This window comes from Hippopotamus amphibius, chromosome 17 (assembly GCF_030028045.1).
Source record: "Hippopotamus amphibius kiboko isolate mHipAmp2 chromosome 17, mHipAmp2.hap2, whole genome shotgun sequence".
Lineage (NCBI taxonomy): Eukaryota > Metazoa > Chordata > Mammalia > Artiodactyla > Hippopotamidae > Hippopotamus > Hippopotamus amphibius.
Window position 1 is genome coordinate 21,444,319 of NC_080202.1, and position 143,528 is coordinate 21,587,846.

The 143,528-nt window shown below is 42.9% G+C and overlaps 3 protein-coding genes and 2 long non-coding RNA genes across 9 annotated transcripts in view; all 5 read left to right on the plus strand.

Annotated features, from left to right (window-relative positions):
• Positions 1 to 5,887: 5,887 nt before the first annotated feature.
• LOC130840790 (uncharacterized) lies at positions 5,888 to 7,883 on the plus strand. The gene is made up of 3 exons (XR_009050059.1): positions 5,888 to 6,040; positions 6,667 to 6,815; positions 7,647 to 7,883. It is a non-coding gene; the product is annotated as an uncharacterized LOC130840790 (long non-coding RNA).
• A 20,898-nt stretch (positions 7,884 to 28,781) lies between these two features.
• Positions 28,782 to 31,168, plus strand: LOC130840792 (uncharacterized). The gene is made up of 3 exons (XR_009050061.1): positions 28,782 to 29,335; positions 29,903 to 30,017; positions 30,890 to 31,168. It is a non-coding gene; the product is annotated as an uncharacterized LOC130840792 (long non-coding RNA).
• Positions 31,169 to 39,797: 8,629 nt separating this feature from the next.
• Positions 39,798 to 79,740, plus strand: LOC130840786 (WAP four-disulfide core domain protein 2-like). Of its 3 annotated transcripts, XM_057716691.1 has the most exons (8): positions 39,816 to 40,041; positions 53,072 to 53,305; positions 58,237 to 58,338; positions 61,217 to 61,318; positions 67,722 to 67,823; positions 75,786 to 75,887; positions 79,180 to 79,328; positions 79,509 to 79,739. In XM_057716691.1, the coding sequence occupies exons 2-8, from the start codon at positions 53,218 to 53,220 to the stop codon at positions 79,542 to 79,544; spliced, it is 681 nt and encodes a 226-aa protein (XP_057572674.1). In that variant the 5' UTR covers positions 39,816 to 40,041; positions 53,072 to 53,217; the 3' UTR covers positions 79,545 to 79,739. The 3 variants fall into 3 exon arrangements, with proteins under 3 accessions (XP_057572676.1, XP_057572675.1, XP_057572674.1); XM_057716693.1 differs by lacking the exon at positions 67,722 to 67,823 and having other exon boundaries at positions 39,798 to 40,041; positions 79,509 to 79,740; XM_057716692.1 differs by lacking the exon at positions 61,217 to 61,318 and having other exon boundaries at positions 39,800 to 40,041.
• Positions 79,741 to 85,525: 5,785 nt separating this feature from the next.
• LOC130840788 (protein Wfdc21-like) lies at positions 85,526 to 87,969 on the plus strand. Its single transcript, XM_057716696.1, has 3 exons — positions 85,526 to 85,754; positions 87,411 to 87,559; positions 87,740 to 87,969. Exons 1-3 carry the CDS (start codon positions 85,658 to 85,660, stop codon positions 87,773 to 87,775), a joined length of 282 nt encoding a protein of 93 aa, XP_057572679.1. The 5' UTR covers positions 85,526 to 85,657; the 3' UTR covers positions 87,776 to 87,969.
• Positions 87,970 to 109,095: 21,126 nt separating this feature from the next.
• The window catches only part of HEATR6 (HEAT repeat containing 6), a 40,212-nt gene continuing 5,779 nt past the window's right edge, over positions 109,096 to 143,528 (plus strand). The window contains exons 1-15 of one of the 3 annotated variants that reach the window (XM_057714891.1): positions 109,096 to 109,315; positions 112,554 to 112,661; positions 114,823 to 114,963; positions 115,458 to 115,573; positions 116,422 to 116,536; positions 118,001 to 118,102; positions 119,053 to 119,190; positions 121,042 to 121,340; positions 122,121 to 122,298; positions 128,157 to 128,363; positions 128,777 to 128,876; positions 138,112 to 138,467; positions 139,350 to 139,472; positions 140,009 to 140,095; positions 142,655 to 142,789. In XM_057714891.1, coding sequence (XP_057570874.1) covers positions 109,097 to 109,315; positions 112,554 to 112,661; positions 114,823 to 114,963; positions 115,458 to 115,573; positions 116,422 to 116,536; positions 118,001 to 118,102; positions 119,053 to 119,190; positions 121,042 to 121,340; positions 122,121 to 122,298; positions 128,157 to 128,363; positions 128,777 to 128,876; positions 138,112 to 138,467; positions 139,350 to 139,472; positions 140,009 to 140,095; positions 142,655 to 142,789 — 2,424 coding nt within the window. In that variant the 5' untranslated portion in view covers position 109,096. Of the gene's footprint in view, positions 109,316 to 112,553; positions 112,662 to 114,544; positions 114,746 to 114,822; positions 114,964 to 115,457; positions 115,574 to 116,421; positions 116,537 to 118,000; positions 118,103 to 119,052; positions 119,191 to 121,041; positions 121,341 to 122,120; positions 122,299 to 128,156; positions 128,364 to 128,776; positions 128,877 to 138,111; positions 138,468 to 139,349; positions 139,473 to 140,008; positions 140,096 to 142,654; positions 142,790 to 143,528 lie in introns of those variants that run through there. The other 2 variants (XM_057714893.1, XM_057714892.1) reach the window with 2 other exon arrangements.

Below are 143,528 nucleotides of genomic sequence, written 5' to 3' on the forward strand. Positions count from 1 at the left end.
TGTCTATATTATCCATCAATTTCTAAAAGAAATATAAAATTTCCAACTAAAATAATTTATTCATATATTTTTGTACGTTTATCAGTTGTTTCTTTGTGTATATTTCAAGTAAAATTTTTAGGAATATATATGCCCATGATCACAATTAATATCTTAATTTATCATTCCTCTTAACAATAAATAATGTCCTTTTTCCTTTATGTATTTGATATTAAAATCTATTTGCTAAATATCAAAATTGATTATTCAGAATTGTTTTAGTTCATATTTGTCCAGGAAAATTTTCATCCCTTAAACATTTTTCACGTGTTTCTTAAAGCAATATATTGCTTGATTTAGTGTTCTCATTTTATTTAACCTGAGAGGTCTTTTAATCAGTAAGTTTAAGCCATTTATATTTATGACCCTAACTGTTAAATTAAGATTTATTTCTGTCACCCTATTTCGTGTTTCTTATTTACCATACTTTCCTATTGCTTTTTTTGTTTTCCTTTACTGTTTCCATTAGCTAAATTTTCATCGGATAATTTGAAATTCATACTTCTGTTTGTATTCTACTGGTATTTACCCCTGTGGATTTTTAAAGATTTATTAATGTTTTCTCCTTTTCCAGAACAAGGCAATGACCCTAGCACACCCTCATTTTCTCTTTGGATTTGTCTCCTCAGGCCTATCCTATTCAATAGCCTAGTAGGTGTCATACAGAATTTTACTTTTGGATTTTCTGCTTGCACTTTTAAAACAATTACTATTTATTAGTAGGTTGTATAGCCACCCCTATTCTCCATATATCTGTACCAAACTTCTGATTTTTTTCTGCTTTTCTTGCTGGAATATTTCCTCCAAGAGTGTTTTCAAAAAAGGTCTTTTTGGTTCTGAATGCCTGCGGATTTCTTAATTTTGTCTACACATAGAAATGATGGCACACCTGGATGTAGTATTCTATGTTTAAACATATTCTTTGACACTTTGAGAATATTTCTTTATTATCTTGATGGTTAGCATTGCTGCTGAGAATTCTGAACTTAATCTGATTTTTTCATAAGCAGTCTTGTTTTTCTCTCTGAAAACTTCTAGAACTTGAGGTTTATTTTTTTTCATCATTGTTGCATTTCTCGACATGTGTCCATGTATGGCTATTTATTTATTTATACTATTAACACTTTATGATCCTCAAACTATCTCCAGTTCCCTTTGGTGCTTGACCTTATCCCCAGCCCCTCACCTCCATCCAAAAGCTTTTCTCTGCAAAAGCCCAGATCGTGAAATGCAAAGCCTGTGCTTTCAGAACTACTATGTGAAGTAAAGTCTGAAGGAAAACCCACTGAAGAACGTCAGTTGACTTGCTTCTGTATGCTGTGTCCACCCTCTCCCAAGGGCAATGAGTGTAGATTATAATTACTTGCAAAACAGGGGAGTGGGAGTGAGTATAAGGACGTAGGGGAGGGAGGGAAGACACCTCGCAATTCTTCCAAATATTATCTGTTACACACTAAAAGTCATGCAGAGAGGAAGCAGGCCCACAGGTGTTAAGGAGAAGTCTTTGATCAAATCTGTGCAGCTGACATTTTAAATTTCATCATCTCTGACCTAAGAAGGTCTCATGCTCTTTGCATTCATCCTCAGCTCTTCATGAAGCAGGATAAGGATGACAAAGATGCGACATGAACAAGATCTGGGACTGAGAGGCTGAGTGTGCAGTTGGGTGTTTAAAGGATTTGGCAGGGTCAGGAAATGCCTCTCTCGAGTATGAAATTCCAGGAAAAATGGAATTCCAGCAAATTCAGGAGTCTGAACGTGGAAGCTGTGACAGCCTCAAGGTCTCATGTACCATCCTGGAAAAAAAAAGGAATAAAACTTTGATGGTTTGATGGCTGCAAGTACGACGGGTGGATTTTACACACTGAGTGTTACTGATCCAAAACTTGGGTTCGCTCCCTCACATGCAGTAAAGCAGGTCTACTGACCTGGATTGTGGTGAAGGAAAGGGCAATGTGTCCTGGAAGGTGCCATACAAGGGGTCCGGGACAGCCAGGGATCTGAAAGCCTGAACTCCCAGATGGGCCTCAGCAAAGCCTTTTTAAAGGCAAGGTGAGGAGGGAGTCCCAGGGAGTATGATCAGCTTCTGCAAAATTCTCTGATGGTTGGTGGTGAGGATGTCACAGGGGTTAACATCATCAGTCCTTAGGCTCCAGGAGGCCTGGGGACTATGTGCTCATGGTCACGAAGTAGATAATTTCTTCCATTTGGTGGTGATGTGAGCATCTGTAAAACAACTCAGGGAATGTGCCTCAGGTACTATTATGTGGGTACTTCTGAGAGGAGCTAAAGCAGAGGACATGGGAGAGGGGTCTCTGCCAGGAAGTCCCCAAAGGGTCCTGCTCAGCTCCAGGAGGACGTCTAGGAATTCCCCAGGTCTCCACTCCTTCTTCTGCCTTCATTATTCATTTGTGTCTCATGGCTGCTGCAGACACCTGGCCCTTTCAAATGAAAATATGTCATGAGAACCTAGCAAATCCCCAAATGTGTGACTGTCACTCAAGTACCAGAAATCTACTTTTTTAGGGACATCATTTTGTTTTGTTTTTCACAAAGAAATCAAGGTTGTAATCAGGTAGGTAAAGCGCTCCTCATGTCCAGGTGCATGAAAAACATCTGGCGAGCTTCTCTAGACCCCACCACGGAAATTCCACGTAAGTGGGTCTGTGGTGGATTTGAAGTGTGTGCAAGGCATGACTTTCCTTCAGTCTCACTTTCTTCATCTGGGAATGGGGATGCCAATGGAAGCAATCCTAGAGACTTGTAAGTTTTCAGTGAGGTGATGGCTGTAAAATATAAGCACAGGACCTGCCAGGCAATTGCATGGTTAATAAAGGTCAAGTATTGTCATTAGTATTGGAGAGACTCCCTCCTTCATAAGCTTGCAGCATCTGTTATTGCAAGGCTGACTTCAGCAAGACTAGTCCAGGCCATAATTACCCATTGCTTCATACTGGAAACTTGCAGTGTTAGAGTAACCAGCAGATTATACTGTGTATACAATTTCTGCTAATTAAGTTTCATTTACTGTGGTGAGACTTCTTTGCCTTATATTCCCAACTGGGATACATCCCAAAGGGAGGATGGGACTATGCAGCTTGAAATGTCTGTTAAAAACTTAAGAGGGGAGGGATACATTAGGAGCTGGGGATTAAAATTACACACCACTAGATAGAAAATAGAGAAACAGCAAGGACCTGCTCTACAGCACAGGGAACTATACTGCGTATCTTGTAATAACCTATAATGGAAAAGGTTGTAAACACGTATAATAACCAACATTGTCATTCGACTATACTTCAATAAAAACATAAATAAATAAAATTTAAAAAAATTTAACTTGGTGAAGCAAGGCTACAAATGTACTGGATCAGTGTGTGAACAATCCACATCTCCTTCACTGTGAGAGGAAGGGCAAACTGTAGAATCCATTTTTTCCCTTTCAGTTTTATTGAGACGTAGTTGACATACGGCCCTGTATGTGCTAAAGGTGTAAGACATAATGATTTGACCTACATACACTGTGAAATGAATACCACCATAAGTTGAGTGAACATCCATCATACTTAGATATATATTACAGTAAAGAAATAGAAAAAATGTTTTTCCTTGTGATGCAAACTCAAGATTTACTCGCTTAACAACTTTCATTTATAACAAGTAGCAGTGTAATCTTTACCATACTGTATATGATATTGGTAATACTTATCTTATAACTGGAAGTTTGTGCCTTTTGACTACCTTCCTCTAATACTCTCCCCACCCCCCACCTTTGCCTCTGGTAGCCACACATCGGATTTCTTTTTCTATGCATTTGTTTGTTTGTTTTTGGAGTATTCTTGTTCTACAACACTGCATTAGCTCCTGGTACATGAGATAGTGAATCAATATTTCTGTATACTTCAACAGGACACCCAGGGTAACTCTAGTTGTCATCTGTCACCATACAAAGATATTACATAATGATTGACTCTATTCCCCACACTGTCCTTTGCATATCTGCAGAGAAACCTAAGTGCCCATCAATAGAGGAATCGATAAAGAAAGTGTGATACACACACACACACACACACACACACGAGGAGCGCGGATAATTTTTGGCTCACCGTGTGTGTGCGTGTGTGAGTGTGTGAAAAGAAGCATTATGAAGTGTATGAAGCACAACCACAGGAAACTGTTTGATAACCAAAACTCCCCCAATCCTGCTAAATGTTCCACATTTGAAGTTTGGTTAAATAAATTATACACCATTCACATGATGGAATTTTAGATAGTTATATCTTTTTTTTTTACGTTGTGTTTTTAATGACATAATATTTTTATATTGAGATGTAATTTACATATTACAAAATTCACCCTTTTAAAGTATACAATAGGAAGTCGTGTTTTAGTATATTCAGGAAGTTGTGCATCCATCACCAGAAAGCAGTTATATCCTAGAAGAAAAAGAAGTTACTAACCTGGAATGCTCACCAAGATGTAATGTTTAGTGAATGAAGAAAATAATACATATAACTTCATTTCTGCAGAACAAAGAATATATCTGTATATACACATAAGTGTGTATGTAAAAGCATATGAAATGGCTTAGAAAAATACATAACAAACTGGTAATATAGATTCTTTCTGCCAGGTTGGATATATCTGCATTGTTTAAATTATTTAGCAGAGAATTCATTCATGTGTTTGTTGTGTGAAAATGGACTTTGACAGATTATCCTCGTCATGTCTTGGTCACTTTTCGGGAGGGTTCAGGAGTCCAGCTCCAAAGAATTCTGAAAGCTCTTTGGGGATGTCCAGCCCTGGCCCCATGATCAAGGTCACAATATGTACCAGCCAGATATCCAGTGACCTTGGGTTTGGATCGGGGCTTGCCCTTTGCTGTGCGCTGTGCTGCCTGGGGACACTGATCTCCACTCTGGACGGAGCTCCCTCTCTGGGTACCCTGGTCCCTCCTTCAGACCCAGGAGTCATTCCTGGGTGCTTGTAGTCTTTGCACCTGCAGAGATTGTGAGATGTTGGGTGTGAGCTAACTGCTTGGGATGGCCAGGCTGAGCCCTCCTCTCCTGGCTTGCTGAGTCTTTCTCTGCTCTTAGGGTGGCTTGTCCAGGTCTCCCCACAGGAGGTCCCAAGGCGCTTGTCTGAGCTCTGACCACCAAGGACAAAGTAGACTTTCTCTTCACTCCTAAAGTCCCTGGGGTTTTTCCTGCATATGCTTTTCTCTAAGATTCTGTAATTGGGACAGGGAAGAAGGTAGGCTCCTACACAGGCCCCTATCAAACCTTTAGTGTCCTTCTGCTGTGGTTCTGCTCACGTAGCTCATGCACTGAGCCTTCTCTCCAGGAACCTCTTGGCATGGAGCAGGGCAGGCTCAGAGACCACCAGTCACCAAGATGGACCGTGTCTCCCCGCCCCCATGGGCCCTGGCCGGCTTGTGATCTTTGAACATCACTAGCATTGTGGTTCCACCCTCAGCCCTGGGAGCGGCTCAACACTACATTCACCATCTTTGTGTGAAAGAGACCCGAGATGGGCCCTGTTAAATAGCACCTGGCCTCAACGTTCAAGCTCACACTCTAAAACTCTAATTTACCCTGAGGGAATTCTATTCTTTGACTATGATTCCTAAAGGCACCAGGGACACCAGGGCCAAGTTGTGAGGGAACAATGAAAGAAGTGCTTAAAAATATTCCAATATTCTCCAGTTTAGTATTTGCATCCCTAAGAACCACTCCCTAGTCTGAGAAACCAGTTGTGAAATAGAACAGGAAACTAGAACAACTGAGGGCACTCCCTTGAGAGTTTATATTTTGATCCTCTCCCTGCTCTGCTGCCTCCTACCCACCCTCCCCTCTGGTGACCCTGAGAGTATAAATTGGGGCTGGGCTCTGCCCCTGCATCACATCCAAGGCCAACATGAAGACCGGCACCATCTTTGTTCTGGTGGCTTTCATCGTCATGGGGCTGCAGGTGGCCTGTGCTAGGAGACCTCCTCCGAGAGGTGAGGGGACTGAGAGGATCCTCCCTGAGAGCAGAGAAGACTCAGAGGGCAGTGGTAGACCTGGGAATGGTTTGACATGGAAGCAGCCATGTCCCCACTGCAGAGTGGAGATTTGGCATTGATCAGACCCGTTTCTGCTGACCTAAACGAGCGATCATCCTGCATTTCCCATTCTCCTTATTAGATTGGGTTGGGTCTGATTAGAAGTTGTGGGTAGACTGTAGGGTTGTCTCCAGTTAGGATGTGTGTGTGGGATATGGGACTCCAAGGGGAGCTGCGGCCAAACACAGGGTGTGTGTGAGGTGGGGAGATGGAGATCTATGGAAGCAGAGACTCTTCTAATGCCTTCATATAAGTTGGGAAGAAGAGGGGTATGGCTGTGCAGGTTTCTTGTCTTTGGAGACTGTGCAGCCTTTGGAGCTGGGAGAACATTCTCCGGAGGCTCAGAGTGTGGGCTTAAGGGTGAGAATGGAGCAGTGGAGGCTGAGGGAGGAGTGCAGAGCACGAAGGAAGCCATGGAAGAGGCAGGAGTTCTGCCAGCAGTGAGGGCTTCAGATCTCCCGCATCAGTTCTCATGCTTGTCTTAGTACCTTTCCAGACTCAACAAATATCATCATATGTTTCAGGAGGACAGAGACCTGGCTTCTGCCCAAAGTTGCCCAAAGATACTGTGGGGGCTTGTGTTGAAATGTGCTCAGGAGATGCATCGTGTCCCAAGGGAATGAAATGCTGTAGCAATGCATGTGGTCATAGCTGCATGACTCCTGTCTTCAGAGTGAGTACAAATCCCCCATGAGCTGGCTAAGGGTGCAGACAACTCCCCGGTGGACTTTGCTGGGGCAGAGGGCTGCTCACGTGTCCACTGTACCTGGGAGTCTGGAGAACTCTAAGAGAAAGGGACTGGAAACATGGAGAAGGACAGCTGGCTGCGTTATCTAAGGCTTCTTGTAGAACAGTGGTCCTATCCCACGACAGCCCTCATGGATTCAGTTGAGACAAGTATCCATGACCCTAGTTACACAGGTCATTATTAACCAAGCGTTTCTCACTTTCCTTCTCCTCCCTCACCAAAGGGGCTTAACTCCTCCCAGAAAATGGGTCCTCCTTGGAGGAGGAAGGAAGGGCAGGGCACCCTAAGTGATTACCTCCTGTGTCAGGCAGTCATTGTGCTGAAATTGAAACAAAAAGAGAAACACAAACGGAAGAGGGAGACAGACCTAGATAAAGAATTAGAATTTACTGTGACGAGTGCTTTGTACACATTTCTCCTCAAATCTGGGGAGGCAAAGAGAGGAGTTACTGGCTTTGCCTGGGTGGAGAGGGAGTGGGAAAGTTATCAGAGAATAGAGAACATCACAGGAGAGCAGAAAGGAGGCGCAGAGTTTGCTGGAGGAGGGCAGCGCAGTTTAGAGGGCGGGAGGAGCGTGGGCTCCAGTGAAGATGGGGAAGTGATGGGGTAGGTCGAGGTTGCAGCCTCTCAGGGTGGGGGTGGAGGGTCCTCCCTGCCAGAGTCCGGTGAGGAATGTACTCCCTGATGAAGAGTTGGGTAAATTGCAGGAGGTTTCTAAGCAGAGGAAATGTCATGATGAAGTGTGTGTTTTACTAGGGTGGCCCTGGTGGCCGTGTGAAAGCTGGACCTGTTGTTGATTGAGCTTGCCTGGAGACCAACCTCGAATATTGCTCATGAACCCATGATTTCGAGGTTGGGCATAACAACAAGACCTGCACATCCACTCCTGCCTCCTTCCTGTCCCTGAAATTAGAGCCCTAGAAGATGAAGCTCTAAAACGGTGAATGACTGCTTTCTGGGACCTTGTGTCCAAAATAAACCCTATCTGTGGCATTCTTCGGGTTGTGTGGTTCTTTCCAATTGGGCATTCTGGTGGACCCTCTGTGGCTTAGCAGGACCACATGTGCACAGTGCAGGGAGCCCATGAATACAAGGCACTCAGGATACCAATCGATGAGAGGCCAGCTCCTCCCAGCCACTTCCTTTCCTGCTTCCATGTCTATGTCTCTAGACAGGGCGGAAGGCACGAGAAGATTTTCTCACCCATTCTGTGAAAAGGATTGTGGTCAAGCAAAAAACATTAATGACGACGTCGTACACAGCAGGCCTGTTGGAGCAGCGTTTGTTAGGGCAAGAGTCGGAAGGAGCAGGAGCAGAAGCAAGCGTAGGGAAACCCCACGTAAGGCAACACACTGACATCTAGCAGGACTGGATGCCTCGCTCTGGGAGAGAGACCCCGATCCTTGGGATGCGGGGCTTTGGGGGACATGATTGGGAAGGGGTAGCTCCTGTCCTGGGGTGATGAGGAGTCAGGATCCAGTCAGGAGATAGGCTCTGGGGATGGAGCCTTTGATTCCGACTTTACCTGAGGCAGAGGATACACCTTGGTCTCCCAAAGAAGCCCTGACAAACACGATGGTCTGGACGGACTGCTACAAGCTTTATCTCTCCCGGCTCTCTGTTCACTTCCTTTCACCGAGATGCCCTCACGTAGCCTGCTGAGTGTGGTCTTCCCTATCTGTGTGTCACCAACACTGCTCTTGCTGTTCACACAGCACATCTAAGAGCCTCAGTGTCCCGTGCCCTCACCCATCTGTGCAACGGAATGATGGCCTATTGGCACTGACATCTTCTTTCAGTGGCCGGTCATCCCCATCCCACATCCTTCTGTGCTCCTGTCTCCCATGGTCACTTATGGAGGTTCACGAGCATAGCCCTAAGATGTTCTCAGTCAGTTTCACCTATAGTCTACCACACTCAATGCCAATACCTGACCTTTCCCGGCAAAGATGCTGAGGATGGCATCCTACAACGTCCACTTTTGTTTCTGTGCTCCGAGGAGTCCAGATGTCTCTAGAAAGTGGCTTGTGCTTTTTAGTAAACCTCTCATTTTTCTCACATGCATTTAAACCTCCTTTATATTTAAGGGAAATCCCTATTTTTCCCTATTTCCATAAGGAGACAAGGCCCAGACACTCCCTACTTCCTCACAAGTGGATCTCTAGGGAAGGACGCTGTGACTCAGGGATACTCAGAACCAACTCACAGCAGAAGATTTGCCAGCTACAGCATCTAGTTACTAGACTGCTGCTGTCAGCTGGACTTGGCTGTGTCCTCTGCTACCTGCCTTATTTTGGCTCTTGATCCTCTCCTGAGCCTGTTGTTTCTGTGAGCTGTGTAATAACATCTTTCCAAATTTGCTGGTGTCTCAACTTGGTCAGAATTGGTTTCTTTTGTTTGCATCTAACACCCTTAATGTGTATGGAAGCTGGGGTGAGACTGAATACAGGGCACTTATGCTCAGCGCAATAGCATGAGCCTGGGTTTCATGAACTGATCTAGTTAGAAGCTCAAGGTTGACAAAATGTTGGTGTCCCAGCGTGGAAACCTGGCATGCGATGGTGAAACAGTTCATCACCTCCTTGGTTACATTTAGTCCTCAGAATTTTAACCTTCTGGTAGTTATTGTCAACAAAATTGTTTGCTTAATTTCTTTTATGAGTTTTTCATTGCTGGTGTAGTGTTTTGTGTGTTGTTCTGCAACTTTACTGTATTCAGGTATTACCTCATGTAGATGTTTTGTAGATTCTTTGTGGTTTTCTCTGTATAGGAGCACGTCATCTGCAATTAGAGAAAGTTCTCCTTCTTTCTTTCTAATTCCTGTGCCTTTTATTTCTTTTTCTTGCCTTTTGCTCTGGTTAGAAGCTCCAGTTGAACAGTAGCGGTGAAAGCAGGAACCCTTATCTTTTTCCTGGTCTCAGAGGGAAAGCTTTTATTCTTTTGCTATTGAGTATGATGTTTGCTTTGAATGTTTTGTAAATGGCCTGTATTGTGTTGAGAAAACTCTCTTCTATTCCAAGTTTTCTTAGTATTTTTATCATTAAAGTCAAATGTGCATTTGATTGAATGATTTTCATGCATTGATTTAAATGATCAATTTCCCCCTCCAATCTAGTAATGCGGTGCATTACATTTATTGATTTTCACCACCCATGCCTTTTTGGGATAAATCCTACTAGGTCATGATGTATAATCCTTTCAGTATGCCCTTGGAATGAATTTGCTGGTATTTTATTTTTGAGATATTGCTCTTTTTTTATACATCTTTATTGCAGTGTGATTGCTTTACATTGTGGTGTTTTTTTTAATTTTATTTTTATAAGGGATATTGGTCTACAGTTTACTTTTCCTGTGCGGTCTTTATGTGGCTTTGATATTAGGATGATGTTGGCCTCGAAATGAGTTAGCAAGTGTTCCCTCTTCTATTTTCTGGAAGAGTTTGAGAATTACTATGGAGTTTTATTTTCATTTTTGCATTATGGCTAGATGACATAATCTATATGATGGGAATAGGTTTTTAATTTCTTTGTGGCCTATTAGTGTGTGGTTTTTGTGAGTGTCCTATATACACTAAAAGGCAAATTCAGAAGCTGGTGCATTCTTAGGTTATCACACTTCAGGAATCAAGGAGGGAAAGTGACACTTGTTTATGCTGGTCACTTTCTTTCATTTACTTACTGCTCATGTCCCTGACAATAACGATGTGTAAACTGAGCCCAGAGAGGTTCTGGTACTTCCCCAAGGTCATACTGTGTTCTTTCTTCCCACCTCCCCGTCTCTGGGGAGATGTTCGGGGTGGGGAGGCAGAGCTCTCTGCAGCCTGTGCCAAAGGAGGCCATGTGCAGAGAGGGGTAGGTAGATGCTCTCCAAAGTTTCGCAAGGAAGCACCAGTGGGGGAGGGGTGTGAAGCCTCAGAGGGGGCCTCCTTCGGTTGAAAGAGATACAGGATTTGAAGAGAGAATATCGATAATTATGGAAGAATGAATGATCTGGGAGGTTTTGGTTGGACAGGGTTTAATCTCAGGGTCCTTCTAAAGTTTTCTGAGTCTCTTCCCTGTCCTGTCACGCTGAGTATTTATTTCCCTCCCTACTTTAAACCTCAGTTCAGATGCTTGTTCTCGTGCCTCTCCAAATCCAGGTGAGTTTGGGCTACGAAACGGGCAGGAGGACAGGACAGGAAAGAAGGGCTTCTGTCGTGGGGAAGGCTCAGCGCTGAGAGGGTGGACTGCTGTCTGGCCATCCTGGCCGCCAGGGGAGGCACAGCCTTGACATGCTGGGGATGTCTCCGCGAGGTGATGGGTGTAGCCATGTGGCCTGTCATTTCCATCACGGCAGCTGCCATCACAGAGCTATGTGTGCAAAGCTATCCTTTCCGTGGTCAGAACTGGGGCTCTGACTTGACAGGCCTTTCCCTGGTCACCAGCTCTTCTGTGCCTGAGCTGGAATACCTCCCAGGTCTGTGGCCTCGCTGGCCCCCTGGGCTTAAAGATGGGAAAGAGGGGAGCTGGAAACCCCCTGAGGAGAGGCTGGGAGCACATGGCAGCCCCCGCTCCAGCCCAGCATCTGGGGGAGATGCAAGAGATTGCCTCACCACTGGAGAGCCTTTTCCTCCGCTCCTGAGGAAGAAGCAAAAATAAATAAATCAGCAGTTTGGGCCCTGGCAGCTCCGTGGTGGGGAAGAAGGCTCCCTCTCTGTGCAAGGAGACAAATCCATGGTGGTTTTTTTCCTTTTTGTTAATTTTTAAAATAATTTCCATCCAGGGCAGCTTTTCTTTGGGTCTCCAGTTGCTTTTGAAAAGTCTTTGATATGGAGAATGGCAGAGACCAAGGCTCAGACTTGTCCTGGACTCTTAAAGCCCATTCATGGCTCTTGCGGACTATGCATGTGGACACCCTCAGTGTTTCCTGAGCACCTACTATGTACCAGGCATGGTGCTGAGGTTTTTCCAAACACTCTCTGCTTCCGTCCTCACAGCTGCCCTGGGAGGGAGGAATTCTCATGCCCATTTCACAGATGAGGAAGCTGCCTGTCCAGTGTGCTCCCGACAGGAGCTACTCTCTCCTGTACCAGGCAGATTTGCAGACACGATCTCACACAGCTGAGACCTCACAGTCCGTGTTCATAGAAGAGGGAACAGAAACTCAGAGAGGGAATCACCTATGCAAGGTCACAGAGCCCAGCTAACCCCTGACCCCGGCTCCCTGCCCACCCTGCACAGGCCCAGACTGGCCCAGGAAGTGGATCGGGTGTCTCCAGAATACCTAGCAGCCTGGGGAGGGTCTGCTCAGCACTTGCCCGCTGCCCCCTCCTCAGCACTGGCCCCATTCAGACAGATGGACAGACAGACAGATGGACAGGTCCAAGTCCTTACCTTGGAGCCAGTGGGGGAGGAGATCATTTCCTTTCACAAATCCCATTCTTTCTGGGGACTCTGGCCTGGCTGAGTCCAGGTTTAACGCATTTCACAAATGGATTTTCAGGTTCCATTTAACCTGAACCAAGTTTTCAAGTTCAGGCTTAATCCATTCCACAAATATGTCTGGGGGTGCATTTTGTTGCCTGTGCTGGGGATGTGACGGTAAAGGGGACTGGCGGGTGGCAGCCCTGAATGCTGATGCAGTCCTGCAGGGGAAGGGGCCAGCTGTGCAGAGGAGGGCCAGCTAGGGGGCCAAGGTGCGGTGAGCCTGCCATAACTGAGCACTGGCAAAGAGGCATGGTTGCAGGAGCAGGTGGAGGGAGAGGGTGTAGCAGAACCAAAGCATCCGGCTGCCACCTCTGTGCTGCAGTGGCTTCACAGCTGCAGGGCTCTCCATTGGCTGCCTGAGGCCCTTCCTCACTCCCACCCAACATCACGCAGATGGGTCTCTGAGTGCCTCGGCCAGGGCTTGGCTGCCCAGGTCTGCTCTCAGGGTAGGGCATGTTCCTCTTGGACCCCTGAGTTTTGGCCTTACCCCTCTGATCTCTTTCTTTCTGGCCCTGACCTAGGACTTTAGCCAAGAGGTCCCTGTCTAAATTCCCTGTCCCCCGTCCCCATGACTCCCCTTGTCAGAATCCCCAGGCCTGCCTCAGAGCCCCCTGACCTGTGCCAGGGCAGGGAGCAGTGTCTGTTTCCCCAGGGCAGCAAGTTTAAGCAGCTGGGCCAGCATGAGATCGATGCTTATATCAAGGGTGAATGAGGAAACAGATGTTTTCTGAACAGAAAATCCATAGATGCAGGAGGTGCGAGCGGATGGGAAGCAGAGACAAAGTGATTGTGCATTCTGGAGTCAGCCTGGGGCCTGATGGACTGAAGAGCTCAGCGGGGGCTGGGGGTGAGGAGGAGCCTGCAAGAAGGACCAGGTGGGCTCTGGTCCAGAGCTGCCCTTAGTGCCACAGGCTGCAGGCTGGAAGGAGGCAAGAAGGCTAAGGGCAGATTTTCTGTCTGACCCTCAGCGCACGGCCAGAGCTCCCTGATGGGGACTGCGGGCCAAACCTGCGCTGCTCAAAAACCCCAGACGTGAATTCTGCAGATTAACCTGAGCTCCCCTCCAAGAGACACTCCGCTACCAGAAACGTATGCACCATAGCGCCTTGTGTGTAAGTATTCATGTATTGATGGGCGTCTTTGAGGGACAACCAGCCCTGGAGTGAGATCATTAAATTATGGCTTTAGAGCCCAGATCCCGGGCGTGGAAAATACCCATGTTGCTTTTTATGACAGTTATGAAGAAATAAGTGCCTTCTTTATTACATGTGTTATTGATTTTTCTTTCCCCCAGACAGTGTTCCTGGCAGTTTTCTCATAGGCTCTGGTGGGGGTGCTTTATGGCTGGGGAGAAAGCAAATCCAAATCCTTCCAAGTCAGAGAGACTGAAGTTGAAATTCTAGTTTTGACAGCGCTTGTGCAATTTTACGGATCTTGACCTCTCTGAGCCTCAGTTTCCCCGCTTGTAACAATAGGGCTTGTGATATGCATGTGCTGTTATGAGGATGAAAGGCCCTGGCTTGCATAAAGGGAGCTGGGCTCACAGGCGCCCTGGGGGTGGTGTGTCTGACCTCTGGGTGATGGAGGAGTCAGTGCGTGTGTCTGAGAAGAGGGTCGGGGGGCAGCCAGACATGGGCGGGATTCGAGGCTGCCTGGGAAGTCGCTGGGCCCAGCAGTTCCCTATCTGGGCCAAATGCCACCAGAGAGACCCTTTTGGCTGCATTCTCTTTTTCGAGTGCCTTCTGTGTGTGCGTGGGGGGGTGGGGTGGGGGTGATTCTGAAGGCAGGAAATCCCCACGCGCTTCTCCACAAGTGGAGGAAGAAGGAAGGGTGGGCCAGGCTGGAATCCTGGGCACCTGTCAGGTGAAACTAAGAATGGCTTCCGGGACAAAGGCTTTGTGTGTGTGTGTGTGTGTGTGTGTGTGTGTGTGTTTTATTTTACTTTATTTATTTATTTTTTTTGGGGGGTACACCAGGTTCAATCAACTGTTTTTATACACATATCCCCGTATTCCCTCCCTTCCTTGACGCCCCCCCCCTCGAGTCCCCCCCACCCTCCCTGCCCCAGTCCTCTAAGGCATCTTCCATCCTCGAGTTGGACTCCCTTCGTTATACAACAACTTCCCACTGACTATTTTACAGTTGGTAGTATATATATGTCTGTGCTACTCTCTCGCTTCGTCTCAGTTTCCCCTTCACCCCCCGCCCCCTCCCATACCTCGAGTTCTCCAGTCCATTCTCTGTATCTGCTTCCTTGTTCTTGTCACTGAGTTCATCAGTACCATTTTTAGATTCCGTATATGTGAGTTAGCATACAATATTTGTCCTTCTCTTTCTGACTTACTTCACTATGTATGACAGATTGTAGTTCTATCCACCTCATGACATATAGCTCCATCTCATCCCTTTTTATAGCTGAGCAATATTCCATTGTATATATATGCCACATCTTCTGTATCCATTCATTTGTTGATGGGCATTTAGGTTGCTTCCATGTCCTGGCTATTGTAAAGAGTGCTGCAATAAACATTATGGTACAAGTTTCTTTGGGGATTATGGTTTTCTTTGGGTATATGCCCAGGAGTGGGATTACTGGATCATATGGTAGTTCTATTTGTAGTTTTTTAAGGAACCTCCACATTGTTTTCCATAGTGGCTGTACCAACTTACAGTCCCACCAACAGTGCAGGAGAGTTCCCTTTTCTCCACACCCTCTCCAACATTTGTGGTTTCCAGACTTTGTGATGATGGCCATTCTGATTGGTGTGAGGTGATACCTCATTGTGGCTTTGACTTGCATTTCTCTGATGATGAGTGATGTTGAGCATCTTTTCATGTGTGTGTTGGCCATCTGTATGTCTTCTTTGGAGAAATGTCTATTTAGGTCTTCCGCCCATTTGTGGATTGGGTTATTTGCTTTTTTGGTATTAAACTTCATGAGCTGCTTGTATATTTTGGAGGTTAATCCTTTGTCCGTTGTTTCATAGGCAATTATTTTTTCCCATTCTGAGGGTTGCCTTTTAGTCTTGTTCATGGTTTCTTTGGCTGTGCAAAAGCTTTTAAGTTTCATGAGGTCCCATTCGTTTATTCTTGATTTTATTTCCATGATTCTAGGAGGTGGGTCAAAAAGGATGTTGCTTTGATGTATGTCAAAGAGTGTTCTGCCTATGTTTTCCTCTAGGAGTTTGATAGTGTCTGGCCTTACATGTAGGTCTTTAATCCATTTGGAGTTTATTTTTGTGTATGGTGTTAGGAAGTGTTCGAATTTCATTCTTTTACATGTTGCTGTCCAATTTTCCCAGCACCACTTATTGAAGAGGCTGTCTTTTTTCCATTGTATACTCGTGCCTCCTTTGTCAAAGATAAGGTGCCCATGTAAGTTTGGGGTTACTTCTGAGTTCTCTATTCTATTCCATTGATCATCCTTTCTATTTTTGTGCCAGTACCATACTGTCTTGATCACTATGGCCTTGTAGTACAGTTTGAAGTCAGGAAGCCTGATTCCACCAACTCCATTTTTCCTTCTCAAGATTGCTTTGGCTATTCGGGGTCTTTTGCGTTTCCATACAAATCGTAAGATTTCTTGCTCTAGTTCTGTGAAAAATGCCATTGGTAATTTGATCGGGATTGCATTGAATCTGTCAATTGCTTTGGGTAGTACAGTCATTTTCACGATGTTGATTCTTCCAATCCAGGAACATGGTATGTCCCTCCATCTGTTTGTGTCATCTTTGATTTCTTTCATCAATGTCTTAAAGTTTTCTGCATACAGATCGTTTGCCTCCTTAGGCAGGTTTATTCCTAGGTATTTTATTCTTTTGGTTGCAATGGTGAATGGGAGAGTTTCCTTAATTTCTCTTTCTGCTCTTCCGTTGTTAGTGTATAGGAATGCAAGAGATTTCTGTGCATTAATTTTGTATCCTGCTACTTTACTAAACTCATCAATTAGTGCTAGCAGTTTTCTGGTAGAGTCTTTAGGGTTTTCTATATATAATATCATGTCATCTGCAAAGAGTGACAATTTTACTTCTTCTTTTCCAATTTGGATTCCTTTTATTTCTTTTTCTTCTCTGATTGCTGTGGCTAAAACTTCCAAAACTATGTTGAATAACAGTGGTGAGAGTGGACACCCTTGTCTTGTTCCTGTTCTTAGAGGGAATTCTTCCAGTTTTTCTCCATTGAGAACAACGTTGGCTTTTGGTTTGTCATATATGGCTTTTATTATGTTGAGGTAATTTCCTTCTATGCCCATTTTCTGGAGAGCTTTTATCATAAATGGATGTTGAACTTTGTCAAAAGCTTTTTCTGCATCTATTGAAATGATCATATGGTTTTTATCCTTCAAGTTGTTGATATGATGTATCACGTTGATTGATTTGCGTATATTGAAGAATCCTTGCATCCCAGGGATAAACCCCACTTGATCATGGTGTATAATTTTTTTAATGTGCTGTTGGAGTCTGTTAGCTAGTATTTTGTTGAGGATTTTTGCATCTATATTCATCAGTGATATTGGTCTGTAGTTTTCTTTTTTTGTGACATCTTTGCCTGGTTTTGGTATCAGGGTGATGGTAGCCTCGTAGAATGAGTTTGGGAGTGCTCCGCCTTCTGCAATATTTTGGAAGAGTTTGAGAAGGATAGGTGTTAACTCTTCTCGAAATGTTTGATAGAATTCGCCTGTGAATCCATCTGGTCCTGGGCTTTTGTGTGTTGGGAGATTTTTAATCACTGCCTCAATTTCTGTACTTGTGATTGGTCTGTTCATGGTTTCTATTTCTTCCTGGTTCAGTCTTGGAAGATTGTATTTTTCTAAGAATGTATCCATTTCTTCCAGGTTATCCAATTGATTGGCATATAGTTGCTTGTAGTAGTCTCTCATGATGTTTTGTATTTCTGAGGTGTCCGTTGTTACTTCTCCTTTTTCATTTCTAATTCTGTTGATTTGCATCTTCTACCTTTTATTCTTGATGAGTCTGGCTAATGGTTTATCAATTTTGTTAATCTTCTCAAAGAACCAGCTTTTAGTTTTATTTATTTTTCTTATGGTTTCTTTCCTTTCTTCTTCATTTATTTCTGCTCTGATCTTTATGATTTCTTTCCTTCTGCTCACTTTGGGGTTTCTTTGTTCTTCTTTCTCTAGTTGTTTGAGGTGTAAGGTTAGGTTGTTTATTCGATCATTTTCTTGTTTCTTAAGGTAGGACTGTATTGCTATAAACTTCCCTCTTAGAACTGCTTTTGCTGCGTCCCATAGGTTTTGGGTTGTTGTGTTTTCATTGTCATTTGTTTCTAGATATTTTTTGATTTCCTCTTTGATTTCTTTAGTGATTCCTTGGTTGTTTAAGAGTGAATTGTTTAGCCTCCATGTGTTTGTATTTTTTACAGTTTTTTTCCTGTAATTGATATCTAGTCTCATGGCATTGTGGTCTGAGAAGATGCTTGATATGATTTCAATTTTCTTGAATTTGCCGAGGTTTGATTTGTGACCCAAGATGTGATCTATCCTGGAAAATGTTCCGTGTGCACTTGAGAAGAAAGTGTAGTCTGTCATTTTGGGATGGAATGTCCTATAAATATCAATTAAGTCGAGATGGTCTAATGTGTCATTTAAAGCTTGTGTGTCTTTATTTATTTTCTGTTTGGATGATCTGTCCATTGATGTAAGTGGGGTGTTCAAGTCTCCCAGTATTATTGTGTTCCTGTCGATGTCCCCTTTTATAGCTGTTAGCATTTGCCTTATGTATTGAGGTGCTCCTATATTGGGGGCATAGATATTTACCATTGTGATATGTTCTTCTTGGATGGATCCCTTGATCATTATGTAGTGCCCTTCCTTGTCTCTTTTAATAGTCTTTACTTTCAAGTCTAATTTGTCTGATATGAGTATTGCTACTCCAGCTTTCTTTTGACTTCCATTTGCATGGAATATCTTTTTCCATCCCTTTACTTTCAGTCTATATGTATCCCTTGGTCTGAAGTGGGTTTCTTGTAGGCAGCATATAGAAGGGTCTTGTGTTTGTATCCATTCAGCCAGTCTGTGTCTTTTGGTTGGAGCATTTAATCCATTTATATTTAAAGTGATTATTGACATGTGTGTTCCAATGACCATTTTCTTAATTGTTTGGGGTTTGTATTTGTAGGTGTTTTCCTTTTCTTGTGTGTCCTACTTAGAGAAGTTCCTTTAGCACTTGTTGTAAGGCTGGTTTGGTGGTGCTGAATTCTCTTAACTTTTGCTTGTCTGGGAAGCTTTTGATTTCTCCCTCAAATCTGAATGAGATTCTTGCTGGGTAGAGTATTCTTGGCTGTAGGTTTCTCCCTTTCAGGACTTTCAGTATATCCTGCCATTCCCTTCTGGCCTGCAGAGTTTCTGTAGAAAGGTCAGCTGTTATCCTGATGGGTTTTCCCTTATATGTTGTTTGTTGCTTTTCTCTTGCTGCTTTTAATATTGTTTCTTTGTGTTGAATTGTCGTTAGTTTGATTAATATGTGTCTTGGTGTATTTCTCCTTGGGTTTATTCTGTATGGGACTCTCTGTGCTTCTTGGACTTGGTGAATTATTTCCTTTCCCATGTTGGGGAAGTTTTCCACTAGAACCTCTTCAAATATTTTCTCAGACCCTTTCTTGTTTTCTTCTTCTTCTGGGATGCCTATAATTCGAATGTTGGTACATTTAAGGTTATCACTGAGGTCTCTGAGGCTGTCTTCTAGTCTTTTTATTTTTTTTTCTTTTTCCTGCTCTGTGGCATTTATTTCTCCCATTCTATCTTCCAACTCACTTATTTGTTCTTCTGCCTCAGTCATTCTGCTGGTTATAGCATCTAGAGTATTTTTAATTTCAGTTATTTTGTTATCCATTGCTGTTTGTTTTTCTGAGTTCTTATGAACTGTTTCTTGTACTTTCTCTATTTTGTTATTGAGATTTTGTATCATTTTTACTATCATTACTCTAAATTCTTTTTCAGGCATTTTTCCTATTTCCTCCTCATTTATTTGGTCTTGTGGGGTTTTTACCTGCTTCTTTGTCTGCATGGGGTTTCTTTGTCTCCTCATGGTTGTCCAAGCTTTTAGGGTTGCTTGTCCTGGTGATAGAGGTGTTTATAGAAGACTGTCCAAGCCTCAGACTAATGTCCAAGTATTGGATTAAACAAATATTCAGTCTAGGAAACACATACATGTATAAGACACACAATTATTGAATCCGTTAGGACATAAGGCTCTAGAAAGACCTGACAGAACCCCAGTGTGCTATCAGATATTCAAAGAGAAACCCAGCAGAAATTGACAACTGAAACAGAACAAATCAGAGACAAAAGCAAAAGCAAACAAACAACAAATAACACCCTACACTTACAAACATCAATCCAGGGAGATTTTGTAAGCTAGGATCAAATATAGAAATGAGCTGGAGTACCACCAGAGAGAATGGAGATTCTCAGAATGTAATTAGACAACTGTACTAAGAACTAAGTTAAAGACAAAAGCCTAATATTAATACCAAGGCAGTGCATCATCTGGAGAATAGAGCAAGGAGTCTGAGCAGACCGATAGTGTTGCTTATAAGTATGTTAAGATAAAATAAACTTAAAATGGCTGGAAGAAAGGGGAACAGAAGAGCGTAATGTGGTTGGAAATATGCAAAGAAAAAGAAAGGAATAGAAGTGTATAAAAGATAGGGATGAAAGGAAAGTATGAGCGATATTTTGTCCGTACTACCAAAAACTTAGCTAGATATAGAAGTATATAAAAAGGCAAAAAAAAAAAAAGAATAAAAAATATCCTTAAAAAATTATGTTATAAAACTTGTAGATCCCTTAGGGCTAAGATCGTATTTAATAAATCAAAAAAAAAAAAATAGAGAGAAAGAAAAAAAAAAATCCAGAACTGATCCCCGAATGGACCAGTTCAATAGGTATTGATACTACTATTTCTGTTTCCTTAGCGTCTCAGCTGTAAGTGTCCTTCTCCTTGCCTTGGGTTTTTTTTTGCGTTATTCTGTGACCAGCAGAGGTTCCTTTATTGTTCGTCTGTAAGCCTCGGTGTGTGGGGAGGGAGAGGGTACAATAGTGGCTCCTTCTCCTGGGAGTGAGTGAGCAGTGGCGCACTGTTGTTTCAGTCAGGCTTGGAGGTGCCTGTTGCAGAGGGTGCTGGTGGCTCAGGTGTACACAGAAAGTCTTAGAGTTGGGCCTCTCTCGGGGTTTTTTCTTTTTGATGCTGGTTTTTTTTTTTCTCTCGGCAGCCTCCCTGCTGCTGGCGTTTCAAGGGGTTTTAATCTAGCCCCGCCCGAGCGCCTGAGGGTACTTGTTATCCCTGAGCACCTTAGGTGGCCCGCAGGGCGTCTCTCCACTGCCTGTTGGCAGAGGCACCGAAAGAGAGGGAGAGGCTATGCGCGGGGCTCCTGCCCCCCGCCCGGGAGCCTGCAGCCTCCAGCCGCCATCATGGCCGGGCAGCTCTCAGGGACGGGCACTCCTCTCCGCGGACCTCCTCCCTCCTGTCCTCTCGGTCCGTCACCCTACCGGCAACAATGTTTCTCCCCCTGAACCAGCTCTCCGGTTCCCACGCTCCCGCTCCTGGACCCTCCGCTCAGCCGCGGATCCATGTCTCGGTCCGGGAACGCTGAGCTGCGCTGCGGACCCTCCGCATGTTTCTCACTCCTTCCCGTCTGCCACAGCTCCGCCGCTTCACCCTCCCCGAGCCCTCGTAGATGCCTCCCTACCGGCCATGCTGGGCTCCCCGCAGCCCTTTCCGGTGTCCGAGGCCGTCTGCTGGTGTTCAGCTGGTTCTCTGTGGGAATTACTGCGTCCCTCCGTGCGTTCCCAATGCATCTGTGGAGAGGGATGCACTCCACGTCTCTCCACTTCGCCGCCATCTTTTCTCCTCCGGGACAAAGGCTTTTAATTAAAAGCTCTGACATTTACTGGAGAGAGAGGACACCTGACATCCTCATGCCACTGAGATGTGGCCTCGGGAGCCCCTGGGCTCTGGAATCAAGGGAAACTCCAAGCCTCTCTCTTCTCCAGCCTGTCCCTCAAAGCATGAACCTGTCCCCAGCAGAGGCCTCGGTGCTTGGGCGGGGCTGAGGGCAGGGTCATGTAGGGCTCCCGCTTCAGCCCTGACAAGTCTCAGCCTTTTTGTGCATCACTTGGGGAGAGTTAAACACCACAGGCTGTTCCAAACAGATCCTCTGAGCTCTGTGATCAAGTCAAATCAAAGTATTCCTGGCTTTGGTGGATGCCTGAGGGCCAGGAGCTGCCCCCAAGCTTGGGCACCTGGGCCCATGGGGTGAGCCAGGCCCTTGGGCAGTGGCAGGACGACCTGGAGTTCTGCGAGTTTTCTGGGACTTGCAGGGACCTCAGCCCCTTTCCAGCACCACCTGGCATCATAAGAGGCAAAAACTGAGTCCTTGGGGGTGGAGAGTGGCAGCCCAGGCTGGGATGGGTCAGGCCAGCCTGGTGCTGGCTCCAGTGGGGAGAGCAGGGGCTCGCTAAGGGGCAGAGGAAAGCTGCTTGAAGGCGCTCAGGAAACAGAGCCAGCTCACAGTTCAGGAGGCATGTGACCTGGAGGGGCTGCCCCCTGAGGGTCCTGTCCCAGGTGGTTTGTGGATGCAAGGACCAGCCTGTGGGGCTCAGACTGGGCCTCGGGCTGCTGAAGCAGAAAAAGAATTAATGACCGGCCCTGGGAAGCCAGAGAACCAGGTCTGGAGATATAGAGATTCTCTATTACATACCAGGGTGAGTCAAAAAGTATCCGCACTCCGGCTGTAGCCACCAGGTCACCTTCTCCCTGGAAGGTCACCTGTCTGTCTCTGGCTCCCCAGCCCACTGGGCTTAGAACAGACACTCACACCCTCGCTGAAAGGGAGGCTGGGAAAGTGAGGATCTGTTCTTCCGGGCTTCTCGAGAGGGAGGTGGACCCTGCCTCCCACCTAAACTCACTAGATGGGGGAGTTTCTCAAATCTAAGAGGCGTTTTTAAATGCTGATGTAACCATCCCAATCCCCCCACCCCCACAAAGTGAAACGTCACTATGTGCAACTTGTGGGACAGCCTCACTGCCATGTGCCCCCCACCCCCGCGTCTCAGGGTGCAGCCCTGAAAGGTCCAGCTTCTGACTCCTGCCTGGGCAGCGGGAGGGTGGGGGAGGGTGCCTTGGGGCCACAGAGACACAGACAGCGGCAGAGAACCCTTCCCACACCCGCCCATCCTCGAGTTCGTGTCCCTGCCCCGGTCCAGTGTGGTTAGCAGGACACGGAATTTCTAGTCGACTTGAAGCCATCACCCCAGACACCTCCCTCCCAACAGCACCTGTTGGTCGGTTGGTTTCCTGGTTTACTGGCAGGAGCGGTGACACCTGCTCAGGGTGGCATGAGAGGGGGCGGGGTGCCCTCTGCACCCCAATTAGAAAGCCAGCACACTCTGATTGGAAGCACGAAGAGCTGTGAGTCTAAGAGTCCTGGGCTTGAATTCTCCACGTCTAACAGCCGAGGAGCCTTGGACATGTAGCTGAGCCTCAGTTTCCCCATTTGCTGAATGCAAGTACTCAGACCTGGATGGCAGCGTTATTCTAAGAGTGAAAGGAAATAATGACTCAAACAAGTTAGCATAACGCCTGGCACACACACAATCCATTCCCCACAAGAGCTGAGAGTAGTCATACCCTCCTCTGCTTCAGACCTTCCGGCGACTTCCAAACTCCTCTCCTGCAAGGCCCGCAGGGCAGGGTCCAGCCCCCTCCCTAGCCCCATCCCACGCCACTCACCCCATCGCTCACTGCACTTCAGGCCTCTTGCTTTTTGTTACACCCAGTGACGTTGTTCCCACCCTGGGGTGTGCCCAAGCTCTTCCCCAGGTCTGCCACGCTTGCGCCCCTTTTGTGGCCCTGTGACTCCTCGGTGAGGCCTGCTCATTGGCTCCAATGAGCACTGCTGCCCAGTTCCCGTCCCGGTTATGCTGTAATGCATTATACTGTTTTCCTGCCTTTCAAATGCTTTGTGCCTTCGGTAATCATTGAAGCAGAAGGTGGATGAAGACATCCTGCTGCCCAGGATTTTGGCTAAAGCTTACAATCTGGGGACAATGGCTGGGAAGTAACCCTAGAGAAATAAATAGAACAAAAAGAGTTGTTGAATGCATGTTAGACTTGCTGAGAGAAAGTGAGATGGGTTTTGTGACGGCCACCCCAACCCAGTACACAAGAGAAGGACAGACATTCCCAAGGAGATGGGAAAGGGAATTTGCAGGAGTAAGAGCATTTTTTTAAGCTCTTTATTGGAGTATAATTGCTTTACACTGCTGTGCCAGTTTTTGAGGTACACCAAAGTGAATCAGCTGTATTTATACACATATCCCCATAATCCCTCCCTTCCGAGACTTCCCCTAACTCTCCCCGTCCCGGCCCTCTAAGGCAACACCCATCATGGAGTTGATCTCCCTTTGTTATACAGCAACTTCCCACTGGCTATCTATTTTACAGTTGGTAGTGTATATATGTCAATGCTACTCTCTCACTTCGTCCCAGCTTCCCCTTCACCCCCTGCCCCCAACCTATCACCCCGAACCCGTATCCTCAAGTCCGTTCTCAACATCTGCATCTTTATTCTTGCCCTGTCACTGGGTTCATAAGTACCACTTTTTTAGATTCCATACATATGAGTTAGCATACGGTATTTGTTTTTCTCCTTCTGGCTTACTTCTCTCTGTATGACAGACTCTAGGTCCATCCACCTCACTACAAATAACTCATTTTCATTCCTTTCTATGGCTGAGTAATATACCATTGTATATACGTGCCACATCTTCTTTATCCATTCATCTGTTGATGGGCATTTAGGTTGCTTCCATGTCCTGGCTATTGCAAATAGTGCTGCAATGAACATTGCAGTACATGTGTCTTTTTGAATTACGGGTTTCTCAGGATATATGCCCAGTAGTGGATTGTTGGGTCATATGGCAGTTCTATTTTTAGTTTTTTAAGGAACCTCCATACTGTTTTCCGTAGTGGCTGTACCAATTTACATTCCCACCAACAGTGCACGAGGGTTCCCTTTTGTCCACACCCTCTCCAGCATTTATTATTCTACATTTTTTGATGATGGCTATTCTGACTGGTGTGAGGTGATACCTCATTGTGGTTTTGATTTGCATTTCTCTAGGAATTAGAGATGTTGAGCCTGTTTTCTTGTGCCTCTTGGCCATCTATATATCTTCTTTGGAGAAATGTCTATTTAGGTTTTCTGCCCATTTTTGGATTTGGTTGTTTGTTTTTTTGATATTGAGCTGCATGCGCTGCTTGTATACTTTGGAGATTAATCCTTTGTCAGTTGCTTTGTTGGTGAATATTTTCTCCCATTCTGAGGGTTGTCTTCTTGTCTTGATAATGGTTTCTTTTGCTGTGCAAAAGATTTTGTTTCGTTAGGTCCCATTTGTTTATTTTTGGTTTTGTTTCCATTATTCTAGAAGGTGGGTCAAAAAGGATCTTGCTTTGATGTATGTCATAGAGTGTTCTACCTATGTTTTCCTCTAAGAGTTTCATAGTATCTGGCCTTTGATTTAGCTCTTTAATCCATTTTGAGTTTAGTTTTATGTATGGTGTTAGGAAGTGTTCTTATTTCATTCTTTTACATGTAGCTGTCCAATTTTCCCAGCACCACTTATTGGAGAGGCTTTGTTTTCTCTATTGTATATTCTTGCCTCCTTTATCAAAGATAAGTTGCCCATATGTGCATGGGTTTATCTCTGGGTTGGCTATTCTGTTCCATTGATCTATATTTGTGTTTTTGTGCCAGTACCATACTGTCTTGATCACTGTAGCCTTGCAGTATAGTCTGAAGTCAGGGAGTCTGATTCCTCCAGCTCCATCTTTCCTTCTCAAGATTGCTTTGGCTATTCAGGGTCTTTTGTGTTTCCATACAAATTGTAAAATTTCTTGTTCTAGTTCTGTGAAAAATGCCATTGGTAATTCGACACAGATTGCATTGAATCTGTAGATTGCTTTGGGTAGGATAGTCATTGGAGATAATATTCTATGTTTAAATGTTGTCTTTAACACGTTAAGAATAGTTCTTCATTATCTTGATGGTTAGAAATGCTGCTGAGACTTCTGAACATAATCTGATTCCTTCATAGGCAGTCTTTATATCTCTGTGAAAACTGTTAGAACTTTCTGTTTATTTTCTTATCATTGTAGCATTTCTCTATATGTGTACATGTGTGGCTATGAATTTACTTAGTCATATCATTGACACTTTATGGTCCTTCAAACTATCTCCTGTTTCCCATGGTCTTGGCCTTATCCCCATTCCCCCACCTCCCTTTAAATCTTTTCTCTGCAAAAGGCCAGATCTTGAAATGGGAAGCCTGTGCTTTCACGACTAGTATGAAGAGTCGAGTCTGAAGGAAAACCCACTGAGGAACTCAGCTAACTTACTTCTCTAGGCTCCGTCCACCCTTCCCAGGGGCAGTGAGTTTAGTTCATAATTGACTGCTTGTAAGACAGGAGAATGGGAGTGAGTATAAAGCAGTAGGGGAGGGAGGGAAGACACCTTGTAAATTCCTCCAAATATTTTCTGCTACACACTTAGAGTCGTGCAGAAAGGCAGCAGACCCACGCGTGTTAAGGACATGTCTTTGGTCAGATCTGTGCCATCTGACTTTTTAAATTTCATCACCTATGACCTAACAAGGTCTCATGCTCTGTAACGTGTCTTGGCGTTTCTCCTCGGCGCTTCATGAAACAGGACAAAGATGACAAAGATGCAACATGAGGAAGATCTGGGACTGGGGGACTGAGTGTGCACTTGGGTGTTTAAAAGATTTGGCAGGGTTGGGACATGCCTCTCTCGAATATGAAATTCCAGGAAAAATGGAATTCCTGTAAATTCCGGAGTCTGAACACGGAAGCTATGACAGCCTCACAGTCTCCTATTGTACGATTTTCACCGAAAGTTGAGTGAACTTCCATCATCTCATACAGATAGAACAGTAGAGAAGGTTTAAAAAAATGCTTTTCCTTGTGATTCGTACTCAAGAGTTACTCTCTTAACAACTTTCATTTCTAACATGTAGCAGTATTAATTATCTTTAGCATGTTGTATATCACATCCCTAATGCTTACTTATCTTCTAACTGGAAGTCTGTAGCTTTGGACTATTTTCCTCTAATTTCCCCTCTCCCCTCCTCTGTCTCTGATGGCCACAAATCTGATCTCTTTTTCTATGAATTTGTTTGTTTGTTTTTGAAGTATAATTGACCTACAACACTATGTTAGCTCCTGGTATGCAAGATAGTGATTCAATATTTCTATTCATTTCCAAATGTTCCCGAGGATAAGTGTAGTTGTAATCTGTCACCATAACAGGTATTACATAATTATTGACTCTGTTCCCCACACTGTATATTTCACATCTGCAAAGAAGCCTAGGTGCCCATCCATAGAGGAATAGATAAAGTGTGATATATAGAGATGAATATCATTGAGCCATATATTGTATAGCCTTTTTGGAGGATAATTTGGCAATATCTTCCAGCTTTATCATAGATATCTTCTTTGTATCAGTTGTATTTCCATGTTAGGGCATCTATTCTGCAGGAAATATATATATAACGCTTCTTTATATAAAGAAGCATTACAAACTGCTTCATGCATATTCACAGCAAACCGTTTGGTAATCAAAAACTCCCCAGTCCTGCTAAATGGCCCACAATTGATGTTTGGTTAAATAAATTATAAACCATTCATGTCATGGAATTTTAGATAGTAGTTATTTTTTCAAAGGAAAAGAAGATAGTAACCTGGGAAGCTCTCTAAGACATAATGTTAAGTGAATAAAGCAAATTAATACATATAACTTCAGTTCTGCAAACAAAGTGTATACTTGTATGTACACACATGTGTGTATGTAAAAGCATAGGAAAAGGGCTTAGAAAAATACATAGCATAAAAGGATATATTTGTCTTTTCTAAAAGTTAATTATAATAAATTCTATAGCCAGAGCACAGATAATTTTTGACTCACCTCCGTGTGTGTGTGTGTGTGTATGAATATTAATAAGCCTTAAATTGTACAGTCTTTTTAGGAACCATATGGCAGGATCTCAGTAACTTTACCTAAGAGGTTTCCTTTCTATCCTTTGTGTTTCCACATTAGGGCATCTATTCTGGGGGAAATGTGTATGTATATATATATATATATTTCAAAGTTTTACAAAGCGTATGATGCAAATCCACAGCAAACTGTTTGAAAACCAAAAAAAACCCCAAACCTGCTACATGTTGAACAATTGAAGTTTCGTGAAAAAATTACAAACCATTCCTATAATGGAATTTTAGATACTAATTATTTTTTGAAAGGTGAAGAAGATACTAAGCTGGAAAGCTCTTCAAGACATAATAATGGTAAGTGAATAAAGCAAATTAATACATATAATTTCATTTCTGCAAAAAAGTATATATTTGTATATAAACATACATGTGTCTGTGTAAAAAACATAGGAAAAGAGCTTAGAAAAACACATAGCAAACTGGTAATATTAATTCCTTTCTGAAAGGTTACTCTGGATATGTCTTGTACTGTTTGTATTATTCACTGCAAAAATTCATTCCTGTGTTTGTTGTGTGAAAACAAACTTTGCCAGATTATGTTAACTCACTGAGAGTCGTCATGTCTCGGTCACTTTTTGAGAGGGTTCAGGAGTCCTCCCCTTGCCAACAGTGCTGCTCCAAAGGATTCTCCTGCAAGCTCTTTGGGGCTGTCCTGCCCAGGTCCCAAGGTCAAGGTCACGATATGTACCAGCCTGGGATTCGGGGACCTTGGGTTGGGATCGGGGCTTGCCCTTTGCTGTGCTCTCTGCTGCCTGGGGTCTTGATCTCCACCCTGGATGGAGCTCCCTCTCCGGGTACCCTGGTCCCTCCTTCAGACCAAGGAGTCATTCCTGGGTGCTTGTACCCTTTGCACCTGCAGAGATTCTGAGATGCTGGGTGTGAGCTAACTGCCTGGGATGGCCAGGCTGAGCCCGTCTCTCTTGGGTTGCTGAGTCTTTCTCTGCTCTTAGGATAGCTTGTCCAGGCCTCCCCACAGGAGGTCCCTGGGTGCTTGTCTGAGCTCTGACCACCAAGGACAAAGCAGACTTTCTCTCCACTCCCACAGTCATTGGGTTTTCACCTGCATACGCCTTTCTCAAACATTTTGTAATTGGAATAGGAAACAAGGTGGGCTCCTACACAGGCCCCTGTGGAACACTTAGTGTCCTTCTGCTGTGGGTCTGCTCACATAGCTCACCCACACAGACTTCCCTCCAGGAACCTCTTGGTATGGAGCAGGGCAGGCTCAGAGACCACCAGTCACCAAGATGGACTATGTCTCTGAACCCCCATGGACCCTGGCCAGCTTGTGATCTTTGCACATCCATCCCCTTAGATGAGAGACTTCACTACCATTGTGGTTCCACCCTCAGCCCTGGGGGCGACTCCAAAGCGACATTCACCATCCTTGTGTAACTGGACCTGCAGGAGACCCCAGATGGGCCCTGACAAACAACACCTAGCTTCATAGTTTAAGCTTGCACTCTGAAATTCTAATTTACATGGAGAAAAATCTTTTCTTTGACCATGATTCCTAAAGGCACCAGGGAAACTAGAGCTGAGTTGTGGTGGAACAATGAATGAAGTGCTAAAAAATGTTCCCGAACTCTCCCGATTGGTATTTGCTACTCCAGAAACCACTCCCTAGTCTGAGAAACCAGTTGTGAAATAGAACAAGGAAACTAGAACATCTGAGGGCACTCCCTTGAGAGCTTATATTCTGATGCTCTTCCTGCTCTCCTGCCTCCTGCCCCACCCGCGTTGCTGGTGACCCTGAGAAGTTAGGGCTGGGTTCTGCCCATGAATCACACCAAAGGCCACCATGAAGACAGGCACCATCTTTGTTCTGGTGTGGCTTTCATCGTCACAGGGTTGGAGGTGGCCTGGGCTCAGAGACCACCTTTGAAAGGTGAGGGGTTCCTACCTGAGAGCAGAGAAGCCTCAGAGCACAGTGGTAAACCTGGGGATGGTTTGCAGTGGAAGCAGCCATGTACCCTCTGCCGAGTGGAGACTTGGCAGTGATCAGACACATTGCCTTTGATCTAAATGAGCGATCAAGGCGATCTCCCTGCATTTCCCCTTCTTTTTACCAGATTGTGTTGGGTCACGTTAGAAGTTGTGGGTAAAGTGTAGGGTTCTTTCTAATTAGGATGTCTGCCTGGGATGTGATCTATGTAAGCAGAGATGTTTCTAATATCTTCTTATAAGGTGGGAAGAAGATGGTTATGAGTGTGCAGGTGTCTCATCTTCTGAGACCGTGCAGCCTTTGGAGCAGGGAGAACATTCTCCGGAGGCCCAGAGTGTGGGCTTAAAAGTGAGAGTCGAGCAGTGGAGGCTGAGGGAGGAGTGCAGAGCACGAAGGAAGCCATGGGAGAGGCAGGAGTCCTGACAGCAGTGAGGGCTTCAGACCTCCTGCATCAATTCTCAGGCCTGTCTCAATGACGGTTCCATAATCCACAATTATCGTATGTTTCAGGATGACAGAGATCTGGCTTCTGCCCAAAATTGCCCAAAGGTACCATGAGGCCTTGTGTGAAAATGTGCACAGGACATGAATCATGTCCCAGTGGAATGAAATGTTGCAGCAATGGGTATGTTCATGTCTGCAAAATTTCCTTAAGAGTGAGTACAAATCAGCAAGGAGCTGTCGGAGGGTTCAGACAACTCCCCAGTAGACTTAGCTGGGGCAGAGGGCTGCTCACGTGTCCACTGCACCTGGGAGTCTGGATAAGTCAAGAGAAAGGGGCTGGAAACATGGCAGAAGGAGAGCTGGCTGCATTATCTAAGGCCTTCTCCTAGAAGAGAAGCCCTAGCCAGGAGAGCCCTCATGGGTTCAGCTGAGACAAGTATCCATGACCCTGGATTCACAGGTCATTCGTAAGCCGTGAATATTAAAGGTTTCTCCCCTTCCTTATCCTACCTCATCGAAAGGGCTTAACTCCTCCTGGAAAATGGGTCCTCCTGGGAGGAGGAAGGAAGGGCAGGGCACCCCAAGTGATTACCTCTTGTGTCAGGCAGGCATTGAGCTGGAATTGAAACAAAATGAGAAACACAAATGGAAGAGGGAGACAGACCTAGATGAACAACTACACCCTAGTGTGACAAGTGCTTTGTACAGATTTCTCCTAGGATCTAAGGGAGCAAAGAGAGGAGTTACTGGCTTGGCCTGGGTGGAGAGAGAGTGGGGCAGTTGTCAGGGAGTAGAGAACATCACGGGAGAGCAGAAAGAATGCATAAAGTTTACTGGAGGAGGGCAGGGCAGTTTAGAGGGTGGGAGGGGTGTGGCCTCCAGTGAAGATGGGGAAGTGATGGGGTAGATCGAGGTTGCAGCCTCTCAGTGGAGCGGTGGAGGGTCCTCCCTGCCAGAGTCCAATGAGGAATGTACTACCTGATGAAGAGTTTGGTAAGCTGCTGGAGGTTCCTAAGCAGAGGAAATGTCATGATCCAATGTGTATTTTACTAGGGTGGCCCTGGTGGCCGTGACAAAGCTGGACCTGATGTTGATTGAGCCTGCCTGGAGACCAGCCCCCAAAAGTTGCTCAGGAATCTATGAATTCGAAGCTGGGCATAACAACAAGACCTCCACATCCACTCCTGCCTACTTCCTGTCCCTGGAGTTGGAGCCCTAGAAGATGAAGCTGTAAAATGGTGGAACAATGGCTTTCTAAACAGCTTGTATCCTAAAGAAACTCTATCTGTGGCATTCTTTGGGTTGTGTGGTTCTTTCCACTTAGGCATTCTGGTGGACCCTCTGTGGCCTAGCTGGACCACATGTGCACAGTGCAGGGAGCCCATGAATACAAGGCACTCAGGATACCAATCGATGAGAGGCCAGGTCCTCCAAGCTAGTTCTTTTCCTGCTTCCATGTCTATATCTCTAGACAGGGTGCAAGGCACGAGAATATTTTCTCAAGCATTCTGTGACTATGACTGTGGTCAAGCAAAAAAATTGATGATCATATAGCACACAGCAGACATGTTGGAGCAGCCTTTATTAGGGCAAGACTTAGAAGGAAAAGGAGCAGGAGAAAGAGTGGGGACACCTGACTCTAAGGCAACACATCGACATCTAGCAAGACCAGATGTCTTACTCTGGGACAGTTCCCCTGATCCTTGGGATGTGGGACTTTGGGGGACATGATTGGGAAGTGCCAGCTCCTGTCCTGGGGTGATTAGGAGTCAGGATCCAGTTAGGAGATAGGCTCTAGGGATGGAGCCTTTGATTCCGACTTTACCTGAGGCAGCGGATATACCTTGGTGTCCCAAAGAAGCCCTGAGATAAATGATGGTCTGAACTGACTGCTACAGGCTTTACCTCTCTGAGCTTTCCATTCACTTTTTTCCACTGAGATCCTCCCACTTAGCCTGCCGAGTGTGGTCTTCCGTATCTGTGTGTCACCAACACTGCTCTTGTTTCTTATACAGCACATGGGCAAAAACAATTCACAACAGTAGAGGTGCCAGCCACAGCATCAGACTGTTGCTGTCAGCTGGACTTGGCTGTGACCTCTGCTTTGTGCTTCATTTTGGCTCTTGATCCTCTCCTGCACCTGATTCACCATCTTTCCTGTTGTTTCTGTGAACTGTGTAATAACGTCTTTCCAAATTTTCTGCTGTTTCAGCTTGGTCAGAATTGGTTTCTTTTGTTTGTATCTAAAACCCTTAATGTGTATAGAAACTAGTGTCTGGAGTGGATACGGGGCAAATATGCTCATATTTACAGGGCAATGGCAGGAGCTTGGGTTTCATGAACTGGTCTAGTTAGAAGCTCAGGGTACCAAAAATCTTATTAGTATCCCAGCATGGAAACCTGGCATGCAATGGTGAAACTGTTAATCACCTCCTTGGTTAAATTTATTCCTAGGTATTTTATTCTTTTGGAAGCTTCATTTCATTTTAAATGAAATTATTTGCTTAATTTCTTCTATGGATTTTTCATTGCTGGTGTAGCATTTTGTGTATGTTCTGCAGCTCTACTTAATTCATTTTTTACCTCTTGTAGATATTTTGTAGATTCTTTGGAATTTTCTCTATATAGGAGCATGTCATCTACAAATAGAGATAATTTTACTTCCTTCTTTCCAATTTGTATACCTTTTATTTCTTTTTCTTGCCTAATTGCTCTGGCTAGAAGCGCCAGTTGAATAACAATGGTGAAAACAGGAACCCTTGTGTTTTCCCTGGTCTTGGAGAGAAAGCTTTTAGTCTTTCACTATTATGATGTTAGCTGTGAATTTTTCATAAGTGCCCTTTATTGTGTTGAGAAAATTCTCTTCGATTTCTAGTTTTCTTAGTATTTTTATCATTAAAGGGTATTAGATTTTGTCAAATGCTTTTTGTGCATCAATTAGATGATCATGTGTTTATTTCTTCCTTTATTCCAGGAAGGTGAGTCAAAAATTATCCGTACTCCGATTATATTAAAACATAGACATAATTACACTACCAACTGTAAAATAGATAGCTAGTGGGAAGTTGCTGTATAACAAAAGGAGATCAACTTGATGATGGGAGATGCCTTAGAGGACCAGGACAGGGATCAGGGGAGGGAGTCGCAGGAGGGAGGGGATATGGGGATATATGTATAAACACAGCTGATTCACTTTGGTGCACCTCAAAAACTGGTATAAGAGTGTAAAGCAAATATATTCCACTAAAGAGCTTAAAAAAAAAAACTCCTATAAATTCTACAGCCAGAATGTGGATAATTTTTGACTCATTCTTGTATTAATATGGTATATTACATTTATTCATTTTCACCACCCATGACTTTCTAGGATAAATCTTACTAGGTCATGATGTTTAATCTTTTTAATATGCTTTTGGAATCAATTAGCTAGTATTTTTTTGAGGATTTTTGCATCAATTTTTATATGGGATATTGGTCTATAATTTTCTTTTCTTGTGATGTCTTTATCTGGCTTTGATATTAGGATAGTGTTGCCCTCAGAGAATGAGTTAGGAAGTGTTCCCTCTTCTATTTTCTGGAAGAGTTTGAGAATTGTTAACGATTTTTATCTTTTTTTTTTTTTTTTTTTTTTTTGCAATATGGCTAGATAACCTAATCTATATAATGTGAAGAGGTTTTGAATTTCTTTGTGGCCTAGTAGTTGTTTGGTTTTTGTGATTGTCCCATATATAGTAGAAAAAAAAGTGTCTTCTGTGCTGTTGAGTGTAAAGTTCTCTATTATCTTCTAGTTTGAACTTGTTAATCTTTATAATTTAAGTTGTCTTTATTTTTCATTATTATTATACCTATATTATCCATCAATTTCTGAGAGAAATATGATAAAATTTCCAACTAAAATGATTTATTCATGTATTTCTTATACTTTTATCAGTCTTTCTTTGTGTATATTTCAAGTAATATTTTTAGGAGTATATGTGCCTGTGATCACAATTATCTTCTTAATCCATCATTCTTTTTAATATTAAATAATATCCTTTTTTCTTTGTATATTTGACATTGAAATCTATTTGCTAAATATCAAAATTGATAATTCAGCATTTTTTTAGCTTATATTTGTCCAGTAAGATTTCCATCTCTTTAAGACATACCATTAAAACTTTTCTATGTGTTTTTTTTTTAATATTCATTTATTTATTTATTTGGCTGTACCGGGTCTTAGTTGCAGCATGAGGGATCTTTAGTTGTGGTACGCAAACTCTTAGTTGTGGCATGCAAACTCTTAGTTGTGGCACGCACGTAGGATCTAGTTCCCTGACCAGGGATTGAACTCGGGCCCCCTGCATTAGGGGTGTGGAATCTTAGCCACTGGACCACCAGGGAAGTCCCTCATGTGTTTCTTAAAGCAATATATTGGTTGATTTATTGATCTCATTTCATTCCATCTGAGAGGTCTTTTGAGCAGTAAGTTTAACCCATTTATATTTATGACCCTAGCTATTAAACTAAGATTTATTTCTGTCACTATATTTCATTTCATATTTATCATATTTTCTTATTGTCTTTTTTGTTTTTCTTTACTGTTTCCTTTAGCTAGATTAAATTTTCATCTGCTAATTTGAAATTTATATTTTTATTTTTATTCTACTGGAATTTACCCCTGTGGACTTTTTTTAAGCTTTATTAACATTTTTCATCTTTTCCAGAGCAAGCCAATTATCTTAGTGTGCCCTCATTTCTCTTTGTACTTGTATTCCCAACCCCATCTTACTCAATAGCCAAGTAGGTATCATATAGCATTTTAGTTCTGGGTTTTATGCTTGTTCTTTTCAAAAACTTTCCATTTATTTTGATAATAGCCAAAATTAGTAGATTGTATACTCACTCTTACTCCCTATATATCTGTATCATCCTTCTGATTTTTTAAAAACTCTCTCTCTCTCTTTTTTTGTTTGTTTGTTTGGCCATGTCATGCAGCTCGTGGCTTGCGGAATCTTAGTCCCCTGTGGGATCTTACTCCCCCAATTAGGGATTGAAACTGGACCCTCAGCAGTGAAAGCACAGAGTCCTCACCACTGGACTACCAGGGGTTTTTTCTCCTTTTTTGATCCAAAAGTTTTTTCATAAAAGGTCTTTTTGGCCTTGGATGCCTGAAAATATCTTAATTTTGTCCTCATATTTAAACGATAGCTTACCTGGGGGTAATATTCCATGTTTAAATATTTTAACACTTTGAGAATATTTCTTCATTATCTTGATGGTTGGAATCGCTGCTGAGAATTCTAAGCTTAATATGATTCCTTCACAGGCAGTCTTATTTTTTTTCTTTGAAAGCTTCTAGAGTTTGCAATTTTTATTTTTCATTATTGTTGTATTTCTCTGTATGTGCCCCTGTATGGCTATTATTTATTTATTTATTTATTTATTTATTTATTTATTTATTTATTATTCTCTTGACACTATGAACCTTCAGACTAAGATTCTTTTCTCTAATGCCAGGAAACTCTTAGACATTATACTTTCAAAACATTTCTTTCTCATTGGTTAGTTTTTCTCTCATTCAGAGCTCCTATTAGATGGATACTGAATGACTCTTCCCCTTCCATCTTCCATAATGCTTAACTTTTATTTTTTATTCTCCTTTCTCTATCCTTTCTCTGTGACTTTAGAGAGAGTTCCTTGCCCTGATTTTCAAGCTTACCAATTTTCTTTCATCTGTATCCATCGTGCTTTCCAACCCATTTATTAAATTTCTTTATTTCAATTATAATTTTAATTCCATCATTTCCAGTATCTATTCCCTACTCCGTGTTACTAATATCTTCACTTTGAGGATATCTAGCACATCATTCTAAATTTTTATTCTATCTGGTCCCTTAACTCTGGTCCTGTTAAGTTTGTGTTTTTCTTTTGTATTAGTTGTGATTCTCAGATGCCTTATTTTTCCCGGGGTGCTCATATTTCCGTGGAGATATCAGCTTCCGTGGCTATTCACGTGTGATGCAGAGGAAGGACCAAACTCAATCCCATAGTGAGAGGCAAAATCTCTCCAATTGTTCCCAGAACAAGTTTGACTCTAGTAGAGGGAGGATTGTGGGAACATAGCACCATTTTGGTACTCAGAGGTGTTCACAGCTCTGGGAGTTAACTAGGCAAGAATTTTTTTATGCAAAGAACTGAAACTGGCCCTATTTGTTGGAAGACTATGAGTAGCTCAGAAAACTGATAGGAAGACTTGAGGACCAGGTTTGGAATATAGGCAGGAACCAAAGGAGTCTGACAGTAGAGAGAACAGCTATGTTCATATCGCAAGAAGAACTGACATAAATAACTGATAGTGAAAAACTTACAACTGGGAATACTCTATCCAGCAAGGAAGGTTATCATTCAAAATTGAAGGAGAGACAAAGAGTCTCCCAGACAAGCAAAGCTAAAGGAGTTCATCACCAATAAACCAACCTTACAGGAAACATTAAAAGGACTTCTTTAGAAAATAAAAGACCATAATTGAAAATACAAAACTTATGAAAGAAAAAACTCACTAGTAAAGGCAGAAATATAGCAAAGTTGGTGGATCACCAAGGTAGCTAGAATTTTATTTTATTTATTTATTTGGCTGCGCTGCGTGGCTTGTGGGATCTTAGCTCCCTGGCCAGGGATTGAACCCCAGCCCTCAGTAGTGAAAGCACAGAGTCCTAACCACTGGACCTCCAGGGAATTCCCAAGATAGCTAGTATGAAGGTGAAAAGACAAAACCAGTAAAATCAGATATAGTTACAATAATTAAGGGATACACAAAATAAAAAGATGTAAAATATGATGTCAAAACATGAAATGTGGGGTGGGAGAGTAAGAATGTAGTGTTTTTAGAACATGCTCAAGCTTAAAACAGACTGCTATATACATAGGTTGTTGTATAAGAATGTCATGATAAACACAAATCAAAAACTGATAACAGATACATAAAAAAAATACAGAGAAAGAAACACAAACATAATAATAAAGGATTTTTAGGAGCCAAATTTTGTCAGTCTTCTATGCTTGGCTCCCATCCTAACCACTACCCCTTCCCCCTGGGAGAACATCTTTGCAGCCCCATGTCTTACAGCTTAAATGGAGCATGGCCACAGGAGAAAAAAAATGTTCAAATTATTATGCCTCTACAACTGCCTCATGGTAAGTATCTGTGTCATTCAAAACTTATTATCCCAATTTCAGGGATCTAACCTCCCCCATCATGGCAAGAGTGGATTGAGTCTGTGTCTGTAGAATAATTCCTCCCTGGTACATTGCTGCCTGAGTGATGTGTCTGCCTCCCAGGCTGCCTGCCCAGGAGAAGCTGGGTAAAGTTCTGTCCTTCATCCACGAGGGGCCACTATTCAATCTCACAGATTCTAAATAGAAGGAAGTCTGACTAACCTGCAGGAAAGATTCTCCATCCCCCTGGAATAAGTGCCAGGTGAATTCTGCATAATGGGGGTTGAGGTAGGTGGGATTAGGACATGGCCCAAAGGGTTGGGAAGTCACTTTCCTGTGACCTGACACAGGTCCTATGCTCTGTCCCATGGTTTGAGAGAGAGAATATAACTGTTAGTCCCCCTCAGCCCTGTGGCACTGTCATCAAGGGAGACTTCCCTCCACAATGTGACATCGGGCCACATCCTCCTCTTGCTGCCCTCCCTACCCTCAGCACTGAGAGCTGCAGGCGGCCGGGCTGCCCTCGCATCTCTCAAGATGACTGGCAGGTTCAGGCAGCCACTGCCTGTTCGCAGTAGAAAGAGGAACTGAAAAGAGGGAAGTCATGATCCCCGTGTATATCAGTATGTGTGGGTGGGAGATGGAGGGAGAAGGTGACAGGAGGAGAAAAAAAGAAAAACAAGTAAAGAATGGCCCATGGACATTGCAAATCTAGCATATTTATGCCCTAGCAGGAGCCTGACATGCAGAGATAAAAGGCCTCAAGAGGGCCTTTCCACTAGCGGGGCTTCCTCTGCACCCATGGGGGACGGGGGGGAACCCCAACCCTAAATTGTATGAGGTGATGGACGCATGACACCCAACACTGGACAGATGAGATTGACGGCCATTTATTAGTCCCATGCACTCAAGCCAGGGGGCGGAGGAGACTGATTGCCATGCAGTGACCCACTGGGATTGTACTCCGAAGCAGAGGGAACCAGGAGAAGCTGAGGGAGGCAGGCTTTGTAGTAACAAGAGGGTGAGGTGCCCATTAGTTCCCGTGAGAAGATGTAATCAACTTGTTTGAATACCTGTGAAGGCTGGCGGGGAAGTGTGACTCATCAGGTTAAGGCCTGGGTAGGGAGTGGCTGATCTGGCTGGTAGGGGAACTAGCCAGGTAAGGAGCCTTGCCCACTGGGTGGTGGGCATATCTGGAGAGTTGAATAGCTCATAGTGAGAACTTTGGGCCCTGGGAGGCTCAAAGATGTCAAGGCAACTCTTGACATTTTAGGCCTCACAATACAAATGGACCAAATGCCCTTTGCCTGTCTTCTTTCTCCTGGGGTCCATCTGTACTCTGTCACAGGGATCTCTTGGTTCACGAAAAAACTGGAGAAACCACAAATGTTCCTGCTAAGTAGCTGCCCACAGTGTGCACTGAGGCAGATTTGCTTCTAAACAATAAGCCATCCAGCCAGCACCCATGTGGAGGGACATTCATGAGTGCAGAGAGAATTCACAAGCAGAAGACCTAGTAGGTTAGGTAGGGAGGATAATGTCACCATAGATGAGACTTGAGCAGTATCCAATGTCATCCCTATAACAATCTTTGGAAATAGGTTCCTGCCCGGGACTGCCAAAACAAACCTATTTCTGTTAACACGTGCCCAGAAGATAAATCCTGTCCCAAGGGACAGCAATGCTATAGGAATGGCTGTGGCCATGGGTGCAAAGTTGTTCCCGAAGTGAGTAAAAGTTAGTCCCAGGGATATTCACAGGGGAAAATGGTGCTCTGGTCTTCCTTAGGATAACTGTGGGAAAAGCAGAATTGTCCCACTTCACCCAGGACTTCTGGTCACCTTGTCTGAACTTAGTGACCTAAGTTTCATCATCATATATTCCACAAAGTCAGCCTCACAAGATATAAATGAACATTCCCATCAACACCTGTGCCAAGGGCAACAAAAGTCCATAGCTAAGCGCTGGCTGAACAAAACTGGAAAGAGCATAAAGTAATTGTGAAATACGGATTTTAAACCTCATTTGATGTGTATTTTATAAAAGCTGGCATAAGGGAAGGAACACCATCCTATCTAGGGATAGTTCCTTCTCACCCCCATACAGTGTATAGCAAGAGACTGATTCATCAAACAGTACTGTTGACTGCTGGTCTGCTAGGTGGTGGGGCCAGTAAAGAACTTCAGACAAGTAAGCAGAGTTAAGGAACTGGGGAGGGAGTGATGGGGAGTGCCCGGCTGCTCCTTGCTATGCTCTCTGCAATGATATGCACACCTGAGCCCTGGTGGGGATGGGTAGTGGAGGAAAAGACAGGGCAAGTGGTGTGGAGGGAAGAGCATACACGGACGAGTCAGAAAGAATTAGTTTTGGGACTTCCCTGGCAGCCAAGCGGTTAAGACTCTGCGCTTCCACTGCAGGGGGCACGGGTTCAGTTCCTGGTCAGGGAACCAAGATCCTGCATGCCAAAAAGAAAAGAGAAAGAAAGAAAAGAATTAATTTCTCTCCCACCTGCCCCTACAAAAAGTTACTCAGTAAGCATGAACCCGTTAAGCTGCATCCTATCCCTCCTCTGTGAATTGGAGATGCTCAGTATGATGGCATCCTAGGGTCGGCACGGTGAGTTGATGCCCACAGTGGATGTGGATAAGGTCCTCACTTAATGCTAGTGCTGCTCTCCCCAACCCACTTTCTTTCATTTGCTCACGTGGCAGGCTTTACTCATTAGTGGTTTTGTCTGCTGGATGGGGAAGGCTGTTGCTGATGTACAAAGAGCTTGTTTGGGAAAGAGGCACCCAGAGGTGTGTGTTATCCTTGGCTCGCTGCCTGATGGTCTCAAGCTTCCAGAACACACTCTGGCTCAGCTTAATAGGTGGGAGAGAGGTCAGCCTCCCTCAGCCCTGCTTCAGCTTCACGGAACCAAGCCTTCAAGTGGCAACGTGGATGGGTGTCTCCTCACGGCCCTCTTCTCTACGCGTGGAACTGGAGACTCCCTGAGGCTGAAGCGATCACAGGTAACAGCTGTTCATTAATCTCAGGAGGATGGAAGTGAGAAAAGAGAAAGCAGAGGCTTCACATTTCATCGTGTTTTTTCCTTGCAGCCCTATGCCCCCCCCCCCCCCCAGCTCAGGCAGAATCCATAGGGACCGAGGACAAATCCAGTATACAGCCCCCAAGCCAGACGGATCCCCATCCACTCTGGCAACAACAACCTTGTTACTGGGCTGAATTCTCCTACTCCATCTCTTCTTCCCCACAGGGTGAGCCTGTCCCAGGCTGCTCCCCATTCTCTTAAGGCTAAATGACACCTGGCAGAGCCACCCAACTGCCTGTCCTGACCAGCCCCAGACATGCTCTCCTGTGAGTTAGTTTACACGAATCGGGTGGGGAGAAGTTTCCAGGAAGTCTGGGGCCGGGGGGCTCATGTCAGAGACAGAAGCGGGAGAGATGGAGGAACTGGCTTTCTACCTGTCTTCTCTAGCCTCTCCCAGGTCTTCCGAACCCTGTGAAGTGAGAGGCAGTCTCCCTTTGCTCTCTAGAACATCATGTGACCAGGGAAGGACTAATGGAAACGTGGCACTTTCCTGGCACTTGGATGGACCCTCAGCTTTGGGATCATCTGCACTGGGCAGCATATCCAGGAGGACACAGACCACAGGGGCAGTTTGGACCTGTAGGCTCAAGTGGCTTTGCAGAGAGCAGATCGCTCCCCAAGGCCATATGAGAAGGACATAAGTGGGTTTGTTTGTGAGCACATGTGGACACTTTGAGGACTTCCAGAAATATGTGGGCAAGACTAGGGATATGAGGTGGGGGTAGATGGGTGTGAGAATGGGAACAGCTAGGTAGCCAGTTGTGGGTATAAACAGAATATGACCTCTTTCCTCTTTCCAGCACAGCTAAGTCTTGGAACCCTGGGGTAAAGATATGTGACACATTAGGAGTAGGAGAGGGAAGGAGAGATCTTTTGGAAAAAGTATGGCTGGTCACAATGGAGATTGGAGGTAGTAATGGATGGAAACCAGATGGGTCCCTGGAATATGTTTTTAGATCACCATGAGTTGAGGTGGAAGTTAATAGAAGACCATTGCACCTCCCCACAGGCAGACTCCTTAGAACTGGAGCTTTGGTTCACCTCACCTGGCAAAAATTCTTCCCCACTGAGATGCTCGCTAAAGGCTAGGGAAACTTGGATTGGATGGTGAAGGCAGCCTCATAACAGTTTGCAAAATAAAGATGGCATCTTCCCCCTGTATTTTTCTTCATAGTACTAGACTGTTATATACATCACATTCTCTATTTTTATATAGAATCTTTATTTTCAATAATATTTTTCTCTTTCTTTAATTCTCTTTAATAGAAAGGCAGCACTTTCTGTTTTAATCCAGGATTATTTAATAGAACTCAGTTTGTACATGATTTGTGCATCACAGAGAATTTTTACCATCTTATTCTAAAGGTTGTAGATAGAATATCAAAGATGGGATCGGGATAGAGATAGAAGAGTGATGGGAAACTTCCAAAGATCGTGGACTCAGAGAAAAGGACAGCCCACTCAGTACAGCAACTGCATATGTCTTTGGGTCGCTCTACTAGGGAGACTCGACTGTGTTCGTGGTTTTACATCAGAAGTGGATCATACTAGGAGAGGATCTTGGGATACGCAGAGATCTGTATGTGTGTGTGCGTATGAGACCATGCTAGCAGCCAAGTATAGAGTATAGCAGCCAAGTATAGAGCTGGAGCTGGTTATAAGGCTCACAATAATGCTGCCTATTCTAGGAAGAGCCCCAGTGGCCATATTTTCACAAAGTGACACTGCCTGTTTGACAGTAGCTGGATGATCCAGATAGAGACCTTTGATTCCATCTGTTTTTCCCCCTCCTGGGAATTTGAAATATGGAATGGAGAGACACAGAGACTTAGAAGTCACTGAGGTTGAGTCACATTAGTGACAGCTCCCTCAAGAGGAGTCTTTTAAAGTAAAATACCTGTTACTCTAGACGATGTCTACACAGACTTACCCAGGCTCTGTCATCCCCCAGATGTGGGGAATCATATAAATTGGGAAAAGGTTACTCACTAACACTGTATACTGGCCCTTTCACATGCATAATCTTACTTTACACTCACTACAACTTTATAATATAAATCTTAGTATCATGGTTTTACAGATGAACACACTGAGGAGCCAAGAAGTTAGATGACTTGCCCAACATCACATTCTTTTTAAAAATTTTATTTATTTATTTATTTATTTATTTTTCCTTAATTTTTTTAGCTGCATTGGGTCTTTGTTGTGGCGCATGCGCTTCTCTCTAGTTGTAGTGCGTAGGTTTTCTCTAGTTGTGGGTGCAGGCTCCAGAGTGCACGAGCTCTGTAGTTTGCGGCATGCAGCCTCTCTAGTGGAGGTGCACCAGCTCAGTAGTTGTGGCATGTGCGCTTAGTTGCCCCATGGCATGTGGGATCTTAATTCCCTGACCAGGGATCGAACCTGTGTCCCCTGCATTGGAAGGGGGATCTTTACCAATGGACTACCAGGGAAGTCTCCCAATGTCACAGTCTTAACGAGTGGAGGGGCCACTCTTCTCATCCAGGTCTGCTTGTCTTTTACATAAACTGTTCATACCCTCTATCAGGCTGACCCTCTGTCCTGAAAAGGGAAGATCTTCATTTCACCTGCAGGGTTCTCCTGGTCAATTGTTAAACTCTCAGTAAAAAGGCATGTACGGATTATCTATGCTTCATATTTAATGCCAGCCACAAGGGAGGGCGGATCTTCCCTCTTTCTACACTGTCACTAGCACTGGGCTTTATAAATTTTAAAACAATGTTTACTCAGAGTACCTTAGGAAGTCCACCTTCTCACCCACATTTATCTTTAAAAAAAAAAAAAAAGGATTGTATTTTATTGGAATATAATTGCTTTTCACTCTTGTACCAGTTTTTGAGGTACACAAAAATCAGTCATCTGTATTTATACACATATCCCCATATTCCCTCCCTCCTTCAACGCCCCCCCTCCCTCCCTGTCCCGGCCCTCTAAGGCATCATCCACCATCGAGCGGATCTCCCTTTGTTATACAGCAACTTGTATTTTTTGGTAGGTACTTTTCCACTGGTCAAAGTTCTTCACCACCTTTGGGGTGGCTGCCTCTCCCAGACGTGGCCTAGACATGTGAACTCCTGACCCTCTCCCGCTGCCAGCCCTCCCCAGTTCTGTGCTATGAAGCGGAGTTGGCTCCACTTTTCTAACAGAGCAGAAATGTGTGTGTTACAGGTTCCCAGGATTATGGGACTTTTCCTCCAGCCTGGTCAGGTAGCTGTGAGCTCTCCCCTCAACTTCAGCCAATGCATCCTTTTGAAAAGAAAGTCATCTTAAAAAAACCGTGTTGGGAAATATTTTTTTCAATGCTCCTTGTTGTGTGATTATTTGATTGGCCTCATTTATTTGTTTATTTATTATTGAAGTATAGTTGATTTACAACGTTAAGCAAAGTGATTCAGTTATACATATATACATATATGTTCTTTTTCAGATTCTTTTCTGTTATAGGTTATTACAAGATATTGAATATGGTTCCCTGTGCTATACAGTAAATCCTTGTTATCTATTTTATATATAGTAGTGTATATCTGTTAATCCAAAATTCCTAATTTATCCCTCCCTGCCTTTCCACTTTAGTAAACATAAGTTTGTTCTCTATGTTTGGGAGTCTATTTCTGTTTTGTAAATAAGATCATTTGTATCAGTTTTTTAGATTCCACATGTAACTGATATCACTTATTTATCTTTCTCTGTCCGACTTACTTCATTTAATATGATAATCTCTAGGTTCATCCATGTTGCTCCAGATGGCATTATTTCATTCTTTTATGGCTGTGTAATATTCCATTGCATATATACCACATTTTTCTTATCCATTCATCTGTCAATGGATACTTAGATTACTTCCATGTCTTGGCTATTGTAACTAGTGCTGCTATGAACATTGGGGTACATATATCTTTTTAATTAGAGTTTTTGTCTTTTCCAGATATATGCCCAGAAGTGGGATTGCTGGATCATATGGCAACTCTATTTTCAGTTTTTTTGTTGTTGAATTGTATGAGCTGTTTATATATTTTGGATATTAACCCCTGATTAGTCACATCATTTGCCAATACTTTCTCCCATTCACTAGGTTGTCTTTTCATTTTGTCTGTGGCTTCCTTTGTTGTACAGAAGCTTTTAAGTTTAATTAGGTCCCATTTGTTTATTCTTGCTTTTGTTTCCACTACTTTCAGAGACAGATCCAAAAAAAAAAAAACATTGCTCCAATATATGTTGAAGAGTGTTCTTCCTATGTTTTCCTCTAGGAGTTTTATAGTATCTGGTCTTACATCTAGCTCTTTAATCCATTTTGAGTTTCTTTTTGTATGTGGTGTTAGAGAATGCTCCAATGTCATTCTTTCACATATAGCTGTCCAGTTTTCCCAGCACCACTTATTGAAGACACTGTCTTGTCTCCATTGTATATTCTTGCCTCCTTTGTCATAGATTAATTGACCATAAGTGTATGAGTTTATTTCTGGGCTTTCTACCCTGTTCCACTGATCTGTTTGTCTGTTTTTGTGCCAGTCCCATACTGTCTTTTTTTAAAAAAATAATTTTGTTTATTTATTTATTTATTTATTTATTTATTTATTTATATTGGCTGTGTTGGGTCTTCGTTGCTGGGTGCAGGCTTTCTGTAGTTGCAGAGATCAGGGGCTACTCTGTTTTGGAGAGTAGGGGCTACTCTTCATCGCAGTGCATGGGCTTCTTATCTCGGTGGCTTCTCTTGTTGGGGAGCATGGGTTCTAGGCATGCAGGCTTCAGTAGTTGTGGCATGTGGGCTCAGTGGTTGTAGCACACAGGTTTAGTTGCTCCACAGCACGTGGGATCTTCCCAGACCAGGGATCAAACACGTGTCCCCTGCATTGACAGGTGGATTCTCAACCACTGTGCTACCAGGAAAGCCCCCCATACTGTCTTGATGACTGTAGCTTTGAGAATAGTCTGAAGTCAGGGAGTGTGATTCCTCCATTCTTTCTCAAGGTTGTTTTAGCTATTGGGGTTCTTTTGTGTTTCCAAACAAATTTTAAAATTATTTGTTCTAGTTCTGTGAAAAATGCCACCGGTAATTTGATAGGGATTGCACTGATCTGTACATTACCCTGGGTGGTATAGTCATTTTAACAATATTGATTCTTCCTTAATTGGCCTCATTTCAATGCCAAACTCCCAAGCACACTGAAGGCAGGAATGATTCCTTTCCATATCACATGCATAAGGCTGGGGAAATCGTAGCTTTGGGCTTATTAGGGTCACTCCCCTTGCTCTGTTTTTCACTCTTCTGGAAGTCTGTGAATAGGTTGTTGTAGGAGGGTATCATCTGGGAAGTAGTTTCTCTCAAAGTTTGTGTCCTTAATCCCAAATGAGCCCTTGACTTCCAGGAAAAAAATCGCAGATCCCCAAAAGCCTTTCTCTTGATATAATGAAGCAAAAGCCTTATTTTCTTGGAAGCCATGATCACTCACTGCAAAATGACCAAGAAAACAAAAAACAATGCTCACAGAACTAATAAACCAATAAAAAAAAAGTTCACCATTATACTTAATAGCTCCCCACAGTTTACACAGAAGATTGGCTAATTTCAAGCTTCTTCCTGCCCCTCACCCCCTGAATTATCATTTATCCAAACCTCAGTGTATAAGGCTTACTCAGCATGAGCTGTTCGGGTAGGCAGATGGAAGTAATGAGTAGATCAGAATGGGAGCGTTGCATATGGAGTTGGGAAACATACACTATTTCATTTCAGGAGATATACACTCTGAAGCACAGATCCTACAGGACCTGGGAGAAAGTTGACATTTTCTGTCTTAATCTGGGATTATTTAATAGAGCTCAGTTTGTAAGGACAAATAGGATTTCTAATTAATTAGCCCTTCTACTCAAAAAGTGCCCTTCAAATCTGCAAAGGTAGGCTAAGAACAAGGCTATATCCTTAATTATGTAAGTATATTTCTTATGGAAAGATGGATAGTGAAAGAGCCATCCTAGGAACTTGAAATGGAAAATGCAAATGTATGTGTGTATATTATTTGTAAAATGCTGAAACAGGATCTTTGGGGGTCATGCATGGTACTGTAGAGCTGAGGCCTTCACTTCTGACACACATGAGAAATTCCTTGAACATAATTATCACAGGTACCAGGAAATTTTGTGTCAGAGACAGTAAACTGATGAGCAGATGAGCTGAGGACTTTTTCCAATTAAAAATCGACTTGCAACTCAGTGACAACAATAAGGACGCAGATGCAGAGAATGGACTGGAGAACTCGAGGTTTGGGAGGGGGCGGGGGGTGAAGGGGAAGCTGAGACGAAGCGAGAGAGTAGCACAGACATATATATACCACCAACTGTAAAACACGTAGCCAGTGGGAAGTTGTTGTGTATAACAAAGGGAGTTCAACTCGAGGATAGAAGATGCCTTAGAGGACTGGGAGGGGGAGGATGGGGGGGGACTCGAGGGAGGGTGGGGGGGGAGTCGAGGGAGGGAATATGGGGATATGTGTATGAAAACAGATGATTGAACTTGGTGTACCCCCCTCAAAAAAAAATAAATTAAAAAAATTAAAAAAAAATCGACTTGCATTTTAATTTCTCCAAAAACGGATCTGAACCAGACAAAATTCTCCCTCCATAGTGCGACAGGATAAAGGAACCACATTACCATGTGGATATCAGCAGTTATTCAGTGTCCTTCCTACCCCAGCCCAGCCCAGCTGCATTCCCTCATGATGGAAGTTTATCAAACAGGCTGGATTCTGGGTGTTCATCACTCTGCCTGCTGACATGAGGCTGGGTGCCTCCTTCATCCTGGAGGCTCTCCTGGTTTGGGGGATGGAGTTGCCTGGGCTTATAGACTTGGTACAGCTGAGGGCTTTCCAGCCACCAGACTTTGGGGGGATTGAAAAAGGGAACCCAGCCTTTGATCTAGGACTGGTCTATCCATGGGAATCCTGCAAAATTCGACACTATCTCTACAGCAGATGTGAAAGATTTTCAGTTTAGAGTTTCAGTTCCTTAGATCCATTTGGACATTTTTTTTTCCCAGCCTCTGCATGGCTGAGTGGGATTTTGTTGCAATTGGAGTAGCTGAGGACAGAATGGAGAAGAGTCTCCTCCAGTAAGGAAGTATGAGTTTCTTTTGAGCCTCAACTCTAGAACAACCGTAGTATAGTATATGGTCACCAAGATCGAGACCTGCCTGGAAGGGCCAAATAGAACCTACAGTGCTTGCTTCATAGTACACACTGAGGTTAGAAATGCTGCAGTGATGGTGAGTGTAAGGAAACCATGACCTGCCTGTGGGGGGAATACAGGCCCCTCTCATCTTCTCAGGCAGAACAAACACCCACCTGCCCTCTGGACAGAGAAATCTGTATAAGGTCTGGGAGAGAGCAGTTGATTGCAAAGGATGGGAGAACTGGAATTGTCTTACCTAACACAGGACGTGGGAAAAAATAAAGAATTCCCAGGGAAGGAGGTGGCTGTTTCTAGCTGCTAGGCTGAGACATATGACCAAGCTCCTGGATTCCCAGGATCAAGTTGTCCCAGGGCTGATCAAACACTGATCAAAAATCTTTGAGCTAGGTCCCTTCTGCCTGGTTGGGGTAGAGGATGGGAAGTGAAAAAATAAAGAGAGTAAGTAAACATTTCTTCACTGCTGGCTGACACCAAAGAACTGTGCTTGGTGATGCAAAAAGAACACAAATAAGGCAAGTTCAGCAAAACAGACTGTACAAGTAGCTGTAATATAACCCACCTGATGCGATGGCAAAGATTTGTGCAAAGTTCTGCAGGAGCATAAGGGAAATCATTGGTTCTTGCCCAGGAGGTGGGGAAAATTTTAGGTGCTATGAACTATGTGCACTGAAACCTGAGAGGTGAGACTACGATCACCAGGTGGGAGGGGAGGCAGGTGAGCCATCCAGGCAGCAGGACCAGCAGGCACACAGCCTTGGGAATGAGAGGGGTTGGGGTATGGAACATGGGGAGGCGGGATGCTGGGACAGTGGGATGGGAAGAGGCTGTAAATGTACCTCCAGGCCAATTCGAGAGGGACTTACACTCATGCCAAACAAGGTGAGTAGGAATTCATTGTGGATAGTCAAGCCAGGGAAGTGTGATGACCACATTTGTATTTTAGAACAGCATCCATGGTGGCAGTGAGTGGTGATAAGATCCCTCCTACCTTACCCAATGATTTGTCCCAGGAAAGTCCTCTGGAGTCCGCATATGCTCAGGATAAGGGGAAGTGTACCCACGGTCCCTTCCTGGCTGTTCTCTACTCCTGGAATCATAGCACTGGATGGAAATCCACAATGAATGTTTGATTTCTGAGGATTTCAGGTAGCATTTCAGGTGATCCATTTTATAGAAACTTTATTCTGAATAAACTCTTGCTTAACCCTATCTATTCTGGCTCATTTTATCTATTTGAGATGTGTTCAGGAATTCCGACAGTCAGCATCGTATTAACAAGGACAAACTGAGTACTACTTGGGCAGGGCTCTTACTCTAGATGATAGAGATGCCAAGAGAGTAAAGAAGATGTCCTGCCCTCCAATCCCTTCTTACCGTCATCCTCCAGGCCAGGCCACCTGTACACGCTCACGTGGGTCTAGTTCTGCTTCAAGGGCAATAAATCCTTCTCTCTGCACAGGCATTGGCAATACAGCTCCTTCCTAGACTGTGAGGCTGTAGGCTGTGTTTTTACCCTATGTAACTCATCTGGTCAGAGTAAATCCATAGATTTTGAGTAAAGCACATATAACAGTATGAAAGGGCCTCATTCAATCAGCCGAAAGCCATAAAAGACTGAGGTCCCCTGAGAAACAAGGAATTCTGCCTCCTGGCTGCCCTTGGACTTGAGCTGTAACATCAACTCTTCCTTATGCCAGAATCTTTCTTCATGAGCCCAAGAAGATGAAAACCTCTCGTATCCCAACTTGGATGACTTTAGGGTCTAATAACTTGGAGCTCTGTTGTTTACGGCTCTGGAGGAGAAGCAAGTCAACAGGCCATGACATAGTTGAGAAATACCTTAACTGAGAATCCAATTTCATTTAGAGTGAAAAGGAAATAATACTTACCTAGCCAGGCACTCATAACGTGTAACTTTGCATGGTCACCCAGCCAGTATGTACATTAACTAAGATTTGAAATCAGACCTCTCGGCTACTCTGCTCTGGCTCCAGAGTCCACTGCAGGACGTGGAACTGACCTGAGTCAGTACTAGGAAGGCAGCTCTGTTCACTACTCTTCTACCAAGGATGCCCCAAACGCCAGAGGCTTAGGGACTGACACCTAAGCTGTAGGTAATGATTCCTCCCTTGTTCTAGGGTTGCAGCTTTTACAAGGTCATGCCAACAAAGCAACAGAGGCCAGGGCGTGAGTGACCCTCATCAGCTCACTGTCTGTCAGTTATGTTTGTGTCTTTCTGGCAACTTGAGAGGAAGACAGGGAGTTTTGAGCAAATCCTGTAGGAATTTGGTTCTTGTGGCCTTTCAGATGCTGATTTCAATGGAGCCAGGATATCTCTAGAGCATAAACCACAGAGAACCCCCGGGTGGAGGCCATCTCCAGCGAGTGATTGGGACAAGCTAACTGGGGACTAATTGGTGCTTTGTTAAGCTGTGCCAGCTCAGGAATACTCCACCTCTCTTGTCCTCCCTGGGTTTGGCAATGTAAGCTGGGAACCTGATGCGCGGAGATCTTGGGTTAGTTCTCCTTCCCTTTCCCACAACAATGTAAGCATATGTGCACAATTTTACTGCCCCAGACCCCCCAGCCTGGGTGGGGGAATGAAGCCTCATGAACATTCATGCCCACGTTTTCAGGGCTGTTGCATTAATTCCAGGGGTGACTGGTCACATTGTCTAGTGAACGGAGGGCACAGCACCCCCTGGTGCTGGGCTGTGTGCGGGCTCTGCCGCGCTCTGCACAGCTCTGCACTTTGCCTGTGGTCCCTCAGCAGATTCCTCCACTCCTCTGCCTCCCCAGCTTCCCAGGCATTTCCAGCACGGTCCCTCCTTTGAACATGAATAAACCCCTTATTTTCTTCTATTCTGTCTTCCCTGTCCTGGTCTGACCTTTGCCACTTGAGTGTGGAAACTCCCCCAACATCCCTGGCCCCAGGGCCCTGTCTCCTGATTGCAGGGTTCTTCTCGGAAACCCATAATACCAGTCCGATCATGAGGAAAACATCGGACAAATACAGAGATGTTCTACAAAATATCAGATCAGAAAAGTCTCAGACGATGTCACATAGCAGAGAAGAGTAAGGGGAGGTAACAAATAAATGCAACGGTGGCATCCAGGATTGGATCCTGGAATAGAAAAAGACATTCGTGGGAAAGCTAGTGAAAGTAAAATAAATTCTGTGCTTTGGTTAATAGTAATATGCCAACATTGATTTTTTTGTTTTGACTAAAGTACCGTAGTTATGTACCGTGTTAACAACAGGAGACTGGTGAGAGGTATACACTCACTCTCTGTGTTATCTTTGCAATACATTTGACAACTTTAATGAAATAGCTAAATTCCTCAAAAGACACAAGCCATCTGTACCAGTTATTTATTTATTGCCTCTCAGCTCCAAAGTCACCCTATTAGACTGTCCTGGGAGAATAGATCTGGGCCCTTGAAATATTTTTCTCTTTGCCAGACGGCACTGGAAGTGGAGAGACACTTCTTGAGGAAGCGTTTTGCTTCCTGCAGCACGTGTAGCCTTTGCAGGGCTCAGCTGCTGCCATGCATGGCGGCCGGCAGCTTCCTGCATGGTTTGGTAGCTGAGTGCCTCCAGCCCCTGCAATGCACGTGGTTCCTTCAGTCCTCAGCAGCCAGGGTCTTCCCTTGACACCCTCCTTGGTCAGCTTTGTAGCAAAATGCCTCTGTTGAGACACCTCTGGGTGAACAGCTTTCCCTGCTACTCTAGAGGGTGGATTTCTGGCAAGTTTTGCTGACGCAGCACCAACGTGACCACGATCCCATGAACCTGACTTCGCGTTCTCCAACAAGATCTGGATCTCAACCTTGGGGGCAAGGAGTTGGATGGGGGACTCTTTCTGGGGCACTCTGCGTCCTAGGGTCAGTGGCTGTTCCTTATACCTGCCACTCTGATCCTCTAGAATTCTCTTTACCCCTTGCTAGTCAATCCCTCGTGACGCTAATCCCCTCTTGCAGTTAGTCGTTCTTTATATGAAACCTGTGTGGTCTCTTTCTCCTGGCTGGACCCATTCTGATACCCTATTAAAGCTAACTCAAGAAGAACTGGATAACCTGAAGAGCCTTAGATCTCATAAAGAAATTGAATTAGTAGTTTAAATGTTTTTCCTGTAAAGGAGGAGGCAAGGTGATCTGCTGAGTGTGAGGGGCTGAAAGAGACTGAGGTCTGAGCAGCATGGACAAGATTTGCAATAGTCCTTATGAAGAGGGGGAGCTTGTGTTGAAATTGTACTAAAATTGCAGGGCAATGTTGACGTCCTAAAGGAAGCTGTTGATCATGAATTTCTGGTGGAACCCATCCCTGTTGGGTGGTACTTTGGGGCAGGGAAGGATAAGGGTGATAGTTAGGTGCTCCCAACAGTGGGGTTTTGCTAGCAAGTGCTATTGAAAGAGATCAGAGTTAGGGTACTGCAGGGTATTGACAAGAGATTAGAAATAGAAAGCGAAAGGAGAGAGGAGTTTGCACTGATTTACAACCATGTGATTTACCGGAATCCAGGATTGAACATCTGGGTTTTAACTTATCTCCCTAGAGTCCCATCTCTCCAGATATAGTCAAAGTTGAGATGTTCTGACCTCAGTGGTACATTCCGTACAGGAGAGCTGGGGCAGGAGGGGAAAACCAAAGCTTGTTTACACGGCAGAGCTGGCTCAGCTATTTTTCCGACCGATTACACAGAAGGATTCCAATTTCATTTCCTCTGAATTTGTTAAGGAGGGAAGAAGGAGCAAATGCCTTTCAGTGGTACCCAGCCTGAAGATAGAGTGCTTGGCATCCAGGGTCAGCTTTGCTTATCTCTCTCTCAGCACCAAAAGCTGCACCAATTTGTGGATTCTTAAGTCCTGTAGGGTAAACAGAATATCAGAGAGTTTCGGGGAATTCAGGGGTATGGGAGGCAGGTTAGACAGATATGTTTCTCTATCCTGCAACATGATATGTTTAATAAGCCCTCCTAACTGCACTTCCTGACCCTGGTCGTCCACCTCTCCAATTTATTCTCCATATTTTCAGGGGGTTTCCTTTCTTCTTTCATTAATTTTTAATTGTACAAGTAATGTATCAATGCCTTCTCCTTACCTTAGTCTTATTTCAGTTGACACTAAAGACCTCTTGATTAGGTAGAGCTCCCAACTCACTCTGTTATTCCTAAGAGGTAGTGAGTGCTGGTATTACTTGAGAGGGCATTGTTCTAGAATTTTTCAGCACTTTCATGCATCTATCTATCCACATACACATATATCTACGTGCATATAAATGCACAAATATTTAGCACTGCCTTAGGGAAGAGGGAGAACAGATGTGTCCCTTAACAGTATCATACAATACAATACGATACAATATTTAGACCTAGGTCCTGATGCAGAAACAAAGTATTACAGAAAAGGAGTCATGAAATATGAAGCCAATAATATCTGAATTTGAATCCCATTTAGTAGTTCTGTAACCTCAAGCAAGCTATTTAACCTTGTCGTACCTCAGTTATGATGCTTAAAGAGGAAAGCACCTTGCACACAGATGTTGTTGAGTTACTCTCCAATATATGTATGTATGTTATGTATCTGTCTGTCTGTCTGTCTGTCTATCTATCTTATTGTCTTTCCCTTTCTCTCTCTCACCTGATAGATTTCTTTATTACACTAAGAAGATATATTCCCCTTGTCTCAAAGAAACTGTTTGGAAAACAAACATTGCCCAATAGCACACAGGATTTCTGTTTTTGTTTCAGTTTTTTTTCCTAGAAAAGTCAGCTATTTGGCAGAGTCCAAAATTCAACATTCCTACACGCTGTTGGTGGCCTTGAACTCTAGCCTGCCTCTCTATCCAGGAGGGTATAAAATCTCAGCTGCTTGGGCCTTGCTGTATCTTCAGCAAATGACGTCCTCAACTAGCAACATGAAGTTGGGTGGCCTCTTCCTCCTTGCTGTCCTCCTCACTCTCAACAGAGAGCTCCAGGCAGTTGGTAAGTACAGTCCCACCTCTCAGAACAAGAGAGTCAGAAAGTGGGAAGTCTAGGACAGGGCATGTGAAGTCGAAAGAGGGGATGGAGGGGAGGTGGGGGAGCACGGAGAACGGTCCACAGGAGGAGGCCCTGGGGCACGTTTTAGTTGTCACCACCTACCGCCACGCCAGCTCCCTCTGTGTCTGCCTACCTCCTCTCTCCCTTTTTGCAAAGGCCAGCCTCTCCACTTGCACTTTCCAGCCCTCCCCTCCTGCTCCGACCCTGCTCCATTACCCTCTGGGTCTCTCCCCAGCATCTCTAAGCATTTCCTCTCTGTTTGATTCCTCTCTTCAGCCACCAACCACCACCACCATTACAGTTCCCTCAAGACCCCCCAGCTCCTGCTCTCCAAAGGCACCAATAACTTCCTGGTTGATAATCTAATAATTTTCCTTTGTCAACCCCCTTGGTATCTTTGCAGAATCTGACCTCGTTCAGGATCTTTTTGGTCTGAAACTCTCTCCGATGCCTTCTCTCTTTGCTCTTCTTTTTCTGTGCCTTTTGCTTTCTTTTCTTTCTCCCTCTGCTCCCTCAAACTTATAGGCTCACAGCCAAACATGAATTCTCTGGTTGCCTTGCTCCGCCCATCCCCTCCATGTAATCAATTACTGGACTTTGTCAACTCTTCCTTCAAAATTTCTCTTACAGCCCCTCCAAACCCACTGCCACCACCCTAATTACATACCTGGACCATTGCAATACTCTTGGAACTCTCTCTCTTTCCTCTAAAAAATGTGTTGTGTATTGAATTCCAGCCAGTTCTACACATGAATGTGAGATTGTTCTTCCTGAAGTGCAGCTCTAATCAGGCTACTGATTTCCTCAAAATGCAAATGTGTTTGATCTCTTATCTGACAATCTCCCCAGCCCCCTGCCTATGGAAATCTCATTAATCCTTGAAAGCCCCATTTTACTGGCTGTATCCACCATAAACATAATTGATATAGTCATTCTAGACTAGACCAGTAGTTCTCAAACTTTAATATGTCAAGAATCACCCGAGGATCCTGTTGAAAATGCAGATTCTGGGGTGGGGCCCAAGATTCTGAATTCTTAACAAGCTTCTAGGTGATGCTGATATGGCTGGCCCACAGACCATATTTTGGGCAGGAAGAGGCAATGCCAGCATCAGGTCTTGGCATTGGTCTTTTTAAGAAGTTTCTCAGAGGACTTCCCTGGTGGCGCAGTGGTTAAGAATCCGCCTGCCAATGTAGGGAACATGGCTTTGATCCCTGATGTCCAGGAAGATCCCACATGTCGCGGAGAAACCAAGCCCCTGCACAACTACTGAGCCTGTGCTCTAGAGCCCATGCTCTGCAACAAGAGAAGCCACCGCACTGAGAAGAGTAGCAGGGGCAACTAGAGAAAGCTTGCGCTCAGCAGTGAAGACCCAACGCAGCCAAAAATAAATAAATAAATAAATTAATTAATTAATTTTAAAAAAGACCCTATGCTGGACCAATTAAATCAGGCTCTCTGGAGGTCTCTAGCTGTGTGCGTGTGTGTGTTTACTGAGAAAAAATTTACCATTTTAAGGTGTACAACTCAGTGGTTTTTAGTAGAGTCACAACGTCATGCAGCTATTACCACTATCTAACTGTAGACCATTTTCATCACCCCCAAAAGAAATCCCATAATCATTAGCAAACTCCTGTTCCCTCCTTCTCCCACCCCATCGCAACCTCTAATCTACTTTCCATCTCTAAGCATTTTGCTATTCTAGATACTTCATATAAAGGAAATCATACAATGATGTGGTCTTTTGTGTCTGGCTTCTTTCAATATTTTCAAGGCTCATCTAAGTTGCAGCATCTATCAGTACTCCATTCCTTTTTATGGCCGGATTGTATAGCTATATCAGGATTATTTATACATTTATCAGTTGATGGACATTTGGGTTGTTTCCACTTTGTGGCTATTATGAAATTAACACTGCTACAAGGATCCGTATGCAAATTGTTGTGTGAACATGTTTTCAATTGTCTTTGGGGTGGAATTGCTAGGAGTGGAATGGCTGAGTCAGGTGGCAACTCTGTGTTTAATTTTTTGGGGAAGTAACTGCCAAGCTGTTTTCCACAGAGCCTGTACCAACTTACCCATCAGCAACATATGAGAGTTTCAATTGCTTCATATCCTTGCCAGGACTTGTTCATACCTGGCTTTTGATTATAGCCATCACAGTGATTGTCAAGTGGTACCTCATTGTGGTTTCAACTTGCATTTCCCCAGTGACTAATGATGTTGAACATTTTTTCATATGCTTAATGATATTTGTATATGATCTATTCAAGAAATGTCTATTCAAGTCCTCCCTTTTCAAAATTGGAGCGTTTGTCCTTTTGTTGTTGAGTTGTAAGAATTCTTTATATATTCTGGATATTAGGCACTTGTCAGACATAATTTGCAAATATTTCCTCCCATTCTGTAGATGGTCTTTCCATTTTCTTTTATTTTTTGGCTGTGTTGGGTCTTTGTTGCTGTGCAGGCTTTCTCTAGTTGTGGTGAGCGGGGGCTACTCTTCCTTGTGGTGCACCGGGTTCTCTTTGTGGTGGCTTCTCTTGTTGTGGAGCATGGGCTCTAGGCACGCAAGCTCAGTAGTTGTGGCTTGCAGGCTCTAGAGCACAGGCTCAGTAGTTGTGGTGCACGGGCTTAGTTGTTCCACGGCATGAGGGATCTTCCCAGACCAGGGATCGAACCCATGTGCCCTGAGTTAGCAGGCAGATTCTCAACCACTGCACCACCAGGGAAGTCCCCTGTCTTTCCTTTTTCTTAGTATTGTTCTTTAATGCACAAAAGGCTTTAATTTTATGAAGCCCAATTTATCCACCTCTTTTGTTGCTTGTGTTTTGGGTGTCATATATAAGAAACCATAGCCCAATCCAAGATCACAAAGATTTACATGTATGTTTCCTTCTAAGAGTTTTGTAGTTTTAGCTCCTACATTTAGGTCTTTGATCCATTTTGAGTGAATTTTGGTATATGTATGTGTATACTATGTATGTATGTACAACTGTGTGCGTGTGTATGTATACGTATATACATTTGTGTGTGTGTGTGTGTGTATATATATATATATATATATATATAGTAGTGGTGGTAGTCCAAATTTATTCTTTTGTATGTGGAAGTCCATTTTCCCCAGCACCATTTGTTGAAAAGACCATTCTTTCCCCATGGAATGGTCTTGGTCAATGTGTGTGTATGTGTGTGTGTGTGTGTGTGTGTGTGTGTGTGTGTGAATCAGCTGATTCCCTAGCATAGCAATGGTTAAGCCACTCCTATCTACTCTTCGCAGTACCTCTTTCATGGCACTTACTATTATACATGCATAGTGCTGTGAATTGTAGTTATTTGAGAGCACACTTTGATTTCCAATCCTAGATTTTTTTTCAGACTTGCTGATATGAAAACCTGATTTACATGTCTATTTCCTAAAACATCTAGTCCTGTTCCTTACATAGAGTAGGCACTTTTTTAGAATAAGTTAATGAATTAGGAACAAGGGAATGAATGAATAAATGAACCATGAATGAATGAGTGAATGGTTGATATTGACAAACAGTTATGGTCCCCAACCTTCCTCCACAAATTGACAACAGCTTATGGAATCCTAAAATGTCAGCGCCACACTGGCTCTGGGAGATGTTCTAGTCAGCTCCGCGTTAGCATCATATGGGGCCCTCATTAAAATATACATTTATAGACTTGGACTTAACTGGTGGCCCCGTGGTTAAGAATCCAGCTGCCAGTGCAGGGGACATGGGTTCGACCCCTGGTCCAGAAAGATCCCACATGCCTCAGAGAAACTAAGCCAGTGCACCACAACTACTGAGCCTGTGCTCTAGAGCCTGGGAGCCACAACAAATGAGCCCACGTGCCACAGCTACTGAAGCCTGCGTGCCTAGGGCCCGTGCTCCACCACAAGAAAAGCCACCACAATGAGGAGCCTGGGCACTGCAACGAAGAGTAGCCCCCGCTCACCATGACTCGAGAAAGCCAACACAGCCAACAAATTAATTAATTAAAATAATAAAACAATGAAAATCTACATTTATAGGCTCAACCCTGGAGATCCTGAGTAATCAGGTCTGGACCAGGTCTACTCTCTGTAGCTCATTTTAAAGCTCTCAGGTGATTCTGATAATCAGCCTCATTTGGGAGTGACTCACCTAGTCCAGCCGCTCTTCACTCACCCAAACCACACACAACACCGGTTTACAGATGAGAACAGTGAGATTGAAAGACATTGATAGGGAACGTGGCAGAAGCCTAACAAAGAGGTGACAGCGCTCACAGTGAGACTCCCCTTGGTGGTGGTGATGTGACTGTTGGTGGAGGTGTTCCTTTGCCAAAGGCTTTGATGCAGCTTCCAGGGCCTGCTTCCATCTTTAAACTCTATTTCTATGAGGATCAAGAAACCACCTTCAGAACTTCTTTAGGTAATAAAATTGAGGGAATTTTCAACTTCTATCAGAAATAATTTCTTTACCTTTGAGGGTTCACCTCTATATTCAAGGTAAATTTCACTGGGTTGTAGAGCAAAAGGGACATGTGCGTTAAAGGCAAATAACCCTGACTTCAAATCCCAACTCTGCTATTGACCAGACAACCTCTCAATGGCCTCGTCTAAAAACTACAATAATGAAACCTACAGGTTAAAGCCTACAGGGGTTACCATTCACCTGCTTTCTCTGCCGCTTTCTTTCCTACAAAGACGTCAGTGCTAAGGAAGTACTGCAGATACCCCTGCAAATACTGCAGATCTTATTTGTTGGAAGCGTCTGATGAGATCATGTTTAACAGCGAAGTACTACATCAAAATGTATTCTGCTATTAATTTGTCACAGTCATTTAATTTACACGTCTCACCCAAGTCTTGTCTCCTAATGAAGGCATTTGTGTGGAGGAGTGCCGAGAACACCGGGACTGCGGAGCAGGAAACCAATGCATCAGCAATGGCTGCGGCCACGTCTGCGCACCTGCCCCACAAGCAGGTAAGGCTGAGAGCCCTGCCTGATTTCCTCGGCCCAAAAGGAAGATGTGCTTGGTCCTGCCCAGCCCTACAAAAAATGTTCAGCAGTATTAACTGTGCAGTATGGTTTGGAACATTTTCATCATGAAATGTAAAAACACAAACAAACAAAAAACCAACAAAAAGCCTTGAGGTTATTTGGACTCCTCTACCATAATCCCATTGCATTCAGTCATTCTCAACTGTTTTCAGTATGGGAACCTCTTTTTATAAGAATAATTCTTTGTTTCTAAGCCCCCAAAATATATATTTATGGCTGAAACCCAAGATCTACAGCCACAAATACGTAAACAAATAAACGATACCCACAATATCATCGCCCTGAGAGACATCCTTGTTGACCTTTCAGGGTATATCTTTCCACATGTACTGTGTCTGTGTGGATGGACATGTTTGTGACTGCACATTTTTTACTCAAGATATTTGGAACATCCCTCAGCATATTTTAGCTTTAATATTTGGAACATCCCTCAGCATATTTTAGCTTTAATATTTGGAACATCCCTCAGCATATTTTAGCTTTAACTTTTTATTATGGGAAATTCTGCAAACAAAGGAGACAGACTGGTACAATGATAAACCCTGTACCCAATCAGCCAGCCTCAACCATTATCAACATGTGGTCATCCGTCTTTCCTCTCTAATCCCACCCACTCCTGCTCATCCTCTGTTATTTAGACGCAAATCCCAGGCATTAGTGTACTACATACGAGTTCTGTATGTATCTCCAAGAGAGATGCATGAGGTTTATCTTACCTTTCTGGTGGTGATTTTGTTTACTATGGTAGATATCTTCATTAAACACACAGCCTTTTATTATACAATCTTCTTTATATGTGTAATCTCTCCTTCCCTCTCTCTTACTATGTGTTTGCATTTAGAAAAGTTTATGATTTTTATTCTAATACTTACCTCATACTACCACCTTTGAGTACTACCCTCAGTCCCCCCAGTTTTATTATTATCTATCGGTTTCCTACTAGGAGTGATAGTCATAATAAAATTAGCTAATTTCCTCCTTTCCTTCCTCCTCACTCCCCTACCCCAGCAGCTGATTTTAAGCGATATCCTTGCATTCCCACTTGGTCATGTTAAGGTACTTATCAAGCTTACTCTGCTTTTCATAGGTTCTTTCCTTCCACCTCCGCGATTTTTAATAGGTATATTGCCAAAGCGTGTAGCTATTTCATAGAGTCTCTCCACAGACCATTACTGAGTCTTAATTCTACTGTAAGTATCTATCTAATGGCCTTACGAGTTCTCATTTTGATATCTCTCCAGTATTTGGTTGGCTGACGATCAATCTCTAGTAGCTTCCTCAGGAAGTTCCCATGGCAACCACGTCCCATGTCCTCTCCATCAGTCACCTCATTGCTTCCTGCAGATTTCTGCACAGATGCAGATACCTCACTGGTCTGGTGCATGATAAGGTGTATCTCCTTTCATTCACTTATATTTTGGAGTTTGAGGGGTACCTTGTTCCACATTTTTCTTGTCTGTGTGTGTTTTGAATTTTGCTATTTTGATTGCTCTGTGTGGGTTCTGGGTTGGTTGGTTGGTGGGTTGGTTGTTTTGTTTCGTTTTCGGCTGCCTTGGGGCTTTGTTGCTTGAGCACAGGCTTTCTCTCGTTGTGGGGAGCAGGTGCTACTCTATATTGCAGTGCATGGGCTTCTTATTGGGGTGCTTTTCTTGTTGTGGAGCTCAGGCTCTAGGTGTGCATAATAAAATTGTTTATCTCAGCAGCTGCTGCATGCAGGCTCAGTAGTTGTGTCTCCTGGGCTCTGGAGCGCAGGGTCGGTGGTTGTGTTGCACAGACTTCCTTGCGCCACGGCATGTGGGGTCTTCCCAGACCAGGGATTGAACCCACATTCCCTACATTGGCAGGCAGATTCTTCCCTGCTCTATCAGGGAAGTCCACTCTATGTGTTTTTATATGGAAATTTTAAAATATTCAAAATTATGCCAAGCTACACAATTAAAACCACCTTCCTAGAATCTGCCATTATTTGTTTTAACAACTTCTATCTTTGTCCTTTTTGAAGTGTCTGTTCAATAATTTTGTCCATTTTTCTATTAGGTTATCATTTGTTACTAATGATTTGTAAGAGATTCTGGATACATGTTGTTTGTAGGATGTATATAGCATAAACATTTTCTCCCAGTGTAGCATTTCTTTTCACTCTCTTAATGGGGTCATTTAATGAAGAGAAGTTCCTAATTTTAATGAGATCCCATCTATCTATCTATTTTAATGGTCAGGAATATTTCTGTAATATTTAAGAAATATTGGCCTATCCCAAGATCATGAAGCTAGCTATTATAGTATCTTCTAGCAGCTTTATTGCTTTATCTTTCACTTCAGTCTATAACCTATTTGGAACAGCTTCTGTTGTGTGGTGTGAGGGAGGAGAGAAGGTTCCTTATTTCATATGGACAGTCCTGTTAATCCAACCACTCTGAAGTCCTGCCAATTTTTACAAAATCATCTTGATCATTGTTGATTTATGGGAACTTTCATATAAACTTTTAGAATCAGCTTCTCCATTTTTATGAAAAATGCTTCCACGATGTTGACTGGGATTGTATTAAATTACAATTTGGGGGGGAAATGGATATCTTTATAATACTGAATGTTTTCATCCATGACCATGGCATCTCTCTCCATTTATCAGACACTTAAATGTTTTTCTTAGTAATATCATGTCATTTTCTGCACATAATTGGTTAGATTTATTTCTAGGGAACCAATGGTTTTAAAATGATATGGTAAAGGTAGTTGAAGTATTTATTTTCTAATTGCGAGACTTCAAAGCTTTTAACCGCATCTTTCCTCCTATCAGGCATCTGTGTGAACGAGTGCACAGAGGACAGGGATTGTGGGAGAGGAAAACAATGTATCAGGAATGGCTGTGGGCGTACCTGCTCCCCTGTGGCTAAAGTAGGTGAGTCCTGACTTTGTCCACCCTGGCCTGTCCTGGGAGAATTAGGAACTTGGCATTATTTGAACTTGCCCAATTATGTGGTCACCCAGAGAAACACACCCAAATGCCTGAAGTGTCCCTCTCTTCTTGCCCTTTGAGGGAAAGGTTGGTCATGAGACACTTTATCCCAACATTTTCAAGTATGACAATCCTGAACAAAAGAACTCATTTAATTTTTCACAGGGAATATACCGTCAGTACAGAAAAGTCAGGAAGTATGGAACAAAGTGATGGCAAGATGTACCTGTAATCTTTTTACCAGGAGATAAACATAGTTACATGTATGTTCATATCTTTCCATATATATATTCGGGGGTGTGGTGCCAAATAATCATGGTGTTACTCTCCAAAAACATTTTTTTTTAAGAACACGTACTTTATAGTTAACCTGTCATAGTGTTAATCTTTTATTTATTTATTTATTTATTGGCTGTGTTGTCTTCATTGCCAGGCATGGGCTTTCTCTAGTTGCGGCAAGCAGGTTTACTCTTCCTTGCGGTGCTTGGGCTTCTTATTGCGGTGGCTTCTCTTGTTGTGGAGAATGGGCTCTAGGCAAGCGGGCTTTAGCAGTTGTGGCATGTAGGTTCAATAGTTGTGGCTCCCAGGCTCTAGAGCACAGGTTCGATAGTTACGGCGCACGGGCTTCGTTGTTCCATGGCATGTGGGATCTTCCCGGACTGGGGCTCGAACCCGTGTCCTATGCATTGGCAGGTGGATTCTTAACCACTGCGCCACCAGGGAAGCCCCACAAGCATTTCTAAACTTTCCTTTTTTCTTCTTACACTCAATAATACATAGCGAATAGCTTGCTACGAGCATGTACATACTTCCACAGCTCTACATTTTTCAGACTTCAAAGCATTTTTATTGTGAATACACCACATTTTGTTTACTAATTCTTGACCAACAGATGTTTAAACTTCTCCAATATTTTGCTCTCCAAAGATTCCTTGGAACTAAATCTTTCTGTGTATAACAGAATGTTTCCTTGGGAAACATTCCCAGAAATGGTATTGCTAACTCAAAGGGCTTGCATGTTTTTTTAATCCGAAGATACTTGGCCAGTTTGCTTTTGTGAGGATGTGTTGTTTATGTCAAAGAGTTTCATAAACTTCATAATGCTGGATATATTTTAACTTTAAGTTATATGCAATCGGAAAACAACTTCAATGATGTTTAAGAAATATTGTTTTAAGGGAATGTTTCCATGATCGCTTGCCGTAAGTTGGCAACCCAAAGAATGGGAAACGAGTGAGAAACACATATTTGGCAACCTCTCCATGCCACATCTTTGAAAAACACGTTATTTTGTTTAACCTTGAGAACTTTAGGTATGAAACATGTAGGTATTCCACTCAAGTCCATTTTCCAGATGAGGAAACAAACGAATATATTTTTTTCTTTTTCTCACCTCACAGTGATTCCTGTCCACCCTCTTCCTTAGGTCACTTAGAACACACTGCAAACAATGACACCAAGAGGTGCCTTAACAGTGCCCTGAACTTGCGCTAAAGATCCCTGTCCTTTTCCCCCTGCAAGGAGGGCAGAGCCTGGTGCCTGGCTCAGGAGCTACCATGGCGCCATCTGTTGGCTATCACTATCCAGTGCATGACATACCAAATCAACATAGCAGGAAAGGATAGAGCTGATGAGGTGGAAACGTCTGTAAACCTCACTTCTGCATTAATCTTTGTTATACTTTTTCTTTTCTTTTTTTTTTGTGGCGCACGGGCTTAGTTGCTCCGTGGCATGTGGGATCTTCCTGCAGCAGGGATCGAACCCATGTCCCCTGCATTGGCAGGCAGACTCCCAACCACTGAGCCACCTAGGAAGCCCTTTGTTATACCTTTTTAAAGTAAATATTATTATCCATATTTCAAGTGTTTGGAAACTGGGTCTCAGGGAGATTACGTGGTCATCCCACATCAGGCAGTTAATAAATGGCAGAGGTGGTCTCTTCACATCCAAAGCCGGAGCCCTTCCCAGTGAACCATGCTGCCTCCCGGAGAACCAATAATGAGGGCAGAGTATCCACATGGTTCTGTATTTTCCTCCACATTCAAGCTCTAAGGGAAAAACCACCCCCACATCTTGGCACGGTGTGGCCACAAGTGTGTGACAGCTGCTGGCCACGCTCTGAGTCATTCTCACGGCCATTGCTGCCCACGTGGGACATCTCCTTCCTGCTCAGACCATCTTTTCCTGTTCTCTGCAAAGCCAACTGGAGCAAGCCACCTCTGTCCCAGCGGGGTTTCCCCGTCCCTGGCTGGCAGACTGGGCTTCCCCTGCGATTCCCCTCCTGACCCGCACAGCCCCTCCTTGGGGAGCCACGGCAGGAGGCAGTGGGGGCTTCTGATGGGAGAGGCTATTCCTGGGGCTGATGTCATTGTCCTGCTTCATGGGAGCACACAGCTGCTAACTCCGCAGAGTCTTGGCAGCAGTGGAGCATAACGAGAAGGTTGGAAGTCGCACAGACTCCTCTCAAACCCTGGCCCCTCCTTTTCCTAGTTCTGCCTTGGGTGCAATTTACTCCTCCTAAAATGAGAATAACAGTTCCTACCTCCCAGGGTCATTCGAAGGATTAAGTGAGGTTGTGCTAAATAGCCTGGTGCCTTGCACTTAGCAAGTGCTTAATAAAAAGTAGCCAAGAAACAAGTGAAGGGTTGGTACCAGATATACACCTTCCCAGAGGCTCCCTTGGTCAGGAGGGAGGATTAACACATGCGGAGGTGAAGATCCCGGGGCCTGGAATCAGACAGACATCCTCTTGGCTTTAGGCACAGCCACTTATTGACTGTGGGATCGTTTTGTGAGCTTAGGTCTCCTCTCTGTGGACCCATAGACAAGTCTTTAGTAAAGCTCAGGGCCCTGCCTATTTTTAAGGCTTAAATACATATTTCCAAATTGCCCCAGGAGGACCATTTTAAAATAGCAGAAATGTTAAGACATTCATAAGATAACTGAGCTTTTAGTATCTAACATGCATAAGGACAACATGCCTAATGGATTCAGTAATGCCACTAAATGGAAGTTTATGCTATTATTTATAGCTGTCTGTGTTTATATTTGAAAAGAGTAGCACAATATTTAATCATTTTACAGACAATGTATGTGTTTCATATGGACTTGCTAACCGCATGTATTAACCCTGTAGTCTGGTCCTGCCTGATATGTACAACGCTTAGGAACCTGGCCCCAAGAGCTTGGGTTGCCACATCACTCCCTCATTCTGGTTCGCAATTCTGGTTTCCTTAGGTGCTTGGGACATGGACTAGAGTTTGAGGGTCAGACTGGGAGTTGGACCATCCAAATTCTGTTATCCTTTAAAATCTCAGAGGCAGCCAGGGACTCAGGAAAGACTCCTGGTTGCCAAAGGCCCCTTCTCTTAAAGGGATGAATCAAAGATTCTTTCCTTTCTCTCATCTCTACCAGGGTTTATCTCTACCCAATTCCCAGAGAAAACAGAGTCCCGTTAGATTTTCATGGCTACAATTGTCTCCCAATTTGTATTAAGGGATAGCTTGGTTCCAGACAGGAAAACCAGAGCCACAGACCTATAGAGGGCGAGAAATCTTTATGGCAGCAGCCTGTGTCGAAATGCAGACAGTCACGACAGGCTGGATGGAGACCACCACTAGCTCAAATGACACTTTTGGGAGAATTAGAAAAAGGCCCCTTACAGTGGACAGAGTCCAGTGGGTGCTTAGTTTGGTGAAGAAATACCTTTATCCATTACGGAAAAGGTGCCCCCCCCCTCTGGGTGGAGACAGTGCCCAGGTGAAGGACTTCAAGAATGAAGTCAGGATGGATTAGAGTCCAGCTCATTCTGTCACCAGACATAACTGTGCAGTGCACAACCTGTAAAACCATACATGGCAGCCCTGGGTAGAATTGATGAGGGGGAACTATGAGTGCCTTGATTCCTCATAATATCTTTTTAAGTCGTAGTGTCATGCTCATTTCACAGACATGGGAATTGGCTAAGCCGGTCTGTTTAACTTGCAAAAACCCAGAACTCTTTCATACAGCCTCCCTGCAGGAAGTACCCTTCAAGAATCACCATTTGCCCACTTCTGCCTCTTTCTTCATTCATTTCCTCAAGGCACAGAAACCCTAAGGACACATGACCCAGCATGTTTGCATATGGTGTGTTCTGTTCTTTTCTCTGAAAGTCCCAACTGGAGCAAGCGGGCCCTGTCCCAGTGGGATTCCCCCGTGTCTGACTGGCTGCCTGGCCTTCCTCCATAGCACCCTTCCCTTCCCTTAGTCAGGACCCACAGCCCCATCCTGAGTAGGGTTTCTGATGGGAGCAGCTGTCCCTGGGGCTGTCGTCACTGTCCTGGTTCCTGGGTGAACACAAACGTTAGTGCCACAGAGACCTGGCAGCCATAACGAGGAAGCTTCTTTTCAAATCTTTCTTTGAAATCAGACATCAGATTCTGTGTCCACTTTTTCTACCTCTGTGGTCTTGTGAAAATTGCTCAAGCTCCCAGAGCCTCAGTTTCTATACATTGGGATTAAGAAGACCTACCTCCTAGGGATCTTGTGACAAATAAATGAGATCACAGATGTGAGTCACTTGCCTAGAGATGGCACTGTAACAAGGGCTCACTAAATGGTAGAAAAAGTCCCTGGGAGCATGGGAGCCGGATATGCCCTATTTCTGAAAATGCCCTTCATCGAAAGGGAGAATCACCCTCATGTGATTGTGAAAAACCAGGATGTCTGGAGTCCAAAAACCTCCAATTGAATCCCAGCCTTGCCATGGGCTTTCCCAGGTTTTCACCTTCGTCTCCATTTGGAAGACAATTAACAAGCCTTCAATCAAACCCACAGCCCTGAACACCTTTAAGTGTTTTGATACATAGTTTCAAAATCACCCCATGAGGACAATGTAATTATGTAAAAAATGTCAGGCAACCCACACGATGACTGATTACCCAGTTAACTCAGTGATGCCATTAAACTGTTTTGTAATTTATTGGGTACCATAGGTTCCACGTGTGTTTGAAAATAGCAGCATGACAATATTTGGTGTCTAGAAGGATTTACCAACCTCATGCATTAACTGCTTCCCTGACAGATACACAGTCACTGTGGGAAGAAACATCAAATTCTGAGCTCCCGCTCTTTGCCAGGCAGGTTCTGAGACTATTGCTTTTAAATGTCAGAGGTAGAGTAGTAACAGATATCACTGTTATGCAGATGAGGAAACCAAGGCTTACAGCAGTGAAATGACTTCCTGTGGCCACATAGATAGTGAGGGAGAGCCCAGGTCTGTCTGTGAAGCACATTGAGATGAACATAAGCCCTCTATTGTGACCACCATTTGCATAAATTAGCATAAACCCTGTTCTCTTGTATAAAGTATCCCATCATGCATGACATATATCTTTTACAATTTAACATGAGCCGTGGACATCTTTCCATGCCCACACAAATACATCTCATTCCGTTTGGATTATATGATGACTAATGAATAAATGTACTGTAATTCATTTAACCAGTTCTCTTTTGGTGGTCATTTTATTTGCTTGACATTTTTTGCTGTTGCTCAGGTTGCTATAAGGAACGTGATTTTGTATTTTTGTGGAAATGCTTCCTGTAGAATACATTTCTTAGGAGTGAAATGAAAGGTCAACGTTATGAATGTTTGTTTTCATAAATATTCTCTCCCCTTTCCTCTCCTCTCTCTCCCCTCTCCCTCCCTCTCTCTCCCTCTCCCCTCTTCCTTCCTTCTGATACCCCCTCCCTATCCCCTCTTCCTCACTGACCAGAAGGACTTTCCCCTTTTTCTGTGGGATGAGAACGCACACTACGTTCAGCATCTTCTCTCTGCTCAGAGCTCTAAGCCTTGTAGGTATACACAGGCATTTCTGAAATTTAGAAAAACTTTTCTGTCACAGCAGAGCCTGTTGTTGTCTAATTCAACAAAGCCTAATTTGAAACTCATTGCCAGGCCCTGGCCCCTTTATTCCAGGCTGGTGTGCCGACCCCCTACAAAGCAGGGGCTGCCATTGATTCAATGGGGCGCGGGGGGGGGGGGGGGGGGGGGGTTGGGGGGGGGATTGGGAAGCCAGGAACTAGGAAGAATCGGGAACAAAAGATACATTGGATCAACATCTCAGACTAATGTCATCTCCGTTGTGTCATGTACGTTGTGAAAGCATTCTTTAAAGTGTAAAGTTTTATAGAGATTGTGAACTTTTTTGCAATAGTAGACATCTTATAAATTACAGTACAATTTGTTAACGTGATAAAATGCAGATGCTAACTCTCAGGAAGTGCTCTCTTCATTCCTTGCCACAGCCCCTTCCTAGCACCTGTTCTTGAGACTTAAGTTTTTGTGCATCTTCTCTGGCAGGCCTCTGTGAGCAACAGTGCAGGAGAGACCGGGACTGCGGAGCCGGAAGACAGTGTGTCAGGAAGGGCTGTAGCCGAGTCTGTTCCCCCAGCCGTGCAGTAGGTAAGATGGAGAGCCCTGCCTGATCCCCCAGCCAGATGTACCAGGTTTAGCCCTGCCTGGTCTTTCCAAAACTGTGCCACAGATCAAAAATGGGACAGAACCCATCAGTATTCCTAGAGCCTCTTCCTCCACTCTTGCCTTTACAGGGGGAAAACAAGTCAGAGAGCTGTGTGACCAGCATTGCATTAATAAAGACCCCTTGAAAAGACCTTTAATCATTTCCCTTTTTTTCTACAAGTGATGTTCCTTCTATAAAAATCAGAAACTACTGATGAGCCTATATATGTGTATATATGTATATATTATGATTATTATATGACCATATTATATATGATATGCTTATATAATCATAATATTTCGACTGCCTAGAAAATAATGAACATTTCCATTGTTGGGAGCATCCTTCACTGTCAACACTTAGTATATTTCATTTTACTTTATTTCACATATTTACACTTATTTAATTAATTAAATTTACTGTATCCCACTGTATAGAATATACCACAATGCCTCCGTAAATCACCTTCTAGTGGACATTTCAGGTGGGATTTTGTTTTGTTATTTTGCTTATGACTGCTATTCTAAGCAATACTTCAATGCTGGTTCTTCTCACTAGTTTTAATGTACCTCCTTATTATGCCTGGATGAAGAAACTGAGGTTTCTTGGGTGTAAGTGATCGTGAATTTCTCATGGTTATGAAACCAGTGAGTGGCTAAGTCAGGATGGATCCCGGGTCTGTGCTTGGCAGAGTGGGAGGTGCAGGGCAGGACCCCACCTCTGCAGCTCACCAATGTGGGGTTTAGGGCAAGTTACTCAACACCTGTCTCAGAGGATATGCTGAGGGCTGAATGAGCTAATGTAGATCACGTATTTGGCCCTGACCCTAGCTCATAATTTTTTAAACATTTAACAGTAGGGAAAAGAGTGGAGTAACAGGAAACACTGTAGTAGGAGGCAACGCCTCATGGGATTAGGACTTTATTTCAAAACGTTGCTCTGGGGACACTGGGGAAATGTATGTCATATTTTTAACCCTCAGTGTCCTCATCAGGGAAACCCAGAAAATGATATCTCTGTTACTACATTGTGTGAGGATTAAGTGAAAGGAATGAATGTGTATAGTGTGGTCAGTCTTTTAAGAGGAAGAGGTAAGCAATTCAGCCAGCAAAATCGAGTTTATTCGAGAACAACAGAGGAGTTACAATTGGAGACACGCACAATGTGATAAGCCACCAGCAATACTGGAGAACAAAGGACAGTGTTCTTTTATACAGGACAAGAGGAAGTTGGGAGGGGCTGTTTTGAACAGAAGTTCATTGGAGGAAAGTGGGAGTCCTAAGTGGTGGTAGCTTCTCATTGGCTGCAGGTGAGGGCAGCTCCCAGGTGCCGGCCAAGAGGAAATCTCCCTCTTTCCTGCTGGAGGATGCAAGCTGCCATGAAGGGTACCTGCGTGAGAGCCCTCCCTTCGTGGTTCCCCCCTCTGATTTTGAGTTAGGTTTCCTTAACACATTTTCACCGTATGTTACTGTAATAACAGCTACTCTGTGCACTGATGCTGAATGGAAATACGGAGACAGAGATTTTGGAGGAAGAGAGAGATTGATTTCTGACACAGGCAGCTTGCAGCAAGCAGCAGCGAGCAGTAGCTGGAAACAAGATCTTGATTCTTAGTTCCCAGACTGGGAGTCCTAACCACTGGACCACAGGGGCCAGTGGCTAGGGCCTGGGTCCCTAGTTCTTGCCTGCTTTGTCAAGAATGAATTCAGGTGAGAAGGCAGAAGGCAAAGAGAAGAGTAAAAAAGTTTATTGGAAAAGCAAAGTACTTGTGGAAAGGTGCACAGGCAAGCTCAGGGAGAGAGTCCCCAGAGTCGTGCCTTTGGGGGGTTTAAATTCTTCACGAAGGGGTAGTCTTCCAGGTCTTTGTCTTCTTCTTGGCCAATCATATTGTTTTGACCCCAGGGTTAATTTGCCTCTGGACCCTCCCCTGGGTGTGCACACACCCCTCAATTAAGATGGATCCTATCGCAAATGCCTCTGGGAGAGAGAGAGCAAGACTTATTATGGTCTGGCATCCTCTGCCTTTCTGACCCCATGAAGGCTTTCACGAATGTGTAGTGTCTCCCTTATCCCAGAGGTGGGGAGGGTATGACCTCTTGATCTCTTAACAGGCTTAAGCCACTCTCTGTCCCTGGCATAAAACTGTCCAAATGTCCAGTTATTTACCCTATTTCTGATGCTGTTTCTTATATCAAGGTGCAGATCTCAAAATATAGGCAGGAGTCAGGTCATAAATGTGTAATCTGGAGCCCAGTTACCTCTTGCCTTCGGAAATGTAAACAGGGAGCTGGTAATGAATGTCTGGCCTGGAGCTCATCTTCTTCTCATCCCAGAGGTGTGAACAGGCCAGTTGTAAATGCCTAGCCTGGAGCCCATCTATCTCCTACCTCAAGATGGCTTTATTTTTCTGCCAGGCAGAAGGGAAGACATAGCAGGCTAGTGCCCCAAGAACCGTGCCCCCAGCCCCCTCCTCTCAGGGAAGATTTTAATACGTGAGGCTCGCAGTCCAGGTAAATGATAAGAGTCCAGGTGGTGAGGATCTTGGATTCTTTTCTTCTGTAAATTCATGGCCAATGCTGGCATCAGGCAGCGCGGCAACCGGGTCTGGTGTCCCTGAAGTTATCAGTTCATGACCTTTCTGAAATGAAGAGTGCTGCAAGGGAGTGTAGGTGGGGAAGAAATGCCAGGTGCAAAGTATAATTTGTATGGAGTCAGAGAGTAATCAGCTTTGTGAAGGACAAGTCTAGCTACAAGTGTTTGTTAGTAGTAACAGCTAAAGAATAACCAAGATTGTTTAACTCTTTCAGGCCAGGTTATCTTTCTCCTCTAACCTGTTCGATGTTCTCTTTGTTTTCCTCGCTCTCAAGAGGAAAAAGGAACAGTTGCTTCTATTTGCATTGTAACAAGTATAAACATCTGGCGAAGCAGATGTGCTCAGAGAACCAGTGACTCGTTGCATGGGGCCACCCTGTGGCAGAGCTCATGGGAGCTGGGACAAGCAAAAAGAATCTTAGCATCCACGTCTCTTCTACCCTCTTTTCCCCCTAAACCTGGCTAATTTAATTCGGGTCACCCAGAAGAAAGAAATGAAGTAAAAATTGGAAAGGAACAGATGAGACTCTTAGCTTTGGTACATAGTCTGTTGGATATGCATCAGCCTCTACTCTCAAATTACTTTATTTGTGTAAGAAACTCCACATTTCAAATGAGGAATCTATCCCGGAGAAGAAATAGATGCTACAGGAAGCCAGTGTTTGTGTACCGGCTCAGCTGGCAGAGCTGTCACAGAGATTATTTGTTCTTCTCTTCCTATAACAGCAAAGCTCTGGAAATCTTACAGGAGATGAACTCATTCACAGAACAGTCCCACCAGGCCAGAGAATAAGCGCATACAAGGTTAGACCATCCTCAAGACAAGAGCCAGGAGCTGGAAACCTGGGGCCTGAAATCTCCTCCCATCAGGCTTGGGGGCCTTTGACCAGAATTCCAGCCCAAGGTCTTCCAGCCAGACTCACTGGGGGTGAGCTGCTGCTCACATTAGCTCAGTTTCCCAAAGCCACAGGGATGTCAGCCTCACTGTTGATCAATGGTGTCAACCCGCAGGCTGCTGGGATTTAATAATTCCTTCTCTTGCCCTCTACTTCTGGGGCACACAGCAGGGTGGTCTCACTCCCTGTCCCCTAAAAAGGCTTCGGATGCACATTCTCTTTAATTTGTCTCATTTTTTCAGGTCACCCTATCCCCCACCCCCATCTCCCTAGCAACCTTTCTGCTCAATTCTCTGCACAGCTGGAAGAGAAGAAAATTTGGGAGGTCCCTTAACAAGATACACCCCCAATTGTTCCCCCACTTTGCCCTCAAGCAATGCCCCAGGCCAAACCTTTGCTCCCTCAGATTGATTTTTTTTCCCTGCCCAATATGGTTGCTTAATATGTCATTAAGTTGGTAATTAAGGTCTTGATTCTGATATGTGACTCTAAAAGCACAAGTAGCAAAATCAGTCAAGTCACTTATAGAGGAGATGTTCCTTTGAACCAAAAGGCCACTGGTTACAATGACCACTTGGGCCTCGAAAGCACACCCTTGGCTTCCCTGCAAAGAAGGGACCAGGCTGTGCTTCCACTGCAGTCAGGATGCCAGAGGGACCTCATCTTGGATCCGGTGACTTTAATAGTTTCTTCACGTCACTCTGTTTCACAGCTTCAGTGATGCAAGGTGGCTTTTGCTCATTGAGCCTTTGATCAGTTACTCGTCTACATTTCTAAGTATGTGGTACCTACATCCCTCCAATCCCAAGGAAGGGAAGAGGAGGCATTAGACGTAGCCAGGTGGTGGACTTGAGCCACTGGAAACCCCCGGTGTTGGCTGCTGCGAGTGCATCTGGGATGGTGTCACAAACAGCAAGAGATCTCAGGAGGCACCAGGCTTTGGAAAGCTGAGAACCAGCACTATTTCCTTGGTGAGAGAGGCCCTAACTGAGAACCATCTAGGATAGAATGCTACCCTATACACCTAGGAGAGGAAAGCCATCTACACATGGGAAAGGTTACATTGGACTGCAACAGATGCCTGGGAGGTCAGGGACAAGCATAGTTCCTCAACTGCTTTTTTTAAATTAATTAATTAATTTGGCTGTGCTGGGTCTTAGTTGTGGCATGTGGGATCTAGTTCCCTGAGCAGGGATCGAACCCAGGCCCCCTGCATTGGGAGTGTGGAGTCTTAACCTCTGGACCAACCAGGGAAGTCCCTCTCCTCAAGTGTTTATGGGTTCCTACCCTGAAGGCCAACCATTAACCTCCCCCATCCTCCAAAAAGCTCATCATGCCTCCCAAAAGATACTTTGGACCCTCAGGCATATGAAGCCCCAGCAGAACCAATCCGAGAATCCGTGAGGGTATACGTGTCAGGGAATCACAGAGAAGGTCTTGATTCAATATGGACTTCGGGGCCGGGTCCTCCCAGTTTCCAGTCCCAGGACCACCACTCGCAAGCCCAGTCTGTGGGCAAGTCATTTATGTTCTCTAAGCTCCTATTTCCTTATTTCTTAAATGGGAATGATACACATCTCAACAACTCTTTTTCGTGTGTGCAACTGTCACACACACAAGAATTGCTCTGTGAGTATGAAAATCCTTCTCCTTCCATTTTCCTGCTGATCAAAAGCTTTGGCCAAAAAGCTGAAGTTTATTTCTCTGAATTTTCTTTATTTTCTTAATATATATTTCTTTGTTTGTTCAAGTCACACATTGCTTGCTGAAATTAAAATGTCATAGACTAAACAAAAGGGCTAAATCTGCCTATAGTTCTATCCCTTTTGAATAATCACCATTAATTGTTGGGTAAACATTATTTCAATGTCCTTTAGAATATTGCTAATATATACTTATTCTGATAATATGTCCTGTTTCATTCTCCATTACACTGTGTGATATATACCATGTATAAGTGGGTCCATTGCCTAATCTCTACCACGAGTACAGTAGCTTTCAGATACCCACACCTAAGGCTTCTTTGTTTTCACTGAGCCTTTTATTTTTTTTCTTTTAAAAATTTTTTTATTTTATATTGGAGTATAGGTGATTTAACAATGTTGTGTTAGTTTCAGATGTACAGCAAAGTGATTCAGTTATATATATATACATGTATCTATTCTTTTTCAAATTCTTTCCTGGTTTAAGTTGTTACATAATATTGAGCAGAGTTCCCCGTGCTATACAGGGCATCCCTGTTGGTTATCCATTTTGAATATAGCAGTGTATACATGTCAATCCCAAACTCCCTAACTATCCCCCCCACCCTTCCCCCCTGATAACCTTAAGTTCATTCTCTAAGTCTGTGAGTCTGTTTTATCATTTTTTTTAGATTCCACATCTAAACGATGTCATACGATATTTGTCTTTGTCTGACTTACTTCATTCACTCAGTATGACAATCTCTAGGTCCATCCATGTTGCTGCAAATGGCATTTCATTCTTGTTAATGGCTGAGTAATAGTCCATTGTATACATGTGCCACATCTTGTTTATCCATTCATCTGTCGATGGACATTTAGGTTGCTTCCATGTCCTGGCTATTGTAAACAGCACTACAATGAACATTGGGGTGCATGTATCATTTCGGACCATGTTTTTCTCCAGATATATGCCCAGGAGTGGGATTGCAGGATCATATAGTAGCTCTGTTTTTCATATTTTGAGGAACCTTCATACTTTTCTCCATAGCCGCTGTACCAATTTACATTCCCACCAACTCACTGAGCCTTTTCTGATATTAGGAATCTGCATGGACCACTGCCAAGGAAACTGGGACTATGGGGCTGGAGAACAATGTATCAGGAGGGGATGCAGTCGAGTCTGCTCTCCAGTCCAGGAACCAGGGAAAAGCACCCAGCCCTGCCCAGGCCCCCAAACCCCACACAACCCAGGGAGACTGTGTGCTTAGCTCTGCCCAGACTTCCCTTCTTTAGATGGTTAATTTCCAGGGTCTCTGCTTTCAGGCTTGCCCTTCCCGAGGACATGTCACAGAGCTGTATGTCCTGATTTTTTGAGCATAGAAACTTCTTTTATTTTGTTATACAACTAATAATGTTCAATACAAAAAAAAACTCAGAAATACTACCAATTAAAAAGATAAATTATCCATGATCCCATAACCCAGATAACCATGTTTACATCTAAGATAAAAGCTTTCTGCTGCATAGCACAGGAAGATCAACTTGATGCTTGGTGATGACCTAGAGGGATAGGGTGGGAGGGAGGCTTAAGAGGGAGGGTATACGTGTATACATATAGCTGATTCACTTTGTCATACAGCAGAAACTAACAACCTTGTAAAGCAATTATACTCCAGTAAAGACCTTAAAAAAAAAAACCCTATAATTTTAAATGTTCTCACCACAAAAAAAGAAAAGGTAATGATGTAACATGATGGAGGTGTTAGCTAATGCTATGGTGGGAATCATTTTGTAGGATATAAGTGTATCAAATCAACACGCTGTACATCTTAAACTTAGACAATGTTGTATATCAATTATATCAGTAAATCTGGGAAAAAAAGAGAAAATAAAAGCTTCCATGTTTCATACACACACAGATATATTTTTTCAGTTTTAACAAGGATTAAATGTTTATTTTGTGGTTACTGCATGCCTGGCCTAGTGCAGTGCTGGGAGATAGTTAAGGAGAGGTCTACGTCCTTAAAGATCTTATAGTGACAGAGATAGACATATAAACAAAACAACAAAAATCCAGGGTACTCTACCACACATTTTAAAAAGCTTAATTGTTTTCCAGGATGTGGATATGCCTTATTTCCATGCCTTCTTCTACTATTATAGAGTTAGATAATCTATCATTTTGAGTTACTTTTCAATAACAAGTACAAGATAAATATTCTTGAGCTAAATCACATTTCTCAGGATAAATTCCTAAAAGTGGAATGGCCAAATTACATTTGAAACTTTTGATACAGACTGCTAAATTACTTAACAAAGACACCTTTCAACACCAAAAAGTGTATAGCCTGACTCCACATATTTGTAATTTAATAGACACACATCTACTCACATTGTGTGTGTATATATGTATGGTATTGATGTGTTTGTATTTATATTTGTAAAAGCACAGAGAAGATTCTGGAAGGAGCTACAGGAAATAGTAGATATCTCGTGGGAAATGGACTGAGTGGGTTGAGGGAAAGAGAGACTTTTTACTTTATGTAGTTGAGTATTTTTTGTTTTAAAAAGAAAAAAATGTACTACTTTTATGATAGTGCAAAATAGGTAGATAGCTTGTCTATATTTTTCAAATTGAATAAAAGTTTAAAATAAACAAACCTTCTCACAGCCCTCCCCTGCTATCCTGCCAGGCTTAACAGTTTTCAGCTGAAATTTTTTCTCGGAATAGGTATCTGCGTGGATGAATGCCGAGGACACCAGGACTGCGCTGCAGGGAGTCGGTGTGTCAGCAACGGATGCGGCCACGTGTGCTCACCCGCCCAAGACAGAGGTAAGAGCTGCAAGCCCAGCCTTCCACATCCCTGAAGGACTGAATGCTCAGCCTGGCCAGGGCAATGCCTATCAGGCCTGCTGCAGCTATAGTAGGGCCACTGCTAGGCTCTGAGAGAATTAGAAAAGATGCCCCATCTTCCAAGTCTAGAAGACCATGAAGACAGGTTAATAATATCTTGCTTTGGAAGTATTTGCAAACTTGAAAAAGTTGGAAATACTCTTAAAACAAAAAATGAAATAATGTTAAGGTACCAAATTATTCTTCAACAAGGGCTGGAAAGAATATGGTTATGAACAAGTTAGCTGATAACTCACACCCAAGACCACGTCCACACCGGTGTGAAACACACAGGTCCATTCATTCAGTACACCAGTATGTATGCCTGCCAAGGCTGATTCTTTTTTGTTTGTTTGTTTGTTTGTTTGGGGGGGTGGTAACTTTCTAAAGGGAAGGAAGAATGCAAGAGAATACATCAATATATTAGAAAGATCTGAAAGGTCTTAAGAAAACCTGAAAAACATGATTATTCTATACAAATTGAGGGTTAACAGAGAGAGTTCAGCACTCAGAGGATACTATAAATTAACATTGTACACCGATGTTCTTTTTGGTAAATGGAAAAAGAGAGAGTAGAACTTTAAATTTTTTCTAAAGCGATCACAGATGCCCCAATAAGGCAAGAGCTGATGGTTATAGTGTTGCATTAGCTAACTTTTAGACCTTTTTAAGCCTCAGGTGGTCAAGTCACATTTGGACTCTATTTCACATAAATTTTATGCTCCAACACAATGGCAACATTTTCTTTAATGGGGATCCCAGAATTCCAGAAAAACACATGAAGTCTGCATTGCTGGAACAAATTCATGAAATAATAAAGATTTCTGCAACCAGTCAGAAGGCATATTAAAATGCCATGTCAATATTTGGCTGTGCCAAGAACCTACCTTACACAACAATAAGCTTGCCCCAACGATGCCCAATATACACCATTTAGGATGAATGCTTCTGTAGAGTTCCTGAATTAGTTCAGTGGCTTTTATCATGTCTAGTTCTAGCCATGCCACAGCGCGTTTATTCAGAGCCAGTGGATATTCAAAATTTGAGCTTCATTTATAGATCTCTCTTCTAATAAGCAAAGGTGTTAGAAATAAAACCAACTGGCCCTTTCTCAAGGAAAAAAAAATCAAACATTTGAGTTAGTGATACACTTGCTTTTTTTTTGGCTCAAGGAATGGATTTAACTTAATTCAATTAATCTGAGATACTAAAAGTTCAATTTTGACAACTTTTGTCTCTGGCTATGACTAGACCGTGGGGGGTGGGGGGAGTATTTCTGAGACCTGTCAATCATGACACACAATGGCCTATATCACCCTCTGCAAACTGCCCAGGCTGATTCTTGCCAGCCATGGCTGGGAGGTGCTTTTTCCCCACAGAAGCTTGAATTCCCTTACTTTCTTTTCCTTTCATGTTTTTATAAATTTATTTATTTATTTATTTATTTACTTATTTATTGGCTGCTTTGGGTCTTCGTTGCAGTGCGTGGGCTTCCCAGTACAGTGGCTTCTCTTGTTGCTGAGCATGGGCTCTAGGCATGTGGGCTTCAGTAGTTGTGGCACATGGGCTCAATAGCTGTGGTTCGCAGGCTCTAGAGCACAGGCTCAGTAGCTGTAGTGCACAGGCTTAGTTGCTTCGTGCCATGTGGGATCTTCTTGGACCAGGGATCGAACCCATGTTCCCTGCATTGGCAGGCGGATTCTTAACCACTGCGCCACCAGGGAAGTCCCTCCCTTACTTTCTTGACTGAAAGGCTAGGATTGAGCACTGCTGCTGCAAGTTTTGTGGGTGCATCAAAGTGACCTGGGACAGACTTCCCTGGTGGTCCTGTGGTTAAGATTCCGAGCTTCCCAACTACCTAACACAGCGAGATCAACTTGATGATTGCTGATGACCTAGAGGGGTGGGATAGGCAGGGTGGGAGGGATGCTCGTGAGGGAGGCTCAAGATGGAGGGGATATGGGGATCTATGTATAAATAGAGCTGATTCGCTTTGTTGTACAGCGGAAACTGGCACAACAGTGTAAAGCAATTATACTCCAATAAAGATCGGAAAAAAAAAAAAAAGATTTCCAGCTTCCAATTCAGGGCCGCGGGTTCGCTCCCTGGTTGGGGCATTAATCCCATATGCCGCATGGCACAGCCAAAAACAAACAAAAAAACAAGCAAGCAAGCAAAACAGAAAGTGGCCTGGGAACTAGAGAGGCTGTAAAGTTAAGACTATGTCTATCATCTAAGGAATGGCTTGCTAACAAACCTCTACATTGTCTCAGGATCAAGGACCACACTTAGATGTTTTGGGTGGGGCATGGAGGAGTATGTAAGGGAATCCCACAGGTGGAGGAGACCTCCGCCCAACATGGAGTAGAGAATTGTCACCCACCATTTCACTTGATTCACAAGGGTAATATCTAGCGTGCATTTTCCATGCCCCTAACTCAGTAGCGTAGACTGTTTTGGGGGGTGATATACAGCAGGGGTTCCTCAATAACAACACACTCAACAATGACCTTAGAGAAAGCTTGTTCAATCCGGATTGCTTGGATCTGGATACATTTGTTTCAATAGATCTGCAGTGGGGCCAAGAATCTGAATTTCTAACAAGCTCCCAGGGAAGGCTGATCCTGCTGGGTCATGGGACCCAGTGTGAGTAGCACTAGATACTGGATTGGGGATCTTAGTTCCCCAACCAGGGACTGAACCCAGGTCACAGCAGTGAAAGCGCCAAGTCCTAAGCACTGGACTGCCAAGAACTCCCTCTAAACAAAAACAAAACAAAACTTGAAACTTGTCTTTCATCTGATATTTCTTTCCAAACAAAGTCATCAGAGCCCTATACTAGAAGGGATGCTGGGGGCAGTATTAGTACCCAGGCTGATGTTCACACTGTTCACTGGCACCTGAAGGCACAGAGAATTGGGGGGAAGCTGGCTCTGTTTGTGGCCTGGGATTCAATTACCTAGTTTCAGCTGGAGCAGAAAGAAGGGGGTTCATGGCAATGCTCCCTCCTCTACTCCCAAGATGCTGCAGCTGCTGGTCATCAGTGTGTTTTCCCACAGACAAAACAGCACTGTGTGCCTCCAAGCTTGAGAAGGGGGAAGACTGGGGGCATCAAGAAGGGAAGAGGTTAAAGGTCCATCAGCGAGTGAGACACTAGATCGCTCTCAGCACCGGCTCCCACTCCCTTCCACGGAGCCAGCCTGGGTTCTGGAAAGACTGTCTTGTTTTCCAGATGAACAGAGGCCTGGAGCTTGTCCAAGCTTGCCAGAAGGAACACTTGGGCTTTGTGCTGAATTCTGCACGGGGGATGACTCCTGTCCCCCAGGAAGGAAATGCTGCAGCAACGGTTGCGGGCACACTTGCCAAATCCCTGTTCCAGACGTGAGTATAAGATAGAGAGCTGCTTCCGGGGAGGATGAGTCCCTGCTGGCCTTTGCCAGCCCCAGAAGGGATCCCAGCGGCCCCTCTGCTCACTGAAGTCTGAGTGGCATGTGGAGAAAGCTGGTTGGTAGCAAAGAGCAGGAATTTCTGAGAAGTGACATAATTACCTTTGTGTTTTAGGAGGAGGACTTCCTTATCCGTTTGGATGATAAGTGAACCTTGGCGTCCCTCAGTAACTGATCCCAAATGGCATCTTTATCCTAAGAGCTGAGCTTTCTTACTGTCTTTTCCGGAACCCCAGGATGCCAGGATATGGGTCTCAGATAACGTGGTTTAAGTATTGAATTCCGGCAATTGTTTGAGGAAACATGGAGGGACTGCTTCCAAAATTATCTCTCTTCTGAATAAAATGATTTCTGTGTCTTCATCCAACCCGAGTCATGATTTCTGTGTAAGATTTCTAGTTCACTTACATTAGTACCGCCACCTCCCACAAGGATTTAACTGCAATCCATGGACCCTCTCTCTTTTCCATCATCCATCACCAACCATATCCTCTGTTTCTTCCACATCCTTTCCCCAGGGAGCAGCCCAGGCACTCAACACTGCCTAGAAATCTAACCACACTTTCCCCAGAACATTCACTCTCCCAACAACCAAGATAATGATTTCATACTTTTTGTTCCTCAAATCCTCATCTCATCTGCCTCTCACTCCAACCTCCACCATTCACGTCTCACCATCTATCTCGCCACATGCTTCATTGGGAAAAGAGTTGCAAGTTTGCAAGAACTCCCTCCTTTCTAACCCCATGTATTTGTACCCATTTACTCTGCTTTATCCCCAGTAATAATGGGGGAAAAAAACACTTCCTACTCCGACTTAAGTGCAACCCCTCCACTTACATTCTGGATAACACCTCCTCTTATCTAATCAAAGACTTCCCTTCTCTGGGACCTCCCTGGTGGTCAAGTGGGAAAGAATCCACCTTCCAATGCAGGGCACGAGGGTTCCGTCCCTGGTCAGGGAACGATGATCCCACATGCCTCGGCGGAACTAAGCCCGCGTGCCACAACTTTTGAGCCTGCGTGCTGCAAGCACGCTCTGGAGCCCATGCGCTACCACTAGAGAGAAGCTCGCACACCACAGTGAAAAATCCCATGTGCTTGCCACAACTAACACCCAACACAGCCAAAAATAAAGTAAATAAATAAGACCCAACAGAGAAAACAAAAAACCTAACCAAAACAAAAAATTCCAAACACTTCCATTCTCTAATGACCTCCAGTAATATAGACGTCTCCCTTGCTGCTAGATCCTCCACTTGTCACACACCTATGCTTTGACTCTGTATTTCAATTCAACTACCATCCACTCCACAGCTGAAATGTCAGCTGTAACTGTCTGTCTGTATTTGCTTCTCTACCTCCATCACTGTCCCCATCCCCTACTCTCTCCTCAAAGGACACGTCTCCCTCTTCCTTGTGATTAGCTCCAACCCCCATCTCACCTCACTCCAGCACTCCAGCCAAGCTTCCTGTGTCTACCACACACACTGAGACTTGGATAATGCCATTCCCGTAGTCAGAACATCACCTCCTACTGGGACCCTCTGAGCAGGGCACAAGGAGTAGAGACCTAGCAGGTGCCAAAACGAATGATCTCAGGAGTTAGTAGAGGAGCTGAGGGCCCCCTTGGGCCCCTGGTCTGGAGGATGATGCCCAAAGGAGGGACAACTAAATTGTGGGTCTTTTCATGGTACCACATGCTCCTTAGAGGTTGTAAATAGTAGCCTCTTACCGTGAGGAGTTTAAAACCCAACTGAGAGTAAGGAATCCTTTAGAGGAGAAGGAAAATAGTTGCTTTGGTTTATTATTCGCTGTTAGATAGCCCCCTGCATGATTTCCTCATCCTTACAACAGCCCCATGAGTTGAGTATGCTGAGCCTCTAACTCTTGATGAAGAAACAGAGATTAATTGTCAAGGTCATATGCCCAGGCTGTAGTAGAACCTGCATTGACATCCACATTTTAGTGGCTCCAAAACGCTCTCTTTCCCTTATACTATACTACCTCCAAAAGTAAAAATGCAGGATGCATGTTTATCCGGAAATTTCATTCCAACCAACCACTTTGAAAGCTGTTGTACTCACCACTCTTCTGCAGTGGAAAGCACTCAGACTCTTGCCTGCTGCCTGAGCTAGACGTACAGCACAAAGTGGTCTAGGAGGGAGGACACAGGCTTACCATTTGCATAGTGTCCAGATCTTACCCTGCAGATCCCTGCCAGTCATCTCAGCCTTGGTCTCACACTCCAGTTGTAAAGCACAGGGAAAAACAGAGCTGGTATTTAGAGCAGTCATTGCCAATAATAAGCCCCTATGACTGCTGATAGTAAAGCTGCAAAGGCTCTCATTGGGAGCCGGAACTCTTTGGGTAGGGACAGTTCCTTCTACTCACTTGCCATGCTCTTTACCACCTTGTGGAAAAATGAAAGAAGATCACTTGTGACTCACAGGGAGATCAGCTTGGTGCTCTGTGATGACCTAGATGGGCGGGGTAGGAGGGAGGCCCAAGAGGGCGGAGATAATATGTATACATATAGCTCATTCACTTCATTATAGAGCAGAAACTGACACAACATTGTAAAGCAATCATACTCCAACAGAAAAAAAAATCCACGGTCAAAACAAAGCTAATTAATTCTTATGGAACACACATAGACATCAGAATGGAGGAACAGACACACAGACCTCAGAGACACCGTGGGTTCAGTTCCAGCCACTGCAGTAAAGCAAATATTGAGTAAAGCAAGTCGCAGGAATTTCTTGGTTTCCCTAGGCAAATAGAAGTAATGCTTGCACTAAACTGTATCCCATTACAGGTGCAAGAGCAGTCTGTCTTTTAAAAAAGAAAAAACCTTAATTTAAGAATACTTTAGCGCTAAAAAATGCTAACCATCATCTGAGCCTTTAGTGAGTCACAATCATTTTGATGGTGGGGGGCGGCTTCCCTCAATGGTGATGGCTGCTGGCTGATCAGGGTGGGGGGTGCTGCAGGCTGGGGTGGCTGCAGCCATTTCTTAAAATCAAACAATGAAGTTTCCTGGAAAAAAAATAAGATCGTTTGTGACTCAACTGACCCTCCTCTGCTAGAGACTCTTTAGACAGACGTTACTCATGTGCTAAGCGTCCTGACCTCCATACGGGACTCATGAACCCACAGACAGTCATGGACCGAGCTGACAGTAATACCAGGTTAAGCCCTGGAGTCTCTTCATGGTTCAGTTTACAATGTTCAGCAGAATAAAACACGGACAGGTTCTGATTCCTCTTTCTGTTGTGATATTTCTTTAACGAACTGATACACTTTTGCCTGAGGTGTCTGCAAGTGCCTATTATAGGGCATAGAAAGACATACATTCCCTTTCAGAGAAGTGAGTAGTAGCTGCCAGTTTTGACGACTCTGCCAGGACCAGGTATGTGTACATATGTCCTATGTCCTCAGTCTACCCAACAATCCTATGGGGTGGGAATTCTGCCCACTTAGCAGAAGAGGAAGTAAGGCTCAGAAAGGCAAAGTGATTTTCCCAAGGTCACACAGCTAGCAAGCAGTGGAGCCACATGTACACCAGATCCGTCACACTCTAGAGTCTCCTGTCTTATCTACTGTGCTGGACAAGCATGGGTCTTATTTCCACAACCTCAGCATGGCCTAATGAACAGCCAGAAATAAGGGCCACCTGCTGTTCCTCAGTTCTCCTAAAACCAAAGTAACACTTTTAGGTGCAGAAATCTTGACAATTAGTGCCATACCAGATGGAGTAGAATTCTGTGTCCTCAAAAGCTCATTGATCTGTGCCACAGAGAGGAATCAAAATTATTTTCTCAGAATTTGGACCTAACCTGAGAGTAATGTGTTCTTTTTTTTTTTTTTTTTTTGGCCCCCGCCCCCAGGAATGTGTTCTGAAAAGAGTGCTACGTTTGGAGTTTGAGCTTGGTTCAGCATTTAAGTGTCATTTGGGGTATATAACTAAACCTCCCTGTGACTTGCTTTTCTCACCGGCAAAATGGCAATAATCCTGTCTATTGTAAATGATGTTGTGTGTCTTCCTAATTATAATAGCTCCCTGAATGCCCCCTCAACACATACACACACACACACACACACACACACACACGCACACTTACAGAAACACACACGCAGAGCCCTCAGCAGTTTTGGTTGTACTGTCAGTTGGGGGGACAGGGATGACATTTGACTAAAACCAGGCCAAAAAATTTCTCTCCCCTGGTATTTTCCATTTGGGATTGGACAAATCTAGCGCCTTCTGGACTCATCTTGAACTTGAGGGCTCAGGGGAGGTCACAGTCCCCCTACCATATGGTTGGAGAAACAGAGGAAGACGGGCAGCAGAGAAAGAAAGATGAAGGAGGTGTGAAGGGGAAGCAGAGATGACACCCTTGCCTTTTCATACTACATTCCCTCTTTTAGCAATCAGACTCCTAACCAACAAAGCACCTCACAGCCTTGTTAGGATTAAATGTGAGGAGGTCTGTAAGGAGCCTAGCCTGGAATCAAGCCAGTGCTCATGAAATGGCATGTGGGAGTTGATATGCCCTTCACTCACATCCAGCGTGGCCTTCTATTCAGATTACCGGTCTTACTGAGATATTTTTGTCACAAGACAAGATTTTCTTTAGGCATTATGGACCTACCAGGCTTAAATGTGTATTTACCAGGCAGCACCAAATAGCTGCACGCCAAGGTAAATCCGGGAGAGACTGGGGCCTCATTAGCAAGCCTCTGAAGGCCCCACTCAGCTCTGAGTAACCCAAAGGGCAAACTAAGCACGTGCTTAGAGAACCAGCAAAACAGAGCACCCGAAATAAAATCAGAGGAAATGAATTTCAGTTCAACATACCTTTGAGTTTTGTGCAATTTTAAAATTTTCAGCATTTAAAATAATTTGGGATTACGTATGGAGTGATATTCTCTTCACTGTTCAGCAGTGTTCTCTAAGTTTCTTTCTGGCTCTTACCCTGTTACAGAAATTAGACACCAGCCAATCTCAGCTTTGGCATGGGTGGCATTGAGTTAAGGTAGTGTGCAAAACTGCGTGATGAATAACCCATAAATGTACACTTTTACCCACCTAGGGGTATTAGCAATTTGTGAGGTCAGCTGTTTGCCCAAAGGACCTCCACCTGCTGCATTTCAGGAACTGTGACCAATGGAGCATAACTGGGTAGGTCTCCTCCTATATCCCTAGAATTAGGAAAGAGAAGTCAACCATCTCCCCAGGGCCTTATTAAGAGGTTACAAACTGGTCCTGCCATTACCAGCCAACCCAGTCATCCTCATCTCATGTTCAGATAGGCATCGTGTGAGACACACTTTCAATGTCCAAAGTTCATACATGCCTCCCCCCCGTCCCCGCTGTCACTGGGGAGGGAAGAGGGCCTATCCCACCAAAAAACCAAGGGAGTGTGTGTTTCAGAGAATCACTCCTCTCGGTTAGGAGTGTCTACAAGGAGGAGGCAAGTGAAATTCACTCCCGAGCTGGTTGCTTACCGCAGCCCCACCGCACCCCCACCCCAGGGCTTCCTGATGAGAGACATTCGGGAAGACTTTAACATGTCTATCGGGAATTCGGGTTCTCAGAAATGAAGGTGGACAAGATGAGGTGGAACTCCATCCCAAGAATTACACGTATCATATAGGCAAAGGCCACCGCACCTGCCGGGCACCCAGCAGTAGAAAGAATCAGGGCAAGCCAGAAGGAGTCTAGAGTCACCTCCTTACCACCAGCAGGTGACCAGCCGGCTGTCCTCCTGCCTCTCCCGGCCCTCAACACCAGAGATGCCAGGGCCCAGAGCAAGGAGGGGTGAAGTCCAAGAGCAGCCTGCTCTTCCAGCTAGCACCCGGTTCCTACACTGCAGTCACTGTAAGGACACGCTCCTCACGCCCAGCACGTGCCTGCCCCAGAGGAGACATCTGACACTTCTGTTGGGAAAGGAATCAGTGAGCGAAAGGACCCCGATTCACCCCCTTTCTCAGCCACTCACTGCTTTCCTGGTGTAGGAGTCACGGTTGTCCGTCAGAGGAGGGTGTGCCCCTGGCTCAGAGACTTGCTTAGGTAACAACATGGCATAACCCAAGGTACACATTGTGTGCTTTGTCCGGAAATGTCAGCTTCTAGGCAGGGCTTAGGCTCCCACAACCTCTAGCCCCACCCCTGGTCTTTCATCCCAGCTCAGGGGGCAGAAGAGGATAAATTTCAGCTGTTCTAGCCCTGCTGTGTTGTAACCAAAGACCTGCGACAGCAGCATGAAGTTGGGTGGCTTCCTCCTCCTTGTGGCCCTGGTCACCCTCAGCTCAGAGGTGCAGGAGCTTCAGGCTGCCGTGAGACCCTTGAGACTTCTGGGTGAGTCCATGCACAGGGCAGCTCCGTCCTTTTTTGTATGAGGGAACCAGAAAGAAAGCCATCGGGGGCCAGTGGGTGCAGGGGCAGGAGGGGAAGAAAGCAGAGAGGGAAGACATTCCAGTCAAGGAGCCATGGCAGGGACTCACCTTGACTGCAGAATCTCTCTGCTTCTGCGTTTACTTTCTCCCCTTCTTCCCTGGGTCACCCCTCCATCTGCACTCTCCAAAAGGGGAGCCTTCTGCCCTTTCATCAGCCACCCTCCATCTCTGCAGCCTCTCTCTCTCCACCAGTTTCTTTGTCCCCTCCTGCAAATAACTGGATCGCCTAGAGAAAATATTGCCTTAAATATGGGAAACATGATCATCCCAATCTCTGCTTTGCCTTTTACCACCACCATTCACAAAGGAGTAATCTTCATTCTCTGCCCTTTCTTCCCCATAACTCATTCCTTAATGCCGTGAAAACTGACTGTAGTCTCCATTGCTGCCCCATCACTCTCCCAGATCTTCTTGACAAATCCCTTGACTCTCTTCAGCAGCCAAAGTCTTTATAATATTCTTTTAAGTTTTGTTTTTTTATTTGTTCTTAGTTTTGTGATTTTTTTCCCCAGTAGCCTGGGAACTACGGAGGCTGTAAAGTTAAGATGACAGGTATCCTCCAAGGAACAACTTGCTAACACACCTCTACACTGTCCCTGGATCAAGGACCACACTTAGATGTTTTGGGTGGGGCATGGAGGAGTATGTAAGGGAATCCCACAGGTGGAGGAGACCTCCGCCCAACATGGAGTAGAGAATTGTCACCCACCATTTCACTTGATTCACAAGGGTAATATCTAGCGTGCATTTTCCATGCCCCTAACTCAGTAGCGTAGACTGTTTTGGGGGGTGATATACAGCAGGGGTTCCTCAATAACAACACACTCAACAATGACCTTAGAGAAAGCTTGTTCAATCCGGATTGCTTGGATCTGGATACATTTGTTTCAATAGATCTGCAGTGGGGCCAAGAATCTGAATTTCTAACAAGCTCCCAGGGAAGGCTGATCCTGCTGGGTCATGGGACCCAGTGTGAGTAGCACTAGATACTGGATTGGGGATCTTAGTTCCCCAACCAGGGACTGAACCCAGGTCACAGCAGTGAAAGCGCCAAGTCCTAAGCACTGGACTGCCAAGAACTTCCTCTAAACAAAAACAAAACAAAACTTGAAACTTGTCTTTCATCTGATATTTCTTTCCAAACAAAGTCATCAGAGCCCTATACTAGAAGGGATGCTGGGGGCAGTATTAGTACCCAGGCTGATGTTCACACTGTTCACTGGCACCTGAAGGCACAGAGAATTGGGGGGAAGCTGGCTCTGTTTGTGGCCTGGGATTCAATTACCTAGTTTCAGCTGGAGCAGAAAGAAGGGGGTTCATGGCAATGCTCCCTCCTCTACTCCCAAGATGCTGCAGCTGCTGGTCATCAGTGTGTTTTCCCACAGACAAAACAGCACTGTGTGCCTCCAAGCTTGAGAAGGGGGAAGACTGGGGGCATCAAGAAGGGAAGAGGTTAAAGGTCCATCAGCGAGTGAGACACTAGATCGCTCTCAGCACCGGCTCCCACTCCCTTCCATGGAGCCAGCCTGGGTTCTGGAAAGACTGTCTTGTTTTCCAGATGAACAGAGGCCTGGAGCTTGTCCAAGCTTGCCAGAAGGAACGTTTGGGCTTTGTGCTGAATTCTGCACGGGGGATGACTCCTGTCCCCCAGGAAGGAAATGCTGCAGCAACGGTTGCGGGCACACTTGCCAAATCCCTGTTCCAGACGTGAGTATAAGATAGAGAGCTGCTTCCGGGGAGGATGAGTCCCTGCTGGCCTTTGCCAGCCCCAGAAGGGATCCCAGCGGCCCCTCTGCTCACTGAAGTCTGAGTGGCATGTGGAGAAAGCTGGTTGGTAGCAAAGAGCAGGAATTTCTGAGAAGTGACACAATTACCTTTGTGTTTTAGGAGGAGGACTTCCTTATCCGTTTGGATGATAAATGAACCTTGGCTTCCCTCAGTAACTGATCCCAAATGGCATCTTTATCCTAAGAGCTGAGCTTTCTTACTGTCTTTTCCGGAACCCCAGGATGCCAGGATATGGGTCTCAGATAACGTGGTTTAAGTATTGAATTCCGGCAATTGTTTGAGGAAACATGGAGGGACTGCTTCCAAAATTATCTCTCTTCTGAATAAAATGATTTCTGTGTCTTCATCCAACCCGAGTCATGATTTCTGTGTAAGATTTCTAGTTCACTTACATTAGTACCGCCACCTCCCACAAGGATTTAACTGCAATCCATGGACCCTCTCTCTTTTCCATCTTCCATCACCAACCATATCCTCTGTTTCTTCCACATCCTTTCCCCAGGGAGCAGCCCAGGCACTCAACACTGCCTGGAAATCTAACCACACTTCCCCCAGAACATTCACTCTCCCAACAACCAAGATAATAATTTCATACTTTTCGTTCCTCAAATCCTCATCTCATCTGCCTCTCACTCCAACCTCCACCATTCACGTCTCACCATCTATCTCGCCACATGCTTCATTGGGAAAAGAGTTGCAAGTTTGCAAGAACTCCCTCCTTTCTAACCCCATGTATTTGTACCCATTTACTCTGCTTTATCCCCAGTAATAATGGGGGAAAAAAACACTTCCTACTCCGACTTAAGTGCAACCCCTCCACTTACATTCTGGATAACACCTCCTCTTATCTAATCAAAGACTTCCCTTCTCTGGGACCTCCCTGGTGGTCAAGTGGGAAAGAATCCACCTTCCAATGCAGGGCACGAGGGTTCCGTCCCTGGTCAGGGAACGATGATCCCACATGCCTCGGCGGAACTAAGCCCGCGTGCCACAACTTTTGAGCCTGCGTGCTGCAAGCACGCTCTGGAGCCCATGCGCTACCACTAGAGAGAAGCTCGCACACCACAGTGAAAAATCCCATGTGCTTGCCACAACTAACACCCAACACAGCCAAAAATAAAGTAAATAAATAAGACCCAACAGAGAAAACAAAAAACCTAACCAAAACAAAAAACTCCAAACACTTCCATTCTCTAATGACCTCCAGTAATATAGACGTCTCCCTTGCTACTAGATCCTCCACTTGTCACACACCTATGCTTTGACTCTGTATTTCAATTCAACTACCATCCACTCCACAGCTGAAATGTCAGCTGTAACTGTCTGTCTGTATTTGCTTCTCTACCTCCTCATCACTGTCCCCATCCCCTACTCTCTCCTCAAAGGACACGTCTCCCTCTTCCTTGTGATTAGCCCCAACCCCCATCTCACCTCACTCCAGCACTCCAGCCAAGCTTCCTGTGTCTACCACACACACTGAGACTTGGATAATGCCATTCCCGTAGTCAGAACATCACCTCCTACTGGGACCCTCTGAGCAGGGCACAAGGAGTAGAGACCTAGCAGGTGCCAAAACGAATGATCTCAGGAGTTAGTAGAGGAGCTGAGGGCCCCCTTGGGCCCCTGGTCTGGAGGATGATGCCCAAAGGAGGGACAACTAAATTGTGGGTCTTTTCATGGTACCACATGCTCCTTAGAGGTTGTAAATAGTAGCCTCTTACCTTGAGGAGTTTAAAACCCAACTGAGAGTAAGGAATCCTTTAGAGGAGAAGGAAAATAGTTGCTTTGGTATATTATTCGCTGTTAGATAGCCCCCTGCATGATTTCCTCATCTTTACAACAGCCCCATGAGTTGAGTATGCTGAGCCTCTAACTCTTGATGAAGAAACAGAGATTAATTGTCAAGGTCATATGCCCAGGCTGTAGTAGAACCTGCATTGACATCCACATTTTAGTGGCTCCAAAACGCTCTCTTTCCCTTATACTATACTACCTCCAAAAGTAAAAATGCAGGATGCATGTTTATCCGGAAATTTCATTCCAACCAACCACTTTGAAAGCTGTTGTACTCACCACTCTTCTGCAGTGGAAAGCACTCAGACTCTTGCCTGCTGCCTGAGCTAGACGTACAGCACAAAGTGGTCTAGGAGGGAGGACACAGGCTTACCATTTGCATAGTGTCCAGATCTTACCCTGCAGATCCCTGCCAGTCATCTCAGCCTTGGTCTCACACTCCAGTTGTAAAGCACAGGGAAAAACAGAGCTGGTATTTAGAGCAGTCATTGCCAATAATAAGCCCCTATGACTGCTGATAGTAAAGCTGCAAAGGCTCTCATTGGGAGCCGGAACTCTTTGGGTAGGGACAGTTCCTTCTACTCACTTGCCATGCTCTTTACCACCTTGTGGAAAAATGAAAGAAGATCACTTGTGACTCACAGGGAGATCAGCTTGGTGCTCTGTGATGACCTAGATGGGCGGGGTAGGAGGGAGGCCCAAGAGGGCGGAGATAATATGTATACATATAGCTCATTCACTTCATTATAGAGCAGAAACTGACACAACATTGTAAAGCAATCATACTCCAACAGAAAAAAAAATCCACGGTCAAAACAAAGCTAATTAATTCTTATGGAACACACATAGACATCAGAATGGAGGAACAGACACACAGACCTCAGAGACACCGTGGGTTCAGTTCCAGCCACTGCAGTAAAGCAAATATTGAGTAAAGCAAGTCGCAGGAATTTCTTGGTTTCCCTAGGCAAATAGAAGTAATGCTTGCACTAAACTGTATCCCATTACAGGTGCAAGAGCAGTCTGTCTTTTAAAAAAAAAAAACCTTAATTTAAGAATACTTTAGTGCTAAAAAATGCTAACCATCATCTGAGCCTTTAGTGAGTCACAATCATTTTGATGGTGGGGGGCGGCTTCCCTCAATGGTGATGGCTGCTGGCTGATCAGGGTGGGGGGTGCTGCAGGCTGGGGTGGCTGCAGCCATTTCTTAAAATCAAACAATGAAGTTTCCTGGAAAAAAAATAAGATCGTTTGTGACCCAACTGACCCTCCTCTGCTAGAGACTCTTTAGACAGACGTTACTCATGTGCTAAGCGTCCTGACCTCCATACGGGACTCATGAACCCACAGACAGTCATGGACCGAGCTGACAGTAATACCAGGTTAAGCCCTGGAGTCTCTTCATGGTTCAGTTTACAATGTTCAGCAGAATAAAACACGGACAGGTTCTGATTCCTCTTTCTGTTGTGATATTTCTTTAACGAACTGATACACTTTTGCCTGAGGTGTCTGCAAGTGCCTATTATAGGGCATAGAAAGACATACATTCCCTTTCAGAGAAGTGAGTAGTAGCTGCCAGTTTTGACGACTCTGCCAGGACCAGGTATGTGTACATATGTCCTATGTCCTCAGTCTACCCAACAATCCTATGGGGTGGGAATTCTGCCCACTTAGCAGAAGAGGAAGTAAGGCTCAGAAAGGCAAAGTGATTTTCCCAAGGTCACACAGCTAGCAAGCAGTGGAGCCACATGTACACCAGATCCGTCACACTCTAGAGTCTCCTGTCTTATCTACTGTGCTGGACAAGCATGGGTCTTATTTCCACAACCTCAGCATGGCCTAATGAACAGCCAGAAATAAGGGCCACCTGCTGTTCCTCAGTTCTCCTAAAACCAAAGTAACACTTTTAGGTGCAGAAATCTTGACAATTAGTGCCATACCAGATGGAGTAGAATTCTGTGTCCTCAAAAGCTCATTGATCTGTGCCACAGAGAGGAATCAAAATTATTTTCTCAGAATTTGGATCTAACCTGAGAGTAATGTGTTCTTTTTTTTTTGGGGGGGGGGGCCCCGCCCCCAGGAATGTGTTCTGAAAAGAGTGCTACGTTTGGAGTTTGAGCTTGGTTCAGCATTTAAGTGTCATTTGGGGTATATTACTAAACCTCTCTGTGACTTGCTTTTCTCACCGGCAAAATGGCAATAATCCTGTCTATTGTAAATGATGTTGTGTGTCTTCCTAATTATAATAGCTCCCTGAATACCCCCTCAACACATACACACACACACGCACACTTACAGAAACACACACGCAGAGCCCTCAGCAGTTTTGGTTGTACTGTCAGTTGGGGGGACAGGGATGACATTTGACTCAAACCAGGCCAAAAAAATTCTCTCCCCTGGTACTTTCCATTTGGGATTGGACAAATCTAGCGCCTTCTGGACTCATCTTGAACTTGAGGGCTCAGGGGAGGTCACAGTCCCCCTACCATATGGTTGGAGAAACAGAGGAAGACGGGCAGCAGAGAAAGAAAGATGAAGGAGGTGTGAAGGGGAAGCAGAGATGACACCCTTGCCTTTTCATACTACATTCCCTCTTTTAGCAATCAGACTCCTAACCAACAAAGCACCTCACAGCCTTGTTAGGATTAAATGTGAGGAGGTCTGTAAGGAGCCTAGCCTGGAATCAAGCCAGTGCTCATGAAATGGCATGTGGGAGTTGATATGCCCTTCACTCACATCCGGGGTGGCCTTCTATTCAGATTACCGCTCTTACTGAGATTTTTTTGTCACAAGACAAGATTTTCTTTAGGCTTTATGGACCTATCAGGCTTAAATGTGTATTTACCAGGCAGCACCAAATAGCTGCACGCCAAGGTAAATCCGGGAGAGACTGGGGCCTCATTAGCAAGCCTCTGAAGGCCCCACTCAGCTCTGAGTAACCCAAAGGGCAAACTAAGCACGTGCTTAGAGAACCAGCAAAACAGAGCACCCGAAATAAAATCAGAGGAAATGAATTTCAGTTCAACATACCTTTGAGTTTTGTGCAATTTTAAAATTTTCAGCATTTAAAATAATTTGGGATTACGTATGGAGTGATATTCTCTTCACTGTTCAGCAGCGTTCTCTAAGTTTCTTTCTGGCTCTTACCCTGTTACAGAAATTAGACACCAGCCAATCTCAGCTTTGGCATGGGTGGCATTGAGTTAAGGTAGTGTGCAAAACTGCGTGATGAATAACCCATAAATGTACACTTTTACCCACCTAGGGGTATTAGCAATTTGTGAGGTCAGCTGTTTGCCCAAAGGACCTCCACCTGCTGCATTTCAGGAACTGTGACCAATGGAGCATAACTGGGTAGGTCTCTTCCTGTAGCCCCAGAATTAGGAAAGAGAAGTCAACCATCTCCCCAGGGCCTTATTAAGAGGTTACAAACTGGTCCTGCCATTACCAGCCAACCCAGTCATCCTCATCTCACGTTCAGATAGGCATCGTGTGAGACACACTTTCAATGTCCAAAGTTCATACATGCCTCCCCCCCGTCCCCGCTGTCACTGGGGAGGGAAGAGGGCCTATCCCACCAAAAAACCAAGGGCGTGTGTGTTTCAGAGAATCACTCCTCTCGGTTAGGAGTGTCTACAAGGAGGAGGCAAGTGAAATTCACTCCCGAGCTGGTTGCTTACTGCAGCCCCACCGCACCCCCACCCCAGGGCTTCCTGATGAGAGACATTCGGGAAGACTTTAACATGTCTATCGGGAATTCGGGTTCTCAGAAATGAAGCTGGACAAGATGAGGTGGAACTCCATCCCAAGAATTACACGTATCATATAGGCAAAGGCCACTGCACCTGCCGGGCACCCAGCAGTAGAAAGAATCAGGGCAAGCCAGAAGGAGTCTAGAGTCACCTCCTTACCACCAGCAGGTGACCAGCCGGCTGTCCTCCTGCCTCTCCCGGCCCTCAACACCAGAGATGCCAGGGCCCAGAGCAAGGAGAGGTGAAGTCCAAGAGCAGCCTGCTCTTCCAGCTAGCACCCGGTTCCTACACTGCAGTCACTGTAAGGACACGCTCCTCACGCCCAGCACGTGCCTGCCCCAGAGGAGACATCTGACACTTCTGTTGGGAAAGGAATCAGTGAGCGAAAGGACCCCGATTCACCCCCTTTCTCAGCCACTCACTGCTTTCCTGGTCCAGGAGTCACGGTTGTCCGTCAGAGGAGGGTGTGCCCCTGGCTCAGAGACTTGCTTAGGTAACAACATGGCATAACCCAAGGTACACATTGTGTGCTTTGTCCGGAAATGTCAGCTTCTAGGCAGGGCTTAGGCTCCCACAACCTCTAGCCCCACCCCTGGTCTTTCATCCCAGCTCAGGGGGCAGAAGAGGATAAATTTCAGCTGTTCTAGCCCTGCTGTGTTGTAACCAAAGACCTGCGACAGCAGCATGAAGTTGGGTGGCTTCCTCCTCCTTGTGGCCCTGGTCACCCTCAGCTCAGAGGTGCAGGAGCTTCAGGCTGCCGTGAGACCCTTGAGACTTCTGGGTGAGTCCATGCACAGGGCAGCTCCGTCCTTTTTTGTATGAGGGAACCAGAAAGAAAGCCATCGGGGGCCAGTGGGTGCAGGGGCAGGAGGGGAAGAAAGCAGAGAGGGAAGACATTCCAGTCAAGGAGCCATGGCAGGGACTCACCTTGACTGCAGAATCTCTCTGCTTCTGCGTTTACTTTCTCCCCTTCTTCCCTGGGTCACCCCTCCAACTGCACTCTCCAAAAGGGGAGCCTTCTGCCCTTTCATCAGCCACCCTCCATCTCTGCAGCCTCTCTCTCTCCACCAGTTTCTTTGTCTCCTCCTGCAAATAACTGGATCGCCTAGAGAAAATATTGCCTTAAATATGGGAAACATGATCATCCCAATCTCTGCTTTGCCTTTTACCACCACCATTCGCAAAGGAGTAATCTTCATTCTCTGCCCTTTCTTCCCCATAACTCATTCCTTAATCCTTTGAAGACGGACTGTAGTCTCCATTGCTGCCCCCATCCTTGCGAAATCTGTTGACTCTCTTCAGTAGAGAAAGTCTTTATAAGTATTCCTTTTTTTTTTCTTTTTAAGGTTTTTCTTATTATTTTTAAATTACTTCTGGCTACATTGGGTCTTCGTTGCTGCGTGCACGCTTTCTCTAGTTGTGGCAAGCAGGGGCTACTCTTCGTTGCAGTGCGTGGGCTTCTCAGTGTGGTGGCCTCTCTTGTTGCAGATCATGGACTCAGCAGTTGTGGCTTGTGGGCTCTAGAATGCAGGTTCAGTAGTTTTGGCTCATGGGCTTAGTCGCTCCCTGGCATGTGGGATCTTCCCAGACCAGGGATCGAACCTGTGTCCCCTGCATTGGCAGCAGACTTTTAACCACTAAGCCACCAAGGAAGTCCAAGCCAAAGTCTTTTACCTCTGCAGAATCTGACATTGTTTGCCACTCCATCAATCCTCCAACTTTCTTCTCTCTTAGATTATCTTCACTGTATCTTCTTCTCCCTAAATGTCATTGGATTCAACTCTTACTCCTCTCTTCTATGTTCTCCTTCTGCTACATTAAAGTCCGTGCCAAATACCATTCATCCTTTGAAATTGTTTCTTACACATGTTCCTTCCTTTCCAAGTCTCATTGCCACACTGTATTTCCAGTCCTGATTACTCCATGCTTGGGCCACTGCAATCGCTTCCTGACAGCTCTCCCTGCCCCTCTCTTCCCTCTAAAATTTGCTTGCTTGTTGAATCCTGGTCTATTCTATGCTCTCATACCAGATAATCTTCCTAAGTAAAGTGCCATCACATCCTTCTCTTGACCTACCAAATGAAATCTCAACTCCTCAGGTCCTTGAGATCTGCCCTCTGTAACTTATTTGCCTACCTTTCCACCTTGACTTCCAACTGCTCCCTAATACTTACCCAGCCTTCCATTTGCTATTCTTCCTGTATTTCCTGTATTTCAGGGTGAAGAGTGAGGAGATGAGTCACATAGGGTGTGAAATTTAAGGAGGTTCTCACTCCCAGGATTATAAAAGTGCCTCCTTAAACTCTGTGCCCTGGGTGCCTCACGCATCTCTCCCTAGTCCCACCCTGTTGCATTTTCCTCTTGTGAACTTTTGCTAGTAATTCTTTTCTCTTCTCTACCATCCCTCTCAAATCTACCTTTAACAGATTCCCATACTTCAAGACTCACCTTTTCTGATTAATTGGAAAAATAATGTCCTCTCTTTTCTGAGCTCCTTTAGTCCTTTGGATAAACCTCTTTCAGGGCGTATGTCACATACTATTTTGCTTTTAGTAATTTAAACATAAATCTCATCTCCATTGTTAGACTTTAAGCTGCTTAAAGGTAATAACTCAGTCTTACATCTTCATACTTCTGGAATAACTTACTTCTGTGCTTTGTACACGGTAAGAAATCAACAGTTATTAATGAGTGACTGAACTGCTGTGAGTGGAGACAAGAAGTGTCCCAATTCTCCTACCATAAACCAACAATGGCTAATAAAAGCATGGAGGGATGGTGTTGACTTTCTCTGAGGTCTGCAAGTACATTGTGGACATTCCACCAGCAGCTCCCCCCCCCCACCCCGCCCCCGTCTTACATCCTCAGACATTGCTAATCAATCATAGCACTCTTTCTCTTTGACCCTGGACAAGGTGTCCCAGCCTTCTCAACCCAGCATCAGAATAGCCACCTCTACTGACTGGAGTTGACACTGGAGAGTGAACTTCATCCAGCCCTGGGGCTTCATTTTACATATGAGAAAACAAAGGCCCAGAGAAGTTCAGAGACAGAATTAGGTAGAGCATCTCCTGATCACAGCTGAGTAACCAACCCAAGCACAGCACACATTCGTCCAGAGCTCTGCACACGTTTTGTTAGAAACCCTTGTGGGGGTCTTAATCAGCTTCCTGGACCTATTTCATTGGCCCTCAAAGACTAACCTTGAGGCTCTGGGAATGTGGGGAGCTTCCACTCAGGTCAGGAGTGACTCCTTGAAATCTGGAGATGTGTTTTTCATGTCAGGGTCAGTTTCATCCTGTGGGATGGCAGAGGGAGCTTGGCTTAGGGGCCAGGTGCGCCTGGGTTGGATCCCACCTCAGTACTGACTAGTAAAAGAGTCACCTCTGTGTGCTCCAGCTGCCACACCTATAAAATGGGGCTAGTCAGACTCACTCCACAGGGTGACTGCAGGGCATCACCCTTGCTGATATTCAATAAATGTGAGTCTCCCCCTTCTCTTCCCCTTTCCTAGCAGAAAGGGGAAGTGAGGACATTGAAGTGGGCTCCTTCTCACTTCCCCTCCACAGACACAATTATCCCCTTCTTTAAAGCAGGCCTTTCTTTGTTGAGATTGTGTGAATGCATTGCTTTTCACTGAAACGTATAAGATGTGAATGTGTTATTCTGCGAGTAATCATTTATAAATTATATTCTGGACTGAATTAAAAGAAGAAAATGGAATCGGCTACTTAATCAGAGGCCGGCCTCTCTAGCACCTGTGTCTCCAGCACAGCAGTTTTCAGCTAGTCTGTTCTAACACAGGCACCTGCGTTGAGCTCTGCCATGGGGACTGGGACTGTGGTCCAGAGGAGCGCTGCATCAGCAACGGTTGTGGCCATGTCTGTTCCTCAGTAAAGACAGGTAATCACCCCAGGCCCTTCCCTGCTTCCTCAGACCACATCCAAGCCAGGCAGGCAGTACTCTTGGCCCTAATGGGACTTTCCAGAAGTGAGTGGGACAGAAGCCTGTTTCTCTGTGGCCTCTTCCTCTTCACCCACCCTTCCCAAGAAAAAGAAGCACTTATCACAGGATGGTGGTTTCCAGATCTTTAAAATAATTTCATTACCTGGTATATCTTACAGAAAAATCAGATTATTTGAGAAAAAAAAAAAGATAAAAATCACCCATAATCTCCCACCCCAAAATGATGTTTGCTTAACACTTGGTACATATTTTAAACACATGCACACATATATAATATTTATAGAAAAATAAGATAATCTTTTACCTATTCTGATTTCTTGATTATTATACTTAGAAATAACTAGTGAGGGAATTCTCTGGTGGTCCAGTGGTTAGGACTCTGCACTTTTACTGCCAAGGGCCCGGGTTCAAGGGTTTGATCCCTGATTGGGGATTAAGATCTCACAAGCCGCACAGCGTGGCCCAGGAAAAGAAAAAGAAATAGCTAGTGAACAACTTTTAATATCAACACTGATGTTTCTATCCCATCATCTTTCATACCCTTCATTTGTGCTCCATACGTGTATGTCCATCATGTATGCTCATATACTTAGCAACCTCCATTAATACACATTTAATATATTTCGTATTTTTCACATCCTTAATATGGCTATAGTGAATACTGAATTGGTGTACATGCCCTTATCAACTTCCTTGGAATAAATTCTAAGGCATATAATTGATGACCAAGGAGTATGCTTAATTTTAAGCCTTGGATGCACGTTGCCATATTAAACTATAAGAACCCCTTTCCTATAAAAACATTTCAGGGGCCTCACATGATGGTTCCTTTATTGTCAGTAGCCATTAATTGAAAAAAAATGCATAATAGAAAGCCACTAGGATTCAGTTTTGATTATAAATTAAGTTGTATTAAAAACAACAGAATGAACACCTACTTTTAAAATAGGCTGCTTGTGTTCGGAAAGTGTTATTTGTCCTATTCACCTACAATCCTTGGGGTGCTTATGGCCTTGCTGGTTCCTAGCAGGTTCTTATTGATTCCCAGAACTGGGAACTCTTGCCTCTCAATTGTATTCTGTGGATCTAGGTCTCCGAAACAGCAGGTCTCATACCTAATTTTTTTGTCCATTTCGCAGATGAAGACTTATCCTAAGGGCCGTACTTCTCTGATCATTGTTCATCCTCTCCTGGGGTTCCTGTCTTCGAAGATGTGACTATTTGAAGCTCCTTGCCTAGGAAGACAGATGAAAATGGGGGTCTGTGGATGGAGATGACAAGGGATGTAGTGGGGAAGGGAAAATAATTGTTTCTTTTAATAAATCATCATCATTAAAAGTACCCACACTACTTGATTTAATTGGATAGGGGTGAAAAGAAGGAGGAGGAGGTGGTGGAGGATAGATAACATTTGTTGAGCACTTGCTATGCAACAAGGGCTGTGTTATATGCCCCCAAAGTATCACCTAATTTATCCTTACAACGACCTCGTGACAATGCTTATTATCACTACTATTTTACATATAAGGACACTGAAGTTCAGAGATATTAAGTAATTTGCTCAAAGTCATCTAGCATATAAGTGTCAGGGTCTTTTTTTTTTTTTTTTGGGGGGGGGGTACACCAGGTTCAATCATCTGTTTTTATACACATATTCCCATATTCCCTCCCTTCCTTGACTCCCCCCACCTCGAGTCCCCCCCACCCTCCCCGCCCCAGTCCTCTAAGGCATCTTCCATCCTCGAGTTGGACTCCCTTTGTTATACGACGACTTCCCACTGACTATCTATTTTACAGTTGGTAGTATATATCTGTCTGTGCTACTCTCTCGCTTCGTCTCAGTTTCCCCTTCACCCCCCGCCCCCTCCCATACCTCGAGTTCTCCAGTCCATTCTCTGTATCTGCATCCTTGTTCTTGTCACTGAGTTCATCAGTACCATTTTTAGATTCCGTATATGTGAGTTACCATACAATATTTGTCTTTCTCTTTCTGACTTACTTCACTCTGTATGACAGATTGTAGTTCTATCCACCTCATTACATATAGCTCCATCTCATCCCTTTTTATAGCTGAGTAATATTCCATTGTATATATATGCCACATCTTCTGTATCCATTCATTTGTTGATGGGCATTTAGGTTGCTTCCATGTCCTGGCTATTGTAAATAGTGCTGCAATAAACATTATGGTACAAGTTTCTTTTGGGATTATGGTTTTCTTTGGGTATATGCCTAGTAGTGGGATTACTGGATCATATGGTAGTTCTATTTGTAGTTTTTTAAGGAACCTCCAAATTGTTTTCCATAGTGGCTGTACCAACTTACATTCCCACCAACAGTGCAGGAGAGTTCCGTTTTCTCCACATCCTCTCCAACATTTGTTGTTTCCAGATTTTATGATGATGGCCATTCTGACCGGTGTGAGGTGATACCTCATTGTGGCTTTGACTTGCATTTCTCTGATGATTAGTGATGTTGAGCATCTTTTCATGTGTGTGTTGGCCATCTGTATGTCTTCTTTGGAGAAATGTCTATTTAGGTCTTCTGCCCATTTGTGGATTGGGTTATTTGCTTTTTTGGTATTAAACTTCATGAGCTGCTTGTATATTTTGGAGGTTAATCCTTTGTCCGTTGTTTCATAAGCAATTATTTTTTCCCATTCTGAGGGTTGCCTTTTAGTCTTGTTTATGGTTTCTTTTGCTGTGCAAAAGCTTTTAAGTTTCATGAGGTCCCATTTGTTTATTCTTGATTTTATTTCCATGATTCTAGGAGGTGGGTCAAAAAGGATCTTGCTTTGATGGATGTCATAGAGTGTTCTGCCTATGTTTTCCTCCAGGAGTTTTATAGTGTCTGGCCTTACATGTAGGTCTTTAATCCATTTGGAGTTTATTTTTGTGTATGGTGTTAGGAAATGTTCTAATTTCATTCTTTTACATGTTGCTGTCCAATTTTCCCAGCACCACTTATTGAAGAGGCTGTCTTTTTTCCATTGTATACCCGTGCCTCCTTTGTCAAAGATAAGGTGCCCATATGTGTTTGGGCTTACTTCTGAGTTCTCTATTCTATTCCATTGATCTTCCTTTCTATTTTTGTGCCAGTACCATACTGTCTTGATCACTATGGCCTTGTAGTATAGTTTGAAGTCAGGAAGCCTAATTCCACCAACTCCATTCTTCCTTCTCAAGATTGCTTTGGCTATTAGGAGTCTTTTGCGTTTCCATACAAATCGTAAGATTTCTTGCTCTAGTTCTGTGAAAAATGCCATTGGTAATTTGATCGGGATTGCATTGAATCTGTCAATTGCTTTGGGTAATACAGTCATTTTCATGATGTTGATTCTTCCAATCCAGGAACATGGTATGTCCCTCCATCTGTTTGTGTCATCTTTGATTTCTTTCATCAATGTCTTAAAGTTTTCTGCATACAGATCTTTTGCCTCCTTAGGCAGGTTTATTCCTAGGTATTTTATTCTTTTTGTTGCAATGGTCAATGGGAGAGTTTCCTTCATTTCTCTTTCTGCTCTTCCATTGTTAGTGTATAGGAATGCAAGAGATTTCTGTGCATTAATTTTGTATCCTGCTACTTTACTAAACTCATCAATGAGTGCTAGCAGTTTTCTGGTAGAGTCTTTAGGGTTTTCTATATATAATATCATGTCGTCTGCAGAGTGACAATTTTACTTCTTCTTTTCCAGTTTGGATTCCTTTTATTTCTTTTTCTTCTCTGATTGCTGTGGCTAAAACTTCCAAAACTATGTTGAATAATAGTGGTGAGAGTGGACACCCTTGTCTTGTTCCTGTTTTTAGAGGGAATTCTTCCAGTTTTTCCCCATTGAGAATGATGTTGGCTTTTGGTTTTTCATATATGGCTTTTATTATGTTGAGATAATTTCCTTCTATGCCCATTTTCTGGAGAGCTTTTATCATAAATGGATGTTGAACTTTGTCAAAAGCTTTTTCTGCATCTATTGAGATGATCATATGGTTTTTATCCTTCAATTTGTTGATATGATGTATCACGTTGATTGATTTGCATATATTGAAGAATCCTTGCATCCCAGGGATAAACCCCACTTGATCATGGTGTATGATTTTTTTAATGTGCTGTTGCAGTCTGTTAGCTAGTATTTTGTTGAGGATTTTTGCATCTATATTCATCAGTGATATTGGTCTGTAGTTTTCTTTTTTTGTGACATCTTTGCCTGGTTTTGGTAGCCTCGTAGAATGAGTTTGGGAGTGCTCCGCCTTCTGCAATATTTTGGAAGAGTTTGAGAAGGATAGGTGTTAACTCTTCTCGAAATATTTGATAGAATTCGCCCATGAACCCATCTGGTCCTGGGCTTTTGTGTGTTGGGAGATTTTTAATCACTGCCTCAATTTCCGTACTTGTGATTGGTCTGTTCATGGTTTCTATTTCTTCCTGGTTCAGTCTTGGAAGATTGTATTTTTCTAAGAATGTATCCATTTCTTCCAGGTTATCCAATTGATTGGCATATAGTTGCTTGTAGTAGTCTCTCATGGTCCTTTGTATTTCTGAGGTGTCCGTTGTTACTTCTCCTTTTTCATTTCCAATTCTGTTGATTTGCATCTTCTCCCTTTTTTTCTTGATGAGTCTGGCTAATGGTTTATCAATTTTGTTAATCTTCTCAAAGAACCAGCTTTTAGTTTTATTTATTTTTCTTATGGTTTCTTTCCTTTCTTCTTCATTTATTTCTGCTCTGATCTTTATGATTTCTTTCCTTCTGCTCACTTTGGGGTTTCTTTGTTCTTCTTTCTCTAGTTGTTTTAGGTGTAAGGTTAGGTTGTTTATTCGATCATTTTCTTGTTTCTTAAGGTAGGACTGTATTGCTATAAACTTCCCTCTTAGAACTGCTTTTGCTGCGTCCCATAGGTTTTGGGTTGTTGTGTTTTCATTGTCATTTGTTTCTAGATATTTTTTGATTTCCTCTTTGATTTCTTTAGTGATTCCTTGGTTGTTTAGGAGTGAATTGTTTAGCCTCCATGTGTTTGTATTTTTTACAGTTTTTTTCCTGTAATTGATTTCTAGTCTCATGGCATTGTGGTCTGAGAAGATGCTTGATATGATTTCAATTTTCTTGAATTTGCCGAGGTTTGATTTGTGACCCAAGATGTGATCTATCCTGGAAAATGTTCCGTGTGCACTTGAGAAGAAAGTGTAGTCTGTCGTTTTTGGATGGAATGTCCTATAAATATCAATTAAGTCGAGATGGTCTAATGTGTCATTTAAAGCTTGGGTGTCTTTATTTATTTTCTGTTTGGATGATCTGTCCATTGATGTAAGTGGGGTGTTCAAGTCTCCCACTATGATTGTGTTACTGTCGATGTCCCCTTTTATAGCTGTTAGCATTTGCCTTACGTATTGAGGTGCTCCTATATTGGGGGCATAGATATTTACCATTGTGATATGTTCTTCTTGGATGGATCCCTTGATCATTATGTAGTGTCCTTCCTTGTCTCTTTTAATAGTCTTTACTTTCAAGTCTAATTTGTCTGATATGAGTATTGCTACTCCAGCTTTCTTTTGACTTCCATTTGCATGGAATATCTTTTTCCATCCCTTTACTTTCAGTCTATATGTATCCCTTGGTCTGAAGTGGGTTTCTTGTAGGCAGCATATAGAAGGGTCTTGTTTTTGTATCCATTCAGCCAGTCTGTGTCTTTTGGTTGGAGCATTTAATCCATTTACATTTAAAGTGATTATTGACATGTGTGTTCCAATTCCCATTTTCTGAATTGTTTTGGGTTTGTATTTGTAGGTGTTTTCCTTTTCTTGTGTTTCCTACTTAGAGAAGTTCCTTTAGCACTTGTTGTAAGGCTGGTTTGGTGGTGCTGAATTCTCTTAACTTTTGCTTGTCTGGAAAGCTTTTGATTTCTCCCTCAAATCTGAATGAGATTCTTGCTGGGTAGAGTATTCTTGGCTGTAGGCTTCTCTCTTTCAGGACTTTCAGGATATCCTGCCATTCCCTTCTGGCCTGCAGAGTTTCTGTAGAAAGGTCAGCTGTTATCCTGATGGGTTTTCCCTTATATGTTGTTTGTTGCTTTTCTCTTGCTGCTTTTAATATTTTTTCTTTGGGTTGAATTGTCGTTAGTTTCATTAATATGTGTCTTGGTGTATTTCTCCTTGGGTTTATTCTGTATGGGACTCTCTGTGCTTCTTGGACTTGGTGAATTATTTCCTTTCCCATGTTGGGGAAGTTTTCCACTAGAACCTCTTCAAATATTTTCTCATACCCTTTCTTGTTTTCTTCTTCTTCTGGGATGCCTATAATTCGAATGTTGGTACGCTTAATGTTATCACTGAGGTCTCTGAGACTGTCTTCTAATCTTTTTATTCTTTTTTCTTTTTCCTGCTCTGTGGCATTTATTTCCCCCATTCTATCTTCCAACTCACTTATTCATTCTTCTGCCTCAGTCATTCTGCTGGTTATAGCATCTAGAGTATTTTTAATTTCAGTTATTTTGTTATCCATTGCTGTTTGTTTTTCTGAGTTCTTATGAACTGTTTCTTGTACTTTCTCTATTTTGTTATTGAGATTTTGTATCATTTTTACTATCATTACTCTAAATTCTTTTTCAGGCATTTTTCCTATTTCCTCCTCATTTATTTGGTCTTGTGGGTTTTTTTCCTGCTCCTTTGCCTGCATGGTGTTTCTTTCTTTCCTCATGGTTGTCCAAACTTTTGGGGTTGCTTGTCCTGGCAATAGAGGTGTTTATAGAAGACTGTCCAAGCCTCAGACTAATGTCCAAGTATTGGATTAAACGAATATTAAGTCTAAGAAACACATACATGTATAAGACACACAATTACTGAATCCGTTAGGACATAAGGCTCTAGAAAGACCTGACAGAACCCCAGTGTGCTATCAGATATTCAAAGAGAAACCCAACAGAAATTGACAACTGAAACAGAACAAATCAGAGACAAAAGCAAAAGCAAACAAACAAACAAATAACACCTTACACATACAAACATTAATCCAGGGAGATTTTATAAGCTAGGATCAAATATAGAAAAGAGCCAGAGTACCACCAGAGAGAATGGAGATTCTCAGAATGTAATTAGACAACAGTACTAAGAACTAAGATAAAGACAAAAGCCTAATATTAAATACCAAGGCAGTGCGTCATCTGGAGAATAGAGCAAGGAGTCTGAGCAGACCAATAGTGTTGCTTATAAGTATGTTAAGATAAAATAAACTTAAAATGGCTGGCAGAAAGGGGAACAGAAGAGCATAATGTGGTTGGAAATATGCAAATAAAAAGAAAGGAATAGAAATGTATAAAAAATAGGGATGAAAGGGAAGTATGAGAGATATATTGTCCGTACTACCAAAAACTTAGCTAGATATAGAAGTATATAAAAAAGGAAAAAAAAAAAGAATAAAAAATATCATTAAAAAATTATGTTATAAAACTTGTAGATCCCTTAGGGCTAAGATTGTATTTAATAAAGAAAAAAAAAAAAGAGAGAGAGAGAGAAAAAGAAAAAGAAAAAAAAAAATCCAGAACTGATCCCAGAATGGACCAGTTCAATAGGTATTGATACTACTATTTCTGTTTCCTTAGTGTCTCAGCTGTAAGTGTCCTTCTCCTTGCCTTGGGTTTTTTTGCATTATTCTGTGACCAGCAGAGGTTCCTTTATTGTTCGTCTGTAAGCGTAGGTGTGTGGGGAGGGAGAGGTTACAATAGTGGCTCCTTCTCCTGGGAGTGAGTGAGCAGTGGCACACTGTTGTTTCAGTCGGGCTTGGAGGTGCCTGATGCAGAGGGACGCCGGTGGCTCAGGCGTAAACAGAAAGTCTTAGAGTTGGGCCTCTCTCGGGTTTTTTTTGTTGTTGCTGTTGTTGTTTTTTTTTCCCCTCGGCAGACTCCCTGCTGCTGGCGTTGCAAGGGGTTTTAATCTAGCCCCGCCCGAGTGCCTGAGGGTGCTTGTTATCCCTGAGCGCCTTAAGTGGCCCACAGGCGTCTCTCCACTGCCTGTTGCAGAGGCGCCAAAAGAGAGAGAGAGGCTACACACGCGGCTCCTCCCCCTGGCCCGTGAGCCTGCAGCCTCAAGCTGCCATCATGGCCGGGCAGCTCTCAGGGACAGGCACTCCTCTCCGCAGACCTCCTCCCTCCTGTCCTCTCGGTCCGTCACCCTACCGGCAACGTTTCTCACCCTGAACCAGCTCTCCGGTTCCCACGCTCCCGCTCCTGGACCCTCCGTTCAGCCGTGGATCGATGTCTCGGTCCGGGAACGCTGAGCTGCGCTGCGGACCCTCCGTATGTTTCTCACTCCCTCAGTGTCAGGGTCTTAACTATACTTCTATGTCACACTCTAAGGCCTATACATTATAGCAATAGCATAGTGGTTAGGAGAACCAACTTTGAATTTCAAACCCAGGCCTACCACACAACTGTGCGACCTTCAGCAAGTGTCCTAACCGTTCTGTGTTTCAGTTTCTTCATCTACATAACAGTACATATTGGGTTGGCCAAAAAGTTCATTCAGGTTTTTTCTCTAAACCCTAACAAACTTTTTGGCCAATCCAATACTTCACAGAGCTGCAAGAATTAAAACAGTCAGTTCGTGTAAAGTCCTTGGAACAGTGCCTGACACATGGGAAACATTCAATAAATGTTGACTAAATGATGATTATTATAACCAAATTGATAGGCTAATGACTCTTGGCCCTAATTTTCTAAGACTCTAGAACAGAACCCAAGGCTAATCCTCTTTCTTGGCCTCTCATAGTTCATCTGGATACTAAAAGCCAGCCCCTCTCTCCTGTTTTCCCCATTACAAAATGTAGGAGGTTAAAGTAGACTTGAAATTTTTTGTCTATGTTCTTCACAATCACAGACTTAAGATTCAACTGGCCCAGGGACTTCCTAGGTGGCACAGTGGTTAAGAGTCCACCTGCCAATGCAGAGGACACCAGTTCGATCCCTGCTCCAGGAAGATCCCACATGTCGTGGAGCAACTAAGCCCATGCGCCGCAACTACTGAGCCCATGTGCTGCAACTACTGAAGCCTGCATGCCTAGAGGCCATGCCCCACAAGAAGAGAAGCCACCAAAAAGAGTAGCCCCTGCTCGCCACAACTAGAGAAAGCCTGTGTGCAGCAATGAAGACCCAATGCAGCCAATAAATAAATAAATAAATAAGTAAATAAATAAATAAATAAAAGATTCAACTGGCCCAGGTTGTAGTCTGATGTTGACTAATTTACTGCCTTCGTTGACCCTGACAAATTATTTAAACTGTTTAAACTTTTAAACTTCCATTGGGTGTAAAAAGGGAGAAATAATATCTACCTCATTTGGATCCTAAGGTTATAGAACTTTACGTTTACAGAACATTTGATTTTCATATCAACCAACAGATGGCAAATAGGGGGCTCTGATAATAGCAGTGAATTCATTCGCTCTGTCAACAGGTATTGACGATTGCCTGTCACATCCCAGGTGCTGTGCTAGCACTGGGGATACCAGACAGATGGTATCTATGCATTCACAAAGCTCACATTCTAGAAGAAATAGGTAATAAACAAGTAAACAAAGAAGACAGCTACACATTATGGTTAATGTTCTGAAGGAAATAAGCATGTGAATTAGAAATGGGGGTGGGGGTGGTAAAGTAAAGCCTACATTAGTTAGGATGATACAGACCCTCATGAGTCCATAAAAATGAAGTCTTAACAGGGTTCCAAGGCATGAAAGAAGTGAAATTCCAGAGTAAGGCTCCAGATCACCTTATGCAGAATTTATGAACAGAAATATCTGTGAACTTACTTAGTGCCCTTTAAAGCCCCTCAGTCACTGTAAGATCAAAAAAACAATGAGTCTGAGGAAAGGTAAGGATGTGTGAGGAGATTTTCTTTGGAGAGCTTTTGCCAAACTGTGATTTTCCACAGTTTGGAGGTTAATGTCCAAATATAGCCAATGCAGGGGGCCTTCAAAGGCCTCCATGAGAGCTTGATATACATTTCCTTCAGTTGGTGGTCACCACGAAGTAGGAATGTTCATTTCCTTGGAGAAACCAGTGCCATCCACAAGGGTATATTCCATCTGAACTCAACTGACTGGCATAGTTTACAACATCCAAGTCATTCAGTCTTGAATAACACTAAGTGTGGATCATCCACATTTAAACTGAAGATGAGCCACACCAAACTTAGGTCCTTTCCACAGTTTCTTTCATGTCACCTTCTCTGAGGTGATGACCAGGCCTCATGTCCTTCTAGCCCAGTGTGTTGGACATCCTTTATGCACTGCTTCAGATATTCTTGGCCTTACAGTCTTATCCTAATCATTGCTACAGCGACCAGTTTATCTCCTGCATCTACTAGCTCCGCACAAGCTAACGTGTCAGACTTCTACCCTAGTAGCCCACACGTCTCAGTGTCACCTCAGGACTTCTTTGTCTATGCAACAGTGGTGGTGTCTTTCCTGCAGAAACCACCACACACCAATGCATGCTCAACTCAGAAGCACTGGAGAATTAACACTTAGTGAAGCAACACTTGACAATAGAGGTCAAAGGCTGGCAGATATATGCTCCCCCCTTTCCTTCCTCAGGATAGGGATTCTGAGAGCATTCCATAAGGCTTCTCATAAAGTCTGGAGGATTGAATCATCATTCATCCCTTGCAATGGCCAACTGGATAGCACATATTTGTATTGATTCTCCTTTCTTTCCTGTTCATTCCTGAGTAAATCACTCACATATCAACCTCACCTGAGGCTCTGCGTTAGAATTCAAACCAAAACATCAGTGACTAGAGACTTCCCTGGTGGTCCAGTGGTTAAGACTCTGCCCTTCCAATGCAGGGAGCCGGGTTGGATCCCTGGTGAGGGAAGTAAGATTCCACATGCTGCACAGGGCAGCCAAAAAAACAAAAAAGAAAACAAAAATCAGCTACTAGTTCTCAGCTCCTGATCTTCTCTGAGCAAATGTTTGAATATCACAAATACATATACATATGTATACACCCATCCTAAGAAGAAATAATATACAAGCATAATGAAATCTAAAATCAAACATAAAATAAGTATTTCTCCCCAAAGAATCCCAAAGTCTTCAGAGAACCAGCTCTTCCAAAGCCTATCAACAAAGTTTCATTCCTAAACATAAGTATTTCATTCATAGGATAAAATATGTACATGTGGGTGACTTAAAGGGTTTCCCTAAGAGTTATGGGTGAGAATCTGCTTTATATTTGCAGCACTCAAAAGTCCTAGAGTTGGTTTTCCCGGTCTGCCTGCATGTAAATTTCAAGCCTTCACTTCCGGTGTGACTGAAAACTGTTCACAGCTTTTTAAATGGCTGTTTTCTTCTCCAGCTTCTTGTTTTTAAGGTTTCAGAAAATCTTGGGGTGTCCAATCTCGACCATGTCACCCTTAAGCAGGTTATATTTGCCATGGATCAGTTTGAACTCCCAAATTACTCGTACTTTTGTGTGGTGAGGTGCTTTGAGACCCACTGGATTCACGGCCAGCTGCAAAGAATACTGGAGAACACAGTCTTTATTCAGGGTGGTTTTGCGTCTGGGGAAAAAATTAGAGGCTCCAATGCGATGTAAGAAGAGAAGGGTGTGGAACTAGCAGTTTCTGCCACTCCCCTCCACAGCGGCCCCTCTGCAACCCCAACCGGAATCTGAAACGCTTAGTACTAAGCAGGCATGTCAGCCCCGCCCAGTAACAGAGTCTTCGGGTGGACAAATAGAGTCCCCACTTTTCAGGTAGGGCTCAAGGACAGGTGGGCGGCGAAAAGGTCTCCCACATAATTCCTGATATGCATTCACAGGGCACTAACCTGAGGAACGATCCCGTAGTCTCAAAACCCCTCCCACCTCGGGTTCTGGTTTGAAACAAGTACTTCCGGAACTGGCGCGCGGAGGCGGGGGATACCCCGGAAGTATTTCCCTGTTGGCCTACGTAGGAAAGATGGCGGCGGCTCAAGTCGCGGCCTCTCTGACGGGCGGGCCGCCCCAAGAGGCGCCGCGGGAGTCACCCCTCGGGCAGGGCCGTGGGTTCCGCTGCTTGTCGGCCAGGCTCTGCGCCTTGCACCCGGATGACAGCAGCTCCGGCCGCACCGAGATCCACCTGCTCTTCGACCAGCTCATCTCCGAGAGCTACGGCGAGGGCAGCGGCGTGGCCCCGGAGGTAGGCCCGCCGGCCCCGGCCCCACCCTTCGGGGACGTTAGCTGGTGGCTCCCGTCCTCCTCTCTGGCCTCTCCCACCCCCACTTAGCTGCAGGCTTGTTTGCTTTATCCGTCCGTGGCACGTTCTCTGCCTTCCGTTTCTGGAAGACTGTGCCGTGCCTGGCAAACGCGCTTCTTTCAAACCCCAGCTTGATGACTTCTGGTCTAACATCGCAGGTGTCATCTCTGGTGCCACCTTCCCGTGCCTCCGCTCCCCGCATTCAGAACACTTTGTGTATAAAATTCCTTACTCCCACGTACCGTACTTCACCGTGCACGGTTCTAGGGATCTTAGAACGTGGGTATTATGATGTCTGTTTTACTCAAAAACATACTGAGGCTCCCAAAGGTGCAGTGTCTTATGGCTGGCAAAAGGTATAGCTAGAAGTGGAACTATGTCTCTCAGAGTCCCAGGCATTTTCTGTTCCTCCATGCTAGCCCCGCCCTCTCTTCAGAAATATTTTGGCCCTGAGTAATATTATTCACACACATCACGCCTTGGATACTACTTACTGAATTCCCTGAACTCTTGACTCAGTCTTACCACTGTGTTCTGGTGCTCACAGGCACCTCAAACGTGACAGTTCTTAAAAATTAGTTCATTGTCTCCATGCACCCACTCCATTCCCAATCCAACCCAGCCCCCAACACACACAAACATGTAGAGTCTGCCCAGTTGTGCCCAGTCACACAGGGTACAGGCGCAGACACTGGTTCTTCTTGGCCTTTCCTTCCTCCCAGATCCTATCCAATCTGGATTCTTCAGACTCTGTCTCAGAAATGTTTCCCAGTGTTTCCCCTCCTCTCTATTCCCCTGGCCAGCACCTTATGCCCTCAGGCAAGATGACACTCCAGGATTGTTCCACTGGTCTCCTCTAACTTATTATCTCCAGCCCTTCTCCAAACCATTCGTTGCTCTCCTGCTAGAGTGATCTTTTCCTTAGTGGAAAAGAATCTCACTAGAAAAGTAAAACTGATTTGGGAAGACCTCCAGTATATATTGGTAATTGATCAAACCAAGTTACAGTATGAGACCAATATAGGGTTGGGAGGGCTTGAAAATAAATGTACATTTATAGATACAAAGAGTTCAAAACAACATATGGAAGAGTTTACAACAAAATAGTACTGTGTGTTCCTAGGGAGCGGAGTGGAATTAAGGGAGGAGTCCAGGACTTTTGCTTTATTTATATGATTTGCGCCTTTCCAGTCTTATGTCCTGTCACTCCTGCTTCTGTGCCCTGTGTGCACAGTCATTGAAAACTTGCTGTCCCTCAAGCGCGTACTGGTGTTTCACACCTACTCGTGTTCCAAGTCTGCCCACTCCATCGCCTTTGCTTGTTGTGTCTTTCAGTGCCTTGTCTGTCTGGCAGGGTTGTAGTCATCCTTCAGATCATTTCAGATTCTGCTTAAACATCACCACCATAAGACCTCCTTTTTCCTCCACAGAATTTGTACTTAGTTCTTTCAGCACTTAATTCACTTTAATTATTTGTGAGTAGTATTTCTGTCTCCTCCACTAGATTGTGAGCTCTTTGAGGTTCAGGAATATGTTTGTTCATGTTTGGAGCCCAAAGACCTGGCACACTACCTGGCACAGAGCAGGTGCTCAGACCCCCTTTTTTTTTTTCTTCTCTATGATATCACTTTTACGTAGAATCTAAAAAATACAACTAGTGAATATAACAAAAAAGAAACAGATTCACAGATTATAGAGAACTAACTAGTGGTTACCAGTGGGAAGAGGGGATCGGGGAGGGGCAATATAGGGGTAGTGGATTAAGAGGTATAAACTATTATGTATAAAATAAGCTATAAGGATATATTGTACAACACAGGGAATTTAGCCAATATTTTATAATAACTATAAATGGAGTGTAACCTTTAAAAATTGTGAATTACTATATTATATACATGTAACCTATAAATATTGTACATCAACTATACATCAATAAAAAAATTTTTAAGATAATTTTTCTTCATATGGCAAGGGTCAGCTACCTCCAATTTTCTATATTCTCACCTTCATCTCTAAGCATATCAACCACATCCTATACGAGGCTCACCACTTCTCTACTGTTCTTTGGATGCTGTAAATTCACCCAAGACCTGACTTCTTCAGGGAGAATTGTCAGGAATTGTTCCAGCACCAAAAGCTCTAGGATCTGCTTCTTTGTATGAATTTCTGGTCTCAGCCACTGAAGACAGAGCTCCCAGAGTTGGCTCAGGGCTTTGTGAGGCCCAGACACTTCCAAATACTGGAAATATCTGAACTTTTGACGAGCGGCTTCACAGTCATCTGTCTTCATGACTGGGATGGTTTCCTGCTGCCAAGACACATCTGCTCTCAGGACCTCACTTTGTTCGTGAGGAGCCAGGTTTTGACATAGCCATCAGCTGTTCAAAGGCTGCATCTTCCTATGCAGAACTCCCACTGCAGTTCAAATTTGTCTTCCCAGAGGATTCCAATAATTCTCAGGCTTAGGCTAAGCGCTTGTGTACTATATAATGCAGTGAGAAAAGTTCCAGGAGCTTCAGACACAAAGCCAATATTCAGGTACCTGAGAGACTGCAAGCACTGCTCCTAGCCCCAGCTGGGTTCAGTCACACCCAGGAGCCAGTTCAGAGGAGCCGCAGAAGTACTGGGGTACAGAGCTTGCGTTGGTAATCACGCCAGAACTAAGTAGCGCGGGTCACACATCGCCCTCACACGCCAGTACTGGTGTGATGTCTCAGAGCCTTTTGATTCAATAAACATCAGTAGTTGAATGAATAGTGTGATTTGCACATAGGTAAAAAGAATTCCTAGTTTTACATTAAGTTTATACAAGTGTCATTTCTGATTTTCCCAGTGACATTGCAAATTTGGTTTGCTTACTCTTTGGCATTTGTAATTTCAGAGTGTGCTTTTATATTCTGGAATCCTTTGTGTGGTTATTTAATTGTACTGTCTCTACATATGTAGAGACTCTGGAGTCTTTAGCCTGACAAAAATCATTTTGATTCTTTTCCTCCTTTTTTAGCACATGCTATTTTTATGCTGTCATCTTACTCGGTGCCTCATATTTCATCTTTCCCCATTTTGAGTGTGAACGTTCACTTTTATTTTCTCATTTGGCTGTGTTGGGGGTGGGTCTTCTCTTAACTAATAAGTATAGCACCTTTTCATTGTCTTTTTTTTTTTTTTTTTTTTTTTGTAGGATGTCAGTACGCTTCTTGTCCAAGCTTGCCGACTGGTGCCTCTTAGTCAGAATCATCTGGTCAGCAAATTGTCTCAGCTTATCCACCATTTACTTAACACATTACAGGTAATCATGTAGGTAACTTTAGAATTCAGATCCTGAATTTTGAGAATAAGTAAGTATCTTTGAAATACTACGTCTGTGGTAGGTATGATAGGCTGGTCTCTTCAGAAGCTATGCAAATGCAAGAAGCAAATGCCTTACCAAGAATTATATTAAAACAAATATAACTGACCAAAAAAGTATTCTGCAGGTTTGTCCATCAGAGGTATTCCTATCTGTTTAGTTCAGGAAACTAATATCATTCAGGCCCCCAGGTCTTAGAATTTTTCAGGAAAGATGTATTTGACTAAGATACACCTAAGAATAAATTGAAATATCCCCTACCCCTTTCCTACCAGTATTTTTTCCCCTCTCCCAAAGCTACCATTGTTGTCATCTACTTTTGGTCTTCATAAAACATAAGTAGCTTAGGGGCAAGGGGACCTAGATTGAAAGATCTCTGTTATTTATGTCAAGGTCTGTACTGTAGCTCCCCTCTCTTCAGAATCTTTTCCAATTTGCTAAATAAATCTGGTACCTTTTATTAGGAACAGTTCAAAGATTGAGGCTGTTACAATAAACTACCACATGAGTATGTGAATGTAGTTAGCACAGAACTAATCAATTAGCATTATGTAATCTAAGATGCTTCTGGCCGCAAGGAACAGAAGAGCCGACCCAGAAGAGCTAAATAATTTTTTTAAAATTATCTTAAATCTCAAGCCCCAAGGGGTGCAGCTTTAGGGGCACTTAATAATTAAGAGGCTTTCTGGCATCTTTCCATTCTGCCATCCTCAATGGATGGGCTATCCTCAGCTAGCATCTTTCACACTCATAAGATGCCTAAAATCCAGGCATCCCATGGAAAATAAATAACACCCAGCAGAAGCAAAAGAACTATTTATTTTCTGTCTCTTTTATTTAAGAATGAGGAAGCTTGCCCCACTGACTCTCCAGCAGTCCTTCCTTGATATCAGGCTGGAGAGACCTAGCTCATGTGAGAACCCCTAATCTATAGCAGTCTGATCAGGGGAATGGTATTACCATGAATGGCTTAAACAAGGGATTTCAACCTTGGCTGCCCATTAGAATTACCTGGAGGACCTACGCTCCCTCGACAATTACAATATGCAGCTCAGCCCTTACGTCAGGGTTTCTTATCCTTGGCACTGTTGATATATTAGATTGGATAAATCTGTGTTATGAGGGGTTGTCCTGTGCATTGGAAGATGTTTAGCAGCATCCTGGCCTCTACCCACTAGACACCAGTAGCATCCCTCGAATTGTGACAGTCAGAAATGTCTACAGACATTGCCAGGTGTTCCCTGGGGGACAAAATTGCTGCTGGTGGAAAACCGCTGTCTTAGCAGAATTGGGATTTACCTTCAGGTCTCATTCGGCGAAGGTGGACACCCAAATAAGATCAGTGCTCTGCCAGCAAGGAAAGAGGAGAGGAATGCTGAAGGTAACCAACAGTGTCTGCTACATGTGACTTCCTAAATGGAATAGGCTATTTTCAAGTTGAGAATTTTTCAAACCGATGTGGTGGCTTCTGAATGTTTGCCGTTCTCAGCAATATCATCTTTTTGACACTGGCAACTGGAAAAGTCCTGATCACCCATGGCACCAACAGCCCTTAACCAAGTTCCTAGCGTTTGGTGACAGTTTATTTCATTTGTCCATGAATTGATGCTTGGATTAGCCTACTTTATCCCAATAAAATTATAAACTCCTTAAGGACAGGTATATGCCATCTCTTCCTGTTCTGTTCCCACATCATGGCAGAGATATAGTAGCTATTTAACAGACATATTTAGTCACAGTGTTTTTGTTGAGCATTTACTAGGAAACATAATTGAATTAAAAATTTTTGGTGGATTGAGTCTTAAATATCTGTGTTGTTACAGCTGCCAGTGTCTGGTTAGTTCAAGGAAAAGTTACAAGGACTTTGCCAGGTTCTACTTTGAGTGAAGGGAGTAAAGGGGAAGAAGTGAGCAAGGCCCTGGGGCAAGGAGAAGGTCCTCTCGATCAAACTTTTGAGGTCTTTAAAGCTGATCTTTTTGACACAAAAAAGATGGACACACGCTCTCTTACACAGCTTGATTCAGGTGAGCATTCATGTCTGAAAAGGATTAAATATTTTTCTAGGAGTTAGATCATATAATATTTTCCCCTCTCTTGCTAGGTGATTGTTGATGAGCAGAACCTGGATTTCCTGTTGGCATACACTATTTCTGCTATTCAGCAGTGCAGTTCCTGGACTCACATGCAGATTCTCCAAGCCCTGGCAGCCCTGGTTTACTGCAATGGCTCAAAGTGTCAGAAGGTAGTTTAACACAGTGCTCTGTGTTTCCTTTGAAAGGTTGGGAGCACAGACTCTGAACCAGCAGGCCTGTGTTCAGGTTTCTATCCTACCATTAGTTAGACGTGTAACATTGAGTAACCCTTACTCAGTTACTCTGAGCCTCATTTCCTCATGTGTAAAATAGTTCCTCTGAGGGTGAAGTCTCACTTGTAAAGTGCTTGGCACTTGGTAAATATTAATCATTATTATTATTATCATTGCACTTCAGCTATGCATCTAAGATGGAAGAACTTCAGCAACAACCTAGGCTGGGAGTGCTCATCTTTACTGATGTTTTTTGGGCATATTTTTGCATGCCTATCTGAAGGATTTACCTAGCAGCTAGTCTTTTGGTACTTAATTTCCCTCTCGTTTTTTGTTTTTTTTTAAAAGAGAAAAGAAAAGAAATCTATTTGAAAAGTTATGTTTTCCCAGAAGCTTTACTTCAGCCAACATTGGCTGTGATGTTGTTTCAGTACCTCCCAGACTTGCTTGGCAAGAGCGGACTCTTGATGAAGTTGAGTGACTTGGCTCAGTCAGACCCTGAAGTTAGGAGAGCTGCAATTCATTGTATGGCAAACTTGTGTCTCAGGTATGTGGATTCAATCAGATTTCCCAGGTGTAATAAGATAGGGCCTCTCATAGGCCCTTTGTAGGTGGTTTAGTCTGCCTGAGGCCAGAGCCAACTTAGAAGAACCTACTTTGCATTTCCCATGCTCTTTGCTAATAAGATCACCTTATGTCGTTTATTTTTAATTTTAACATTGCTTGTAAAGAAAGCTCCTGAAGAAGTGGACTAGGACCTTAGACTAGGACCTTATTTCTAAAATATGGTAAAAGTGATATGTGTGCAATATGTTGAGGTTTTGTTTTCTATTGGTATAAATTCTAACCGTATAAAGTCTTGTAGAAAGATATATTCATATGAATTTAAGCTTTGGTGAGATGTATCTGTCAATGCCAATTTCTTTGAAGAAAACAGAGCCAATCCCAGCTGCCCAGTTCTAGATTCATGCAATAGAGAATGAGTGGCACAAGCTTGAACTGATGTGTAATATCTTGTCTCTACCTTGCAGTGCTGTCCAGTGACTAGGAAGGCAGGTTCAGCTGTATGATTCTAGCTTGACAACCTATCCGCATTATTTCCCTCTAAGAACTGAAAAGCAGAATAAAAAAGTTTTCTTTTTCTGAGTACTTGTTTCACTACAAACTTCTGGGACTTTTCCCTGTGAAAACGATTCTTCTTCCTATTCATTCCAGCCTTATGCCTGTCCATAGCAGTAGTTAATTAACCAGAGTGCACAGTCTTCTATGATACAGTTTCAATCAAGGGTATATTCCAGCTCCACTAGTCAGTATTACTGCTGCTTTTAATTTTTCTTTTTTGAGCCCCATTTCAAAGGCGACTGAGTTGGTGTTGCTTCTGTGTGTGTGTTTCAGTGTGCCGGGACAGCCATACTTGGAGGAGCCCTACCGAAATATCTGCTTCCAAGCTTTTTTGACCACTTTACAGACTCCGAAATCATCTGATATGGATGATATCACGTTTTGTATGGTAGGTGAGGCTACCACTAATCCTGTGACTGTTACAGCTGCGTTTAGAAGCAGCAGTAGAACAAAAGCTGCTATTAAAGAGTTTAATTTGGTTGCTGTATTAGTTTTGTCTAGAGATATAGGCCTAAGGGGGATGTTAATAACCTAAAAAGGCTGAACCCATGTCTTTCAGGTTTAAATTACAAGAAATTATTTTGTTTGTCTTGGTTTGCCTTTTTGTTTTGTTTTGTTTTGCCATTCTAGGTTCTTAAAGAAAACTGTTTTTTCCCTCCTGACTGTAAAAGCAGTACAGTTTCTGACTAGTGACTGTCTTTTAGATGGAAGGGAAAGGAGTGGATTTCAACAATATCTGCAGTATTTTATTTCTTTTTTAAAAAATCTGATGCAGATATGACAGTTTATTAACATGATTTAAATTCGAAGTGACACATTTCAGAAATTACAGATCAAAGATGGTGAAAGTTTTTATAGTCCCCTGCTTAGACAGAACCACTGGGAACAGTTTGTTCTACGTGCCGCCAGATTTTTTTTATATAAAAATGAGCATATTTATAATTTTTAAAAGGGATTATATTTAATGTGCTATTTTGCAGCTTTCTCCTTTTTAAACTTGATATATCTTGGACATCTTTTCAATACCTGTTGATGTACCTCATGCTTTCTAACTGCTGTACCTGGGAGACCTTGGCAAGTTCCTTAACTTCTTGAGCCTGTATGTTCCTCATCTCTGAAATGGGACAAATGTCATAACTACCTTGTAGAGGTCTTATGAGGTGTATATAAACTATTGATAAAAGCACTTAAAGGGCCTGGAAAAGTGCTTACTATTACTGTTAAGTTTCATATGTAGCAGAGAGTTAAGCTAAGTAAACATCATCATAACTGATGGAAAATAAAAGTTTTTTCAATGTTTTTACTATTTCAAACAAGGCTGCAGTTCACATCCTTTCCATGTGGGGACTATTTCTTAAGGAAAGAATCCTAGAAATGAGATTACTGGCCAAAAAATTAATCTTGATCAGAATTGCCCTCTAGAAACCTGTACCCACATACATTCCTTTGCTTTGAGCTGCTGTGAAAAAAATAAAAGAGCTGCTCTGGTTACCACATTGATAGAGATTTCCTGTTTCCAACCTCTGCTGCCACATTTTTATTCCTTTCATGTTCTTCCCACTAAACATCTTTTTTTTCTTGCTCACCATCAGTACATGCTGGTTTATAAACATGTATGAAAAGACCACTCTTATGCAACAGAAGCACTCCATTCTTCCAGAAAATAATTAGTAGTAGCTCATCAGCTCTCTTCTCTGGATCCTCATCTCTGGTCTTTTTCCCCCCTTCCCTGTCTGAAGTTTTTTTCATCATCTAAAGACTTTTTCTTCTCCATCCTACATGGTGCTAGAAAGTTGGTCCCTGGACAACCAAATTTCATTTACCTTTAACTTGGTCTCCTTTTTTCCCCTAGTTGTTACAAAATTCATTAAAAGGTATACAGTCTCTTCTAAATGGTGGGAAGATGAAACTGACACAGACTGATGAACTTGGAGCTCTTCTAGCTGTGCTAAAGGTAAGGCATTGCATGTTTAAGCCCCAAGTCCTCATGTGGTTAGTGTGTTTCCTGTTTACACCCCAGACATAAGTACCACTTTACATCATTACTCCAAGGCTAGCTTTAGGGTGTTATTTTTTAAGAGAGAAGAATACAGTGTTCATATTTAAACATATGTAAAATTAAGAACTGAAAAAGACTAAAACTTGCTTTAGTAAATTTATCAAAATTCTAAAATTTTATCATGACTAGATGATGAGGTCTAATCTGTAGATTATTTAATTTTAGATTATCTCGAGCCTGTTTGGACTTGAAAGAAGAACCAGTGCTCCTCTTTGGCTTTTGCTCCCGTGTAGTAGGCAGGCCAGTCAAGACGTGTATCATTAGGCTTCCATCCTTTGGCATCTGAGTTTGCCAGTCAGTGGGAGAGTCAGGTCAGCCTCTCTGGGGATCCAGCTGCTTTTAGTTCAGCCAGGAAATAGTAAGAAACTTTGTGGTGGCCTTCGATCAAAGCCATGTATAATAACTTAGCTTTATTGTGACTAAAATTTTAATTCTTTTCCTGTACCATCTTCCTTACTTCCAAATAGATAACACAGAGGTAGATTGGGACATGGATATGCTAAATAAAAATGATAGATTGGTTAAAAAAATTATAGATAAAATATTGGATAAAACTGACTGGATATTTTTTTAAATTAATAAGTAAAAGTAGTAAGTAAATAAACTAAAATCTAAAGTTAAACCTAACCTGATCTGGCCAAACCAGAACCCTCTGATCTAGACGAGATTAAACTCTTCTTTGAGCTCTAAACCTTCAGGGTATCTATTTTCTGTCCCATTATAATTTCCTTAGTAAAGCTTTTAAACATTAATTTGGTCATCTGTGTGATTCAGAACATCGTGAATTTTTCTGTTTTATGATTCATTTTGTGTGCGTGTGTGTGTTCCTTAATCATCATTATTAGAAAACCATGTTCCACGGACTGCCTGGACTAAACATAGAGATGCCCATGGTGTTGTACCCCACTCCACTTCCTCAGTATGATGGACGACCACCCGTCAAACTGCAGCAGACAGAATCCAGCACTTCTCGACCAGCTGTGGTACATTTGTATATATTTCGATTTAAGTTGTGGATTGTTTTTAATTGCTTGCCATGTGTATTTTCTATGATTTGCATCACTGTTGTGCCAAAGGCTTACCTTGAATTTGATTTCAACTTAGGGTTTTTAGCACAGTAAATTTAAATTCATCAGACTGCTAAAACTACCAGGTAGAGCATCTTATACTTCTAAGCAGTCTAGGCAACGTAACAGCTTTAAAAATGGGCATTCACTTTATATCCATAGCCGAACATCCTCATCCCTCAAATGCTCAACACCATAGGTCAACAAATGTTTTCTCCAGAAGGCTAGCTGGTAAATACGTAGGTCTCTGTTGCCACTGCCAAATTTCCCAGTCTTTCCAGACAGCTGCCGTCTCCCTCCTGTTTCTGTTGGAGAACATGAAGCATACAGATATACGGCTGAGGTATTACACCTAGAAATGTAATACCTGACAAAAATGCTTATAATTAGAAATTCTTTCACTCATTCACTTACTCCACATTTACTGAGCATCTGTTATATCCCAGACGTTGTGCTAAGCATTAGGAGCGTAGATTCTGGTTTTAGGAATTTCGGGGAGAAGGCGAAGGTGGGTAAAGAAACAATTGCAGTGTAGTATTATGATTTCTTTCATCAGAATATTCACAGGGTATTCTAGGAGCACATTCAGGGTAACCAATAGGGGAGCAAGGGGGTGCTTTTTAGTATATGTAGTGGCTAACCTGAGCCTCAAGAATGAGTGATAGTACAGAGAAGGAAGGAAAATGTTTTATTCAGAGGGAACAACAGGTACACAGACTTAGAGCGCATTTGTTAACCAATGGGCTGGAGTGTCACGTGTGTGGAGGGGAAGGTGGGGCGAGTATGCAGTAGAGGCCAAATCATAAGGGTCTTATACAGTGTGCTAAGGAGTTTGGGTTTTTATCTTATAGATGGTGGAAATGAAGAATCTGATGTAGGGGAGTGATATGATCCAATTTGCATTTCAGGAAAGTCACTGTGGTAGCAAGTAGAAGGGTGTGAGTCTAGAGCCACATTAATAATCCAAGGTAGAAGTCACAGGACCTTCCCTCCTCAAGGTTAGGAGAGCAGAGAAGGCAGAGGAGAGCACAGATTCCAAAGATCTTTGGATGTCTGAAAGAAGGAAGTAGGAGAAAAGAAAGAAACTGGCTTTTACTTTTAAGTTGGTTTGTTGTTTTTGTTTCTTTTTTTGGCAGTGCCGCATAGCATGAGGGAATTTAGTTCCCTGACCAGGGATCGAACCCGTGCGCCCTACAGAGTCTTAACCACTGGACTGCCAGGGAAGTCCCAGGCTTTTACTTTATATCTACAAAGCCCCAGTGTCCAAAACCATGGATTGTATGTAATGGAGTAACATCTCTCCTATGCATCTAGGGTGATGCTAGCTGTGTATCCTATTTGGGAGAACTGAGAAAATAGTCACTCAGGTCATTTTCTGTAAATCTTGATCTCTTGCAGAACCTTTGTTGAGAAGGCTGAGTGCTTTCACAGCTGTGCAAGGAAGTTGGCATTAGTCCATACTTAAACAGATGAGGAAAGACAAGCTCAGCAAGGCTAAATAATATGCCCAGGGTCACAGATACAGCACTTAAACACAGGTTACAAGTTTTGCTCTGTCCCATATATTTCCTGCCTTGTTTCTTATAGTCCAGGAAGGTGTACGTAAGTACTTAGCATAGTGCCTGACACATGGAATATTGAGTAAGAGCCGCTTTTTTCTCTTCTCTTCTTTATTCATACTATGTGTTAGGGACATCTTTAGTAATTATCAAATGAGAAGTTACCAATAGCTATCATATATGTGTTTTCATTTGCTCCTAAAATCAGAATAAAAAGAAAAAATCAAAAGTAAAAGCGAAGAAAATCCAGCAAGGAGAGGAGGAGGAGGAAGAATCCAGTGGTGAAAGAGAAGTAGCCCCAGTCCCTGGCTCAGGCAGACTGAACCCGCATAAAGGGGACACTCAGTGCCCCTCCTCCCTGGGTGTGCAGAGCTTGCCGTTAGCTGGAAGTGGAGCTGCGGGAAAAGACCGAGTCTCCTCATCCTTCAGTTCTTCCAGCTGGAAGAGGGTCAGCAGTAGTGAGTCAGACTATTCTGATGCTGAAGGAGGCATGCAGAGTAAAGTGAGGTAGTAGTATTTTGTTATGTTTTTATGCCTTATATTCTAAGTTGTGTGTATAAGTTTATAACCTTGCTTAAAAGTCTGCCTCATGTGATTTAACCTGAAGAGTCTCATTTATGTGAGACTTTGCATTACTCTGCGTTTTGCATTGTTCTCTTATCTGCCTTTGTACACGTGGTTCCTCCGCCTGGGTTATTCTTTCTTTCACTTTTTTTGCCTTTTGCCTTGTTAGCCACTACCCATCTTCAGTATGAGCTCAGCAATCATATGCTCTGAGAAGCCTTCTCTGACCCCCTATTCCAGCTTCGATACTCCTCCTATGTGAGCCTTGACTTACCTCTGATTACTATGTTGTAATCTCTTGAATTCTCTGTCTCTGCTGTTTATAAGCATGCCAAGGGCAGGGGCTTAGTTTTGTCCGCCAGCCTCAGCACAGTGCCTGGCAGATACATAAGGGTTCTCAGTACATACCTGTTGGATGAATGGATACTCTTCTGTACCTCATATTTAATACTACTTTCCCAATATCAAAATGTTGCCCTCTTATTCTCTATCTGGTTCTGTTTTTTTAATTGTTGACTTTATTAACTTGTTAGGTAAACAGATTGCTTTAATGTGTTTTGATCACATTTTGAAATAATTTGAAAAATATGTTGGCATCTTTCAGCTTTATTTAGAACGTTGCATGTCTCACTGTATCATTTGAGTTGGCTGGAATAAATAGCATTTCATGCTTATGTTTTTAAAAACAAAAGATTTTTTTTTTCCTTCTTTTGGTTATCAAAGGTCTTACCAAGCCAAAGTTCGCCAAGGAGCATTAGCTTGTTTTCTTTCTACTATAAAATCAATAGAAAAAAAAGTTCTTTATGGCTACTGGTCAGCCTTTGTTCCTGATACCCCTGAGCTTGGAAGCCCACAGTCTGTATCCTTGATGACTCTTACATTAAAAGATCCTTCTCCAAAGGTAAGAGCATTTAAATTCTAAGTGTTGTAACTAGGAAGAAAAACTTTGTTGTTTTCTGTGCCCCATCTGATCTTACCTGAACAAGGCTCTTATTAATACCAACTCAGGTCCTGACTTGAGAACCACTAGATGGGCAGGAGGATAGGAAATGGACTTATGTGAATGTCAGGCCGAGGGAGATCGCACTGAGGTCACCTCCTGCCCCAGGGTTTACCTGAAGCATGAGCACACTGAGTTATTGCTTGTGTCCTCTTTGAGCTGCGCTGAAGCAGCTGCACTTCTCTCTCTCTTATGAAAATGTTGATTGCAATGGTATTTATAATAGAAAAAAATTAAAAATGGCTTAAATACTCACTGGAATATCATGGTATACAGTGGTTATGAAAGATGTGTAAGGCTTAGGGAAATGTTGATGATGTTTTATGAAAGTATAGGATATAGAACTATATGATCCCAATAGTGGGTTTTTTCCTTCAACTTTTCTGTAATTTTCAAATCATGTAATAAATAGTAATACTTAGTTTAATGAGAAAAACTTATTTTTAGAAAAGAAGAAAAAATAACTTGGCAGTCAGGGGTAGCTAGCAAGATAACTATGGCTGATCAGATATTTGCCTCTTCTTGGATATGTTAGTTCTTTTCCAGAAATTAGCTTTTTACCCAAATAAGGAAAACAGTCTGCTATTTAGATTCCCCTCACAATAATGAACATTAAAAAGTCATGCTAAATGGCATTTGGTGTCCTCGGGTAATTAACCTACCCTCTCAAAATGAATAGTTTTAGATAGGCCAGTGGTATTATTTCTTTTCTGTTAGGATTTTTCCCTGAAAGGAAAGAGGGCTAGCAATCCGTAATACGTTGGCACTCCCTCTGACCCTCTCCCTGACTAGCTAATTACTACATAAGAAAACTTCTGAGTGACCCTTCAACACTCGGACAGGGTGAAGAAAAATAAGCTAGCTTCAGTTATGCACACAGAAAAGGCCTTGTACGGTATTTCAGATACCCAGTATACGAAATAGTTAAACCAGTAGAAATTTTTCAGATTGACTGAATCATTAGCAAATGAGAACCTGAAAAATGGTGGTAGCAAATAATTAAGTAATGAGGCCATTCTAGTCATTGGAAGGAAAACTGCTATGAAGGTTGAAAATGTATCTATGTATGTATTTATATTTTTGAAGACCATCCAGCTGAGGGGAGCTGCCATAGGTAGCCAAGGAGATGGAGGTAAAAGTAGATTGAAATAATTTTCATGATGTTTACATCTTTATATTTTTCAAATGTTTACATTTGACTTTGCCATGAAAAATTTTACTTATTGCAAAGTGGTCCTTGTGTAAATAAGTATTGTGATAATTGTCCACAACAGGCCTTAAAGCACCCCACTGCAAACTGTCCATAGTGTCATTAATTGTGAACCAACACCCATGCTAGAAAAAAGTGTTTTGGTAGATGATGTCAGTGAGAGAGGATTTTTAGAAAGACTTCTAGAAAGTTATGTGCAAAAATTAAAAATACTATTTCATGGACTTCCCTGGCGGTCCAGTGGTTAAGACCCTGCGCTTCAACTGCAGGAGGTGCGGGTTCGATCCTTGGATGGGAAACTAAGACCCCACATGCCACAAGAAGCGGCCCAAAACAAAAAAAGAGTACTAGTTCATGTCATTGGAATGGAACAGCATTCTGGATTGTCAGAGCTAGGTTAAAAGGCACAGCCATGTGTAAAAGCTGAGTGGTCATCTCAGGTGTTTATTGAGGAGAGAGCTGGATAGTATAGACTGAAGTTTCTCTTAGCCAGGATGAAACGTGGTGACAAAAATAGTCTCTTTTCCTTGAAGTGCACAGTGATGATGGTTTTGAGTTCATGGCGTCTCTGATATGACGTGGTAGATTCAATTGGAAGCACAGTTGTCACTGATATACTGAGAAATTATCCAGAGAGAAATGGACAGAAGGAAATGTGATTGGACTACTCCATTCAGAATACCAACAATGACAGGGATTACTTTCAGGAAACTGGAATATATAAGATGCTAGAATGGTTCATTGAGAAGGAGAAAGCTTAGAAATTTCCTCTAGGATTTGGCAGTGTACTGATACTTGGGAAATTGTCACATGTTTGCATGCTGGAAATGTGCTTCAGAAAGCATACCCTATGCATTTAGGCAGCACAGAGCAATCAGTATAATAATATGACCAATTAAAATAATACTAATACTACTTCTAGTAATAGTAATATGACTAATTTAAGAATTTCTTCTATATGATTTTCTCAGGTGTTACCAAAGTAGATTATGTATGTATATCAACAAGACTTGATCTAAGGGACAAACAGTAGGGCAGACCTTCCTCTTGGTAGCTTGAGAATTATCCTGATTTTAAAATTCCATGATGATTATTTGTTTCTCTTTTAGAGAGCTATGAAATGTGGAAACAAATCAAAATCTAAATAATAGATAGCATAACTAGGAAAGAGAATAAAGAGTTGAAACTTTTAACTGGTAGATAATCAGGTTTCCTCTCTTATGGCCAATTAAAGAACAGGTGACTTTTGCTTGGATATCTCTAAATCTAGAGACCTTGACACAGTATTCACATACCTCCACCTAAAAGGCACCCAACTATGGGGGTTTGTTTGATCAAATGAAATTAACCCTGAACACATGTGAAGAATAATCAGGACTTGACAAAGCCAGACAAGCACAGCCAGGTGCCCTGCATTGAAGCCTCAGTGGTAGCCATTCCCAGCACTGACTGCGTCATCACTCTCCTGGAAGTATGCTGAGACTGAACATACATAAAGAAGGAAAAAACGAGAATTGACTGAGCTACCTCAGCAACAATTTCTACTATGTCCTTAAATAACAAAAAAGGAAAAGTGCTTTCTTGTTTCATTACCTTTGAACAAGCCTTCGTGCCCAAGGAGTTAAAACTACCCACTAGTGAAACTGAGCACACTGATATTTATAAGATTAAAAAGCCTTTCATCCACCATTGTAAATATTCAAACAATAAAAACTTAACAAAAAGCTCTCTGGAGAGCTGTACCTCTTATGGTTTGCTTGTACATCAGTACTTTCTGCTGGAGGTGCTGATTAAAATGAATGGTAAACTATTAAATATTGATATAAGAATAAATGAAACAGAACTTGAACGTGATTCAGTGTCATGAATAACATTTTTGTAACAGCAAAGATATATTAAACAGTGTTTAAAGGAAGTAAATCAGCACTATGAGAAGTAAAATTCAGTATAGTATCATGTTTCCATATAGATTTTATACCTCAGTGGTAAAAGAAGTAACTAATTTCAGTGACATTCTTTTGTTTTCATCTGTGATAGTCATGAATACTTTTTCCCACTTAGGGTACCAAAGTTAATTGAGCTGAAAAGTTCTTACTTTTGAGTACTAGTTTCTTTCTTTCTACAACTTGGCTTTTAATTTTATTTGGTGTGTGAGCTATTGAAATTGTAATTTTTAATTACATTCTAAAGAAATGGAGGCTTAGCATAACGTCTGCCTTTTTTGGTTAAGACCAGCCAGCCGTGTAATCAGAAGGTTGGCAGACTATGGCCTATGGGCCAGTCTGGCCCACTAGCAGTTTTTCTGTGACCTGTGAGCTAAGAATGGTTTTTACAGTTTCAGGTTTTTTTTTTTAATGAAAAGAATATTTTGTGATGTGTAAAAATTATATGAAATTCAGATTTCATTGTCCATAAGTAAAATTTTATTTGAACACAGTCACATTTATTTCTTTATACAGAGTTGAGTGGTTGCAACAAAGACTCTGTGGCCTGCGAAGTCTAAAATATAAAATTTGTACTAGTGCCCCTTTACAGACAAGGTTCACTAGCACCTCATCTAAGTTCTTCTTGAATCAGCTGACTTGTGCGCAAGTTGTCTCTCTCTTTCTCTCTAACACACACACACACACACACACTTTCCTAATACATTGTCAACTTCCTAACTTCCTCAACCAATTATGCTTAATTCCAAAGACTTATACTGCTATACTACAAATTTGTTCTGAAAGCAATAAACCTTTAGTTTTTTGTTTATGATTCCACTCTACAAAAAACATGTAGAAATGATTTATTTCTTGGTAATTTGGAGGTAACAGTTGAAGATTTTCAGGAAAACCTTTTTCACACCAAACTCAGATATGCTTCATATTGAGTAAATAGATTAGATCCTAGAGTTGTAATGTTGATTCCTTGCTTTTTAAAAATCTGACTGAAAGGCTTACTTGGCACTTTGGGGTGAACTGGGCAAAGAGGGTACAGTATTACTTCATATTAGTAGTCCTTCATTTATCGGCTACATTCCATTTTGGTTAAATTGGCTTTCTTTTCCTTTCTTTTTTTCTTCTCTGATTTTTAATACTGCAGAATCATCAGAATACCAATTAAAAGTAATCTTTTAACCTTATGAAGAAAATCTTAATGCAGTGGCACTATTCCTGACAAATACAGCAGTCAATTGATAAAGGTGCACGTTTTCCTTTCCATCCATAAAGTTTTATATAATAGTATCAAAGACTCTTATTGCAGGTAGTGTTATTTTCTGTACCTAAGAATGTTTCTGAGAGTTGGGTCACTATTGGTGCCTGCCAAGCTGAGTATGCACAAAGTTTCTAGTATCCTGTTTAACTAACATGGAACGCTCGTGGATGCTTTAGGTTGGAATGTAAAGCAAAAGGTCCTCAGGAACTTTAATATGAAACAGGCTCTAGATGCATGTGTTTTTTTTCTCCCCATAGGCTGTTTACTTCTCTCTTTTCATTTGGCTTTATGCTTTAGAAAACTAGACCTCTCATCTTTTTTTTTCCCCAGATTTCTATTTATTTATTATTTTTGGGGGGGTACACCAAGTTCAATCATCTGTTTTTATACACATGTCCCCGTATTCCCTCCCTCGACTCCCCCCCCCACCCTCCCTGTCCCAGTCCTCTTAAGGCATCATCCATCCTCGAGTTGATCTCCCTTTGTTATAGAGCAACTTCCCACTGGCTATCTATTTTACAGTTGGTAGTATATATATGTCTATGCTACTCTCTCACTTTGTGTCAGCTTCCCCTTCACCCCCCGCCCGCCCCAAATCTCGAGTTCTCCAGTCCATTCTCTGCATTTGCATCCTTGTTCTTGTCTTGTCACTGAGTTCATCAGTACCATTTTTAGATTCCGTATATATGAGTTAGCATACAGTATCTGTCTTTCTGTTTCTGACTTACTTCACTCTGAATGACAGACTCTAGGTCTATCCACCTCATTACATATAGCTCTATCTCATTCCATTTTATAGCTGAGTAATATTCCATTGTATATATATGCCACATCTTCTTTATCCATTCATTTGTTGATGGGTATTTAGGTTGCTTCCATGTCCTGGCTATTGTAAATAGTGCTGCAATAAACATTATGGTACATGTTTCTTTTCGGATTATGGTTTTTTTTGGGTATATGCCCAGGAGTGGGATTACTGGATCATATGGTAGTTCTATTTTTAGTTTTTTAAGGAACCTCCAAACTGTTTTCCATAGTAGGCCTCTCATCTTTAAGTTATTTTCACGCTTGTGATTTCAGGTTTGTATACTATGGTGTAGCTTAGACTTATTCCTTACAGTAAGAAAACCTAACAGCAATGGGATTTAAGGTTTTCTTGGATTTTTTGAAGTGTGGGGGTGGGAGGTGCAAGTGACTTAGTCCACTGCTACTTTTAGGACCTGATAGATAATCACATTGCCTTTATTCTAATTAAAATGATCCTAAATACTTTGAAAACAAAAAATATATATAGGAAGAAGGGGATTTGACTCCTGATTTTTAACTGATGTGAATCATCCTGAAATTTCAGACGCGTGCCTGTGCTCTGCAAGTTTTATCTGCCATCTTGGAAGGCTCAAAGCAGTTTCTTTCTGTTGCTGAAGATACCAGTGACCACAGAAGGGCTTTTACTCCCTTTTCTGTAATGATCGCTTCTAGCATTAAAGAGTTGCACAGATGTCTTTTGTTAGCTTTGGTGGCTGAATCATCCTCACAGACCCTTACTCAGATAATTAAGGTAAATGTGCCAAGTTATCGGTAAGTTGCAGAGGCAGTTTCTCTCTTTTAATTTTGTATGATGTTTATATTGCCCAAAAGTAAATTGACTTAAGAATATAACTAAATAGTAATTTTATTAAAGATATCTTATTTGGAAGTCTGTTACTACTTGTCTGATCATACCTACAATCTCTGTATGTCCAAATAAGTGATTTACTAAAAATACTTTTATCTTTACTATTAAGTTGTACCAATAAGAATACAAGTACTATTGCCCCCTGAAGAAAAAAAAAGCAAAAAAAAACAAAAAAAAGGAAAGGACTGATTTTTAAATAAGTACAAAGGCCTATTTTTTAATATAATGCTCTAAAGTTTTGTCTCTATGCTGTGACTATATCAGGCCCACTGATGAGCTCTCTTTGTGTTTTGCAGTGCCTTGCAAACTTAGTATCAAATTCACCTTATAACCGTCTGAAACTCAGCCTGCTGACCAAAGTCTGGAACCAGATAAAGCCTTATATTCGCCACAAAGGTTGGTGGTAGTTGGAAACTGATTGCTTCTTTATATCAATCAGATCTAGATTATTCATTTAAAAAATATTCAGAGCATTTTTATAGCTCTAAGATATCTCTACTAATTTTTTATTTTAGACATTTTATTTATTTATTTATTAGTTGCATTGGGTCTTTGTTGCTGTGTGCGGGCTTTCTCTAGTTGCAGAGAGCAGGGGCTACTCTTGGTTGCGGTGCACAGGCTTCTCATTGCAGTGTCTTGTCTTATTGTGGAGCACGGGCTCTAGGTGCGTGGGCTTCAGTGGTTGTGGAGTGTGGGCTCAGTAGATGTGGCTCTCAGACTTCAAGAGGGCAGGCTCAGTAGTTGTGGTGCACGGGCTTAGTTGCTCTGCGGCATGTGGGATCTTCCCAGACCAGGGCTCAAACCTGTGTCCCCTGCATTGGCAGGCAGATTCTTAACCACTGTGCCACCAGGGAAGTCCCTTTCCTCAAATTTTGGGGGGAATTAATTATTGCTAGAACCCCACTTTTGACCCTTGAAGCCCCAGTGGGCACCACCAGAAAGAAGTGACCTGGAGAATTAACTGTAAAGTTTAATGCCTCTTCAATGCATCAGTGCGGTGACCAGGGTATCCCTGTAGGATTAACATTGAGCGAAATCCTAGGGGTCCCGCTCTAGTAAGTAATAGTTCATATCATTTAGATATAAGTAGAGGATGGATGGACAATCAAATAGACAGACATTATCCTCTTTTTGGAAAGAAGAAGTGGAATATAAAACCTAACTTCTTTAACATTATCTCCTCTGAAGTTCAGATAAAATTAGAACCTCAAATCTCCACTAACTACAGTCTTATTTCTTATCTCCTAACTTATGCCCACATATAATATATATGTGTTTGTCTTCAGAACATTTGGTTTTCTTTTGTTTGCAAGCTTCAGGATCAGACCACATTCTGCTGAGTTTTTAGTCAGAATTGTAGAATTTGAAGGAGGCATGGATGTTTTTGTGACATCGTGAGAGAGGTTCTGGACCCAGTGTCAGTCTGCAACCCATTCCCATTTCTGCCATCACGTAGCCATGACCTTCTCTGAACCCTGATTTCCTTCTAACAGGAAGATCTATGCCTACTGCATAAGCTTTTTATGAGGCTTAAATGAGATAATGATATGTAAACTAAGTCCAATTCATTCCTTTCACCAGTGTGTAAAAGGGGACCCAGGAAGGTAAATCTTGCCTTGAGATTGCTCATCATGTTAGTTGCAGAAGTAAGATTAAGACAACCCAAGTCTTCTGGCTCAGTCCCCTGCTCATTCCACTGCACTAGCTTTTCTTCATCTGCATACTGAGGGGAGTGGACCATGTCTCAAAGGTCCCTTTCAGCTATCTGACTTTGTTCCAGCAATCTTTTATTATTAAAATGCTCAGACCCACAGAAAATTTGTACTATTGTACAGTGAGCATCTGTTTTCTCTACCTAGACTTAACAGTTAACATTGTCACATTCGCTCTCTCTCTCTCCAGTATCAGTGTACAGTACAGTACATGTATCTGTGTATATATGTGTAAGTGTGTGTTCATATGCATGTTTTGGTCTACAGTGTACATACTTATATACCCTTCTTTCCCTTGAACCATTTGAAGGTAAATTATAGACATATTTCACCATAAATACCACAGTATGTGTCTCTTAAAAATAAAGACAACCTCCTGAAAAATACAATACTATTCTCACACCTAAGAAAATTACATTGATTCCGTAATATTTGTGTAATATCTATTCCACATTCAGATTTCCTCATGTGTCCCCAAAAGTCTTTTATAGGTTTTTTTTTTTTTTAAAAAAACCCTTGGTTCATTCAAGGTCCATGCATTATATTTAGTTTTTATGTCACTTTAGCCCTTTTTAATTTTTCTTTCTTTTTTTTAAAATTGAAGTATAGTTGGCATTATGTTAAGGTGAACCTAATGATTCAATATTTAAATATATCACGAATGATCACCACGGTAAGTCTACTAGCCATCTGCCACCATACAAAATTATTCCAGTTTTATTGACTAGATTCCTTATGTTGTATATTATATCCCTGTGACTTAATTATTTTATAACTGGAAGTTTGTAACCTCTTAATCCCTTTCACCTATTTCATGCATCCCCCAGCCTCCTCTGGCAACCACCAATTTGCTCTCTATTTGTAAGTCTGTTTCTGTTTTGTTTGTTCATTTGTTTTGTTTTTTAGATTCCATGTATAAATGAGATTATGCAATATTTGTCTTTGTCTGCCTTATTTAACTTAGCATAATAATCTCTAATTCCATCCATGTTGTTGCAAATGGCAAGATTTAATTTTTTTTTATGGCTGAGTAATATTCCATTGTATACAGTGCCACATCTTTTTTATCCACTTAGGTTGGGCATTTAGGTTGTTTCCATATCTTGGCTATTGTAAATAATGCTGCAGTAAACATTGGGGTGCATATATCAAGTTAGTGTTTTTGTTTTCTTTCAGTGAATACCCAGAAGTGGAATTGCTAGATCGTATGGTAGTTCTGTTTTTAATTTTTGAGGCACCCCCATACTGTTTTCCATGGTGGCTGCACCAATTTACATTCCTGCCAACAGTACACAAGGGTTCCCTTTTCTTCACATCCTTACCAACACTTGTTTCTTGTCTTTCTGATGATAGCTGTTTAGATAGGTGTGAGGTGATATCTCATTGTACTTTTGATTTCCCTGACAATTTTCCTGATGATTAGTGATGATTAGTAATGTGGAGCATCTTCTCATGTGTTTGGCCATTTGTGTCTCTTCTTTGGAGAAATGGCTGTTCAGGCTCTCTGCTCATTTTTAATGGGATTGTATGTTTTTTTTGTTTTGGGTTTTTTTTTTTTTTTTTTTTGATACTGAGTTGTATGATATCTTTATTAAGAAATATATATATTTGCATGGCTATATCACTTGCAGATATCTTCTCCCATTCAGTAGGTTGCCTTTTCACTTTATTGATGATTTCTTCCACTGTGTGAAAGCTTATTAGTTTGATGTAATCCCACTTACTCATTTTTGCTTTTGTTTCCCTCGCCTGAGGAGACAAATCCAAAAAAATAATGCTAAGACTGACGTCTAAGAGTGTACTACCTATGTTTTCTTCTAGGTGTTTTATGGTTTCAGGTCTTACATTTAAGTCTTAAATCCATTTTGAATTTGTTTTTGTATGTGATACAAGAAAATGGTCCAGTTTCACTCTTTTGCATGTAGCCCTGCAGGTTTCCCAACACCATTAATTGAAGAGGTTTTCTCTTCTCCATTGCATATTTTTGCCACCATTGTCATAGATAAATTGACCATGTAAGTGTGGGTTTATTTCTGAGCTCTCTGTTCTGTTCCACTGATTTTTATGTCTGTTTTTGTGCCAGTACCACACTATTTTGGTTATTGCAGCATTGTAGTATAGTTTGAAATCAGGGCATGTGATATCTCCTGCTTTGTTCTTTTTTCTCAAGATTGCTTTGGCTATTTGGGGTCTTCTGTGGTTCCCTACAAATTTTAGGATTATTGGCTCTAGTTCTGTGAAAAATGCTGTGAATATTTTGATAGTGAGTGCATTGAACCTGTAGATTACTTTGGGTAGTATGGACATTTTAACAATATTGATTCTTCCAGTCCATAAGCATGGTATATCTTTACATTTATTTGTGTTGTCTTCAATTTCTTTCATCAGTGTCTTATAGTTTTCAGAATACAGGTCTTTCACCTCCTTGGTTAAATTTATTCTTTGGTATTTTATTTTTTGATGCAATTGTAAATGGCATTGCTTTCTTAATTTCTCTTTCTGATTGTTGTTATTGATTGAAATGCTACAGATTTCTGTATATATTTTATGCAGCTTTACTGAATTCATTTATTAATTCTAATAGTTTTTTGGTAGAGTCTTTAGGGTTTTCTATATATACTATCATATCATCTGCAGTGACAGTTTTACTTCTCCCTTTCCAATTTGGATGCCTTTTATTTCCTTTTCTTGTCTGATTGCTGCCTCTAGGACTTCCAATACTGTGTTGAATAAAAGTGGCAAGAGTGGGCATCCTTGTCTTGTTCCTGACCTAAGAGGAAATGCTTTCATCTTTTCACTGTTGTGAAAAGCTGTGGTATGTTAGCTGTGGGTTTGTCATATATGGCCTTTATTATATTGAGGTATGTTCCCTCTATATTCACTTTGCTGAGAGTTTTTATCATGAAGGGATGTTGAATTTTGTCAGAAGCTTTTTCTGCATCTGTTGAGATGATATATGACTTCTACTCTTCTTATTGTTAATGTAGTATATCAGGTTGATTGATTTCCAGATATTGAACCATCCTTGCATCCCTGAGGTAAATCCTGTTTGATCATGATTGATGATCCTTTTAATGTATTGTTGACTTTGGTTTGCTAACATTTTGAGAATTTTTGCATCTGTGTTCATCAGGGATATTGGCCTGTAATTTTCCTTCTTTGTAGCATCTTTGTCTGGTTTTGCTGTCAGGGTAATGCTGGCCTGGTAGAATGAATTTGGAAATTGAATTCTCTTCATTTTTTTGGAATAGTGTGAGAAAGATTGATATTAAGTCTTCTTTAAGTGTTTGGTAGAATTCATCTGTGAAGCCATCTGCCCTGGACTTTTGTTTTGGGGGAATTTTTTTGATTACTGATTTGATTTCATTGCTTGTAATTGGTCTGTTCAGATTTTCTATTTCTTTCTGATTCAGTCTTGGAAGATGGTATGTTTTTAGAAATGTACCCATTTCTAGGTTGTCCAATTTGTTGGCATATAACTCTTTATAGTAATCTCTAATGATCCTTTATATTTCTGTGGTGTTGGTTATATCTTCTCTTTCATTTCTGATTTTATTGATTTGGGCCCTGTCTCTATTTTGATGAGTCTGGCTGAAGAGTTATCAATTCTGTTTGTCTTTTCAGAGAACCAACTTTTAGCTTCATTGATCTTTTTCTTTTTAGTATCTATTTCATTTATTTCCACTCTGAGCTTTATTTTCCCCTTTGAGTTTTGTTTTTCTTTTTTAGGTTCCTGTAGGTATGAGGTTAGATTGTTCATTTCAGATTTTTCTTGTTTCCTGAAGTAGACCTGTATTGCTACAAACTTCCCTCTTAGAGCTGCCTTTGTTGTGCCCTATAGATTTTGAAACACTATGTTTCTATTTTCATTTGTCTCAAGGAATTTTTTTATTTCCTCTTTGATTTTTTTCAATGACCTATTGGTTGTTTAGTAGCATGTTGTTTAGACTCTACTTGTTTGTGTTTGTTCCAGTTTTTATTCTTATAGTTGATTTCCAGTCTCATAGGATTTTAGTCTGAAAAGATGCTTAATATGATTTTAGTCTTCTTAAATGTATTGAGACTTGTTTTGTGGCCTAACATGTGATCTATCCTGGAGAATATTCCATGTGCACTTGAAAAGAATGTGTATCCTGCTGTTTTGGGGTAGAATGTTCTCTCTGTATATATATCTATGAAGTCAGCATAATATAATGTGTCATTTAAGTCCAGTGTTTCCTTATTGTTTTTCTGTCTGGATGATGTATCCATTGATATATGTGGGGTGTTAAAGTCCTTACTGTAATTATATTACTGTCAGTATTTCCTCTTGTGTCTGTTAATATTTGCTTTATGTATTTAGCTCTTCCTATGTGGGGTGCACAGACATTTACAAGTGTTAAATCTTGGATTGATCTCTTTATTGTTATATAATGCATTTCTTTGTCTTTTGTTACAGTCTTTGACTTAAAGTCTATTTTTGTCTGATACAAATATTACTACACCAGCTTTCTTTTCACTTACATTTGCATGGAATATCTTTTTCCATTCTCTCACTTTCAATTTCTGTGTGTCTTTAGATCTGAAGTGAATCTCTTGTCAGTAGCATATATGTGGGTCTTGTTTTTTATCCATTCAGCCACCTTATGTCTTTTGATGGGAGCATTTAGTCCATTTTTATTTAAAGTAATTATTGATGGGTGTGTACTTATTGCCTTTTTGTTAATTGTTTTCTGGTTATTTTTGTTGTTTTTCTGTGTTCCTTTCCTCTTCTCTGCTCTCTTCCCTGTGTTTAATGACTTTGTTGAGTGTTATGTTTGTACAATAAGTCCCCTACATATGAATGAGTTCCGTTCCAAGAGCATGTTCATAAGTCCAATTTGTTCGTAAGTCCAATAAAATTAGCCAAGTTACGCAACTAACATTGTCAGCTATATAGTAGTGTACTCTAATAAGTTTATAATATTAATACATAGATAATACATAAAAAAACAAACACAAAAAATAAAGAAAATGTTTTAATCTTACAGTGCAGTACTTTGAAAAGTACAGTAGTACAGTACAATAGCTGTCATACAGGAGCTGGCATCGAGTGAACAGGCAAGAGTTACTGACTGGAGGAGGGAGAGGAGGTAGGTGATGGTAGAGCTGAAGGATCGCCAGCAATGAGAGATGGAGGGCAAGCTGCTATTTTACTCACACCTGACATTGATGGAACACACGTTTGCATCTTTGAAAGTTCACAAATTGAAGGTTCGTATGTAGGGGACTTACTGTATTCCTTTCTCTTTGTTTTTTGAGTTTATCTAGTATTGTTTTATGGTTTATAGTTACCATGATGTTATTATATAACAAGCTGGTATACAGCAGTGTATTTTAAGTTAACGGTCACTTAAGTTTGAGCACATTCTAAAAGCACTACATATTTACTCCCTACCCCTGTGTTTTATGTTTTTGATGTCCTCTTTAACATCTTTTTATTTTGTCTCTCTCAACTAATTATTATAGATATATAGGATTTTATTAGTTTTGTCCTTTAATAGTCATACTACCTATATAGGAGGTTGATCCTTTTTGCCTTTATCAGTGAGATTTTTTTTTTCATAATTTTTTAATTTCTACTTATGGTCTTGTGTTTTCTGTTTAAAGAGGTCCCTTTAACGTTTCTTGTAAGGTTAGTTTAGAGGTGATGAACTCCTTTAGTTTTTGCTTGTCTGGGAAGTGCTTTATCTCTCCTTCAATGAGAGCCTTGCCAGAGAGAATATTCTTGGTTGTAAGGTTTTCCCCCCCTTTCAGTGCTTTGAATATCTTGTGCCACTCCCTTCTGGCATGTAAAGTTTCTGCTGAAAAGTCAGCTGATCATCTTATGGGGCTCCTCCATATGTAATGAGTTGTTTTTCTTTTGCTGCTTTTAAGATTCTCTGTTTAACTTCTGACTTTAATTACAATGTGTCTTGGTGTGAGTCTTTTGAGGTTCATCTTGTTTGGGACTTCTGTGCTTCCTGGACTTGCATGTATGTTTCCTTTGCCAGGTTTGGAAAGTTTTCAGCCATTATTTCTTCAAATAGATTTTCTGTCCCTTTCCCTGTCTCTTCTCCTTCTGGGACCCCTATAATGTGAATGTTAGTACACTTGATGTTGTCACAGGGGTCCCTTAAACTATCCTCATTTTTCTTGTTTCTTTTTTCTTTTTGCTGTTCCATTTGGGTGATTTTCACTAGCCTGTCTTCCGGATCACTGATCTGTTCTTCTGTATCATCTAATCTGCATTTGGTTTCCTTTAGCGTATTCCTCATTTTTGCTGTTTTGTTTAGCTCTGATTGGCTCTTTTTTATATTTTCTGTCTCTTTGTGGAAGTTCTCACTGTGTTCTTCCATTCTTCTCTTGAGTTCAGAGAGCATTTTTATGACCATTAGTTTGAATGCTTTATCTGGAAGATTGCTTATTTCCATTTCATTTAGTTCTTTTTCTGAGGTTTTGTCCTTTTCTTTCATTTGGGACATATTTCTTTGTCTCCTCATTTTGCCTGACCCCCTGTTTGTTTGTATGTATTAGGTAGATCAGCTACATTTCCTGTTCTTGATAGAGTGGCTAAGTATAGAAGGTGTCCTGTGAGGCCCAACAGTATGGTTACCCTGGTCACCAGAGCCAGGTGCTCCAGGAGTGTCCCCTATGTGGGTTGCATGTGCCCTTCTGTTGTGGCTGGGCCTCACTTTCTGCAGGTGTGCTGGTGGGTGGGGTTGGTTCCCAGTGCATCTGGTTGTTGCTGGGGACTGCATTAGATTATTACTAGCTGGGTGGAATCCACAGGTGAACACAGGATGGGGTGAGTGATGCTACTGAATTAGATGGGGAGAGTCAGAACTGTGCCTGCCTGGTAATTCCCTGGCAGTCCAGTGTTAGGACTCAGTGCTTTCACTGCTATGGCCTGGGTTGGATCACTGGTCAGGGAACTAAGATCCTGCAAGCTGTGTGGCGTGGCAAAAACAAAAACAAACAAAAACAAAAACAAAAACTGGTGCCTGGCCACACCTAGGTAGAGAGGGAGACAAAGAAAGAACTTTTTTTAAAGTGGCACTTGCTATCTCCTCAGTACCTCTCAGGCACACGCCTTAATATTAGTCAGTGAATCTCCTTCACATATGATCCAGGTGACTTTTCAGACTGCTGTCTGTGTGCCAGGACCTGGAATGAGTGAGTTTTGTGCACAGCCTTTTAGAGTGGATTCTCGATTGTCTGCAGCCCTCTGGCTCTCTCTTAGATGTAAGCCCTGCTGGTTTTCAAAGCCAGGCATTATGGTGGTTCATCTTCCTGGTGCACATCCCTGGGCTGGGGAGCCCAATGTGGGGTTTAGAACCCTTGCTCCTCAGGAGGACCTCTGAGGCTGGGAAATCCCTCCTGCTTGTGATCCACAGCCCTGGGGGTGTAGGCCCCTGCCAGACCATGCCTCTGTCCCTCCTACTTGTCTCAGCGTGGCTTTTTTTTTTTTTTAAATCCCTGGTTGTGGAAAATCTTCACTGCTAGTTTTCAGGTCATTCTCAGAGACAGTTGCTCTATATGCAGTTGTAATTTTCCTGTCCATAGGAGGAGAGAGCCCAACATCTTCCTGCTGTGCCATCTTGTCCTGCCCCCTCACTTTAGCCTGTTTGAGTCTAGAGTAGTCTGTGGCCCTTTTTCTTTCTTTTGTATTGATTTTGGAAGGGTCCAAGCCAGTTGTCTCATCATGTGTCATATACTCTCAATTTCTTGGATATTTTCTTTATGGTGTTAACTTACACTTCTGTCGTGTGTGTTTCCTATAAACTAGAAGTTAGGTCTAGTGGTTTAATTAGATTCAAGTTAAACAAGGAAGCCATAATTCTTAATTGCTTGCAGGGATAATTATGATCCTTGTGGTAACTGCTCCTGTGGTGATAGGTTCTTACTGTTTCCTTTGACAGATGTTAATGTTCGTGTGTGCAGTCTCACTCTGTTGGGAGCCATAGTGTCCACTCACGCACCTTTACCTGAAGTCCAGCTCCTTTTACAACAGCCCTGTTCTTCTGGACTCAGCAACAGCAGTTCAGCCACTCCTCACCTCAGTCCTCCTGATTGGTGGAAGAAAGCCCCTTCAGGACCCTTTCTGGAAGAAGCAGCAATTAGCTCGCCAAAGGTGTCTTCAGAGCCCTGCTGGCTTATTCGGCTTTGCATTTCCATTGTTGTTCTGCCCAAGGAAGATTCCTGTTCAGGTAGTGATGCTGGCTCCGCAGGAGGAAGCGTCTATGAGCCATTCCCCTTGCGATTGGAGGCCTTACAGGTAGGAGGTTTCATTTCCTCCTCTCTGAAATGGAAGTAATCATTCTTTCTTCATGGGGTGATTACTTCATGAGGAGTAAGTCTGTAAAAATAAGGTCAAACCAAACCGTGTGTCATTGGTGCTAGTGAGAGTTGTGTGTGAATTCACATTTTAGGTGTGAATGCTTTTTTTGTTGTTTTGTTTTCGGGGGTAGGTAGTGGGGCTTGGTTGTAAAATATCAGATTCATCCCTTTTTGTTGCAAGCCATTTTCGTCACCTCAGGTATTATATGACAGGTGGGTATAATAGATTATATAATAATTCTGAAAGAAATTGTAAGGTTAATCTTTGATTTCTGCATCTGAAAGTTAAATAAATGTTTAATTTTCTGTAAACTTCTCTCTGGTCTTATATCTGCTTAGAGACAACAAAATATTTGCTCCTTTGAAGGAAGAAAACCACCCTAGATTAAAGTGGTTTTTTTTTCTGTACTCAAATATGATCTAAGACACAGGTTTGGTCCTGGGGTCTGCTAAGCATCTGGTTAATATTAAACATGTCCTTTAACCTCTTTAACCTTAAACGTCTTTAACCTTTAACTGTTTCAGTCTTAGTTTCTTCAGCTGAAATATTCAACAAATACCTACCTTGAAAAATTGTTCCCGGGCTTAAGTGTGATAATATTGATAATCCTAATGAAACACATTTTGCAGATTATAAAGCACCATGAAATTTTATGATATACTTAATTGACTTTAGTCAAAGATTACGGTTGTTATTCATTTCATTAGTGTCAGATTTCAGCTCCTGTTGAGTGTGAGTGACTTCTGAAATATTGAAGCACTTCTGGATATTGCAGTCCTGTATTCAGGGCTTGAGGTTAATCCCCTGTTTTCTTTGCAGGTGTTGGCTCATCTGGCAAGGGGCTACTTTTCAATGACTCAGGTCTACTTGATGGAGCTTGGAGAGGTGATTTACAAGTGCCTGGGGGAGGCAGATCCGTCCGTCCAGCTTCATGGAGCAAAGGTAATTTTCATTAAAAGCTATGTGCTTCAGGGAGCTCAGCTCGGTGCTCTGTGGTGACCTAGACGGGTAGGATGAGGGTGGGGGGTGGGAGGGGTATCCAGGAGGGAGGGGATATATGTATACATATAGATGATTCCCTTCATTGTACAGTGGAAACTGACACAGCATTGTAAACCAACTATACCCCAATTAAAAAAAAAAAAAGCTCTTCCTTTTATATTTTTCCCTCTGCTACATGTCCATCAATTCTGTTTCTTTAGGCGGTTTCAAGTAGGAAAGTGGTATCCATACATTCCTCTATTTTCAGCTCTACATATACACCAAAAGAATTGATTTGGTAATAAATTAACAATATATACCTGGTGATTTTGCTCTTGGAAAGAATGCCTCTGAGATAGGAGTTACTGAGAAAAGAAAGAAAATCAGTTGGAAATTATTTTTCCCCTTGATTTGAGGTCATCTCCAAACTGAAGTGGCTTTTTACCTCTATGGTTCTAATACTCATCTCTGATAATCTATTTCTTTTATCTTGGCAGCTTCTGGAAGAGCTGGGTACAGGCTTAATACAACAGTATAAACCAGATTCTTGCGTAGCACCTGATCAGAGAGTGCCAGTCACCTTGGTAAGTACATACATATTCATGGTTTTCTCCTAGTGCTTCAGTCAGTTTCATTTTGAGGCTCAGTGGTTAAGTGGCGTAGAGAGTATAGTTCCTTCTAATATCAGAAATTATGGTTTATAATCTAGGATGAATAGGTTTTATTTGCATTTCAGTTTATTTGCAGTTTGGTATGTGGTAGGATTATGTGTAACTTACAGCCAGCAATGGAAGAACCAGCTTTTTTGTTTTTGTTTTTGTTTTTGTTTTTACCACAAAACCTAGCTTGGTTGCTCATTGTGCCCAAGAGGCAGACTAGAATGGTGGGAAGAGCCCAGGATCTGGAATCAGAAGGCATGAGATTAAACTACTTATTGATATGTGACTGTGAGCATAAGTTCCTTGTTGCAAAGCAGAGTAAAAATCCTTAACTCATTGGACTTCTGGAAGTTCGAATGAGATGTGAAGACTCTGGCAAATAGCAGATACTCAGTGAATCTTAATTCCCTTCACCCCTCTCCCTGCCAGACTGCTCCCCGCCTTGTTCCCATTGAATTCTGTGCTCTTAGGTTCTTTGCGTTGCCCGCACCCGACGCCAGTTATTCTTTGGAGGAGGAACATGTGAGCCCATCACAAAAACCTTCTACTCAGTGCCAAAAGCCAACTCAACTCAACATTAGGGATGTTTTCTCCCTCTGCCCTCCTCATTCTGCATATTCTTTTTCTCTTCACAGTTTCATCATCCTTGCAGTGAATTAAGACTGTCTAGCTCTAGTCGCTTCCCTTGACTGCCACTAAAATTGAAATGTCAGCATTTGTAGGGAGTTGAGTTGAACTTTGCTATCAGACAGACCTGGGTTTAATCTAAACTTCTCCTCTTGTTCAGGTGACTTTGGGCAAGACTCTTAACTGTCCACACTTAAGTGCTGTTTCATATGTAAAAAAAGGGATATACTTTCTGTATTACCGATCTGTTGTTGAGTGGTAAATTATCCTAAACGCTTAGCAGCTTAAAACCATATCCTGCGTTTATTCTCTCACATAGTTTCTGTGGGCCAGGAATTGAGGGCAGCTTACCTGATGTTTGTGGCTCAGGTCTCACGAGGCTGCAGCCAGGATGCTGGAGGGGGCTGCAGTCAGCCAGATTTGATGGGGGCTGGGGGGGCTTCTTCCGAGGTGGCCCACTCACTCGCTTACCTTGCACGTTAGTGCTGGCTGATGGCAGATCTCATTGGTTCCTCCCCTCGAGGGCCTCTCTGGAGGGCTGCTCCAGTGTTCTCCTGGCAAGGCAGCTGGCCTCCCTTATAGCAATTGAATCGAGAGAGAACAGACAGAGCTGTAGGATTTTTATAACCTAGCTGCAGAAGTTCCGCACTGTCATTCCCAGAACACCCCAGAACACAGGTCAGCCTTAGTGTAGGAGAGGATGGCCTCCTGAACATGAGGAGGTGGGAATCATCGTGGGCCCTCTTGGAGGCTGGCAGCCACACCTGTCCATGTTCCTCTGCTTTGGGGCGGGAGGACCCAGGTTTGATGTCCAGGAGCTAGGATTGTGGCGGTAAAAGAACTGGTGTGTGAGTACATTGCAAAACTTAGGACTAAATCCATGGGGCAGGAAATGGAAACACCAAAACCCCAGCCAGATTTGCACATGGGGCATGAAATCCCAGGGTTTTTACAATGCGTGGGAAGGAGACTGTTAAAGATACTCTGCAGATGCCTACCTAGAGGGGCATTGGGGTGAGAAAATTCCTCAAAGTGCTTAAAACAGAGCCTGTTGTTCAATTTAAGAATCTCCACTGTGCACCGGTACTGTGCTAGGGACTTTACACAGTCTTACATTTTATTATCGCACAAATTCTGCCAAGTAGATCTTTTTGCCCTGTTTTACTGAAGAGGAACCAGAGCTTAGATAGGTTCAGTGACGTGCCCAAGGCTGCAGGGACAGGAAGTAGCAGCTGAAGGACTGACTCCACCCCAGCGCCTCCTCTGGGTCCCGTGCTCTTTGGACTCGGGCACACAGCCTCAGGCTGCTCTGGGACCCTGACCCCTGTGCCCACAAGGGAGCAGATTTGAAACAGCCCTGGCTGGGTGTCAGTTGATCTGATTCTAGTCCAGCTCTGCCGCCCACTAGCAAGTTACGTTATCTCTTTGTGCCTCAGTTTCCTTGTGTGAACATGGAGATAAGGCTGTATTCTTCGTTTAGTTGGGCTGAAGATTAAAATAAGTTGATATGGGTAAAGCACTTAGAACAATGCCTGGCGTGCGGGAAGCTCTGAAAGACAGCTGCTGCCACTGCTGTAGCTGTCCTCACCTTCACCTTCCTCCCTGTTATCACCATCACTATTGCTGCTTCACTCTATCAGACTGTGGTTTCCTGATGAATGAAATAGAAGCATTTAAGTAGTTGTTTTCTAAAGTTCCTTTTGTTGCTGTGGAAGAAGTACTAGTAAAAACATTTGCAGTAAGCTAATACTTCAAAGAAAAACATTTAATCACCGTGGTTACTGGTGGTAGTCTTAGTGTCGAGCTGGGTCCACCATTGTCTCTTGGGCTGCAGTTGTAACTGTGCCCCTGTTCCAGGTGGTGATGTTCTGGACTATGATGCTGAACGGTCCTTTACCCAGAGCCCTGCAGAATTCAGAGCATCCGACTCTGCAGGCGAGCGCCTGTGATGCCCTGTCTTCCATTTTGCCGGAAGCCTTCAGTGATCTACCGGTAACGTTAATTTGTGTCACTGAGCATGAGAGCTTGAGTTTGATTTTGACTCTTTTTTCATTTTGAGCCAGTATTCAGCATCATCGCTGAGGAAAAGGTGCATGTTCTGTCTGAGTGTAGGGTGAGGGTAGTGAGGAACAGCACTGAAATCTTAATGTCTCAGGACCACTGTTCCTCCCTGTGCCTAGAAGGCGGAGGGGTGGGGGAGAAGCGAGAGTAGCAGAGGCTTTGAAATCAGATTTCGGAAAGATTTCAAATCCAAAAGTTAGAAGATCCTAGCTCTTTGGATTTAAATCCTAGCTGGTTTAACTCCTAGCTCTTCTACCTTCTAGCTCTTTGGTTGTTTTAACTTCTCTAAAAATTAGTTTTATCACCTATAAAATGGAAATGATGTGAGTAATAACAGGAAGCATGTGAAAATGCCGAGCTTGGTGCCCAACACACATAGTGTTCAGGCTGCTGCTTCCTTTAAACCTTAATGGCGTTTGCATCCGTTCTTATTTATATAAATTAGTTTTTATGAGGAAGGCAGCTTGACTCAAGTAGGAAAGTAAAATGACCTGCTGCCCACAATGGTAGAGATGAAATGTAATCATGATGCTGTGTGTGCCCTGCCCCGACTGGGGGGCACTTGTTCTCTGCCAGGTTAGCCTGAAGGGCTCAGTTGTGGTCAGCTCCTGAGTGTAGATTCAGCACGGGCATGTCACAGTCACTCGTCGAAGACTTTGGCTCATAGCTG

Coding starts and splice junctions, on each gene's coding strand:
- LOC130840786 (XM_057716691.1), top strand. CDS start 53,218: ATGACGTCCTCAACTAGCAACATGAAGTTGGGTGGCCTCTTCCTCCTT. Junction 61,319..67,721: donor CTCCCCTGTGGCTAAAGTAG/GTGAGTCCTGAC, acceptor CTTCTCTGGCAG/GCCTCTGTGAGCAACAGTGC. Junction 79,329..79,508: donor GCCAAATCCCTGTTCCAGAC/GTGAGTATAAGA, acceptor TTTGTGTTTTAG/GAGGAGGACTTCCTTATCCG.
- LOC130840788 (XM_057716696.1), top strand. CDS start 85,658: ATGAAGTTGGGTGGCTTCCTCCTCCTTGTGGCCCTGGTCACCCTCAGC. Junction 85,755..87,410: donor GAGACCCTTGAGACTTCTGG/GTGAGTCCATGC, acceptor CTTGTTTTCCAG/ATGAACAGAGGCCTGGAGCT. Junction 87,560..87,739: donor GCCAAATCCCTGTTCCAGAC/GTGAGTATAAGA, acceptor TTTGTGTTTTAG/GAGGAGGACTTCCTTATCCG.